The following is a 140,016-nucleotide window of genomic DNA, read 5'->3' as shown; positions in this document are numbered from 1 at the left end:
GGTGATAATGAGGAGATGGAAAGCAAAGAAAGCAAAGAAGAAGAAATCTACCAAATTACACCTTAGAGAAAGGTTTTGCAAAAATCAACAGTTTATGAAGAAGAAAAGGGGGGAATTGTGGGAATAGAAATGTTGTTTTTGCAGAGTTACATTGTTTAGAGGGAAGGAATGTGGTACTGAGATATGCTTACAGTGATGAGAAAGCTTAGCAGGCGACCTTGTAAAATGCAGACAACCAGATTCCTTAGGACAGTATTAGGTGAAAATTGCAGTGTTAAGTCAAGTCAGATAAGGGAAGAAACATTACCCCTTCAAGCAGTAAAAACGTCAAAAGAAATTTGAAATTTAACAGGCCGGCAACCGAAGGCCATGCGTTGTTTGTGAAGCATCAGATAGATTGTGAACCTGGATTACTCACTCAGTGGGGAAACAGGGGAGGGTCCTGTCATCAAAAGGTATATAAACTGTGTTTTGGAACTAGTAGGCACGCTCTCCTGCTTGTGGGGCGCCCGCCATTGCAATCGCAAATAAATTACTACTTCACTGAGATCCTCGCCTGAGCCTAAGTTATTGGCTACGGAGTGTTTCTCACATAGGGCAGCTGATCCAGCAGCGTGGGCAGGGAGGCCTGAGTGGCACCATCAACAGCATCTTGCTGCTTCTTCTCTGACATGTCCGCATTCTTGATGCCTGCCTTTCAGACAGTCGCGGTTGCCTCAGGGGCTCTGCTCACGCCGCCACTGCTCCGCTTTTAGGGGATTTGCTTCCAGGGCCTAGGAAAGTTGGGGATGCAGTACCCTTGGGGTTGGTTTTGGGCTCTGGGTTTGCCTTATCCCCTGCAGGGGCAGGCGTCTGCCCCTGAGCCCAGAGCCCAGGAGCGGCTCCTGCACTCGCGGCTGCCCCTGCGCGGGCTGCTGCCGCTGCTTCTGGAGCCTTCCTGCAGCCTCTGGCAGCTGGCGCCTGCTTGGCGGCCGCACGTTGGGCTTGGCAGCCTGGCATCTGCGGGCCGTGCCTGCCCATGGAAATCAAAATTGTTAAAAAGGAAATGAAATTTGTTAAACAGGTCCTAACCCTCGTGAACCCATGTTGGCTGGGAGAAATGACTGCACTGTCCCCCAGGCGCTCTTCAATAACTTCAAGGATAATCTTCTCCCTAATTTTAGCAGGCACTGACCTGAGACTGACAAGCCTGTAATTACCGGGGTCTTCTTTTTGCCCTTCTTGAAAATTGGTACAACTTTTGCCAGCTGCCACTCTACTGGGGCCTCTCCAGATTGCCAAGACCATAGAAAAATAATTGAGAGAGGTCCCGCAATGATGTCAGCCAGCTCTCCAAGCACTCTGGGATGAATCCCATCCAGATGCATGGACTTGTATGGATCCAAATCTTTTAATTTCAACATTTTAAATTGGGGCTTGGCCCAATTTATACAATATTACAATTATTACAATAAATACAAACAAAACAAAAAAAAAACAATGAATACATTTTGTTGGTATTTTTCCTTTTTATTTCCACAATGTAACACCTTCTGCTATAGCATAATCCCTGCCATTGCCCTTGAAGATCAAGGTTTGTTTCCTCAGGAAGGCTGAAGTAACCAGCCATGGGAGCCAGCAAAGTCCTGTAACCAGATGCAAGTGTCAGTGGGAGTCCGTGGTTCTAATCAGACTCAAAAAGAATAGCAACTTGGCTGAGCTAGAAGTAGGTGAAGTGCGTGCTCTCAGGAGTCACGTAGCTGCCGCAGTTCCCTCCTGTGTTGCAGTGCCAAGTGGGATTCTATTTCTTGTCAAATTCCTTCCCGATGTGCGCAGCAATGCCCTTCTCGATGTGCTTCGCCAAGGCCTGAGTGGCGCAATCAACAGCATCTTGCTGCTCCTCCTCTGACATGTCCGCATTCTTGATGCTTGCCTTTCAGACAGCCGCGGTTGCCTCCGGGGCTCTGCTCGTGATGCCACTGCTCCGCTTTTGGGGGATTTGCTTCCAGGGCCTGAGAAAGCTGGGGATGCAATCTCCCACCACGTGCACAGGCACTTTGCAGCGAACAGGGAACACAGCCAATACCAGCAGCCCTGTTGGCCTGTTGTGGTTTGACTCAGGTGGGCAGCCGAGCTCCACCACAACCGCTCTCTCACTCCCCCTCTCCTCAAAGAGGAAGGGGGAGAAAATACAACACAGAGAACTCGAGGTTTGAGATGAGAAAGGTTTAATTAAAGGGAAAGGGAATGGGGAGGAAAAAAAGAAACAAGAGAAACAATAAGTCAGTGCGGAAGCACAGAGAGAGGGAAAAAAAATATTCTCTGCTTCCCATCAACGAGCGATGTTCGGCCACGTCCTGGGAAGCAGGGCCTCAAAGCGCGTAGTGGTTGTTCAGGAGGAACAGCCCCCTCCCCCAGGAGAGCCCCCCTTTTTATTGCTGAGTGTGACATCAGGTGTTATGGAATATCCCTTTGGTTGGTTTAGGTCAGCTGCCCTGGCAATGCCCCCTCCCCATCACTTGCCCACCCCCAGCCTGCTGGCTCTTGGGGGCTTGGAAGGAGTCCTGATGCCGTGCCAGCACTGCGCAGCAACAGACACAACACTTGAGCGATATCAGTGCTGCTCCAGCTACGAGTGCAGAGCACAGCACTGTGTGGGCTGCTGCAGGGAAAAGGTGACTCCAGCTCAGACAGACCCAACACAAGTACTGTTTCTGAGAAGCTTCTTAGCTCCTCTCGTAGTGCCTGGACTGCGTGCAGAGTGTTATTTTCTAGTTCTCCAGTGAGTGAAATTCCCTGGTTCGGTTTCCTAGAGGATTATGTGGAGTCCTCGTAATTCTGCGTGCGGTCTCAAGGGGGCTTTGGCGTTGTGGGTCTTCAGTAATAGGTACATGTGGAATTATTGCCCCCAGGGTGCAAGCTGCCTTCCAGCCAAGGGGCAACACCTTCCTGCATTTATTGCCGCAGAGCCAGTACTACCCCTTGCCATTCGGGACAGGCCATCCCCTTACAGGATTCTCATGTTGTATCTGCTGTACAACAACTTCTACTGTTACTGTTACAAGTGTTACTCTAGAGTGAGGAGTCACTCCCTTCACAGCAATACTTTGTCTCAAGCAGATCCAATACTTTGTCTCAAGCACGTACACTTACACATATACTTCCTTGCTGGTGCAGCTCCTGCTGCCTCGGCTGCAATGTTAGGGTTAGAGGGAGCATAACTTGATTCCTCCTGCGGAAAAGGAGTCTTATTGTTTACCTGTAAACTTGAAGCGGGAATTTTCATCGGACCTGCGTTGTGGCCAAAGGAGCAAAGTTCCTTTTAATGGCTTTTCAGGCCAGACAATTGGACAATATCTAACCTGTGCTTTTTTATCCTTTTCCCTAGTTTTGGGGTTGTTTTTCCAATTCCTTCTCTTTCTCCCCAAAGGACGAGCTTTACGCACAATTCCGAGGATTGTGCTTCTGAAGATCTCCAAGGATGGAGACGCCACAGCCTCTCTGGGCAACCTGTTCCAGCAAAGACACCGTTGTGTTACCAACACTGTTTCAGGCACAACTCTGAAGCATAGGACCTGCTTCAGCAGCCAGAGAAGCTGCAGACTAAACAGCAGCGTGGCACAGCTGTGGCTCTGCTGCTGAAAGCTCCTCCACAGCTTGCTCTTAAAGCAAGGAGCAGGAACTCGTCCTGCGGCTGCCCAGGGCTTTCCTCTCACAGCCCTGCCAGAGCCTGCCTCAAGCCACCTCTCTGCCAGCTCCACCGGCTCCCTGGAGCCCACCTTCTCTGGGAGCACTTCACAGTGCCTAGAGCCACAGGCCTCTGGCTGCCCGGACACGGGAGGAATCCCTGCTCCTGCTCCTGCTCCTGCTCCTGCTCCTGCTCCTGCTCCAGCTGCACTGCCAGGGTGGCCTGATGGGCGTCCAAGCTCGAGTGCAGTCTCTGCTGATGTGTGGGCAGTCAGGCAAAAGAGCCAGGAAGCTTACGCGGACGACCGAGCAGAGCATCTCCTGGCAGAGCAGGTAACGCGCAGTTACCTGGGAGCAGTTAGGGAGCTAAGCTAACTGCCCTGAGAAAGACTGAGCTGGGGCTGAGCCGGGGGCACTGGCTGGAAGGAGCCAGAGGTACCTGCCAATGCAGATCCTGCTGTGGGTGTGTGAGACGGTGTCCCTGGGGTGTCTGCCAGAATATGGGCTTGAGGGCCCCATGGCAACCACCGGGGCATTGTGATGCGTACCCAAAGGCCATTGTGACACGGAGGGGTACCCACGGCAACGGTGTCCCTTATAAAGCCCGAGCCCCGGGCTGCCCACTCACTCTCAGGAGAGCAGCTCTGTCAGGAGGCAGCAGCTCCCCTGGGTGCCTGTTGGAGTTCTTGGTCAGAGGACCTGGAGCATAGCATGGAGCAGCAGAATAAGGATGACTCCCAGCCCGCTGAAGGGCAGCGGAGCGTGCAGGAGCGGCGCCAGGTGAGGCTCAGGGAGCGAGACAGGGACAGCAGTGTGACGGGATGGCACCGAGAGCACCAGGATGAGGAGAACGGTGCTGGAGCGAGCCGGCCAGCTGGCCCTGAGCCCCTCCGGCCTGGACACAGTTGTTCCCAAACCTGGGGTTTCTCCATGAAGAGCCCACCCCCAGGACAGCCAAAGCCCATGTGGCCCTGGCAGTTCTGTGCCCACAGGCACAAAGAGCAGCGTGGCCTAATTCAACCTGGCTGTGCGCAGCCAGGAGCTGCCTCCACCGTCCCTCCATGCGGACAGGCTGCCGGTGCGGTCGTGCCCAGAGAGCGTGCGTCACACTGGCAGCTGCCACACGGAGTCGGGAGCCCCAGGACGGTTCGGTCGAACATCTTTGGCAGCCCTGGCAGCCTGCGATGAGCAGGCAGCACTCGCAGGAGGAGACAGGCAGGGCATTACCCTGGCAGGCTGAGCCCCGCTCTGCGTGGGCAGCTGCCAGGGCGTGCCGGGGGCCGCTGCAGGGCAGCTCACAGCAGCACTTCTAGTGGGGACACGGAGCAGAATGGCAGAAATGGCCCAAGTAACTTGGCCTTTCTTCTCGCTTCTCTTGCAGATGGAGAAGAAGCCGCAAGACATCAAGACACTGCCTCACCGTGGGGTGAGGCAGGCCGAGAGAATCCAGCTGCCAGCCCTGCCGCCTTTGCCAAGGCAGGCAGCGACTCAGGCAGCAGCACCCAAGCAAGTGCCTAAAGCAGAGACATCATCATCTGAAAAGGCCACTTGCAAGCTGCCCCCTCTGCAAGCAGCAGCCTCTGCTTCTTCAGGGGGAGGAAGGGCAAAGTCATTGGGAACAGAGGCCCGCAGCCAGCAAGAGCTTTTGCCACCTCTTCCCTGCATCTCTGGCAACAGGGACAGAGCAGTGAGGGCAGAGAGGCGGGAACGTGGCCCACACAGCCCTGTGGCCCCTGACGAGGACATGGGCAATGCAATACGGTCCTTTGTGTCCACCGTCATAACAAACGCTGTAGCCTGCAACGAGGGAGCCAGCAGCAAGGCAAGGCTTTCTCCCTCAAGCAGAGTTCCCAGGACCAAAGGCCCCAGAACACCACCTCTCACCACAGCAGCGGCCCAAAACTGGAAGAGTCGGCACTCGTCCAAAAGCAGCCTTGCATCCCCTGACGAAGAAATGGAAGACCGAATAAAGGCCTTTGTCTCCACTGCAATAAGAAATGGCCTTGCCTGGAACCAGGGAGCCATGAGGGAGGCAAGGCTTCCTCCCGTGGGCAGACCTCCCACGAGCAAAGGACACAGAACACCACCTCAGCCCGCAACTGGGCCCCAGAATTTAAAGAAGAGCTGGCACCCTGCCCCACACAGCCCTGCAGACTCTTGCACGGCACTGCAGGACACAGCACACTCCCGCGTGTCTGAAGTGCTGCAGAAGACGCAAAAAAGCTGGGAACACGGCCAACGATCAGCAGCACTTGGGGACCTGGCACAAACGGGGTGCAAATTGAGAGCAACAAGTTCAGCCGGGGTCCAGACAGACCTGGAGAGGACGTGGACGACTTCTCTGCCAGGGCCTGATTCCCGGGTATGCGCAGGAGCAAGGGCTTCCAGCAGAGACCCTGCAGCAGCTAGCCCAGGCCAGGGTAAGAAGAAAAAACAACAGAGAGAGAAACACATCAAACCCAGGCAGGGGACAGGCAACGAGGGGACAAGCCAAGGCCGGGGCAAGAAAGAGAGCAGTCCTGGGGGATGCGATGAAGAGGAGGTCGTCATCATCAACTCCTGGATCAACCCCAGGTTCGCCAGCCTCTTCACAGACGCACAGGACGTTCCCCAGGAAGAGGGCAGCGCAGCCAGCAGTGTGGACAGGGAGGCAGCACAAGAAGCAGAACACCCAGCAAGCGCCTCTCCTGGCTCGCTGCAAACCACGGACACTGTCCCATCAGCTGCTCCCCAGGAAGAAATTCCTGGGGAAGAGAGGCACAGCACGCCTCTCACCACAACAACAGCAGCACAGAGCAGGCCAGCAAGTCCTCCAGCAGCCCCTGCTCTGGAAGATGAGGGACACAGGACGCCTCCCCTGACACGTGGGGCTCCACAGTCAAAACCATCGGCCTCTCCAAGCCCCAGTGAGCACAGCACTGCGGTGATGGTTGAGAGCCAGGGACGTGCCCGACATGCCTCCAGTGCCTGTGATGACGAGCTGGATGAACGAGTCAAGACCATCGTTTCCACAGTCATACGCCGTGCTGAAGCCATGAGCCAGGGAGCCGTGAGCAAGGCAGCAAGTGCTCCCTCGGCCACAGGACCCAGCGTGCCTCCTCCCACAGCAGAGCCTGCAGACTCTACATCCTCAGCATCTGCCTTGGCTGGAGCACTGGGGGACTTGGCACGCACGGGGAGCACAGGGAGAGCAACGAGATCAGCCGGGGTCCAGACAGACCTGGAGAGGAGGCGGACCACTGCTCTGCCAGGGCCTGATTCCCGGGTATGCGCAGGAGCAAGGGCTTCCAGCAGAGACCCTGCAGCAGCTAGCCCAGGCCAGGGTAAGAAGAAAAAACAACAGAGAGAGAAACACGTCAAACCCAGGCAGGGGACAGGAAACGAGGGGACAAGCCAAGGCCGGGGCAAGAAAGAGAGCAGTCCTGGGGGATGGGATGAAGAGGAGGAGATCGTCATCATCAACTCCTGGATCAACCCCAGGTTCGCCAGCCTCTTCACAGACGCACAGGACGTTCCGCAGGAAGAGGGCAGCGCAGCCAGCAGTGTGGAAAGGGAGGCAGCACAAGAAGCAGAACACCCAGCAAGCGCCTCTCCTGGCTCGCTGCAAACCACGGACACTGTCCCATCAGCTGCTCCCCAGGAAGAAATTCCTGGGGAAGAGAGGCACAGCACGCCTCTCACCACAACAACACCGGCACAGAGCAGGCCAGCAAGTCCTCCAGCAGCCCCTGCTCTGGAAGATGAGGGACACAGGACGCCTCCCCTGACACGTGGGGCTCCACAGTCAAAACCATCGGCCTCTCCAAGCCCCAGCGAGCACAGCGCTGCCGTGATGGTGGAGAGCCAGGGACGTGCCCGACATGCCTGCAGTGTCTCTGATGAAGAGCTGGATGAAAGAGTTGACACCATCGTGGCTGCAGTCCTACTCCACTCTGTAGCCATCATCCAGGGAGCGGGAGCCCCAAGCAAGGCAGCAAGTGCTCCCTGGGTCACAGTGCCCAGGGTGCCTCCTCCCACACCAGAGCCTGCAGAATGTACATCCTCGGCCTCTGCCTTGGCCAGAGGCCCTGTGGGGGAGGCCAATGAAGCCCCTCTCGCTGCAGCAGCAATGCCACAAGAAGAAGGTGGAGAAGGGGCTTCTCCTTTGGCTGCAGAGCCTCTCCGGGAGGCCATCACAGATCTCCGCCCAGCAGCAGCTGACGAAGCAGGAGCAGCAGCCACTCCCTTGGTTCCTGGGCACCAGGTAAGCACAGCACACGTGGTGGGCACCAGGCATCCAGGGCGGCCCCAGGCAGAAGCAGTGCATTGGGTGTGCGTGCCGGGAGCTGCTTGCTGCTCTGCATTTCCACATGCCCCAGGCACAAGGGCTGACATCCCTTTCCTCAGCTGCCCGTGCTGTTCCTCTCCCCATGCAGGTGGCCATCGAGCAGGGAGGCCAAGCGCAGTCCTCCTCCTGCACCAAAGATACGCCAGCGGATGAGCCAGCAACATCCCAGACACAAGCGCCGTCCCAGGATCTGTTGGCCGGGCCTGTTCAGCGCAGCGAGCAGCACCAAGCACAAGGTTGGCAGCACCACGCGCAGGGGGGCTGGCTGGTCCTGGGCCACCCCTCCCCGGGGAAAGGCCTTGGAGGGGGGGACAGGCTCGCCCAGCACCCGCTCAGGCCCTAACCTACACCTCTGTGTCCCCCACAGGCACCCTTGACCTCGCACAAGCCCCGGCGCGCCAGCCACGGCCCTCCCGCATCAGGAGGGCACTTCGCGCGCTGCGCAGGGCTTTCCGCTGCAGCTGCATCGCAGGACAGCGAGAGTAGCCGCGCCCGGCTGTGCCAGTCCCAGGAGGATGCTCGGAGCTGGCAGCTGGCCCTCAGGAAGCTTTGCAGCACCCACGGAAGCATCACTGCGAGGCACAGGACAGCGCCCCAGGAATTCAGATGCCCCACCACATCCTGCCCCCAGCCTCAGCTCAGCTGCGGCTGCTTTCTGCTCTGAATAAAAGCTCAGGCAGACTTTTGCCCCCAGTGCTCCTCTCTGTGCCATTGATCTCAGGAGAAAGAGCGGTGCAGGCCATGCCAACCCGGGGCCTCTCACAGTCAGAGAAGTACAGAATCATAGAATCTACCACTGAACCGTGTCCCTCGGCACCAGATCTACACGGCTTTCGAATGCCTCCAGGGATGGTGACTCAACTACTTCCCTGGGCAGCCTGTTCCAATGCTTCACAACCCTTTTGTTGAAGACTTTTTGCCTAAACCTAAATCCACCTAAACCTCCCGCGGCCCCACTTTTTCCTCTTCTCCTACCGCCTGTTGCTTGGGAGATGGGACTGACCCCCACCGCACTACAACCTTCTCTGAGGTCCTTGTACACAGTGATAAGGTCTCCCCCAAGCCTCCTTTCCTCTAGGCTACATAACCCCAGCTCCCTCAGCACTCCTCACACGACTTGCTCCCTGGGCCCTTCGGCTGCTCCTTTCCCCTTCCTTGGACATGCTCCAGGACCTCCACGTCCTTCCTGCAGTGAGGGCCCCAAAACTGAACAGGGTATTCATGGCGCGACCTCACCAGAGCTGAGTACAGGGGGAGAATCAGGTTCACAAACCACGCGATGCTTACTACTACGCCATATATGTACAATTTTATTTGACCAACCTTTATTTTCCCCTTTTCCTTTTTTTTTTTTTTAATTATTTTTTTCTTCATCTCTCGTGACCAGAATGCCCGTGATTTATTTATTTATTTATTTGTTTGTTACTGATTTTTGCCCTGATTCTCCTGCTTTTCTTAGCTATCCTCCTCATTTTGCGACTGTGGGACATTCCCCTTATCTGCTTAAAATACTTCACCTGGTATGCTACTGCCATGCCCGCACAATCCCTTTTGAAAATGCAAGGTTAGTGGAATTTTCCACTGCAAGAACCTGACGTGCTGTCAGCAGCCTGCAAGCTCTCCTGACGTGCTGTCAGCAGCCTGCAAGCACACAAGGGGAGGAAGTGCTGCAACAGCCGGTGCTCACCAAGCAGCTGCCCGGCAAGGAAAAGACAGTCAGTAGGACATGTGTCAGGACACTTTTCCTGCCGATGCGGCCAAATTCACCTGAGAAAGAAACAGGAAAAGTCTCTTTCTTTCTTATGTGGGACTCCGGGAAGACAGGCAAAGTTCTCCGAGAGCTGAAAAGTGGGCTTCTTTACCTGGAGGAGCTCAAAGCAAAAAACAAGAGCAGCCCCACTTTAATAAGGAAGGAGGCACCCAGCCCAGGTACTAAGACACGCTGAAAAGCAAGAAAGGAGGAACAGTATTTAAGCATTTCTGGCACTGGAAATGCAGCGCGGGGCTTCCCCAACAAAGAAGATGGGCCCTTGTGCTTTGGCCACTGCTCATGGGAAGGTGCCAGATGGCGTCACTGCAGAGAGCCCTGGAGATGGCCTCAGTGTCTGGGAGCTTCCCAGCTCCCTCCTTTTTGCCCCCTACAGAAGAGCTGGGCTAGGAAGAGCACAGCCAACACCCTCAGCTCAGGAAAAACCCTCCACGGGGTTCCCAACTAATAGGGAAAGCCTTGAGAACCGGCTCTGGCTACATGCTGGCTTGCCCACTCGGGCCACAGGCAACGCACAAGCGCCAGGCAGTACGCATCCCGTCCTTCTGCTGGAGCTGGGCTCTTCTGTTGTGCATATTGCCAGAGCAGCAAGGGGCCCCTGGCACACCTGCACTTTGCAGGCTACCGCTGGGGCATTTCTTCTGCTTGAGGAGGCGGGCTGTGGGGTGGCAGCTGCAGGAGGGAGCAGGCTACGAGGGCAGGACGAGGCTGCAAAGCCCACCTTGTTCAGTGCGAACTGCCTGTGCACGTGGTGGGGTATTGCATCCCCAACGTGCCCAGCCCCTGGAAAGCAAATGCCCCAAATCCCCTTTCAGCCGTGCCCTGGGGACGGCAACAAGGCCGCCAATGCCATGCTGCAGGCTGGCACGGCCTGCAGATGCCAGGCTGCCAAGCCCAACGTGCGGCCGCCACGCAGGCGCCAGCTGCCAGAGGCTGCAGGAAGGTTCCAGAAGCAGCGGCAGCAGCCCGCGCAGGGGCAGCCGCGAGTGCAGGAGCCGCTCCTGGGCTCTGGGCTCAGGGGCAGACGCCTGCCCCTGCAGGGAACGAGGCCCACCCAGAGCCTGCCCAGCGGCATGGGCCTGCCCAGACATCCTGGGGGGAAGCCCTGGCCGCAACAAGTGAGCGGGGCGCATGCAGAAGCCCCTCACAAATGCTGACGAAAAACAGGGCCCTCAAAGTGAGAGGCAACCCTGCAAGACTTGGAGCAAAGAGGCACTGCCTCTCCAGACAGCACAAAGTTTCCTTCAGCACAAAGAAAAGGAAAGGCCTCTTGGCTCTAGATGCCGCCCGACACCACTGACAGCCGTGCTGCGGACAGGCCAAGGCCTCAGCCAGCTTGTGGCGCGGGGGGGCAGGCAGAACTGCCAAATGGCCGCCAGGGCTGTCAGAGGAAGGGTCAGGAGCTGCCCTGTCGGGGAGCAGCTTTTCTCTCTCTCTCTGTGCACTCAGGGAGCATCTTTCCTGTAGGGCCACCAGCGAGCTGAGCAACCCGGTACCGAGAATGAAGCTCTCTCATTTCTGGCCCGTACAAACCTCGAGCAGGCCCCGCGGAGCGTGCACAGTGATCCATTCGGGTGTGGAAAGAAAACTGTAGAACAGCCGTTTGTTTGTTTATTAAATCTTAATGAAATAAAGATAAATATTATTGAAATAAAGATAAATATTACATCTTAATGAAATGAAATAAGAAATGTGTGTAGAGCGCAATCGCGGAAGCAAGACAGAGGCAGTGCGCCGCAGCCCAGTGATTTTCCAGGCCTCCTTTCTCTTCTCCATCACTTTCCCCGCCTGCACACTCCGTACTAATTGGTAGCTGCATCAACAGAGAAAAAAACTCTCAGGTAGGATCTGAAGGTCCCCAGCTCTGCCTGCCCCCAGCCCCAGGAGCAGGGAGCACAGCCCCCTTCCACTGTGGGTACGTGACTGTCGGCTGCAGGGGAGCTTCAGGACTTTGGGTCTGCAGGGGAACGTCTGGAGGCAAGGTCCTCTCCACAGTCATTGCCTCCCCGAAGCAGCCAGGGGATGGAGAGCCAAAGCCCAGAGCTGAGCAACCCGCATGCTGGATCCCTCGGGCAGCCTGATGCAGCTCAGCTTTTCCTGGCCTTTGTGGGAGTTGGCCCACACTTACCTGGCACTTGATTTGCTGAGGGGAGCTGCCTCAGCCTTCTTCGCTGGAGGGAGAGGGATGAGGACATGCTGATGCTTCATCTCCACTGGTACCAGCTGCAGAGCGTTCTTCAGGTCCATGAGTGCCATGGAGGAAGCACACCCCCTCTGCAGCCTCTGCATTTCCGCCTGCATCTTCTGCTACAGGGGAAGCAGAAACAGGGAGCATTTTTAGAGGGGAGTGCTAATGTGGGAGCTGTCCCCCCACTGCAGTGGGGCAGTCATCCCCTCAGGGTTTCCCCAGGCTCAGGGCAGTTTCCCTGCAGCCTGCTTTCTCTCAGAAAGGCAGCATGAAAGGCCCCAGCCCTCGGCCTCTGAAGCTAAGGGCAAGAACACTTCCAGGGCAGCGGGCTTTGCAGGAGCCCTCATCCTTCACGAAGGAAAACAAGGCTCAGAAAGGGCAGGTTTTTCTCTTGGAGAGAAGCTTCGTGGCAGAGCTAAGCCGCCCTCCCGCGCCAGCCAGCCCAATGGCAATTCCTCCGTCGTACGCAGACCTTGGCAAATCTGCCAGAGATACCTTCAATAAAGGATATGGGTTTGGGTTGGTGAAGCTGGATGTGAAAACAAAATCTGCAAGTGGGGTGGAGTTCACAACATCTGGTTCTTCGAACACCGACACTGGAAAAGTTAATGGGAGCTTGGAGACCAAATACAAGTGGGCTGAGTATGGGCTGACTTTCACAGAAAAACGGAACACAGATAACACTCTGGGAACAGAAATTGCAATTGAAGATCAGATTGCCAAAGGCTTGAAGTTGACGTTTGATACAACTTTCTCACCAAATACAGGAAAGAAGAGTGGTAAAATCAAGTCAGCATATAAACGTGAATGCCTAAACCTCGGTTGTGATGTTGACTTTGACTTTGCTGGGCCTGCAATCCATGGTTCAGCTGTCTTCGGTTATGAAGGCTGGCTGGCTGGTTACCAGATGACTTTTGATAGTGCCAAATCAAAATTGACAAGGAACAACTTCTCTGAAGTTCTTCTCAGAGTTCTTTTGTCTTGCTGGCGGCACAGGCAGCCTATTTCCTGCAGGGGAGAAGGGCATGAAGTGGTTAGAGAAACGTCAAATCTTCAGAAGCACTACCCTTGTAACAACCCTATCCCTGTTCTGCCATCCTTGTGGAGCTCACCTGATGCATTGCCAGCATCTTGCAAGCACACAAGACGAGGATTTGCTGCTATAGCTTTTGCTCAACAACCTGGTCTTGCTTTTCCAGCAGGCGGCAGCTCTCTGCGAGGACCAGTGTCTCTTTTCTGAGGTCTGGCCCAAGGAGAAGCCGTGGTGCAAGCTGTGGCAGCCACCTGCCAAATCAGAGAAGTAGAGGCCCTCATCCAGAGCCTCCCAGCAAAGAGGGGAGAGAGAGAACCAGAGATAGGGGAACCCTGTCCCTTGCTGTACCCAGAGGCCTGGAGTTCCCCGAAAAAATGGAGGCTCCTTTGCAGCTGCATTGGGTGAGTGAACAACCGTGGCCTTCTGCTCTGAGCTGCTGCAGCAGCTGCTTCCCTGGCTGTACACTGGCAGTGTGCGCAGGAGAGCAATGCCTGCAAAAACATGCTTTGTGCTGAGCATGCAACGATTAGAGAGAAACATCAAATCTCCACAAAGGCAACCCGTGAAACAGCCCGGCAATGGGCACACAGATGCAGTGGCTACTTGTCCTGCTCTCTGGTGAGCCTCGCAGGCAGGGGCTTGAGTTTGGGGCCAGGCTGCAGCACAGCGCTTGCCCTTCCCCTTGTGAGATATGTTCATCTGATTTGTGTCAGTATGGAACAATGCTAGGGCCGCATGGTATGATGAATGTGACCTTCTGTCTTACATACCCTTGTATAACCACAAGTCTAAGAAGAACAGAGTGGTTAATGTATATAATTCTCGTATCTTGCAAAGGAATGGTTTAGCAATTCGTGTCAATAGAGAGCTTGAAGGGCAATGCATTTGTAGGCTCTTCCTTGAAGTCTCTGATATCTGGGGGGTTTCAGAATAACTGCTAACTATTATGACTATTGCATGGGACACTATGCAAGTCTCTGATATCTGGCCAGGAGATTAAGGAGATGGCGAGAGCTGAAGAACAACTAAAAGACAAAGCTTGCAGGGGATGTTGCACAAGTCTCTGACATACAGCCAAGTTGGACAAAGGAGAAGGACAAGAGGGAGGAAGACTATGAGCCTTCAGCACGAGAGACCCCCCAGAGACCCCCAGAGGGACCACCGGAGACTGATACACATGCTCCAGTTGGGATTCCAGAAACTAATTATAATAACCCTGTTTTATTTAGAAGTAGTAATGAATATGTATCAGCCTAGGAGCATACAAATCAGCTGCTTGATGTAACTGGTGGGTGTCTTGGTGGAGCAGAGACTCCCAGCGCACCCATCGCTGTTTGCTTACCTCTATTCCTTTAATAAATTGTAAACTTTGATTATAGTCCTATTTTGAAGACTGAGCCATTTATTACACCCTCTTCTCCCATCCTCGAGGAGCTCTCCTGAATGAATGCTGTCAGCATTCTGCAAGCACACAAGAGGAGGATTTGTTGCTACAGCTTTTGCTCAGCAAACGGCTGCCCAGCAAGGAAAGGGCAGTGGGTGGGACATGTGTCGGGACCCCTGTGGAGCTGGCCAAGTCCCCCTGTCCAAGGAAAGCCGCTCGCTGACTCAAGGGGAAGAGCCCAGGGGCTGCCTCCTCCAGCTGCCCCCCAGCCTCACCTGGGAGAAGGCTCTTTTCCCCCAGCAGCCTGGCCCAGCTGTGCCTCCCCTGTTGCCCTGGAGTCTGGCTGGAGAGCGACTCTGGGGTGTGAGCAGCCGGCTCTTAATAGCAGGAGGCATCCCTGTCAGGAGGAAAAGAGAAGGCTAGTCAGAGCTGCTCCTTGGTGGCCACAAAACTTCTTCACACAGAGGGTGGTGAGGCACTGGAACAGCTTGCCCAGAGAAGCCGTGGATGCCCCATCCCTGGAGGTCTTCAAGACCTGTTTGGATGAGGCACTGGGCTACTTGCTCTAGTGAATGGCATCCCTGCCCATGGCAGGGGGCAGGAGGGAATAGAAGATCTTTAACATCAATTGCAACCCAAGCCATTCTGTGATTCTCTGGAAAGGTTCAAGATTCCGCTCCAGAGAGGAGAGCTGAGTGACACTCCCTGCTCCCTTCAGGGAGAAGGGTGCCAGTGAGAGCCCAGAGGCCTCACTGAACAAGGGGCTGTGGAAAGAAGGCTGTTGCAGCAGAGGACTACCAGAGCGGGAGCTCCTCCACAGTCTTCCCGGGGATGTCCACAGCTCTGCTCTTGGTCCTGCCTTCCTGCAGGGCCTCCTTCCTCTTCCCCAGCTGTTTCCTAACACGCCAACGGCCTCTTGGGGCATTTCCCAGGAGCCCTGGGCTGTGCTGGTGCAGTGAGAAACTTACAGTGAGGCGGCATTTCAACAGCTGGCCGTTGCTATTCAGGTTGTGAACAAAGTCGGAGGAAAAGTGCATTTGGACTCTGCTCTTGCGGGAGACCAGACGGCCGATGTCCTTGAAGATGAAATCAACAGCCTGCTTCTTTGCAAGGGTGTAGGAGAGAAAGAGCAGGGTCTCCTGAATGCAGCGCTGCACGGTGTTGAATGCTACGGGAAGCAGGTTGGCGTGGTCTGCACCACTCTTTCTCCTGAGATCAACGACACAGAGAGGAGCACTGGGAGCAAAACTCTGCCTGAGCTTTTATTCCCAGCAGAAGGCAGCTGCAGATGAGCTGAGGCTGGGGGCAGGATGTGGAGGGGCATCTGAATTCCTGGGGCACTGTCCTGTTCCTTTCAGTGATGTCAGCGTACAGCTCCGAGCGCCCTCCTGGTGCTGGCAGCTGGGCGCTGCTACTCCCACTCTTCTGCGATGAAGCTGCAGCACAAAGCACTGCGCAGAGCCTGAAGCGCCTGTCTCCTGATGTGGGCGGGCCGTGGCTGGTGTGCCGGGGCTTGTGTGAGGTCATGGATGCCTGTGGGAGACAGAGAGGTGTAGGTTAGGGCCTGAGCGGGTGATGGGCAAGCCCCTGCCTTCCCCCCGCACCAGCACCCAAGGGGAGGGGTGGCCCAGGACCAGCCATCCCCCCTGCGTTTTCCTAGCCCTTGCTCCTGCTCGCTGCTCTGAACAGGCCCATCCAAAAGTCCCTGGGACGGCTCTTGTTTCTGGCACGTTGCTGGCTTGTCTGCTGGTGTATCTCTGGTGCAGGAGGACTGTGCTTGGCCTCCCTGCTCAGCAGCAACCTGCATGGGGAGAGCAAGAGCACAGGTAGGTGATGGAAGGGATGTCAGCCCTTGTGCCTGGGGCGTTTGGGAATGGAGAGCAGCAGGCAGCTCCCCAGCACGCACACCCCACGCACTGCTTCTGCCTCGGGCTGCCCTCGGTGCCTGGAGACCACCACACGCGCTGGGCTTACCTGGTGCCCAGGAACCGTAGCCAAGGGAGTAGCCACTGCTCCGGTTTCATCAACTGCTGTACAGTCAACAGGCTCTGGGGTGGGAGGAGGCACCCTGGGCTATGCAGCCGAGGGAGCAGTTGGATCCTTGCTCGTGGCTCCCTGCATGATGGCTACAGAATGGAGTAGCACTGCAGCAACGACAATCTCGGCTGTTTCATCCAGCTCTTCCTCAGAGACACTGGAGGCATGTCGTGCACGTCCCTGGCTCTCAACCAGCACCGCAGTGCTGTGCTCACTGGGGCAGGGACATGCTGATGGCTTTGAGTCTTGACCTCCAGGTGTCTGGGGAGGCGCTCTGTACCCCTCATCTTCGCAAATAGGGGCTGATAGAGGACTCGCTGGCGTCCTCTCTGCTGCTGCTGGTGCTGGTGCTGGTGCTGGTGCTGTGAGAGGCGTGCCGTGCCTCTCTTCCCCAGGACCTTCTGCCAGGGAAGCAGCTGACAGTGTAGTGTCCGTGGACTCTGATGAGTCAAGAGAGGCGCTTGTTGGGTTTACTGCTTCTTCTTCTGCGGCCTCCCTGTCCACGGTGCTGGATGAGCTGCCTTCTTCCGGGGGAAAAGCCTGTGGTTCCTGGAAGAGTCTGGCAAACCTGGGGTTGATCGCGGACTTGATGACGACAATCTCTTCCTCTTGGTCCCATCCCACAGGACCGCTTTCTTGCCTGCCTCGGCCCTGGCTTGTCCCCTCCTTGCTGCTCCCCTGCCTGGGTTTGATGTTTTGGGCTCTCTCTTGCTCTTGCTTTTCAACCCTGCCTGGGCTGGCTGGTGCATGGTCTCTGCTGGCAGTTGGTTTTCTTGCACCTCCCCGACAATCGAACGCTGGCAGAGCAGCGGTCCACCTGCTCTCCATGTCAGTCTGGACGCCGGCTGATCTTGTTGCTGTCACTGGGCACCCCATGTGTTGCCCATGTTGTTGCTGTCACTGGGTCCCCCATTGCTGCCGGTCATTGGCCTTGTTGCCGCATTTTAGCCATCGCCTTTGACATGGCTTCAGACACAACAGACAGTGCTGTGTCCTGCAGCACCGTAAAAGAGTCGGTGGGGCTGTGTGGGGCAGGGTGCCGGCTCTTCTTCAAATGCCAGGGCACTGCTGTGGGGAGAGGTGGTGTTCTGTGGCCTGTGGTCCTAGGACCTCTGCCTGATGGAGAAAGCCTTGCCTTGCTCTTGGCTACAGCATTTCTTATGACTGTGGAGACGAAGGACCGTACTGAGTACTCCACATCCTCAGCAGGGGCCACAGGGCTGTGTGGGACACGTTCCCACCTCTCTGCCCTCTCTGCCCTGTCCCTCTCAGCAGAGACGCATGGAAGAGGTGGCAGAAGCTCTCGGTGGCTGAGGGCCTCTGTACCCAATGCCTTTGCTCTTCCTCTGGCAGAAGTTGCAGAGGCTGCTGCTTGCAGAGGGGGCAGCTTGCAAGTGGCCTTTTCAGATGATGATGTCTCTGCTTTAGGCACTTGCTTGGGTGCTGCTGCCTGAGTTGCTGCCTGCCTTGGCAAAGGCGGCAGGGCTGGCAGCTGGATTCTCTCGGCCTGCCTCACCCCACAGTGAGGCAGTGTCTTGATGTCTTGCGGCTTCTTCTCCATCTGCAAGAGAAGCGAGAAGAAAGGCCAAGTTACTTGGGCCATTTCTGCCATTCTGCTCCGTGTCCCCGCTAGAAGTGCTGCTGTGAGCTGCCCTGCAGCGGCCCCCGGCACGCCCTGGCAGCTTTCAGCCTGCTTCTCAGGACTTTGAACTGGATTACCCCCTGCAGCTCTTCCAGATGGAATGTAGAGCCCAATCCTGGAAGCAAGAAGAGGACAGCAGTGTGATTCCAGGCCACCACACTCAGTAGTTGCAGTGCCCTGGCCTTGACGCCAGCCATGGGCTGCAGACGCAGCACACTCACCTGGGAAAGACGATGACTCCTCCAGACTCTGGCTGTGCGAGGACACCTCTTCGGTCCCATGTGGCCAAATCCGTTGTGCCTAACCTCTGCAGGAGAGACAGTCCTGGCTGAGACCATGGCCAGGAAGGGATGCCCTTCCCAGCAAAGGCATCAGGGCTCCTCAGGCAGAAAGCCAACGCAGCCATCGGGGTGCCAAGAGCTCGGAGAGGGAAGTTTCCAGGAGCTGCTAGCGGCCAGAAGGTGCAAGGAGTTGCTGGGATGCACTGGGACAATGCACCCCTTACCCTCCCAGTCCCTTGAAAGCAGGGGCAAGGGAGGTTAAGCTGCAAGCTAGCCCGCTCCTGCAGCACAGCAAAGTGTCAAAAGACCGTCCTGGTCTGCGTTCTGCCAGCCTGTTCCTCTTCACTTCTTTTTCCTGCTTCTTTATTGATGTAACTTCATCGTGCTGCCTTTTTTATCTTGAGGGCGGTTTCCCCTCTTATCCCCTTCTCCCCACAGCAGTTCTTTTCAAAACAACTTTTCATTGGTCAAACAACTTTGAATGTAACAACAGCAAACACACAGAAACATCCATGCCTTACCAGCTGGAGAAAAAGAGAACCAGCTGGAGAACAAGAAACCGGAGACTGCACAGAGTCTCCTGAATCACCCTGTGTTCCCTCTAAACTCTTTGATATTCCTGATGGCCTCATCGTTAAGAGTCTAATGTTGTCTCACTCATGGGGTTTTCCAACCCCCATGGCCACATTCCTAAATCTCCCCCTTCTTTATTAATATCAACCATTTTCTCGACACGAATTACCACTCCATATATAACATTAGGGAGAGATTTAATAGTCAAATTAGGATTATGATTGAAGACCTGTGAAAAAGGAAGAACAGTCGCAATGAAATTATTAACAGAAAATGATGAAAAAGAAATAAATCCCACGGTATGGGTAAGGGCAGGAAATCGAGGAGGGCTTAACATAACTCCCTTAAAGATAACTGTTCAAGAAGGGAGCGGAAGAGTTAGACAATGACAGTAGCCTATCTCTTGTGAAGGAAAAATGGGCCTGAAACCTATAGTGCAAACTTTAGTTAAAGATGGTCTTTTGGAGCCTTGTATGTCACCATATAACATTCCAATTTGACCAGTACGAAAGCCAGATGGTTCGTACCGATTAGTACAAGACCTGAGAAAAGTTAACAAGATAACATGAAAGCACCACCCTGTGGTTCTTAACCCTTACACCCTGATGAGTAAAATCCCTTATGAGCACAAATGGTTCAATGTTATAGATTTAAAGGATGCCTTTTGGGCATGCCCACTAGATCCTGAAAGTCGATACATTTTTGCACTTGAATGGGAAGACCCAGAGACAGGTCATAAACAGCAATATAGATGGACTGCTTTGCCTCAGGGATTCACTGAATCTCCCAATTTGTTTGGGCAAGAATTGGAAAAGATTTTAGAAACATTTCAGATTCCAGAAGGGGTGATGTTGTTACAGTATGTGTATAATTTATTGATATCTGGGGAAGAAAGATCGGAGGTAAAAGAAGCCACCAATAAACTCCTGAATTTTTTAGGAGAACACGGGCTAAGGGTATCTGAAGATAAATTACAGTGTGTAGAAAAAGAGGTTAAGTATTTGGGACATGTAGTCTCTGAGGGCAGACGGAGAGTAAACCCTGAGGGGATTCAGGGAATTGTGCGACTTCCTCTCCCTAAAACAAAGAAAGAGTTGAGAAAATTTGGGGGTTGAACTGGATATTGCAGACTGTGGATAGAAGCATATGCACAGAAATCAGAGAAATTATATCTCAAATTATTGGAGGAAGAACCTAATATACTGAACTGGATTAAAGAGGAAGAAGAAGTAATGGAAATTTTTTTTTAAAAAAAGACCTTATTACAGCACCAGTCTTAGCTCTTCCTGCCCTAAAGAAATCATTTTATCTTTTTATAACTGTAAGTGAGGGTGCTGCTTTGGGGGTGTTAACCCAAGAATGGGAGATAAAAAGAAACCTGTAGCGTCTTTGTCTAAATTATTAGACCCTGTATCCCAGGGATGGCCAGAACGCATTCAGGCAGTAGCAGCAACTGCCTTATTAGTAGAAGAGAGCAGGAAATTCACCTTTGGAGGACAACTGATTGTTGCTACCCCTCACCAAGTGAAGGCTATTCTCACTCAGAAAGCAGGAAGGTGGCTGACAGACTCCAGAATACTAAAATATGAAGCTATACTAATTGAAAAGGATGATTTAACTATAACTACAGAGTCTGTTTTGAATCCTGCCTCCTTCTTGTCAAAGGGAATTGAGGATCCAATAAATACGGAACATAACTGCTTACATTTAATAAATTACCAGGCAAAGGTAAGATTAGATTTGCAAGAGGTGCCCTTAGAGGAAGGGGAAATATTGTTTACAGATGGGTCTTCTAAGGTGGTACAAGGAAAGAGATGTAATGGTTATTGCATCATTGAAGGACCGGATGGGAATGTCGAAGAAATGGGAAGACGGCCTAGCAATTGGTCAGCTCAAACCTGTGAATTATATGCATTAAATCAAGCATTAAAATAATTAAAAGGGAAACAGGGAACTATATATACTGACTCACAATATGCATATGGGGTGGTACATGCATTTGGAAAAATATGGGAAGAAAAGGGCTTAGTAAACAGGAAGGGAAAGGAATTGGTTCATGAAGAATTAATTAGACAGATTTTGGAAAGTCTGTTACTACCAGAGGAGGTTGCTGTGGTGCACGTGAAAGGACATCGAAAAGGAAACTCCCTAGTTAAATGGGGAAACAGGATTGCAGATGAAAAGGCTAAAGAAGCAGCTTTGCAATGAGAGGTAGAAGCAAAGCTGCTTCTTGTACCTGAAATAAAACCTCCACCTGAAAAGCAAATATTCAGTAAAAAGGAAATAGAAGCCTTTAGGGAATTAGGAGCAAAGGAGTCCGAAGGACGGTGGACTCTCCCTGATGGGAGAGAAATGGTAAACAAACAGATAATGAGAGAAATGTTAGCCGTTCTACACCAAGGAAGCCACTGGGGAGTCCAGGCAATGTGTGACACCGTATTAAGAAAATATATACGTATAGGCATGTACGCTGTAGCTAAACAAGCGTGTAATAGTTGCATAGCATGCCAACGAGTGAATAAGAAGGCTCTACGGAAACAACCCCTGGGCGGACGGGAGCCAGGGCTTCAACCTTTTCAGAGCATCCAAATCGATTTTACTGAATCACCTAAAGTAGGCAGATTTAAGTACTTGCTGGTGTTGATTGACCATTTGTCAGGATGGGTAGAAGCTTTTCCTTCAGCATCAGCAACAGCTAGTGTGGTGATAAAGGTAATCCTGGAACAAATAATCCCTAGATATGGGATTGTTGAAAATACAGATTCAGATCAAGGAAGTCATTTCCCTTCATCTGTTTTACAAGGATTCATGGGAGCCTTGGGAATAAAATGGGAATTTCATACTCCATGGCATCCTTCCTCATCAGGGAAAGTGGAGCGAATGAATCAGACATTAAAGAAACATCCGTCAAAGCTGGTTTTAGAGACTAAGTTTCCCTGGACAAAGTGTTTACCTTTAGCACTTCTCAGAATTCAAACTGCTTCTAGAAAAGATGTAGGAGTTTCACCATATGAGATGTTGTTTGGACTACCGTACCTGGGTAGAAACGGTGAGATACCTGTTTTTGAAACTAAAGATATTTTCCTCAAAAATTATATGCCTGGATTATCTTCTTTCTTAGAATCTCTCAGGGTTCGTGGACTGTTGGCTCAAACTCCGCCTTTGGAATTCCCAGTACATTCATTCCATGCAGGAGATAGGGTCCTGATACGCACCTGGAAAGAATCAAAACTTCGGCCTGAATGGGAAGGACCATTCCAAGTACTGCTAAGCACTGAAACAGCTGTAAGAGCTGCGGAAAAAGGTTGGACTCACTATACTCGAGTGAAAGCAGCTACCGACCCTAGCGCCTGGGAAGTTGTTCCTACAGACGACTTGTTGAAAGTTAAAATCAAAAAGAAAAATCTCGTAACAGACTCTGAGCAGGATAAAAGCTTACAGTTGTAAACTAACCCTTTATTTTCACAGGTAACTAAAAAGGACAGACCTATAACAAATTGAAGTGCTCCCAAGAGGAGTTTATTATAGTAGTAGTGTACATCTTATTCTTTGTATTAATAATTATTTGGAAGCCTAAGGTTAAAAAACGATGATAGGGAAGAATCAACTATTAATTGTGTACCTCTCAGAGGAGGCCTTGGTCAAGTGGAAACTTGGAAAAGCCTTGGGAATAAAATGGGAATTTCATACTCCATGGCATCCTGCCTCACTTCAAAGCACTTCAAAGGCTTACCACCCTTGCCAGTGAATTGGCAGAAAAAGTAGGCATATTTACATCCTTGATTGCAGTTGTAGTAGGAGTTTTGACAGCCATTGGTTGCTGCATTATCCCCTGTGTAAGAGGACTAGTACAGTGGTTAACTGAAACCGCACTACTGAAACAAATGACCATGGAGCCACCACCTTACTCAGATAAGGTGATAATGAGGAGATGGAAAGCAAAGAAAGCAAAGAAGAAGAAATCTACCAAATTACACCTTAGAGAAAGGTTTTGCAAAAATCAACAGTTTATGAAGAAGAAAAGGGGGGAATTGTGGGAATAGAAATGTTGTTTTTGCAGAGTTACATTGTTTAGAGGGAAGGAATGTGGTACTGAGATATGCTTACAGTGATGAGAAAGCTTAGCAGGCGACCTTGTAAAATGCAGACAACCAGATTCCTTAGGACAATATTAGGTGAAAATTGCAGTGTTAAGTCAAGTCAGATAAGGGAAGAAACATTACCCCTTCAAGCAGTAAAAACGTCAAAAGAAATTTGAAATTTAACAGGCCGGCAACCGAAGGCCATGCGTTGTTTGTGAAGCATCAGATAGATTGTGAACCTGGATTACTCACTCAGTGGGGAAACAGGGGAGGGTCCTGTCATCAAAAGGTATATAAACTGTGTTTTGGAACTAGTAGGCACGCTCTCCTGCTTGTGGGGCGCCCGCCATTGCAATCGCAAATAAATTACTACTTCACTGAGATCCTCGCCTGAGCCTAAGTTATTGGCTACGGAGTGTTTCTCACATAGGGCAGCTCATCCAGCAGCGTGGGCAGGGAGGCCTGAGTGGCACCATCAACAGCATCTTGCTGCTTCTTCTCTGACATGTCCGCATTCTTGATGCCTGCCTTTCAGACAGTCGCGGTTGCCTCAGGGGCTCTGCTCACGCCGCCACTGCTCCGCTTTTAGGGGATTTGCTTCCAGGGCCTAGGAAAGTTGGGGATGCAGTACCCTTGGGGTTGGTTTTGGGCTCTGGGTTTGCCTTATCCCCTGCAGGGGCAGGCGTCTGCCCCTGAGCCCACAGCCCAGGAGCGGCTCCTGCAGTCGTGGCTGCCCCTGCGCGGGCTGCTGCCGCTGCTTCTGGAGCCTTCCTGCAGCCTCTGGCAGCTGGCGCCTGCTTGGCGGCCGCACGTTGGGCTTGGCAGCCTGGCATCTGCGGGCCGTGCCTGCCCATGGAAATCAAAATTGTTAAAAAGGAAATGAAATTTGTTAAACAGGTCCTAACCCTCGTGAACCCATGTTGGCTGGGAGAAATGACTGCACTGTCCCCCAGGCGCTCTTCAATAACTTCAAGGATAATCTTCTCCCTAATTTTAGCAGGCACTGACCTGAGACTGACAAGCCTGTAATTACCGGGGTCTTCTTTTTGCCCTTCTTGAAAATTGGTACAACTTTTGCCAGCTGCCACTCTACTGGGGCCTCTCCAGATTGCCAAGACCATAGAAAAATAATTGAGAGAGGTCCCGCAATGATGTCAGCCAGCTCTCCAAGCACTCTGGGATGAATCCCATCCAGATGCATGGACTTGTATGGATCCAACTCTTTTAATTTCAACATTTTAAATTGGGGCTTGGCCCAATTTATACAATATTACAATTATTACAATAAATACAAACAAAACAAAAAAAACAATGAATACATTTTGTTGGTATTTTTCCTTTATATTTCCACAATGTAACAACTTCTGCTATAGCATAATCCCTGCCATTGCCCTTGAAGATCAAGGTTTGTTTCCTCAGGAAGGCTGAAGTAACCAGCCATGGGAGCCAGCAAAGTCCTGTAACCAGATGCAAGTGTCAGTGGGAGTCCGTGGTTCTAACCAGACTCGAAAAGAATAGCAACTTGGCTGAGCTAGAAGTAGGTGAAGTGCGTGCTCTCAGGAGTCACGTAGCTGCCGCAGTTCCCTCCTGTGTTGCAGTGCCAAGTGGGATTCTATTTCTTGTCAAATTCCTTCCCGATGTGCGCAGCAATGCCCTTCTCGATGTGCTTCGCCAAGGCCTGAGTGGCGCAATCAACAGCATCTTGCTGCTCCTCCTCTGACATGTCCGCATTCTTGATGCTTGCCTTTCAGACAGCCGCGGTTGCCTCCGGGGCTCCGCTCGTGATGCCACTGCTCCGCTTTTGGGGGATTTGCTTCCAGGGCCTGAGAAAGCTGGGGATGCAATCTCCCACCACGTGCACAGGCACTTTGCAGCGAACAGGGAACACAGCCAATACCAGCAGCCCTGTTGGCCTGTTGTGGTTTGACTCAGGTGGGCAGCTGAGCTCCACCACAACCGCTCTCTCACTCCCCCTCTCCTCAAAGAGGAAGGGGGAGAAAATACAACACAGAGAACTCGAGGTTTGAGATGAGAAAGGTTTAATTAAAGGGAAAGGGAATGGGGAGGAAAAAAAGAAACAAGAGAAACAATAAGTCAGTGCGGAAGCACAGATAGAGGGAAAAAAAATATTCTCTGCTTCCCATCAACGAGCGATGTTCGGCCACGTCCTGGGAAGCAGGGCCTCAAAACGCATAGTGGTTGTTCAGGAGGAACAGCCCCCTCCCCCAGGAGAGCCCCCCTTTTTATTGCTGAGTGTGACATCAGGTGTTATGGAATATCCCTTTGGTTGGTTTAGGTCAGCTGCCCTGGCAATGCCCCCTCCCCATCACTTGCCCACCCCCAGCCTGCTGGCTCTTGGGGGCTTGGAAGGAGTCCTGATGCCGTGCCAGCACTGCGCAGCAACAGACACAACACTTGAGCGATATCAGTGCTGCTCCAGCTACGAGTGCAGAGCACAGCACTGTGTGGGCTGCTGCAGGGAAAAGGTGACTCCAGCTCAGACAGACCCAACACAAGTACTGTTTCTGAGAAGCTTCTTAGCTCCTCTCGTAGTGCCTGGACTGCGTGCAGAGTGTTATTTTCTAGTTCTCCAGTGAGTGAAATTCCCTGGTTCGGTTTCCTAGAGGATTATGTGGAGTCCTCGTAATTCTGCGTGCGGTCTCAAGGGGGCTTTGGCGTTGTGGGTCTTCAGTAATAGGTACATGTGGAATTATTGCCCCCAGGGTGCAAGCTGCCTTCCAGCCAAGGGGCAACACCTTCCTGCATTTATTGCCGCAGAGCCAGTACTACCCCTTGCCATTCGGGACAGGCCATCCCCTTACAGGATTCTCATGTTGTATCTGCTGTACAACAACTTCTACTGTTACTGTTACAAGTGTTACTCTAGAGTGAGGAGTCACTCCCTTCACAGCAATACTTTGTCTCAAGCAGATCCAATACTTTGTCTCAAGCACGTACACTTACACATATACTTCCTTGCTGGTGCAGCTCCTGCTGCCTCGGCTGCAATGTTAGGGTTAGAGGGAGCATAACTTGATTCCTCCTGCGGAAAAGGAGTCTTATTGTTTACCTGTAAACTTGAAGCGGGAATTTTCATCGGACCTGCGTTGTGGCCAAAGGAGCAAAGTTCCTTTTAATGGCTTTTCAGGCCAGACAATTGGACAATATCTAACCTGTGCTTTTTTATCCTTTTCCCTAGTTTTGGGGTTGTTTTTCCAATTCCTTCTCTTTCTCCCCAAAGGACGAGCTTTACGCACAATTCCGAGGATTGTGCTTCTGAAGATCTCCAAGGATGGAGACGCCACAGCCTCTCTGGGCAACCTGTTCCAGCAAAGACACCGTTGTGTTACCAACACTGTTTCAGGCACAACTCTGAAGCATAGGACCTGCTTCAGCAGCCAGAGAAGCTGCAGGCTAAACAGCAGCGTGGCACAGCTGTGGCTCTGCTGCTGAAAGCTCCTCCACAGCTTGCTCTTAAAGCAAGGAGCAGGAACTCGTCCTGCGGCTGCCCAGGGCTTTCCTCTCACAGCCCTGCCAGAGCCTGCCTCAAGCCACCTCTCTGCCAGCTCCACCGGCTCCCTGGAGCCCACCTTCTCTGGGAGCACTTCACAGTGCCTAGAGCCACAGGCCTCTGGCTGCCCGGACACGGGAGGAATCCCTGCTCCTGCTCCTGCTCCTGCTCCTGCTCCTGCTCCTGCTCCAGCTGCACTGCCAGGGTGGCCTGATGGGCGTCCAAGCTCGAGTGCAGTCTCTGCTGATGTGTGGGCAGTCAGGCAAAAGAGCCAGGAAGCTTACGCGGACGACCGAGCAGAGCATCTCCTGGCAGAGCAGGTAACGCGCAGTTACCTGGGAGCAGTTAGGGAGCTAAGCTAACTGCCCTGAGAAAGACTGAGCTGGGGCTGAGCCGGGGGCACTGGCTGGAAGGAGCCAGAGGTACCTGCCAATGCAGATCCTGCTGTGGGTGTGTGAGACGGTGTCCCTGGGGTGTCTGCCAGCATATGGGCTTGAGGGCCCCATGGCAACCACCGGGGCATTGTGATGCGTACCCAAAGGCCATTGTGACACGGAGGGGTACCCACGGCAACGGTGTCCCTTATAAAGCCCGAGCCCCGGGCTGCCCACTCACTCTCAGGAGAGCAGCTCTGTCAGGAGGCAGCAGCTCCCCTGGGTGCCTGTTGGAGTTCTTGGTCAGAGGACCTGGAGCATAGCATGGAGCAGCAGAATAAGGATGACTCCCAGCCCGCTGAAGGGCAGCGGAGCGTGCAGGAGCGGCGCCAGGTGAGGCTCAGGGAGCGAGACAGGGACAGCAGTGTGACGGGATGGCACCGAGAGCACCAGGATGAGGAGAACGGTGCTGGAGCGAGCCGGCCAGCTGGCCCTGAGCCCCTCCGGCCTGGACACAGTTGTTCCCAAACCTGGGGTTTCTCCATGAAGAGCCCACCCCCAGGACAGCCAAAGCCCATGTGGCCCTGGCAGTTCTGTGCCCACAGGCACAAAGAGCAGCGTGGCCTAATTCAACCTGGCTGTGCGCAGCCAGGAGCTGCCTCCACCGTCCCTCCATGCGGACAGGCTGCCGGTGCGGTCGTGCCCAGAGAGCGTGCGTCACACTGGCAGCTGCCACACGGAGTCGGGAGCCCCAGGACGGTTCGGTCGAACATCTTTGGCAGCCCTGGCAGCCTGCGATGAGCAGGCAGCACTCGCAGGAGGAGACAGGCAGGGCATTACCCTGGCAGGCTGAGCCCCGCTCTGCGTGGGCAGCTGCCAGGGCGTGCCGGGGGCCGCTGCAGGGCAGCTCACAGCAGCACTTCTAGTGGGGACACGGAGCAGAATGGCAGAAATGGCCCAAGTAACTTGGCCTTTCTTCTCGCTTCTCTTGCAGATGGAGAAGAAGCCGCAAGACATCAAGACACTGCCTCACCGTGGGGTGAGGCAGGCCGAGAGAATCCAGCTGCCAGCCCTGCCGCCTTTGCCAAGGCAGGCAGCGACTCAGGCAGCAGCACCCAAGCAAGTGCCTAAAGCAGAGACATCATCATCTGAAAAGGCCACTTGCAAGCTGCCCCCTCTGCAAGCAGCAGCCTCTGCTTCTTCAGGGGGAGGAAGGGCAAAGTCATTGGGAACAGAGGCCCGCAGCCAGCAAGAGCTTTTGCCACCTCTTCCCTGCATCTCTGGCAACAGGGACAGAGCAGTGAGGGCAGAGAGGCGGGAACGTGGCCCACACAGCCCTGTGGCCCCTGACGAGGACATGGGCAATGCAATACGGTCCTTTGTGTCCACCGTCATAACAAACGCTGTAGCCTGCAACGAGGGAGCCAGCAGCAAGGCAAGGCTTTCTCCCTCAAGCAGAGTTCCCAGGACCAAAGGCCCCAGAACACCACCTCTCACCACAGCAGCGGCCCAAAACTGGAAGAGTCGGCACTCGTCCAAAAGCAGCCTTGCATCCCCTGACGAAGAAATGGAAGACCGAATAAAGGCCTTTGTCTCCACTGCAATAAGAAATGGCCTTGCCTGGAACCAGGGAGCCATGAGGGAGGCAAGGCTTCCTCCTGTGGGCAGACCTCCCACGAGCAAAGGACACAGAACACCACCTCAGCCCGCAACTGGGCCCCAGAATTTAAAGAAGAGCTGGCACCCTGCCCCACACAGCCCTGCAGACTCTTGCACGGCACTGCAGGACACAGCACACTCCCGCGTGTCTGAAGTGCTGCAGAAGACGCAAAAAAGCTGGGAACACGGCCAACGATCAGCAGCACTTGGGGACCTGGCACAAACGGGGTGCAAATTGAGAGCAACAAGTTCAGCCGGGGTCCAGACAGACCTGGAGAGGACGTGGACGACTTCTCTGCCAGGGCCTGATTCCCGGGTATGCGCAGGAGCAAGGGCTTCCAGCAGAGACCCTGCAGCAGCTAGCCCAGGCCAGGGTAAGAAGAAAAAACAACAGAGAGAGAAACACGTCAAACCCAGGCAGGGGACAGGCAACGAGGGGACAAGCCAAGGCCGGGGCAAGAAAGAGAGCAGTCCTGGGGGATGCGATGAAGAGGAGGTCGTCATCATCAACTCCTGGATCAACCCCAGGTTCGCCAGCCTCTTCACAGACGCACAGGACGTTCCCCAGGAAGAGGGCAGCGCAGCCAGCAGTGTGGACAGGGAGGCAGCACAAGAAGCAGAACACCCAGCAAGCGCCTCTCCTGGCTCGCTGCAAACCACGGACACTGTCCCATCAGCTGCTCCCCAGGAAGAAATTCCTGGGGAAGAGAGGCACAGCACGCCTCTCACCACAACAACAGCAGCACAGAGCAGGCCAGCAAGTCCTCCAGCAGCCCCTGCTCTGGAAGATGAGGGACACAGGACGCCTCCCCTGACACGTGGGGCTCCACAGTCAAAACCATCGGCCTCTCCAAGCCCCAGTGAGCACAGCACTGCGGTGATGGTTGAGAGCCAGGGACGTGCCCGACATGCCTCCAGTGCCTGTGATGACGAGCTGGATGAACGAGTCAAGACCATCGTTTCCACAGTCATACGCCGTGCTGAAGCCATGAGCCAGGGAGCCGTGAGCAAGGCACCAAGTGCTCCCTCGGCCACAGGACCCAGCGTGCCTCCTCCCACAGCAGAGCCTGCAGACTCTACATCCTCAGCATCTGCCTTGGCTGGAGCACTGGGGGACTTGGCACGCACGGGGAGCACAGGGAGAGCAACGAGATCAGCCGGGGTCCAGACAGACATGGAGAGGAGGCGGACCACTGCTCTGCCAGGGCCTGATTCCCGGGTATGCGCAGGAGCAAGGGCTTCCAGCAGAGACCCTGCAGCAGCTAGCCCAGGCCAGGGTAAAAAGAAAAAACAGAGAGAGAAACACATCAAACCCAGGCAGGGGACAGGAAACGAGGGGACAAGCCAAGGCCGGGGCAAGAAAGAGAGCAGTCCTGGGGGATGCGATGAAGAGGAGGTCGTCATCATCAACTCCTGGATCAACCCCAGGTTCGCCAGCCTCTTCACAGACGCACAGGACGTTCCGCAGGAAGAGGGCAGCGCAGCCAGCAGTGTGGAAAGGGAGGCAGCACAAGAAGCAGAACACCCAGCAAGCGCCTCTCCTGGCTCGCTGCAAACCACGGACACTGTCCCATCAGCTGCTCCCCAGGAAGAAATTCCTGGGGAAGAGAGGCACAGCACGCCTCTCACCACAACAACACCGGCACAGAGCAGGCCAGCAAGTCCTCCAGCAGCCCCTGCTCTGGAAGATGAGGGACACAGGACGCCTCCCCTGACACGTGGGGCTCCACAGTCAAAACCATCGGCCTCTCCAAGCCCCAGCGAGCACAGCGCTGCCGTGATGGTGGAGAGCCAGGGACGTGCCCGACATGCCTGCAGTGTCTCTGATGAAGAGCTGGATGAAAGAGTTGACACCATCGTGGCTGCAGTCCTACTCCACTCTGTAGCCATCATCCAGGGAGCGGGAGCCCCAAGCAAGGCAGCAAGTGCTCCCTGGGTCACAGTGCCCAGGGTGCCTCCTCCCACACCAGAGCCTGCAGAATGTACATCCTCGGCCTCTGCCTTGGCCAGAGGCCCTGTGGGGGAGGCCAATGAAGCCCCTCTCGCTGCAGCAGCAATGCCACAAGAAGAAGGTGGAGAAGGGGCTTCTCCTTTGGCTGCAGAGCCTCTCCGGGAGGCCATCACAGATCTCCGCCCAGCAGCAGCTGACGAAGCAGGAGCAGCAGCCACTCCCTTGGTTCCTGGGCACCAGGTAAGCACAGCACACGTGGTGGGCACCAGGCATCCAGGGCGGCCCCAGGCAGAAGCAGTGCATTGGGTGTGCGTGCCGGGAGCTGCTTGCTGCTCTGCATTTCCACATGCCCCAGGCACAAGGGCTGACATCCCTTTCCTCAGCTGCCCGTGCTGTTCCTCTCCCCATGCAGGTGGCCATCGAGCAGGGAGGCCAAGCGCAGTCCTCCTCCTGCACCAAAGATACGCCAGCGGATGAGCCAGCAACATCCCAGACACAAGCGCCGTCCCAGGATCTGTTGGCCGGGCCTGTTCAGCGCAGCGAGCAGCACCAAGCACAAGGTTGGCAGCACCACGCGCAGGGGGGCTGGCTGGTCCTGGGCCACCCCTCCCCGGGGAAAGGCCTTGGAGGGGGGGACAGGCTCGCCCAGCACCCGCTCAGGCCCTAACCTACACCTCTGTGTCCCCCACAGGCACCCTTGACCTCGCACAAGCCCCGGCGCGCCAGCCACGGCCCTCCCGCATCAGGAGGGCACTTCGCGCGCTGCGCAGGGCTTTCCGCTGCAGCTGCATCGCAGGACAGCGAGAGTAGCCGCGCCCGGCTGTGCCAGTCCCAGGAGGATGCTCGGAGCTGGCAGCTGGCCCTCAGGAAGCTTTGCAGCACCCACGGAAGCATCACTGCGAGGCACAGGACAGCGCCCCAGGAATTCAGATGCCCCACCACATCCTGCCCCCAGCCTCAGCTCAGCTGCGGCTGCTTTCTGCTCTGAATAAAAGCTCAGGCAGACTTTTGCCCCCAGTGCTCCTCTCTGTGCCATTGATCTCAGGAGAAAGAGTGGTGCAGGCCATGCCAACCCGGGGCCTCTCACAGTCAGAGAAGTACAGAATCATAGAATCTACCACTGAACCGTGTCCCTCGGCACCAGATCTACACGGCTTTCGAATGCCTCCAGGGATGGTGACTCAACTACTTCCCTGGGCAGCCTGTTCCAATGCTTCACAACCCTTTTGTTGAAGACTTTTTGCCTAAACCTAAACCTAAATCCACCTAAACCTCCCGCGGCCCCACTTTTTCCTCTTCTCCTACCGCCTGTTGCTTGGGAGATGGGACTGACCCCCACCGCACTACAACCTTCTCTGAGGTCCTTGTACACAGTGATAAGGTCTCCCCCAAGCCTCCTTTCCTCTAGGCTACATAACCCCAGCTCCCTCAGCACTCCTCACACGACTTGCTCCCTGGGCCCTTCGGCTGCTCCTTTCCCCTTCCTTGGACATGCTCCAGGACCTCCACGTCCTTCCTGCAGTGAGGGCCCCAAAACTGAACAGGGTATTCATGGCGCGACCTCACCAGAGCTGAGTACAGGGGGAGAATCAGGTTCACAAACCACGCGATGCTTACTACTACGCCATATATGTACAATTTTATTTGACCAACCTTTATTTTCCCCTTTTCCTTTTTTTTTTTTTTAATTATTTTTTTCTTCATCTCTCGTGACCAGAATGCCCGTGATTTATTTATTTATTTATTTGTTTGTTACTGATTTTTGCCCTGATTCTCCTGCTTTTCTTAGCTATCCTCCTCATTTTGCGACTGTGGGACATTCCCCTTATCTGCTTAAAATACTTCACCTGGTATGCTACTGCCATGCCCGCACAATCCCTTTTGAAAATGCAAGGTTAGTGGAATTTTCCACTGCAAGAACCTGACGTGCTGTCAGCAGCCTGCAAGCTCTCCTGACGTGCTGTCAGCAGCCTGCAAGCACACAAGGGGAGGAAGTGCTGCAACAGCCGGTGCTCACCAAGCAGCTGCCCGGCAAGGAAAAGACAGTCAGTAGGACATGTGTCAGGACACTTTTCCTGCTGATGCGGCCAAATTCACCTGAGAAAGAAACGGGAAAAGTCTCTTTCTTTCTTATGTGGGACTCCGGGAAGACAGGCAAAGTTCTCCGAGAGCTGAAAAGTGGGCTTCTTTACCTGGAGGAGCTCAAAGCAAAAAACAAGAGCAGCCCCACTTTAATAAGGAAGGAGGCACCCAGCCCAGGTACTAAGACACGCTGAAAAGCAAGAAAGGAGGAACGGTATTTAAGCATTTCTGGCACTGGAAATGCAGCGCGGGGCTTCCCCAACAAAGAAGACGGGCCCTTGTGCTTTGGCCACTGCTCATGGGAAGGTGCCAGATGGCGTCACTGCGGAGAGCCCTGGAGATGGCCTCAGTGTCTGGGAGCTTCCCAGCTCCCTCCTTTTTGCCCCCTACAGAAGAGCTGGGCTAGGAAGAGCACAGCCAACACCCTCAGCTCAGGAAAAACCCTCCACGGGGTTCCCAACTAATAGGGAAAGCCTTGAGAACCGGCTCTGGCTACATGCTGGCTTGCCCACTCGGGCCACAGGCAACGCACAAGCGCCAGGCAGTACGCATCCCGTCCTTCTGCTGGAGCTGGGCTCTTCTGTTGTGCATATTGCCAGAGCAGCAAGGGGCCCCTGGCACACCTGCACTTTGCAGGCTACCGCTGGGGCATTTCTTCTGCTTGAGGAGGCGGGCTGTGGGGTGGCAGCTGCAGGAGGGAGCAGGCTACGAGGGCAGGACGAGGCTGCAAAGCCCACCTTGTTCAGTGCGAACTGCCTGTGCACGTGGTGGGGTATTGCATCCCCAACGTGCCCAGCCCCTGGAAAGCAAATGCCCCAAATCCCCTTTCAGCCGTGCCCTGGGGACGGCAACAAGGCCGCCAATGCCATGCTGCAGGCTGGCACGGCCTGCAGATGCCAGGCTGCCAAGCCCAACGTGCGGCCGCCACGCAGGCGCCAGCTGCCAGAGGCTGCAGGAAGGTTCCAGAAGCAGCGGCAGCAGCCCGCGCAGGGGCAGCCGCGAGTGCAGGAGCCGCTCCTGGGCTCTGGGCTCAGGGGCAGACGCCTGCCCCTGCAGGGAACGAGGCCCACCCAGAGCCTGCCCAGCGGCATGGGCCTGCCCAGACATCCTGGGGGGAAGCCCTGGCCGCAACAAGTGAGCGGGGCGCATGCAGAAGCCCCTCACAAATGCTGACGAAAAACAGGGCCCTCAAAGTGAGAGGCAACCCTGCAAGACTTGGAGCAAAGAGGCACTGCCTCTCCAGACAGCACAAAGTTTCCTTCAGCACAAAGAAAAGGAAAGGCCTCTTGGCTCTAGATGCCGCCCGACACCACTGACAGCCGTGCTGCGGACAGGCCAAGGCCTCAGCCAGCTTGTGGCGCGGGGGGGCAGGCAGAACTGCCAAATGGCCGCCAGGGCTGTCAGAGGAAGGGTCAGGAGCTGCCCTGTCGGGGAGCAGCTTTTCTCTCTCTCTCTGTGCACTCAGGGAGCATCTTTCCTGTAGGGCCACCAGCGAGCTGAGCAACCCGGTACCGAGAATGAAGCTCTCTCATTTCTGGCCCGTACAAACCTCGAGCAGGCCCCGCGGAGCGTGCACAGTGATCCATTCGGGTGTGGAAAGAAAACTGTAGAACAGCCGTTTGTTTGTTTATTAAATCTTAATGAAATAAAGATAAATATTATTGAAATAAAGATAAATATTACATCTTAATGAAATGAAATAAGAAATGTGTGTAGAGCGCAATCGCGGAAGCAAGACAGAGGCAGTGCGCCGCAGCCCAGTGATTTTCCAGGCCTCCTTTCTCTTCTCCATCACTTTCCCCGCCTGCACACTCCGTACTAATTGGTAGCTGCATCAACAGAGAAAAAAACTCTCAGGTAGGATCTGAAGGTCCCCAGCTCTGCCTGCCCCCAGCCCCAGGAGCAGGGAGCACAGCCCCCTTCCACTGTGGGTACGTGACTGTCGGCTGCAGGGGAGCTTCAGGACTTTGGGTCTGCAGGGGAACGTCTGGAGGCAAGGTCCTCTCCACAGTCATTGCCTCCCCGAAGCAGCCAGGGGATGGAGAGCCAAAGCCCAGAGCTGAGCAACCCGCATGCTGGATCCCTCGGGCAGCCTGATGCAGCTCAGCTTTTCCTGGCCTTTGTGGGAGCTGGCCCACACTTACCTGGCACTTGATTTGCTGAGGGGAGCTGCCTCAGCCTTCTTCGCTGGAGGGAGAGGGATGAGGACATGCTGATGCTTCATCTCCACTGGTACCAGCTGCAGAGCGTTCTTCAGGTCCATGAGTGCCATGGAGGAAGCACACCCCCTCTGCAGCCTCTGCATTTCCGCCTGCATCTTCTGCTACAGGGGAAGCAGAAACAGGGAGCGTTTTTAGAGGGGAGTGCTAATGTGGGAGCTGTCCCCCCACTGCAGTGGGGCAGTCATCCCCTCAGGGTTTCCCCAGGCTCAGGGCAGTTTCCCTGCAGCCTGCTTTCTCTCAGAAAGGCAGCATGAAAGGCCCCAGCCCTCGGCCTCTGAAGCTAAGGGCAAGAACACTTCCAGGGCAGCGGGCTTTGCAGGAGCCCTCATCCTTCACGAAGGAAAACAAGGCTCAGAAAGGGCAGGTTTTTCTCTTGGAGAGAAGCTTCGTGGCAGAGCTAAGCCGCCCTCCCGCGCCAGCCAGCTCCAATGGCAATTCCTCCGTCGTACGCAGACCTTGGCAAATCTGCCAGAGATACCTTCAATAAAGGATATGGGTTTGGGTTGGTGAAGCTGGATGTGAAAACAAAATCTGCAAGTGGAGTGGAGTTCACAACATCTGGTTCTTCAAACACCGACACTGGAAAAGTTAATGGGAGCTTGGAGACCAAATACAAGTGGGCTGAGTATGGGCTGACTTTCACAGAAAAATGGAACACAGATAACACTCTGGGAACAGAAATTGCAATTGAAGATCAGATTGCCAAAGGCTTGAAGTTGACGTTTGATACAACTTTCTCACCAAATACAGGAAAGAAGAGTGGTAAAATCAAGTCAGCATATAAACGTGAATGCCTAAACCTCGGTTGTGATGTTGACTTTGACTTTGCTGGGCCTGCAATCCATGGTTCAGCTGTCTTCGGTTATGAAGGCTGGCTGGCTGGTTATCAGATGACTTTTGATAGTGCCAAAGCAAAATTGACAAGGAACAACTTCTCGGAAGTTCTTCTCAGAGTACTTTTGTCTTGCTGGCGGCACAGGCAGCCTATTTCCTGCAGGGGAGAAGGGCATGAAGTGGTTAGAGAAACGTCAAATCTTCAGAAGCACTACCCTTGTAACAACCCTATCCCTGTTCTGCCATCCTTGTGGAGCTCACCTGATGCATTGCCAGCATCTTGCAAGCACACAAGACGAGGATTTGCTGCTATAGCTTTTGCTCAACAACCTGGTCTTGCTTTTCCAGCAGGCGGCAGCTCTCTGCGAGGACCAGTGTCTCTTTTCTGAGGTCTGGCCCAAGGAGAAGCCGTGGTGCAAGCTGTGGCAGCCACCTGCCAAATCAGAGAAGTAGAGGCCCTCATCCAGAGCCTCCCAGCAAAGAGGGGAGAGAGAGAACCAGAGATAGGGGAACCCTGTCCCTTGCTGTACCCAGAGGCCTGGAGTTCCCCGAAAAAATGGAGGCTCCTTTGCAGCTGCATTGGGTGAGTGAACAACCGTGGCCTTCTGCTCTGAGCTGCTGCAGCAGCTGCTTCCCTGGCTGTACACTGGCAGTGTGCGCAGGAGAGCAATGCCTGCAAAAACATGCTTTGTGCTGAGCATGCAACGATTAGAGAGAAACATCAAATCTCCACAAAGGCAACCCGTGAAACAGCCCGGCAATGGGCACACAGATGCAGTGGCTACTTGTCCTGCTCTCTGGTGAGCCTCGCAGGCAGGGGCTTGAGTTTGGGGCCAGGCTGCAGCACAGCGCTTGCCCTTCCCCTTGTGAGATATGTTCATCTGATTTGTGTCAGTATGGAACAATGCTAGGGCCGCATGGTATGATGAATGTGACCTTCTGTCTTACATACCCTTGTATAACCACAAGTCTAAGAAGAACAGAGTGGTTAACGTATATAATTCTCGTATCTTGCAAAGGAATGGTTTAGCAATTCGTGTCAATAGAGAGCTTGAAGGGCAATGCATTTGTAGGCTCTTCCTTGAAGTCTCTGATATCTGGGGGGTTTCAGAATAACTGCTAACTATTATGACTATTGCATGGGACACTATGCAAGTCTCTGATATCTGGCCAGGAGATTAAGGAGATGGCGAGAGCTGAAGAACAACTAAAAGACAAAGCTTGCAGGGGATGTTGCACAAGTCTCTGACATACAGCCAAGTTGGACAAAGGAGAAGGACAAGAGGGAGGAAGACTATGAGCCTTCAGCACGAGAGACCCCCCAGAGACCCCCAGAGGGACCACCGGAGACTGATACACATGCTCCAGTTGGGATTCCAGAAACTAATTATAATAACCCTGTTTTATTTAGAAGTAGTAATGAATATGTATCAGCCTAGGAGCATACAAATCAGCTGCTTGATGTAACTGGTGGGTGTCTTGGTGGAGCAGAGACTCCCAGCGCACCCATCGCTGTTTGCTTACCTCTATTCCTTTAATAAATTGTAAACTTTGATTATAGTCCTATTTTGAAGACTGAGCCATTTATTACACCCTCTTCTCCCATCCTCGAGGAGCTCTCCTGAATGAATGCTGTCAGCATTCTGCAAGCACACAAGAGGAGGATTTGCTGCTACAGCTTTTGCTCAGCAAACGGCTGCCCAGCAAGGAAAGGGCAGTGGGTGGGACATGTGTCGGGACCCCTGTGGAGCTGGCCAAGTCCCCCTGTCCAAGGAAAGCCGCTCGCTGACTCAAGGGGAAGAGCCCAGGGGCTGCCTCCTCCAGCTGCCCCCCAGCCTCACCTGGGAGAAGGCTCTTTTCCCCCAGCAGCCTGGCCCAGCTGTGCCTCCTCTGTCCCTCCGGGGAATCTGGCTGGAGAGAGACTCTGCCGTGAGAGCAGTTAGCTCTTGTCAGCTGTAGGCATCCCTGTAAGGAGGCAACAGGAGGGCTGGTAAGAGAAACCCTTGGCGGTGTCTTGGGCATGACGGCTCTCATGTTACCTTTTGTGTTGGAGTCTTCCCCCATCCTTGACTCTCCCTTCTTTTCAGCCTTCTTCTCGGGACTTTGAACTGGATTACCCCCTGCAGCTCTTCCAGATGGAATGTAGAGCCCAATCCTGGAAGCAAGAAGAGGACAGCAGTGTGATTCCAGGCCACCACACTCAGTAGTTGCAGTGCCCTGGCCTTGACGCCAGCCATGGGCTGCAGACACAGCACACTCACCTGGGAAAGACGATGACTCCTCCAGACTCTGGCTGTGCGAGGACACCTCTTCGGTCCCATGTGGCCAAATCCGTTGTACCTAACCTCTGCAGGAGAGACAGTCCTGGCTGAGACCATGGCCAGGAAGGGATGCCCTTGCCAGCAAAGGCATCAGGGCTCCTCAGGCAGAAAGCCAACGCAGCCATCGGGGTGCCAAGAGCTCGGAGAGGGAAGTTTCCAGGAGCTGCTAGCGGCCAGAAGGTGCAAGGAGTTGCTGGGATGCACTGGGACAATGCACCCCTTACCCTCCCAGTCCCTTGAAAGCAGGGGCAAGGGAGGTTAAGCTGCAAGCTAGCCCGCTCCTGCAGCACAGCAAAGTGTCAAAAGACCGTCCTGGTCTGCGTTCTGCCAGCCTGTTCCTCTTCACTTCTTTTTCCTGCTTCTTTATTGATGTAACTTCATCGTGCTGCCTTTTTTATCTTGAGGGCGGTTTCCCCTCTTATCCCCTTCTCCCCACAGCAGTTCTTTTCAATACAACTTTTCATTGGTCAAACAACTTTGAATGTAACAACAGCAAACACACAGAAACATCCATGCCTTACCAGCTGGAGAAAAAGAGAACCAGCTGGAGAACAAGAAACCGGAGACTGCACAGAGTCTCCTGAATCACCCTGTGTTCCCTCTAAACTCTTTGATATTCCTGATGGCCTCATCGTTAAGAGTCTAATGTTGTCTCACTCATGGGGTTTTCCAACCCCCATGGCCACATTCCTAAATCTCCCCCTTCTTTATTAATATCAACCATTTTCTCGACACGAATTACCACTCCATATATAACATTAGGGAGAGATTTAATAGTCAAATTAGGATTATGATTGAAGACCTGGTAAAAAGGAAGAACAGTCGCAATGAAATTATTAACAGAAAATGATGAAAAAGAAATAAATCCCACGGTATGGGTAAGGGCAGGAAATCGAGGAGGGCTTAACATAACTCCCTTAAAGATAACTGTTCAAGAAGGGAGCGGAAGAGTTAGACAACGACAGTAGCCTATCTCTTGTGAAGGAAAAATGGGCCTGAAACCTATAGTGCAAACTTTAGTTAAAGATGGTCTTTTGGAGCCTTGTATGTCACCATATAACATTCCAATTTGACCAGTACGAAAGCCAGATGGTTCGTACCGATTAGTACAAGACCTGAGAAAAGTTAACAAGATAACATGAAAGCACCACCCTGTGGTTCTTAACCCTTACACCCTGATGAGTAAAATCCCTTATGAGCACAAATGGTTCAATGTTATAGATTTAAAGGATGCCTTTTGGGCATGCCCACTAGATCCTGAAAGTAGATACATTTTTGCACTTGAATGGGAAGACCCAGAGACAGGTCGTAAACAGCAATATAGATGGACTGCTTTGCCTCAGGGATTCACTGAATCTCCCAATTTGTTTGGGCAAGAATTGGAAAAGATTTTAGAAACATTTCAGATTCCAGAAGGGGTGATGTTGTTACAGTATGTGTATAATTTATTGATATCTGGGGAAGAAAGATCGGAGGTAAAGGAAGCCACCAATAAACTCCTGAATTTTTTAGGAGAACATGGGCTAAGGGTATCTGAAGATAAATTACAGTGTGTAGAAAAAGAGGTTAAGTATTTGGGACATGTAGTCTCTGAGGGCAGACGGAGAGTAAACCCTGAGGGGATTCAGGGAATTGTGCGACTTCCTCTCCCTAAAACAAAGAAAGAGTTGAGAAAATTTGGGGGTTGAACTGGATATTGCAGACTGTGGATAGAAGCATATGCACAGAAATCAGAGAAATTATATCTCAAATTATTGGAGGAAGAACCTAATATACTGAACTGGATTAAAGAGGAAGAAGAAGTAATGGAAAATTAAAAAAAAAAAAAAAGACCGTATTACAGCACCAGTCTTAGCTCTTCCTGCCCTAAAGAAATCATTTTATCTTTTTATAACTGTAAGTGAGGGTGCTGCTTTGGGGGTGTTAACCCAAGAATGGGAGATAAAAAGAAACCTGTAGCATCTTTGTCTAAATTATTAGACCCTGTATCCCAGGGATGGCCAGAACGCATTCAGGCAGTAGCAGCAACTGCCTTATTAGTAGAAGAGAGCAGGAAATTCACCTTTGGAGGACAACTGATTGTTGCTACCCCTCACCAAGTGAAGGCTATTCTCACTCAGAAAGCAGGAAGGTGGCTGACAGACTCCAGAATACTAAAATATGAAGCTATACTAATTGAAAAGGATGATTTAACTATAACTACAGAGTCTGTTTTGAATCCTGCCTCCTTCTTGTCAAAGGGAATTGAGGATCCAATAAATACGGAACATAACTGCTTACATTTAATAAATTACCAGGCAAAGGTAAGATTAGATTTGCAAGAGGTGCCCTTAGAGGAAGGGGAAATATTGTTTACAGATGGGTCTTCTAAGGTGGTACAAGGAAAGAGATGTAATGGTTATTGCATCATTGAAGGACCGGATGGGAATGTCGAAGAAATGGGAAGACGGCCTAGCAATTGGTCAGCTCAAACCTGTGAATTATATGCATTAAATCAAGCATTAAAATAATTAAAAGGGAAACAGGGAACTATATATACTGACTCACAATATGCATATGGGGTGGTACATGCATTTGGAAAAATATGGGAAGAAAAGGACTTAGTAAACAGGAAGGGAAAGGAATTGGTTCATGAAGAATTAATTAGACAGATTTTGGAAAGTCTGTTACTACCAGAGGAGGTTGCTGTGGTGCACGTGAAAGGACATCGAAAAGGAAACTCCCTAGTTAAATGGGGAAACAGGATTGCAGATGAAAAGGCTAAAGAAGCAGCTTTGCAATGAGAGGTAGAAGCAAAGCTGCTTCTTGTACCTGAAATAAAACCTCCACCTGAAAAGCAAATATTCAGTAAAAAGGAAATAGAAGCCTTTAGGGAATTAGGAGCAAAGGAGTCCGAAGGACGGTGGACTCTCCCTGATGGGAGAGAAATGGTAAACAAACAGATAATGAGAGAAATGTTAGCCGTTCTACACCAAGGAAGCCACTGGGGAGTCCAGGCAATGTGTGACACCGTATTAAGAAAATATATACGTATAGGCATGTACGCTGTAGCTAAACAAGCGTGTAATAGTTGCATAACATGCCAACGAGTGAATAAGAAGGCTCTACGGAAACAACCCCTGGGCGGACGGGAGCCAGGGCTTCAACCTTTTCAGAGCATCCAAATCGATTTTACTGAATCACCTAAAGTAGGCAGATTTAAGTACTTGCTGGTGTTGATTGACCATTTGTCAGGATTGGTAGAAGCTTTTCCTTCAGCATCAGCAACAGCTAGTGTGGTGATAAAGGTAATCCTGGAACAAATAATCCCTAGATATGGGATTGTTGAAAATACAGATTCAGATCAAGGAAGTCATTTCCCTTCATCTGTTTTACAAGGATTCATGGGAGCCTTGGGAATAAAATGGGAATTTCATACTCCATGGCATCCTTCCTCATCAGGGAAAGTGGAGCGAATGAATCAGACATTAAAGAAACATCCGTCAAAGCTGGTTTTAGAGACTAAGTTTCCCTGGACAAAGTGTTTACCTTTAGCACTTCTCAGAATTCGAACTGCTTCTAGAAAAGATGTAGGAGTTTCACCATATGAGATGTTGTTTGGACTACCGTACCTGGGTAGAAACGGTGAGATACCTATTTTTGAAACTAAAGATATTTTCCTCAAAAATTATATGCCTGGATTATCTTCTTCCTTAGAATCTCTCAGGGTTCGTGGACTGTTGGCTCAAACTCCGCCTTTGGAATTCCCAGTACATTCATTCCATGCAGGAGATAGGGTCCTGATACGCACCTGGAAAGAATCAAAACTTCGGCCTGAATGGGAAGGACCATTCCAAGTACTGCTAAGCACTGAAACAGCTGTAAGAGCTGCGGAAAAAGGTTGGACTCACTATACTCGAGTGAAAGCAGCTACCGACCCTAGCGCCTGGGAAGTTGTTCCTACAGACGACTTGTTGAAAGTTAAAATCAAAAAGAAAAATCTCGTAACAGACTCTGAGCAGGATAAAAGCTTACAGTTGTAAACTAACCCTTTATTTTCACAGGTAACTAAAAAGGACAGACCTATAACAAATTGAAGTGCTCCCAAGAGGAGTTTATTATAGTAGTAGTGTACATCTTATTCTTTGTATTAATAATTATTTGGAAGCCTAAGGTTAAAAAACGATGATAGGGAAGAATCAACTATTAATTGTGTACCTCTCAGAGGAGGCCTTGGTCAAGTGGAAACTTGGAAAAGCCTTGGGAATAAAATGGGAATTTCATACTCCATGGCATCCTGCCTCACTTCAAAGCACTTCAAAGGCTTACCACCCTTGCCAGTGAATTGGCAGAAAAAGTAGGCATATTTACATCCTTGATTGCAGTTGTAGTAGGAGTTTTGACAGCCATTGGTTGCTGCATTATCCCCTGTGTAAGAGGACTAGTACAGTGGTTAACTGAAACCGCACTACTGAAACAAATGACCATGGAGCCACCACCTTACTCAGATAAGGTGATAATGAGGAGATGGAAAGCAAAGAAAGCAAAGAAGAAGAAATCTACCAAATTACACCTTAGAGAAAGGTTTTGCAAAAATCAACAGTTTATGAAGAAGAAAAGGGGGGAATTGTGGGAATAGAAATGTTGTTTTTGCAGAGTTACATTGTTTAGAGGGAAGGAATGTGGTACTGAGATATGCTTACAGTGATGAGAAAGCTTAGCAGGCGACCTTGTAAAATGCAGACAACCAGATTCCTTAGGACAGTATTAGGTGAAAATTGCAGTGTTAAGTCAAGTCAGATAAGGGAAGAAACATTACCCCTTCAAGCAGTAAAAACGTCAAAAGAAATTTGAAATTTAACAGGCCGGCAACCGAAGGCCATGCGTTGTTTGTGAAGCATCAGATAGATTGTGAACCTGGATTACTCACTCAGTGGGGAAACAGGGGAGGGTCCTGTCATCAAAAGGTATATAAACTGTGTTTTGGAACTAGTAGGCACGCTCTCCTGCTTGTGGGGCGCCCGCCATTGCAATCGCAAATAAATTACTACTTCACTGAGATCCTCGCCTGAGCCTAAGTTATTGGCTACGGAGTGTTTCTCACATAGGGCAGCTGATCCAGCAGCGTGGGCAGGGAGGCCTGAGTGGCACCATCAACAGCATCTTGCTGCTTCTTCTCTGACATGTCCGCATTCTTGATGCCTGCCTTTCAGACAGTCGCGGTTGCCTCAGGGGCTCTGCTCACGCCGCCACTGCTCCGCTTTTAGGGGATTTGCTTCCAGGGCCTAGGAAAGTTGGGGATGCAGTACCCTTGGGGTTGGTTTTGGGCTCTGGGTTTGCCTTATCCCCTGCAGGGGCAGGCGTCTGCCCCTGAGCCCAGAGCCCAGGAGCGGCTCCTGCACTCGCGGCTGCCCCTGCGCGGGCTGCTGCCGCTGCTTCTGGAGCCTTCCTGCAGCCTCTGGCAGCTGGCGCCTGCTTGGCGGCCGCACGTTGGGCTTGGCAGCCTGGCATCTGCGGGCCGTGCCTGCCCATGGAAATCAAAATTGTTAAAAAGGAAATGAAATTTGTTAAACAGGTCCTAACCCTCGTGAACCCATGTTGGCTGGGAGAAATGACTGCACTGTCCCCCAGGCGCTCTTCAATAACTTCAAGGATAATCTTCTCCCTAATTTTAGCAGGCACTGACCTGAGACTGACAAGCCTGTAATTACCGGGGTCTTCTTTTTGCCCTTCTTGAAAATTGGTACAACTTTTGCCAGCTGCCACTCTACTGGGGCCTCTCCAGATTGCCAAGACCATAGAAAAATAATTGAGAGAGGTCCCGCAATGATGTCAGCCAGCTCTCCAAGCACTCTGGGATGAATCCCATCCAGATGCATGGACTTGTATGGATCCAAATCTTTTAATTTCAACATTTTAAATTGGGGCTTGGCCCAATTTATACAATATTACAATTATTACAATAAATACAAACAAAACAAAAAAAAAACAATGAATACATTTTGTTGGTATTTTTCCTTTTTATTTCCACAATGTAACACCTTCTGCTATAGCATAATCCCTGCCATTGCCCTTGAAGATCAAGGTTTGTTTCCTCAGGAAGGCTGAAGTAACCAGCCATGGGAGCCAGCAAAGTCCTGTAACCAGATGCAAGTGTCAGTGGGAGTCCGTGGTTCTAATCAGACTCAAAAAGAATAGCAACTTGGCTGAGCTAGAAGTAGGTGAAGTGCGTGCTCTCAGGAGTCACGTAGCTGCCGCAGTTCCCTCCTGTGTTGCAGTGCCAAGTGGGATTCTATTTCTTGTCAAATTCCTTCCCGATGTGCGCAGCAATGCCCTTCTCGATGTGCTTCGCCAAGGCCTGAGTGGCGCAATCAACAGCATCTTGCTGCTCCTCCTCTGACATGTCCGCATTCTTGATGCTTGCCTTTCAGACAGCCGCGGTTGCCTCCGGGGCTCTGCTCGTGATGCCACTGCTCCGCTTTTGGGGGATTTGCTTCCAGGGCCTGAGAAAGCTGGGGATGCAATCTCCCACCACGTGCACAGGCACTTTGCAGCGAACAGGGAACACAGCCAATACCAGCAGCCCTGTTGGCCTGTTGTGGTTTGACTCAGGTGGGCAGCCGAGCTCCACCACAACCGCTCTCTCACTCCCCCTCTCCTCAAAGAGGAAGGGGGAGAAAATACAACACAGAGAACTCGAGGTTTGAGATGAGAAAGGTTTAATTAAAGGGAAAGGGAATGGGGAGGAAAAAAAGAAACAAGAGAAACAATAAGTCAGTGCGGAAGCACAGAGAGAGGGAAAAAAAATATTCTCTGCTTCCCATCAACGAGCGATGTTCGGCCACGTCCTGGGAAGCAGGGCCTCAAAGCGCGTAGTGGTTGTTCAGGAGGAACAGCCCCCTCCCCCAGGAGAGCCCCCCTTTTTATTGCTGAGTGTGACATCAGGTGTTATGGAATATCCCTTTGGTTGGTTTAGGTCAGCTGCCCTGGCAATGCCCCCTCCCCATCACTTGCCCACCCCCAGCCTGCTGGCTCTTGGGGGCTTGGAAGGAGTCCTGATGCCGTGCCAGCACTGCGCAGCAACAGACACAACACTTGAGCGATATCAGTGCTGCTCCAGCTACGAGTGCAGAGCACAGCACTGTGTGGGCTGCTGCAGGGAAAAGGTGACTCCAGCTCAGACAGACCCAACACAAGTACTGTTTCTGAGAAGCTTCTTAGCTCCTCTCGTAGTGCCTGGACTGCGTGCAGAGTGTTATTTTCTAGTTCTCCAGTGAGTGAAATTCCCTGGTTCGGTTTCCTAGAGGATTATGTGGAGTCCTCGTAATTCTGCGTGCGGTCTCAAGGGGGCTTTGGCGTTGTGGGTCTTCAGTAATAGGTACATGTGGAATTATTGCCCCCAGGGTGCAAGCTGCCTTCCAGCCAAGGGGCAACACCTTCCTGCATTTATTGCCGCAGAGCCAGTACTACCCCTTGCCATTCGGGACAGGCCATCCCCTTACAGGATTCTCATGTTGTATCTGCTGTACAACAACTTCTACTGTTACTGTTACAAGTGTTACTCTAGAGTGAGGAGTCACTCCCTTCACAGCAATACTTTGTCTCAAGCAGATCCAATACTTTGTCTCAAGCACGTACACTTACACATATACTTCCTTGCTGGTGCAGCTCCTGCTGCCTCGGCTGCAATGTTAGGGTTAGAGGGAGCATAACTTGATTCCTCCTGCGGAAAAGGAGTCTTATTGTTTACCTGTAAACTTGAAGCGGGAATTTTCATCGGACCTGCGTTGTGGCCAAAGGAGCAAAGTTCCTTTTAATGGCTTTTCAGGCCAGACAATTGGACAATATCTAACCTGTGCTTTTTTATCCTTTTCCCTAGTTTTGGGGTTGTTTTTCCAATTCCTTCTCTTTCTCCCCAAAGGACGAGCTTTACGCACAATTCCGAGGATTGTGCTTCTGAAGATCTCCAAGGATGGAGACGCCACAGCCTCTCTGGGCAACCTGTTCCAGCAAAGACACCGTTGTGTTACCAACACTGTTTCAGGCACAACTCTGAAGCATAGGACCTGCTTCAGCAGCCAGAGAAGCTGCAGACTAAACAGCAGCGTGGCACAGCTGTGGCTCTGCTGCTGAAAGCTCCTCCACAGCTTGCTCTTAAAGCAAGGAGCAGGAACTCGTCCTGCGGCTGCCCAGGGCTTTCCTCTCACAGCCCTGCCAGAGCCTGCCTCAAGCCACCTCTCTGCCAGCTCCACCGGCTCCCTGGAGCCCACCTTCTCTGGGAGCACTTCACAGTGCCTAGAGCCACAGGCCTCTGGCTGCCCGGACACGGGAGGAATCCCTGCTCCTGCTCCTGCTCCTGCTCCTGCTCCTGCTCCTGCTCCAGCTGCACTGCCAGGGTGGCCTGATGGGCGTCCAAGCTCGAGTGCAGTCTCTGCTGATGTGTGGGCAGTCAGGCAAAAGAGCCAGGAAGCTTACGCGGACGACCGAGCAGAGCATCTCCTGGCAGAGCAGGTAACGCGCAGTTACCTGGGAGCAGTTAGGGAGCTAAGCTAACTGCCCTGAGAAAGACTGAGCTGGGGCTGAGCCGGGGGCACTGGCTGGAAGGAGCCAGAGGTACCTGCCAATGCAGATCCTGCTGTGGGTGTGTGAGACGGTGTCCCTGGGGTGTCTGCCAGAATATGGGCTTGAGGGCCCCATGGCAACCACCGGGGCATTGTGATGCGTACCCAAAGGCCATTGTGACACGGAGGGGTACCCACGGCAACGGTGTCCCTTATAAAGCCCGAGCCCCGGGCTGCCCACTCACTCTCAGGAGAGCAGCTCTGTCAGGAGGCAGCAGCTCCCCTGGGTGCCTGTTGGAGTTCTTGGTCAGAGGACCTGGAGCATAGCATGGAGCAGCAGAATAAGGATGACTCCCAGCCCGCTGAAGGGCAGCGGAGCGTGCAGGAGCGGCGCCAGGTGAGGCTCAGGGAGCGAGACAGGGACAGCAGTGTGACGGGATGGCACCGAGAGCACCAGGATGAGGAGAACGGTGCTGGAGCGAGCCGGCCAGCTGGCCCTGAGCCCCTCCGGCCTGGACACAGTTGTTCCCAAACCTGGGGTTTCTCCATGAAGAGCCCACCCCCAGGACAGCCAAAGCCCATGTGGCCCTGGCAGTTCTGTGCCCACAGGCACAAAGAGCAGCGTGGCCTAATTCAACCTGGCTGTGCGCAGCCAGGAGCTGCCTCCACCGTCCCTCCATGCGGACAGGCTGCCGGTGCGGTCGTGCCCAGAGAGCGTGCGTCACACTGGCAGCTGCCACACGGAGTCGGGAGCCCCAGGACGGTTCGGTCGAACATCTTTGGCAGCCCTGGCAGCCTGCGATGAGCAGGCAGCACTCGCAGGAGGAGACAGGCAGGGCATTACCCTGGCAGGCTGAGCCCCGCTCTGCGTGGGCAGCTGCCAGGGCGTGCCGGGGGCCGCTGCAGGGCAGCTCACAGCAGCACTTCTAGTGGGGACACGGAGCAGAATGGCAGAAATGGCCCAAGTAACTTGGCCTTTCTTCTCGCTTCTCTTGCAGATGGAGAAGAAGCCGCAAGACATCAAGACACTGCCTCACCGTGGGGTGAGGCAGGCCGAGAGAATCCAGCTGCCAGCCCTGCCGCCTTTGCCAAGGCAGGCAGCGACTCAGGCAGCAGCACCCAAGCAAGTGCCTAAAGCAGAGACATCATCATCTGAAAAGGCCACTTGCAAGCTGCCCCCTCTGCAAGCAGCAGCCTCTGCTTCTTCAGGGGGAGGAAGGGCAAAGTCATTGGGAACAGAGGCCCGCAGCCAGCAAGAGCTTTTGCCACCTCTTCCCTGCATCTCTGGCAACAGGGACAGAGCAGTGAGGGCAGAGAGGCGGGAACGTGGCCCACACAGCCCTGTGGCCCCTGACGAGGACATGGGCAATGCAATACGGTCCTTTGTGTCCACCGTCATAACAAACGCTGTAGCCTGCAACGAGGGAGCCAGCAGCAAGGCAAGGCTTTCTCCCTCAAGCAGAGTTCCCAGGACCAAAGGCCCCAGAACACCACCTCTCACCACAGCAGCGGCCCAAAACTGGAAGAGTCGGCACTCGTCCAAAAGCAGCCTTGCATCCCCTGACGAAGAAATGGAAGACCGAATAAAGGCCTTTGTCTCCACTGCAATAAGAAATGGCCTTGCCTGGAACCAGGGAGCCATGAGGGAGGCAAGGCTTCCTCCCGTGGGCAGACCTCCCACGAGCAAAGGACACAGAACACCACCTCAGCCCGCAACTGGGCCCCAGAATTTAAAGAAGAGCTGGCACCCTGCCCCACACAGCCCTGCAGACTCTTGCACGGCACTGCAGGACACAGCACACTCCCGCGTGTCTGAAGTGCTGCAGAAGACGCAAAAAAGCTGGGAACACGGCCAACGATCAGCAGCACTTGGGGACCTGGCACAAACGGGGTGCAAATTGAGAGCAACAAGTTCAGCCGGGGTCCAGACAGACCTGGAGAGGACGTGGACGACTTCTCTGCCAGGGCCTGATTCCCGGGTATGCGCAGGAGCAAGGGCTTCCAGCAGAGACCCTGCAGCAGCTAGCCCAGGCCAGGGTAAGAAGAAAAAACAACAGAGAGAGAAACACATCAAACCCAGGCAGGGGACAGGCAACGAGGGGACAAGCCAAGGCCGGGGCAAGAAAGAGAGCAGTCCTGGGGGATGCGATGAAGAGGAGGTCGTCATCATCAACTCCTGGATCAACCCCAGGTTCGCCAGCCTCTTCACAGACGCACAGGACGTTCCCCAGGAAGAGGGCAGCGCAGCCAGCAGTGTGGACAGGGAGGCAGCACAAGAAGCAGAACACCCAGCAAGCGCCTCTCCTGGCTCGCTGCAAACCACGGACACTGTCCCATCAGCTGCTCCCCAGGAAGAAATTCCTGGGGAAGAGAGGCACAGCACGCCTCTCACCACAACAACAGCAGCACAGAGCAGGCCAGCAAGTCCTCCAGCAGCCCCTGCTCTGGAAGATGAGGGACACAGGACGCCTCCCCTGACACGTGGGGCTCCACAGTCAAAACCATCGGCCTCTCCAAGCCCCAGTGAGCACAGCACTGCGGTGATGGTTGAGAGCCAGGGACGTGCCCGACATGCCTCCAGTGCCTGTGATGACGAGCTGGATGAACGAGTCAAGACCATCGTTTCCACAGTCATACGCCGTGCTGAAGCCATGAGCCAGGGAGCCGTGAGCAAGGCAGCAAGTGCTCCCTCGGCCACAGGACCCAGCGTGCCTCCTCCCACAGCAGAGCCTGCAGACTCTACATCCTCAGCATCTGCCTTGGCTGGAGCACTGGGGGACTTGGCACGCACGGGGAGCACAGGGAGAGCAACGAGATCAGCCGGGGTCCAGACAGACCTGGAGAGGAGGCGGACCACTGCTCTGCCAGGGCCTGATTCCCGGGTATGCGCAGGAGCAAGGGCTTCCAGCAGAGACCCTGCAGCAGCTAGCCCAGGCCAGGGTAAGAAGAAAAAACAACAGAGAGAGAAACACGTCAAACCCAGGCAGGGGACAGGAAACGAGGGGACAAGCCAAGGCCGGGGCAAGAAAGAGAGCAGTCCTGGGGGATGGGATGAAGAGGAGGAGATCGTCATCATCAACTCCTGGATCAACCCCAGGTTCGCCAGCCTCTTCACAGACGCACAGGACGTTCCGCAGGAAGAGGGCAGCGCAGCCAGCAGTGTGGAAAGGGAGGCAGCACAAGAAGCAGAACACCCAGCAAGCGCCTCTCCTGGCTCGCTGCAAACCACGGACACTGTCCCATCAGCTGCTCCCCAGGAAGAAATTCCTGGGGAAGAGAGGCACAGCACGCCTCTCACCACAACAACACCGGCACAGAGCAGGCCAGCAAGTCCTCCAGCAGCCCCTGCTCTGGAAGATGAGGGACACAGGACGCCTCCCCTGACACGTGGGGCTCCACAGTCAAAACCATCGGCCTCTCCAAGCCCCAGCGAGCACAGCGCTGCCGTGATGGTGGAGAGCCAGGGACGTGCCCGACATGCCTGCAGTGTCTCTGATGAAGAGCTGGATGAAAGAGTTGACACCATCGTGGCTGCAGTCCTACTCCACTCTGTAGCCATCATCCAGGGAGCGGGAGCCCCAAGCAAGGCAGCAAGTGCTCCCTGGGTCACAGTGCCCAGGGTGCCTCCTCCCACACCAGAGCCTGCAGAATGTACATCCTCGGCCTCTGCCTTGGCCAGAGGCCCTGTGGGGGAGGCCAATGAAGCCCCTCTCGCTGCAGCAGCAATGCCACAAGAAGAAGGTGGAGAAGGGGCTTCTCCTTTGGCTGCAGAGCCTCTCCGGGAGGCCATCACAGATCTCCGCCCAGCAGCAGCTGACGAAGCAGGAGCAGCAGCCACTCCCTTGGTTCCTGGGCACCAGGTAAGCACAGCACACGTGGTGGGCACCAGGCATCCAGGGCGGCCCCAGGCAGAAGCAGTGCATTGGGTGTGCGTGCCGGGAGCTGCTTGCTGCTCTGCATTTCCACATGCCCCAGGCACAAGGGCTGACATCCCTTTCCTCAGCTGCCCGTGCTGTTCCTCTCCCCATGCAGGTGGCCATCGAGCAGGGAGGCCAAGCGCAGTCCTCCTCCTGCACCAAAGATACGCCAGCGGATGAGCCAGCAACATCCCAGACACAAGCGCCGTCCCAGGATCTGTTGGCCGGGCCTGTTCAGCGCAGCGAGCAGCACCAAGCACAAGGTTGGCAGCACCACGCGCAGGGGGGCTGGCTGGTCCTGGGCCACCCCTCCCCGGGGAAAGGCCTTGGAGGGGGGGACAGGCTCGCCCAGCACCCGCTCAGGCCCTAACCTACACCTCTGTGTCCCCCACAGGCACCCTTGACCTCGCACAAGCCCCGGCGCGCCAGCCACGGCCCTCCCGCATCAGGAGGGCACTTCGCGCGCTGCGCAGGGCTTTCCGCTGCAGCTGCATCGCAGGACAGCGAGAGTAGCCGCGCCCGGCTGTGCCAGTCCCAGGAGGATGCTCGGAGCTGGCAGCTGGCCCTCAGGAAGCTTTGCAGCACCCACGGAAGCATCACTGCGAGGCACAGGACAGCGCCCCAGGAATTCAGATGCCCCACCACATCCTGCCCCCAGCCTCAGCTCAGCTGCGGCTGCTTTCTGCTCTGAATAAAAGCTCAGGCAGACTTTTGCCCCCAGTGCTCCTCTCTGTGCCATTGATCTCAGGAGAAAGAGCGGTGCAGGCCATGCCAACCCGGGGCCTCTCACAGTCAGAGAAGTACAGAATCATAGAATCTACCACTGAACCGTGTCCCTCGGCACCAGATCTACACGGCTTTCGAATGCCTCCAGGGATGGTGACTCAACTACTTCCCTGGGCAGCCTGTTCCAATGCTTCACAACCCTTTTGTTGAAGACTTTTTGCCTAAACCTAAATCCACCTAAACCTCCCGCGGCCCCACTTTTTCCTCTTCTCCTACCGCCTGTTGCTTGGGAGATGGGACTGACCCCCACCGCACTACAACCTTCTCTGAGGTCCTTGTACACAGTGATAAGGTCTCCCCCAAGCCTCCTTTCCTCTAGGCTACATAACCCCAGCTCCCTCAGCACTCCTCACACGACTTGCTCCCTGGGCCCTTCGGCTGCTCCTTTCCCCTTCCTTGGACATGCTCCAGGACCTCCACGTCCTTCCTGCAGTGAGGGCCCCAAAACTGAACAGGGTATTCATGGCGCGACCTCACCAGAGCTGAGTACAGGGGGAGAATCAGGTTCACAAACCACGCGATGCTTACTACTACGCCATATATGTACAATTTTATTTGACCAACCTTTATTTTCCCCTTTTCCTTTTTTTTTTTTTTAATTATTTTTTTCTTCATCTCTCGTGACCAGAATGCCCGTGATTTATTTATTTATTTATTTGTTTGTTACTGATTTTTGCCCTGATTCTCCTGCTTTTCTTAGCTATCCTCCTCATTTTGCGACTGTGGGACATTCCCCTTATCTGCTTAAAATACTTCACCTGGTATGCTACTGCCATGCCCGCACAATCCCTTTTGAAAATGCAAGGTTAGTGGAATTTTCCACTGCAAGAACCTGACGTGCTGTCAGCAGCCTGCAAGCTCTCCTGACGTGCTGTCAGCAGCCTGCAAGCACACAAGGGGAGGAAGTGCTGCAACAGCCGGTGCTCACCAAGCAGCTGCCCGGCAAGGAAAAGACAGTCAGTAGGACATGTGTCAGGACACTTTTCCTGCCGATGCGGCCAAATTCACCTGAGAAAGAAACAGGAAAAGTCTCTTTCTTTCTTATGTGGGACTCCGGGAAGACAGGCAAAGTTCTCCGAGAGCTGAAAAGTGGGCTTCTTTACCTGGAGGAGCTCAAAGCAAAAAACAAGAGCAGCCCCACTTTAATAAGGAAGGAGGCACCCAGCCCAGGTACTAAGACACGCTGAAAAGCAAGAAAGGAGGAACAGTATTTAAGCATTTCTGGCACTGGAAATGCAGCGCGGGGCTTCCCCAACAAAGAAGATGGGCCCTTGTGCTTTGGCCACTGCTCATGGGAAGGTGCCAGATGGCGTCACTGCAGAGAGCCCTGGAGATGGCCTCAGTGTCTGGGAGCTTCCCAGCTCCCTCCTTTTTGCCCCCTACAGAAGAGCTGGGCTAGGAAGAGCACAGCCAACACCCTCAGCTCAGGAAAAACCCTCCACGGGGTTCCCAACTAATAGGGAAAGCCTTGAGAACCGGCTCTGGCTACATGCTGGCTTGCCCACTCGGGCCACAGGCAACGCACAAGCGCCAGGCAGTACGCATCCCGTCCTTCTGCTGGAGCTGGGCTCTTCTGTTGTGCATATTGCCAGAGCAGCAAGGGGCCCCTGGCACACCTGCACTTTGCAGGCTACCGCTGGGGCATTTCTTCTGCTTGAGGAGGCGGGCTGTGGGGTGGCAGCTGCAGGAGGGAGCAGGCTACGAGGGCAGGACGAGGCTGCAAAGCCCACCTTGTTCAGTGCGAACTGCCTGTGCACGTGGTGGGGTATTGCATCCCCAACGTGCCCAGCCCCTGGAAAGCAAATGCCCCAAATCCCCTTTCAGCCGTGCCCTGGGGACGGCAACAAGGCCGCCAATGCCATGCTGCAGGCTGGCACGGCCTGCAGATGCCAGGCTGCCAAGCCCAACGTGCGGCCGCCACGCAGGCGCCAGCTGCCAGAGGCTGCAGGAAGGTTCCAGAAGCAGCGGCAGCAGCCCGCGCAGGGGCAGCCGCGAGTGCAGGAGCCGCTCCTGGGCTCTGGGCTCAGGGGCAGACGCCTGCCCCTGCAGGGAACGAGGCCCACCCAGAGCCTGCCCAGCGGCATGGGCCTGCCCAGACATCCTGGGGGGAAGCCCTGGCCGCAACAAGTGAGCGGGGCGCATGCAGAAGCCCCTCACAAATGCTGACGAAAAACAGGGCCCTCAAAGTGAGAGGCAACCCTGCAAGACTTGGAGCAAAGAGGCACTGCCTCTCCAGACAGCACAAAGTTTCCTTCAGCACAAAGAAAAGGAAAGGCCTCTTGGCTCTAGATGCCGCCCGACACCACTGACAGCCGTGCTGCGGACAGGCCAAGGCCTCAGCCAGCTTGTGGCGCGGGGGGGCAGGCAGAACTGCCAAATGGCCGCCAGGGCTGTCAGAGGAAGGGTCAGGAGCTGCCCTGTCGGGGAGCAGCTTTTCTCTCTCTCTCTGTGCACTCAGGGAGCATCTTTCCTGTAGGGCCACCAGCGAGCTGAGCAACCCGGTACCGAGAATGAAGCTCTCTCATTTCTGGCCCGTACAAACCTCGAGCAGGCCCCGCGGAGCGTGCACAGTGATCCATTCGGGTGTGGAAAGAAAACTGTAGAACAGCCGTTTGTTTGTTTATTAAATCTTAATGAAATAAAGATAAATATTATTGAAATAAAGATAAATATTACATCTTAATGAAATGAAATAAGAAATGTGTGTAGAGCGCAATCGCGGAAGCAAGACAGAGGCAGTGCGCCGCAGCCCAGTGATTTTCCAGGCCTCCTTTCTCTTCTCCATCACTTTCCCCGCCTGCACACTCCGTACTAATTGGTAGCTGCATCAACAGAGAAAAAAACTCTCAGGTAGGATCTGAAGGTCCCCAGCTCTGCCTGCCCCCAGCCCCAGGAGCAGGGAGCACAGCCCCCTTCCACTGTGGGTACGTGACTGTCGGCTGCAGGGGAGCTTCAGGACTTTGGGTCTGCAGGGGAACGTCTGGAGGCAAGGTCCTCTCCACAGTCATTGCCTCCCCGAAGCAGCCAGGGGATGGAGAGCCAAAGCCCAGAGCTGAGCAACCCGCATGCTGGATCCCTCGGGCAGCCTGATGCAGCTCAGCTTTTCCTGGCCTTTGTGGGAGTTGGCCCACACTTACCTGGCACTTGATTTGCTGAGGGGAGCTGCCTCAGCCTTCTTCGCTGGAGGGAGAGGGATGAGGACATGCTGATGCTTCATCTCCACTGGTACCAGCTGCAGAGCGTTCTTCAGGTCCATGAGTGCCATGGAGGAAGCACACCCCCTCTGCAGCCTCTGCATTTCCGCCTGCATCTTCTGCTACAGGGGAAGCAGAAACAGGGAGCATTTTTAGAGGGGAGTGCTAATGTGGGAGCTGTCCCCCCACTGCAGTGGGGCAGTCATCCCCTCAGGGTTTCCCCAGGCTCAGGGCAGTTTCCCTGCAGCCTGCTTTCTCTCAGAAAGGCAGCATGAAAGGCCCCAGCCCTCGGCCTCTGAAGCTAAGGGCAAGAACACTTCCAGGGCAGCGGGCTTTGCAGGAGCCCTCATCCTTCACGAAGGAAAACAAGGCTCAGAAAGGGCAGGTTTTTCTCTTGGAGAGAAGCTTCGTGGCAGAGCTAAGCCGCCCTCCCGCGCCAGCCAGCCCAATGGCAATTCCTCCGTCGTACGCAGACCTTGGCAAATCTGCCAGAGATACCTTCAATAAAGGATATGGGTTTGGGTTGGTGAAGCTGGATGTGAAAACAAAATCTGCAAGTGGGGTGGAGTTCACAACATCTGGTTCTTCGAACACCGACACTGGAAAAGTTAATGGGAGCTTGGAGACCAAATACAAGTGGGCTGAGTATGGGCTGACTTTCACAGAAAAACGGAACACAGATAACACTCTGGGAACAGAAATTGCAATTGAAGATCAGATTGCCAAAGGCTTGAAGTTGACGTTTGATACAACTTTCTCACCAAATACAGGAAAGAAGAGTGGTAAAATCAAGTCAGCATATAAACGTGAATGCCTAAACCTCGGTTGTGATGTTGACTTTGACTTTGCTGGGCCTGCAATCCATGGTTCAGCTGTCTTCGGTTATGAAGGCTGGCTGGCTGGTTACCAGATGACTTTTGATAGTGCCAAATCAAAATTGACAAGGAACAACTTCTCTGAAGTTCTTCTCAGAGTTCTTTTGTCTTGCTGGCGGCACAGGCAGCCTATTTCCTGCAGGGGAGAAGGGCATGAAGTGGTTAGAGAAACGTCAAATCTTCAGAAGCACTACCCTTGTAACAACCCTATCCCTGTTCTGCCATCCTTGTGGAGCTCACCTGATGCATTGCCAGCATCTTGCAAGCACACAAGACGAGGATTTGCTGCTATAGCTTTTGCTCAACAACCTGGTCTTGCTTTTCCAGCAGGCGGCAGCTCTCTGCGAGGACCAGTGTCTCTTTTCTGAGGTCTGGCCCAAGGAGAAGCCGTGGTGCAAGCTGTGGCAGCCACCTGCCAAATCAGAGAAGTAGAGGCCCTCATCCAGAGCCTCCCAGCAAAGAGGGGAGAGAGAGAACCAGAGATAGGGGAACCCTGTCCCTTGCTGTACCCAGAGGCCTGGAGTTCCCCGAAAAAATGGAGGCTCCTTTGCAGCTGCATTGGGTGAGTGAACAACCGTGGCCTTCTGCTCTGAGCTGCTGCAGCAGCTGCTTCCCTGGCTGTACACTGGCAGTGTGCGCAGGAGAGCAATGCCTGCAAAAACATGCTTTGTGCTGAGCATGCAACGATTAGAGAGAAACATCAAATCTCCACAAAGGCAACCCGTGAAACAGCCCGGCAATGGGCACACAGATGCAGTGGCTACTTGTCCTGCTCTCTGGTGAGCCTCGCAGGCAGGGGCTTGAGTTTGGGGCCAGGCTGCAGCACAGCGCTTGCCCTTCCCCTTGTGAGATATGTTCATCTGATTTGTGTCAGTATGGAACAATGCTAGGGCCGCATGGTATGATGAATGTGACCTTCTGTCTTACATACCCTTGTATAACCACAAGTCTAAGAAGAACAGAGTGGTTAATGTATATAATTCTCGTATCTTGCAAAGGAATGGTTTAGCAATTCGTGTCAATAGAGAGCTTGAAGGGCAATGCATTTGTAGGCTCTTCCTTGAAGTCTCTGATATCTGGGGGGTTTCAGAATAACTGCTAACTATTATGACTATTGCATGGGACACTATGCAAGTCTCTGATATCTGGCCAGGAGATTAAGGAGATGGCGAGAGCTGAAGAACAACTAAAAGACAAAGCTTGCAGGGGATGTTGCACAAGTCTCTGACATACAGCCAAGTTGGACAAAGGAGAAGGACAAGAGGGAGGAAGACTATGAGCCTTCAGCACGAGAGACCCCCCAGAGACCCCCAGAGGGACCACCGGAGACTGATACACATGCTCCAGTTGGGATTCCAGAAACTAATTATAATAACCCTGTTTTATTTAGAAGTAGTAATGAATATGTATCAGCCTAGGAGCATACAAATCAGCTGCTTGATGTAACTGGTGGGTGTCTTGGTGGAGCAGAGACTCCCAGCGCACCCATCGCTGTTTGCTTACCTCTATTCCTTTAATAAATTGTAAACTTTGATTATAGTCCTATTTTGAAGACTGAGCCATTTATTACACCCTCTTCTCCCATCCTCGAGGAGCTCTCCTGAATGAATGCTGTCAGCATTCTGCAAGCACACAAGAGGAGGATTTGTTGCTACAGCTTTTGCTCAGCAAACGGCTGCCCAGCAAGGAAAGGGCAGTGGGTGGGACATGTGTCGGGACCCCTGTGGAGCTGGCCAAGTCCCCCTGTCCAAGGAAAGCCGCTCGCTGACTCAAGGGGAAGAGCCCAGGGGCTGCCTCCTCCAGCTGCCCCCCAGCCTCACCTGGGAGAAGGCTCTTTTCCCCCAGCAGCCTGGCCCAGCTGTGCCTCCCCTGTTGCCCTGGAGTCTGGCTGGAGAGCGACTCTGGGGTGTGAGCAGCCGGCTCTTAATAGCAGGAGGCATCCCTGTCAGGAGGAAAAGAGAAGGCTAGTCAGAGCTGCTCCTTGGTGGCCACAAAACTTCTTCACACAGAGGGTGGTGAGGCACTGGAACAGCTTGCCCAGAGAAGCCGTGGATGCCCCATCCCTGGAGGTCTTCAAGACCTGTTTGGATGAGGCACTGGGCTACTTGCTCTAGTGAATGGCATCCCTGCCCATGGCAGGGGGCAGGAGGGAATAGAAGATCTTTAACATCAATTGCAACCCAAGCCATTCTGTGATTCTCTGGAAAGGTTCAAGATTCCGCTCCAGAGAGGAGAGCTGAGTGACACTCCCTGCTCCCTTCAGGGAGAAGGGTGCCAGTGAGAGCCCAGAGGCCTCACTGAACAAGGGGCTGTGGAAAGAAGGCTGTTGCAGCAGAGGACTACCAGAGCGGGAGCTCCTCCACAGTCTTCCCGGGGATGTCCACAGCTCTGCTCTTGGTCCTGCCTTCCTGCAGGGCCTCCTTCCTCTTCCCCAGCTGTTTCCTAACACGCCAACGGCCTCTTGGGGCATTTCCCAGGAGCCCTGGGCTGTGCTGGTGCAGTGAGAAACTTACAGTGAGGCGGCATTTCAACAGCTGGCCGTTGCTATTCAGGTTGTGAACAAAGTCGGAGGAAAAGTGCATTTGGACTCTGCTCTTGCGGGAGACCAGACGGCCGATGTCCTTGAAGATGAAATCAACAGCCTGCTTCTTTGCAAGGGTGTAGGAGAGAAAGAGCAGGGTCTCCTGAATGCAGCGCTGCACGGTGTTGAATGCTACGGGAAGCAGGTTGGCGTGGTCTGCACCACTCTTTCTCCTGAGATCAACGACACAGAGAGGAGCACTGGGAGCAAAACTCTGCCTGAGCTTTTATTCCCAGCAGAAGGCAGCTGCAGATGAGCTGAGGCTGGGGGCAGGATGTGGAGGGGCATCTGAATTCCTGGGGCACTGTCCTGTTCCTTTCAGTGATGTCAGCGTACAGCTCCGAGCGCCCTCCTGGTGCTGGCAGCTGGGCGCTGCTACTCCCACTCTTCTGCGATGAAGCTGCAGCACAAAGCACTGCGCAGAGCCTGAAGCGCCTGTCTCCTGATGTGGGCGGGCCGTGGCTGGTGTGCCGGGGCTTGTGTGAGGTCATGGATGCCTGTGGGAGACAGAGAGGTGTAGGTTAGGGCCTGAGCGGGTGATGGGCAAGCCCCTGCCTTCCCCCCGCACCAGCACCCAAGGGGAGGGGTGGCCCAGGACCAGCCATCCCCCCTGCGTTTTCCTAGCCCTTGCTCCTGCTCGCTGCTCTGAACAGGCCCATCCAAAAGTCCCTGGGACGGCTCTTGTTTCTGGCACGTTGCTGGCTTGTCTGCTGGTGTATCTCTGGTGCAGGAGGACTGTGCTTGGCCTCCCTGCTCAGCAGCAACCTGCATGGGGAGAGCAAGAGCACAGGTAGGTGATGGAAGGGATGTCAGCCCTTGTGCCTGGGGCGTTTGGGAATGGAGAGCAGCAGGCAGCTCCCCAGCACGCACACCCCACGCACTGCTTCTGCCTCGGGCTGCCCTCGGTGCCTGGAGACCACCACACGCGCTGGGCTTACCTGGTGCCCAGGAACCGTAGCCAAGGGAGTAGCCACTGCTCCGGTTTCATCAACTGCTGTACAGTCAACAGGCTCTGGGGTGGGAGGAGGCACCCTGGGCTATGCAGCCGAGGGAGCAGTTGGATCCTTGCTCGTGGCTCCCTGCATGATGGCTACAGAATGGAGTAGCACTGCAGCAACGACAATCTCGGCTGTTTCATCCAGCTCTTCCTCAGAGACACTGGAGGCATGTCGTGCACGTCCCTGGCTCTCAACCAGCACCGCAGTGCTGTGCTCACTGGGGCAGGGACATGCTGATGGCTTTGAGTCTTGACCTCCAGGTGTCTGGGGAGGCGCTCTGTACCCCTCATCTTCGCAAATAGGGGCTGATAGAGGACTCGCTGGCGTCCTCTCTGCTGCTGCTGGTGCTGGTGCTGGTGCTGGTGCTGTGAGAGGCGTGCCGTGCCTCTCTTCCCCAGGACCTTCTGCCAGGGAAGCAGCTGACAGTGTAGTGTCCGTGGACTCTGATGAGTCAAGAGAGGCGCTTGTTGGGTTTACTGCTTCTTCTTCTGCGGCCTCCCTGTCCACGGTGCTGGATGAGCTGCCTTCTTCCGGGGGAAAAGCCTGTGGTTCCTGGAAGAGTCTGGCAAACCTGGGGTTGATCGCGGACTTGATGACGACAATCTCTTCCTCTTGGTCCCATCCCACAGGACCGCTTTCTTGCCTGCCTCGGCCCTGGCTTGTCCCCTCCTTGCTGCTCCCCTGCCTGGGTTTGATGTTTTGGGCTCTCTCTTGCTCTTGCTTTTCAACCCTGCCTGGGCTGGCTGGTGCATGGTCTCTGCTGGCAGTTGGTTTTCTTGCACCTCCCCGACAATCGAACGCTGGCAGAGCAGCGGTCCACCTGCTCTCCATGTCAGTCTGGACGCCGGCTGATCTTGTTGCTGTCACTGGGCACCCCATGTGTTGCCCATGTTGTTGCTGTCACTGGGTCCCCCATTGCTGCCGGTCATTGGCCTTGTTGCCGCATTTTAGCCATCGCCTTTGACATGGCTTCAGACACAACAGACAGTGCTGTGTCCTGCAGCACCGTAAAAGAGTCGGTGGGGCTGTGTGGGGCAGGGTGCCGGCTCTTCTTCAAATGCCAGGGCACTGCTGTGGGGAGAGGTGGTGTTCTGTGGCCTGTGGTCCTAGGACCTCTGCCTGATGGAGAAAGCCTTGCCTTGCTCTTGGCTACAGCATTTCTTATGACTGTGGAGACGAAGGACCGTACTGAGTACTCCACATCCTCAGCAGGGGCCACAGGGCTGTGTGGGACACGTTCCCACCTCTCTGCCCTCTCTGCCCTGTCCCTCTCAGCAGAGACGCATGGAAGAGGTGGCAGAAGCTCTCGGTGGCTGAGGGCCTCTGTACCCAATGCCTTTGCTCTTCCTCTGGCAGAAGTTGCAGAGGCTGCTGCTTGCAGAGGGGGCAGCTTGCAAGTGGCCTTTTCAGATGATGATGTCTCTGCTTTAGGCACTTGCTTGGGTGCTGCTGCCTGAGTTGCTGCCTGCCTTGGCAAAGGCGGCAGGGCTGGCAGCTGGATTCTCTCGGCCTGCCTCACCCCACAGTGAGGCAGTGTCTTGATGTCTTGCGGCTTCTTCTCCATCTGCAAGAGAAGCGAGAAGAAAGGCCAAGTTACTTGGGCCATTTCTGCCATTCTGCTCCGTGTCCCCGCTAGAAGTGCTGCTGTGAGCTGCCCTGCAGCGGCCCCCGGCACGCCCTGGCAGCTTTCAGCCTGCTTCTCAGGACTTTGAACTGGATTACCCCCTGCAGCTCTTCCAGATGGAATGTAGAGCCCAATCCTGGAAGCAAGAAGAGGACAGCAGTGTGATTCCAGGCCACCACACTCAGTAGTTGCAGTGCCCTGGCCTTGACGCCAGCCATGGGCTGCAGACGCAGCACACTCACCTGGGAAAGACGATGACTCCTCCAGACTCTGGCTGTGCGAGGACACCTCTTCGGTCCCATGTGGCCAAATCCGTTGTGCCTAACCTCTGCAGGAGAGACAGTCCTGGCTGAGACCATGGCCAGGAAGGGATGCCCTTCCCAGCAAAGGCATCAGGGCTCCTCAGGCAGAAAGCCAACGCAGCCATCGGGGTGCCAAGAGCTCGGAGAGGGAAGTTTCCAGGAGCTGCTAGCGGCCAGAAGGTGCAAGGAGTTGCTGGGATGCACTGGGACAATGCACCCCTTACCCTCCCAGTCCCTTGAAAGCAGGGGCAAGGGAGGTTAAGCTGCAAGCTAGCCCGCTCCTGCAGCACAGCAAAGTGTCAAAAGACCGTCCTGGTCTGCGTTCTGCCAGCCTGTTCCTCTTCACTTCTTTTTCCTGCTTCTTTATTGATGTAACTTCATCGTGCTGCCTTTTTTATCTTGAGGGCGGTTTCCCCTCTTATCCCCTTCTCCCCACAGCAGTTCTTTTCAAAACAACTTTTCATTGGTCAAACAACTTTGAATGTAACAACAGCAAACACACAGAAACATCCATGCCTTACCAGCTGGAGAAAAAGAGAACCAGCTGGAGAACAAGAAACCGGAGACTGCACAGAGTCTCCTGAATCACCCTGTGTTCCCTCTAAACTCTTTGATATTCCTGATGGCCTCATCGTTAAGAGTCTAATGTTGTCTCACTCATGGGGTTTTCCAACCCCCATGGCCACATTCCTAAATCTCCCCCTTCTTTATTAATATCAACCATTTTCTCGACACGAATTACCACTCCATATATAACATTAGGGAGAGATTTAATAGTCAAATTAGGATTATGATTGAAGACCTGTGAAAAAGGAAGAACAGTCGCAATGAAATTATTAACAGAAAATGATGAAAAAGAAATAAATCCCACGGTATGGGTAAGGGCAGGAAATCGAGGAGGGCTTAACATAACTCCCTTAAAGATAACTGTTCAAGAAGGGAGCGGAAGAGTTAGACAATGACAGTAGCCTATCTCTTGTGAAGGAAAAATGGGCCTGAAACCTATAGTGCAAACTTTAGTTAAAGATGGTCTTTTGGAGCCTTGTATGTCACCATATAACATTCCAATTTGACCAGTACGAAAGCCAGATGGTTCGTACCGATTAGTACAAGACCTGAGAAAAGTTAACAAGATAACATGAAAGCACCACCCTGTGGTTCTTAACCCTTACACCCTGATGAGTAAAATCCCTTATGAGCACAAATGGTTCAATGTTATAGATTTAAAGGATGCCTTTTGGGCATGCCCACTAGATCCTGAAAGTCGATACATTTTTGCACTTGAATGGGAAGACCCAGAGACAGGTCATAAACAGCAATATAGATGGACTGCTTTGCCTCAGGGATTCACTGAATCTCCCAATTTGTTTGGGCAAGAATTGGAAAAGATTTTAGAAACATTTCAGATTCCAGAAGGGGTGATGTTGTTACAGTATGTGTATAATTTATTGATATCTGGGGAAGAAAGATCGGAGGTAAAAGAAGCCACCAATAAACTCCTGAATTTTTTAGGAGAACACGGGCTAAGGGTATCTGAAGATAAATTACAGTGTGTAGAAAAAGAGGTTAAGTATTTGGGACATGTAGTCTCTGAGGGCAGACGGAGAGTAAACCCTGAGGGGATTCAGGGAATTGTGCGACTTCCTCTCCCTAAAACAAAGAAAGAGTTGAGAAAATTTGGGGGTTGAACTGGATATTGCAGACTGTGGATAGAAGCATATGCACAGAAATCAGAGAAATTATATCTCAAATTATTGGAGGAAGAACCTAATATACTGAACTGGATTAAAGAGGAAGAAGAAGTAATGGAAATTTTTTTTTAAAAAAAGACCTTATTACAGCACCAGTCTTAGCTCTTCCTGCCCTAAAGAAATCATTTTATCTTTTTATAACTGTAAGTGAGGGTGCTGCTTTGGGGGTGTTAACCCAAGAATGGGAGATAAAAAGAAACCTGTAGCGTCTTTGTCTAAATTATTAGACCCTGTATCCCAGGGATGGCCAGAACGCATTCAGGCAGTAGCAGCAACTGCCTTATTAGTAGAAGAGAGCAGGAAATTCACCTTTGGAGGACAACTGATTGTTGCTACCCCTCACCAAGTGAAGGCTATTCTCACTCAGAAAGCAGGAAGGTGGCTGACAGACTCCAGAATACTAAAATATGAAGCTATACTAATTGAAAAGGATGATTTAACTATAACTACAGAGTCTGTTTTGAATCCTGCCTCCTTCTTGTCAAAGGGAATTGAGGATCCAATAAATACGGAACATAACTGCTTACATTTAATAAATTACCAGGCAAAGGTAAGATTAGATTTGCAAGAGGTGCCCTTAGAGGAAGGGGAAATATTGTTTACAGATGGGTCTTCTAAGGTGGTACAAGGAAAGAGATGTAATGGTTATTGCATCATTGAAGGACCGGATGGGAATGTCGAAGAAATGGGAAGACGGCCTAGCAATTGGTCAGCTCAAACCTGTGAATTATATGCATTAAATCAAGCATTAAAATAATTAAAAGGGAAACAGGGAACTATATATACTGACTCACAATATGCATATGGGGTGGTACATGCATTTGGAAAAATATGGGAAGAAAAGGGCTTAGTAAACAGGAAGGGAAAGGAATTGGTTCATGAAGAATTAATTAGACAGATTTTGGAAAGTCTGTTACTACCAGAGGAGGTTGCTGTGGTGCACGTGAAAGGACATCGAAAAGGAAACTCCCTAGTTAAATGGGGAAACAGGATTGCAGATGAAAAGGCTAAAGAAGCAGCTTTGCAATGAGAGGTAGAAGCAAAGCTGCTTCTTGTACCTGAAATAAAACCTCCACCTGAAAAGCAAATATTCAGTAAAAAGGAAATAGAAGCCTTTAGGGAATTAGGAGCAAAGGAGTCCGAAGGACGGTGGACTCTCCCTGATGGGAGAGAAATGGTAAACAAACAGATAATGAGAGAAATGTTAGCCGTTCTACACCAAGGAAGCCACTGGGGAGTCCAGGCAATGTGTGACACCGTATTAAGAAAATATATACGTATAGGCATGTACGCTGTAGCTAAACAAGCGTGTAATAGTTGCATAGCATGCCAACGAGTGAATAAGAAGGCTCTACGGAAACAACCCCTGGGCGGACGGGAGCCAGGGCTTCAACCTTTTCAGAGCATCCAAATCGATTTTACTGAATCACCTAAAGTAGGCAGATTTAAGTACTTGCTGGTGTTGATTGACCATTTGTCAGGATGGGTAGAAGCTTTTCCTTCAGCATCAGCAACAGCTAGTGTGGTGATAAAGGTAATCCTGGAACAAATAATCCCTAGATATGGGATTGTTGAAAATACAGATTCAGATCAAGGAAGTCATTTCCCTTCATCTGTTTTACAAGGATTCATGGGAGCCTTGGGAATAAAATGGGAATTTCATACTCCATGGCATCCTTCCTCATCAGGGAAAGTGGAGCGAATGAATCAGACATTAAAGAAACATCCGTCAAAGCTGGTTTTAGAGACTAAGTTTCCCTGGACAAAGTGTTTACCTTTAGCACTTCTCAGAATTCAAACTGCTTCTAGAAAAGATGTAGGAGTTTCACCATATGAGATGTTGTTTGGACTACCGTACCTGGGTAGAAACGGTGAGATACCTGTTTTTGAAACTAAAGATATTTTCCTCAAAAATTATATGCCTGGATTATCTTCTTTCTTAGAATCTCTCAGGGTTCGTGGACTGTTGGCTCAAACTCCGCCTTTGGAATTCCCAGTACATTCATTCCATGCAGGAGATAGGGTCCTGATACGCACCTGGAAAGAATCAAAACTTCGGCCTGAATGGGAAGGACCATTCCAAGTACTGCTAAGCACTGAAACAGCTGTAAGAGCTGCGGAAAAAGGTTGGACTCACTATACTCGAGTGAAAGCAGCTACCGACCCTAGCGCCTGGGAAGTTGTTCCTACAGACGACTTGTTGAAAGTTAAAATCAAAAAGAAAAATCTCGTAACAGACTCTGAGCAGGATAAAAGCTTACAGTTGTAAACTAACCCTTTATTTTCACAGGTAACTAAAAAGGACAGACCTATAACAAATTGAAGTGCTCCCAAGAGGAGTTTATTATAGTAGTAGTGTACATCTTATTCTTTGTATTAATAATTATTTGGAAGCCTAAGGTTAAAAAACGATGATAGGGAAGAATCAACTATTAATTGTGTACCTCTCAGAGGAGGCCTTGGTCAAGTGGAAACTTGGAAAAGCCTTGGGAATAAAATGGGAATTTCATACTCCATGGCATCCTGCCTCACTTCAAAGCACTTCAAAGGCTTACCACCCTTGCCAGTGAATTGGCAGAAAAAGTAGGCATATTTACATCCTTGATTGCAGTTGTAGTAGGAGTTTTGACAGCCATTGGTTGCTGCATTATCCCCTGTGTAAGAGGACTAGTACAGTGGTTAACTGAAACCGCACTACTGAAACAAATGACCATGGAGCCACCACCTTACTCAGATAAGGTGATAATGAGGAGATGGAAAGCAAAGAAAGCAAAGAAGAAGAAATCTACCAAATTACACCTTAGAGAAAGGTTTTGCAAAAATCAACAGTTTATGAAGAAGAAAAGGGGGGAATTGTGGGAATAGAAATGTTGTTTTTGCAGAGTTACATTGTTTAGAGGGAAGGAATGTGGTACTGAGATATGCTTACAGTGATGAGAAAGCTTAGCAGGCGACCTTGTAAAATGCAGACAACCAGATTCCTTAGGACAATATTAGGTGAAAATTGCAGTGTTAAGTCAAGTCAGATAAGGGAAGAAACATTACCCCTTCAAGCAGTAAAAACGTCAAAAGAAATTTGAAATTTAACAGGCCGGCAACCGAAGGCCATGCGTTGTTTGTGAAGCATCAGATAGATTGTGAACCTGGATTACTCACTCAGTGGGGAAACAGGGGAGGGTCCTGTCATCAAAAGGTATATAAACTGTGTTTTGGAACTAGTAGGCACGCTCTCCTGCTTGTGGGGCGCCCGCCATTGCAATCGCAAATAAATTACTACTTCACTGAGATCCTCGCCTGAGCCTAAGTTATTGGCTACGGAGTGTTTCTCACATAGGGCAGCTCATCCAGCAGCGTGGGCAGGGAGGCCTGAGTGGCACCATCAACAGCATCTTGCTGCTTCTTCTCTGACATGTCCGCATTCTTGATGCCTGCCTTTCAGACAGTCGCGGTTGCCTCAGGGGCTCTGCTCACGCCGCCACTGCTCCGCTTTTAGGGGATTTGCTTCCAGGGCCTAGGAAAGTTGGGGATGCAGTACCCTTGGGGTTGGTTTTGGGCTCTGGGTTTGCCTTATCCCCTGCAGGGGCAGGCGTCTGCCCCTGAGCCCACAGCCCAGGAGCGGCTCCTGCAGTCGTGGCTGCCCCTGCGCGGGCTGCTGCCGCTGCTTCTGGAGCCTTCCTGCAGCCTCTGGCAGCTGGCGCCTGCTTGGCGGCCGCACGTTGGGCTTGGCAGCCTGGCATCTGCGGGCCGTGCCTGCCCATGGAAATCAAAATTGTTAAAAAGGAAATGAAATTTGTTAAACAGGTCCTAACCCTCGTGAACCCATGTTGGCTGGGAGAAATGACTGCACTGTCCCCCAGGCGCTCTTCAATAACTTCAAGGATAATCTTCTCCCTAATTTTAGCAGGCACTGACCTGAGACTGACAAGCCTGTAATTACCGGGGTCTTCTTTTTGCCCTTCTTGAAAATTGGTACAACTTTTGCCAGCTGCCACTCTACTGGGGCCTCTCCAGATTGCCAAGACCATAGAAAAATAATTGAGAGAGGTCCCGCAATGATGTCAGCCAGCTCTCCAAGCACTCTGGGATGAATCCCATCCAGATGCATGGACTTGTATGGATCCAACTCTTTTAATTTCAACATTTTAAATTGGGGCTTGGCCCAATTTATACAATATTACAATTATTACAATAAATACAAACAAAACAAAAAAAACAATGAATACATTTTGTTGGTATTTTTCCTTTATATTTCCACAATGTAACAACTTCTGCTATAGCATAATCCCTGCCATTGCCCTTGAAGATCAAGGTTTGTTTCCTCAGGAAGGCTGAAGTAACCAGCCATGGGAGCCAGCAAAGTCCTGTAACCAGATGCAAGTGTCAGTGGGAGTCCGTGGTTCTAACCAGACTCGAAAAGAATAGCAACTTGGCTGAGCTAGAAGTAGGTGAAGTGCGTGCTCTCAGGAGTCACGTAGCTGCCGCAGTTCCCTCCTGTGTTGCAGTGCCAAGTGGGATTCTATTTCTTGTCAAATTCCTTCCCGATGTGCGCAGCAATGCCCTTCTCGATGTGCTTCGCCAAGGCCTGAGTGGCGCAATCAACAGCATCTTGCTGCTCCTCCTCTGACATGTCCGCATTCTTGATGCTTGCCTTTCAGACAGCCGCGGTTGCCTCCGGGGCTCCGCTCGTGATGCCACTGCTCCGCTTTTGGGGGATTTGCTTCCAGGGCCTGAGAAAGCTGGGGATGCAATCTCCCACCACGTGCACAGGCACTTTGCAGCGAACAGGGAACACAGCCAATACCAGCAGCCCTGTTGGCCTGTTGTGGTTTGACTCAGGTGGGCAGCTGAGCTCCACCACAACCGCTCTCTCACTCCCCCTCTCCTCAAAGAGGAAGGGGGAGAAAATACAACACAGAGAACTCGAGGTTTGAGATGAGAAAGGTTTAATTAAAGGGAAAGGGAATGGGGAGGAAAAAAAGAAACAAGAGAAACAATAAGTCAGTGCGGAAGCACAGATAGAGGGAAAAAAAATATTCTCTGCTTCCCATCAACGAGCGATGTTCGGCCACGTCCTGGGAAGCAGGGCCTCAAAACGCATAGTGGTTGTTCAGGAGGAACAGCCCCCTCCCCCAGGAGAGCCCCCCTTTTTATTGCTGAGTGTGACATCAGGTGTTATGGAATATCCCTTTGGTTGGTTTAGGTCAGCTGCCCTGGCAATGCCCCCTCCCCATCACTTGCCCACCCCCAGCCTGCTGGCTCTTGGGGGCTTGGAAGGAGTCCTGATGCCGTGCCAGCACTGCGCAGCAACAGACACAACACTTGAGCGATATCAGTGCTGCTCCAGCTACGAGTGCAGAGCACAGCACTGTGTGGGCTGCTGCAGGGAAAAGGTGACTCCAGCTCAGACAGACCCAACACAAGTACTGTTTCTGAGAAGCTTCTTAGCTCCTCTCGTAGTGCCTGGACTGCGTGCAGAGTGTTATTTTCTAGTTCTCCAGTGAGTGAAATTCCCTGGTTCGGTTTCCTAGAGGATTATGTGGAGTCCTCGTAATTCTGCGTGCGGTCTCAAGGGGGCTTTGGCGTTGTGGGTCTTCAGTAATAGGTACATGTGGAATTATTGCCCCCAGGGTGCAAGCTGCCTTCCAGCCAAGGGGCAACACCTTCCTGCATTTATTGCCGCAGAGCCAGTACTACCCCTTGCCATTCGGGACAGGCCATCCCCTTACAGGATTCTCATGTTGTATCTGCTGTACAACAACTTCTACTGTTACTGTTACAAGTGTTACTCTAGAGTGAGGAGTCACTCCCTTCACAGCAATACTTTGTCTCAAGCAGATCCAATACTTTGTCTCAAGCACGTACACTTACACATATACTTCCTTGCTGGTGCAGCTCCTGCTGCCTCGGCTGCAATGTTAGGGTTAGAGGGAGCATAACTTGATTCCTCCTGCGGAAAAGGAGTCTTATTGTTTACCTGTAAACTTGAAGCGGGAATTTTCATCGGACCTGCGTTGTGGCCAAAGGAGCAAAGTTCCTTTTAATGGCTTTTCAGGCCAGACAATTGGACAATATCTAACCTGTGCTTTTTTATCCTTTTCCCTAGTTTTGGGGTTGTTTTTCCAATTCCTTCTCTTTCTCCCCAAAGGACGAGCTTTACGCACAATTCCGAGGATTGTGCTTCTGAAGATCTCCAAGGATGGAGACGCCACAGCCTCTCTGGGCAACCTGTTCCAGCAAAGACACCGTTGTGTTACCAACACTGTTTCAGGCACAACTCTGAAGCATAGGACCTGCTTCAGCAGCCAGAGAAGCTGCAGGCTAAACAGCAGCGTGGCACAGCTGTGGCTCTGCTGCTGAAAGCTCCTCCACAGCTTGCTCTTAAAGCAAGGAGCAGGAACTCGTCCTGCGGCTGCCCAGGGCTTTCCTCTCACAGCCCTGCCAGAGCCTGCCTCAAGCCACCTCTCTGCCAGCTCCACCGGCTCCCTGGAGCCCACCTTCTCTGGGAGCACTTCACAGTGCCTAGAGCCACAGGCCTCTGGCTGCCCGGACACGGGAGGAATCCCTGCTCCTGCTCCTGCTCCTGCTCCTGCTCCTGCTCCTGCTCCAGCTGCACTGCCAGGGTGGCCTGATGGGCGTCCAAGCTCGAGTGCAGTCTCTGCTGATGTGTGGGCAGTCAGGCAAAAGAGCCAGGAAGCTTACGCGGACGACCGAGCAGAGCATCTCCTGGCAGAGCAGGTAACGCGCAGTTACCTGGGAGCAGTTAGGGAGCTAAGCTAACTGCCCTGAGAAAGACTGAGCTGGGGCTGAGCCGGGGGCACTGGCTGGAAGGAGCCAGAGGTACCTGCCAATGCAGATCCTGCTGTGGGTGTGTGAGACGGTGTCCCTGGGGTGTCTGCCAGCATATGGGCTTGAGGGCCCCATGGCAACCACCGGGGCATTGTGATGCGTACCCAAAGGCCATTGTGACACGGAGGGGTACCCACGGCAACGGTGTCCCTTATAAAGCCCGAGCCCCGGGCTGCCCACTCACTCTCAGGAGAGCAGCTCTGTCAGGAGGCAGCAGCTCCCCTGGGTGCCTGTTGGAGTTCTTGGTCAGAGGACCTGGAGCATAGCATGGAGCAGCAGAATAAGGATGACTCCCAGCCCGCTGAAGGGCAGCGGAGCGTGCAGGAGCGGCGCCAGGTGAGGCTCAGGGAGCGAGACAGGGACAGCAGTGTGACGGGATGGCACCGAGAGCACCAGGATGAGGAGAACGGTGCTGGAGCGAGCCGGCCAGCTGGCCCTGAGCCCCTCCGGCCTGGACACAGTTGTTCCCAAACCTGGGGTTTCTCCATGAAGAGCCCACCCCCAGGACAGCCAAAGCCCATGTGGCCCTGGCAGTTCTGTGCCCACAGGCACAAAGAGCAGCGTGGCCTAATTCAACCTGGCTGTGCGCAGCCAGGAGCTGCCTCCACCGTCCCTCCATGCGGACAGGCTGCCGGTGCGGTCGTGCCCAGAGAGCGTGCGTCACACTGGCAGCTGCCACACGGAGTCGGGAGCCCCAGGACGGTTCGGTCGAACATCTTTGGCAGCCCTGGCAGCCTGCGATGAGCAGGCAGCACTCGCAGGAGGAGACAGGCAGGGCATTACCCTGGCAGGCTGAGCCCCGCTCTGCGTGGGCAGCTGCCAGGGCGTGCCGGGGGCCGCTGCAGGGCAGCTCACAGCAGCACTTCTAGTGGGGACACGGAGCAGAATGGCAGAAATGGCCCAAGTAACTTGGCCTTTCTTCTCGCTTCTCTTGCAGATGGAGAAGAAGCCGCAAGACATCAAGACACTGCCTCACCGTGGGGTGAGGCAGGCCGAGAGAATCCAGCTGCCAGCCCTGCCGCCTTTGCCAAGGCAGGCAGCGACTCAGGCAGCAGCACCCAAGCAAGTGCCTAAAGCAGAGACATCATCATCTGAAAAGGCCACTTGCAAGCTGCCCCCTCTGCAAGCAGCAGCCTCTGCTTCTTCAGGGGGAGGAAGGGCAAAGTCATTGGGAACAGAGGCCCGCAGCCAGCAAGAGCTTTTGCCACCTCTTCCCTGCATCTCTGGCAACAGGGACAGAGCAGTGAGGGCAGAGAGGCGGGAACGTGGCCCACACAGCCCTGTGGCCCCTGACGAGGACATGGGCAATGCAATACGGTCCTTTGTGTCCACCGTCATAACAAACGCTGTAGCCTGCAACGAGGGAGCCAGCAGCAAGGCAAGGCTTTCTCCCTCAAGCAGAGTTCCCAGGACCAAAGGCCCCAGAACACCACCTCTCACCACAGCAGCGGCCCAAAACTGGAAGAGTCGGCACTCGTCCAAAAGCAGCCTTGCATCCCCTGACGAAGAAATGGAAGACCGAATAAAGGCCTTTGTCTCCACTGCAATAAGAAATGGCCTTGCCTGGAACCAGGGAGCCATGAGGGAGGCAAGGCTTCCTCCTGTGGGCAGACCTCCCACGAGCAAAGGACACAGAACACCACCTCAGCCCGCAACTGGGCCCCAGAATTTAAAGAAGAGCTGGCACCCTGCCCCACACAGCCCTGCAGACTCTTGCACGGCACTGCAGGACACAGCACACTCCCGCGTGTCTGAAGTGCTGCAGAAGACGCAAAAAAGCTGGGAACACGGCCAACGATCAGCAGCACTTGGGGACCTGGCACAAACGGGGTGCAAATTGAGAGCAACAAGTTCAGCCGGGGTCCAGACAGACCTGGAGAGGACGTGGACGACTTCTCTGCCAGGGCCTGATTCCCGGGTATGCGCAGGAGCAAGGGCTTCCAGCAGAGACCCTGCAGCAGCTAGCCCAGGCCAGGGTAAGAAGAAAAAACAACAGAGAGAGAAACACGTCAAACCCAGGCAGGGGACAGGCAACGAGGGGACAAGCCAAGGCCGGGGCAAGAAAGAGAGCAGTCCTGGGGGATGCGATGAAGAGGAGGTCGTCATCATCAACTCCTGGATCAACCCCAGGTTCGCCAGCCTCTTCACAGACGCACAGGACGTTCCCCAGGAAGAGGGCAGCGCAGCCAGCAGTGTGGACAGGGAGGCAGCACAAGAAGCAGAACACCCAGCAAGCGCCTCTCCTGGCTCGCTGCAAACCACGGACACTGTCCCATCAGCTGCTCCCCAGGAAGAAATTCCTGGGGAAGAGAGGCACAGCACGCCTCTCACCACAACAACAGCAGCACAGAGCAGGCCAGCAAGTCCTCCAGCAGCCCCTGCTCTGGAAGATGAGGGACACAGGACGCCTCCCCTGACACGTGGGGCTCCACAGTCAAAACCATCGGCCTCTCCAAGCCCCAGTGAGCACAGCACTGCGGTGATGGTTGAGAGCCAGGGACGTGCCCGACATGCCTCCAGTGCCTGTGATGACGAGCTGGATGAAGGAGTCAAGACCATCGTTTCCACAGTCATACGCCGTGCTGAAGCCATGAGCCAGGGAGCCGTGAGCAAGGCACCAAGTGCTCCCTCGGCCACAGGACCCAGCGTGCCTCCTCCCACAGCAGAGCCTGCAGACTCTACATCCTCAGCATCTGCCTTGGCTGGAGCACTGGGGGACTTGGCACGCACGGGGAGCACAGGGAGAGCAACGAGATCAGCCGGGGTCCAGACAGACATGGAGAGGAGGCGGACCACTGCTCTGCCAGGGCCTGATTCCCGGGTATGCGCAGGAGCAAGGGCTTCCAGCAGAGACCCTGCAGCAGCTAGCCCAGGCCAGGGTAAAAAGAAAAAACAGAGAGAGAAACACATCAAACCCAGGCAGGGGACAGGAAACGAGGGGACAAGCCAAGGCCGGGGCAAGAAAGAGAGCAGTCCTGGGGGATGCGATGAAGAGGAGGTCGTCATCATCAACTCCTGGATCAACCCCAGGTTCGCCAGCCTCTTCACAGACGCACAGGACGTTCCGCAGGAAGAGGGCAGCGCAGCCAGCAGTGTGGAAAGGGAGGCAGCACAAGAAGCAGAACACCCAGCAAGCGCCTCTCCTGGCTCGCTGCAAACCACGGACACTGTCCCATCAGCTGCTCCCCAGGAAGAAATTCCTGGGGAAGAGAGGCACAGCACGCCTCTCACCACAACAACACCGGCACAGAGCAGGCCAGCAAGTCCTCCAGCAGCCCCTGCTCTGGAAGATGAGGGACACAGGACGCCTCCCCTGACACGTGGGGCTCCACAGTCAAAACCATCGGCCTCTCCAAGCCCCAGCGAGCACAGCGCTGCCGTGATGGTGGAGAGCCAGGGACGTGCCCGACATGCCTGCAGTGTCTCTGATGAAGAGCTGGATGAAAGAGTTGACACCATCGTGGCTGCAGTCCTACTCCACTCTGTAGCCATCATCCAGGGAGCGGGAGCCCCAAGCAAGGCAGCAAGTGCTCCCTGGGTCACAGTGCCCAGGGTGCCTCCTCCCACACCAGAGCCTGCAGAATGTACATCCTCGGCCTCTGCCTTGGCCAGAGGCCCTGTGGGGGAGGCCAATGAAGCCCCTCTCGCTGCAGCAGCAATGCCACAAGAAGAAGGTGGAGAAGGGGCTTCTCCTTTGGCTGCAGAGCCTCTCCGGGAGGCCATCACAGATCTCCGCCCAGCAGCAGCTGACGAAGCAGGAGCAGCAGCCACTCCCTTGGTTCCTGGGCACCAGGTAAGCACAGCACACGTGGTGGGCACCAGGCATCCAGGGCGGCCCCAGGCAGAAGCAGTGCATTGGGTGTGCGTGCCGGGAGCTGCTTGCTGCTCTGCATTTCCACATGCCCCAGGCACAAGGGCTGACATCCCTTTCCTCAGCTGCCCGTGCTGTTCCTCTCCCCATGCAGGTGGCCATCGAGCAGGGAGGCCAAGCGCAGTCCTCCTCCTGCACCAAAGATACGCCAGCGGATGAGCCAGCAACATCCCAGACACAAGCGCCGTCCCAGGATCTGTTGGCCGGGCCTGTTCAGCGCAGCGAGCAGCACCAAGCACAAGGTTGGCAGCACCACGCGCAGGGGGGCTGGCTGGTCCTGGGCCACCCCTCCCCGGGGAAAGGCCTTGGAGGGGGGGACAGGCTCGCCCAGCACCCGCTCAGGCCCTAACCTACACCTCTGTGTCCCCCACAGGCACCCTTGACCTCGCACAAGCCCCGGCGCGCCAGCCACGGCCCTCCCGCATCAGGAGGGCACTTCGCGCGCTGCGCAGGGCTTTCCGCTGCAGCTGCATCGCAGGACAGCGAGAGTAGCCGCGCCCGGCTGTGCCAGTCCCAGGAGGATGCTCGGAGCTGGCAGCTGGCCCTCAGGAAGCTTTGCAGCACCCACGGAAGCATCACTGCGAGGCACAGGACAGCGCCCCAGGAATTCAGATGCCCCACCACATCCTGCCCCCAGCCTCAGCTCAGCTGCGGCTGCTTTCTGCTCTGAATAAAAGCTCAGGCAGACTTTTGCCCCCAGTGCTCCTCTCTGTGCCATTGATCTCAGGAGAAAGAGTGGTGCAGGCCATGCCAACCCGGGGCCTCTCACAGTCAGAGAAGTACAGAATCATAGAATCTACCACTGAACCGTGTCCCTCGGCACCAGATCTACACGGCTTTCGAATGCCTCCAGGGATGGTGACTCAACTACTTCCCTGGGCAGCCTGTTCCAATGCTTCACAACCCTTTTGTTGAAGACTTTTTGCCTAAACCTAAACCTAAATCCACCTAAACCTCCCGCGGCCCCACTTTTTCCTCTTCTCCTACCGCCTGTTGCTTGGGAGATGGGACTGACCCCCACCGCACTACAACCTTCTCTGAGGTCCTTGTACACAGTGATAAGGTCTCCCCCAAGCCTCCTTTCCTCTAGGCTACATAACCCCAGCTCCCTCAGCACTCCTCACACGACTTGCTCCCTGGGCCCTTCGGCTGCTCCTTTCCCCTTCCTTGGACATGCTCCAGGACCTCCACGTCCTTCCTGCAGTGAGGGCCCCAAAACTGAACAGGGTATTCATGGCGCGACCTCACCAGAGCTGAGTACAGGGGGAGAATCAGGTTCACAAACCACGCGATGCTTACTACTACGCCATATATGTACAATTTTATTTGACCAACCTTTATTTTCCCCTTTTCCTTTTTTTTTTTTTTAATTATTTTTTTCTTCATCTCTCGTGACCAGAATGCCCGTGATTTATTTATTTATTTATTTGTTTGTTACTGATTTTTGCCCTGATTCTCCTGCTTTTCTTAGCTATCCTCCTCATTTTGCGACTGTGGGACATTCCCCTTATCTGCTTAAAATACTTCACCTGGTATGCTACTGCCATGCCCGCACAATCCCTTTTGAAAATGCAAGGTTAGTGGAATTTTCCACTGCAAGAACCTGACGTGCTGTCAGCAGCCTGCAAGCTCTCCTGACGTGCTGTCAGCAGCCTGCAAGCACACAAGGGGAGGAAGTGCTGCAACAGCCGGTGCTCACCAAGCAGCTGCCCGGCAAGGAAAAGACAGTCAGTAGGACATGTGTCAGGACACTTTTCCTGCTGATGCGGCCAAATTCACCTGAGAAAGAAACGGGAAAAGTCTCTTTCTTTCTTATGTGGGACTCCGGGAAGACAGGCAAAGTTCTCCGAGAGCTGAAAAGTGGGCTTCTTTACCTGGAGGAGCTCAAAGCAAAAAACAAGAGCAGCCCCACTTTAATAAGGAAGGAGGCACCCAGCCCAGGTACTAAGACACGCTGAAAAGCAAGAAAGGAGGAACGGTATTTAAGCATTTCTGGCACTGGAAATGCAGCGCGGGGCTTCCCCAACAAAGAAGACGGGCCCTTGTGCTTTGGCCACTGCTCATGGGAAGGTGCCAGATGGCGTCACTGCGGAGAGCCCTGGAGATGGCCTCAGTGTCTGGGAGCTTCCCAGCTCCCTCCTTTTTGCCCCCTACAGAAGAGCTGGGCTAGGAAGAGCACAGCCAACACCCTCAGCTCAGGAAAAACCCTCCACGGGGTTCCCAACTAATAGGGAAAGCCTTGAGAACCGGCTCCGGCTACATGCTGGCTTGCCCACTCGGGCCACAGGCAACGCACAAGCGCCAGGCAGTACGCATCCCGTCCTTCTGCTGGAGCTGGGCTCTTCTGTTGTGCATATTGCCAGAGCAGCAAGGGGCCCCTGGCACACCTGCACTTTGCAGGCTACCGCTGGGGCGTTTCTTCTGCTTGAGGAGGCGGGCTGTGGGGTGGCAGCTGCAGGAGGGAGCAGGCTACGAGGGCAGGACGAGGCTGCAAAGCCCACCTTGTTCAGTGCGAACTGCCTGTGCACGTGGTGGGGTATTGCATCCCCAACGTGCCCAGCCCCTGGAAAGCAAATGCCCCAAATCCCCTTTCAGCCGTGCCCTGGGGACGGCAACAAGGCCGCCAATGCCATGCTGCAGGCTGGCACGGCCTGCAGATGCCAGGCTGCCAAGCCCAACGTGCGGCCGCCACGCAGGCGCCAGCTGCCAGAGGCTGCAGGAAGGTTCCAGAAGCAGCGGCAGCAGCCCGCGCAGGGGCAGCCGCGAGTGCAGGAGCCGCTCCTGGGCTCTGGGCTCAGGGGCAGACGCCTGCCCCTGCAGGGAACGAGGCCCACCCAGAGCCTGCCCAGCGGCATGGGCCTGCCCAGACATCCTGGGGGGAAGCCCTGGCCGCAACAAGTGAGCGGGGCGCATGCAGAAGCCCCTCACAAATGCTGACGAAAAACAGGGCCCTCAAAGTGAGAGGCAACCCTGCAAGACTTGGAGCAAAGAGGCACTGCCTCTCCAGACAGCACAAAGTTTCCTTCAGCACAAAGAAAAGGAAAGGCCTCTTGGCTCTAGATGCCGCCCGACACCACTGACAGCCGTGCTGCGGACAGGCCAAGGCCTCAGCCAGCTTGTGGCGCGGGGGGGCAGGCAGAACTGCCAAATGGCCGCCAGGGCTGTCAGAGGAAGGGTCAGGAGCTGCCCTGTCGGGGAGCAGCTTTTCTCTCTCTCTCTGTGCACTCAGGGAGCATCTTTCCTGTAGGGCCACCAGCGAGCTGAGCAACCCGGTACCGAGAATGAAGCTCTCTCATTTCTGGCCCGTACAAACCTCGAGCAGGCCCCGCGGAGCGTGCACAGTGATCCATTCGGGTGTGGAAAGAAAACTGTAGAACAGCCGTTTGTTTGTTTATTAAATCTTAATGAAATAAAGATAAATATTATTGAAATAAAGATAAATATTACATCTTAATGAAATGAAATAAGAAATGTGTGTAGAGCGCAATCGCGGAAGCAAGACAGAGGCAGTGCGCCGCAGCCCAGTGATTTTCCAGGCCTCCTTTCTCTTCTCCATCACTTTCCCCGCCCGCACACTCCGTACTAATTGGTAGCTGCATCAACAGAGAAAAAAACTCTCAGGTAGGATCTGAAGGTCCCCAGCTCTGCCTGCCCCCAGCCCCAGGAGCAGGGAGCACAGCCCCCTTCCACTGTGGGTACGTGACTGTCGGCTGCAGGGGAGCTTCAGGACTTTGGGTCTGCAGGGGAACGTCTGGAGGCAAGGTCCTCTCCACAGTCATTGCCTCCCCGAAGCAGCCAGGGGATGGAGAGCCAAAGCCCAGAGCTGAGCAACCCGCATGCTGGATCCCTCGGGCAGCCTGATGCAGCTCAGCTTTTCCTGGCCTTTGTGGGAGCTGGCCCACACTTACCTGGCACTTGATTTGCTGAGGGGAGCTGCCTCAGCCTTCTTCGCTGGAGGGAGAGGGATGAGGACATGCTGATGCTTCATCTCCACTGGTACCAGCTGCAGAGCGTTCTTCAGGTCCATGAGTGCCATGGAGGAAGCACACCCCCTCTGCAGCCTCTGCATTTCCGCCTGCATCTTCTGCTACAGGGGAAGCAGAAACAGGGAGCATTTTTAGAGGGGAGTGCTAATGTGGGAGCTGTCCCATGGCAGTGGGGCAGTCGTCCCCTCAGGGTTTCCCCAGGCTCAGGGCAGTTTCCCTGCAGCCTGCTTTCTCTCAGAAAGGCAGCATGAAAGGCCCCAGCCCTCGGCCTCTGAAGCTAAGGGCAAGAACACTTCCAGGGCAGCAGGCTTTGCAGGAGCCCTCATCCTTCACGAAGGAAAACAAGGCTCAGAAAGGGCAGGTTTTTCTCTTGGAGAGAAGCTTCGTGGCAGAGCTAAGCCGCCCTCCCGCGCCAGCCAGCTCCAATGGCAATTCCTCCGTCGTACGCAGACCTTGGCAAATCTGCCAGAGATACCTTCAATAAAGGATATGGGTTTGGGTTGGTGAAGCTGGATGTGAAAACAAAATCTGCAAGTGGGGTGGAGTTCACAACATCTGGTTCTTCGAACACCGACACTGGAAAAGTTAATGGGAGCTTGGAGACCAAATACAAGTGGGCTGAGTATGGGCTGACTTTCACAGAAAAACGGAACACAGATAACACTCTGGGAACAGAAATTGCAATTGAAGATCAGATTGCCAAAGGCTTGAAGTTGACGTTTGATACAACTTTCTCACCAAATACAGGAAAGAAGAGTGGTAAAATCAAGTCAGCATATAAACGTGAATGCCTAAACCTCGGTTGTGATGTTGACTTTGACTTTGCTGGGCCTGCAATCCATGGTTCAGCTGTCTTCGGTTATGAAGGCTGGCTGGTTGGTTAGCAGATGACTTTTGATAGTGCCAAAGCAAAATTGACAAGGAACAACTTCTCTGAAGTTCTTCTCAGAGTTCTTTTGTCTTGCTGGCGGCACAGGCAGCCTATTTCCTGCAGGGGAGAAGGGCATGAAGTGGTTAGAGAAACGTCAAATCTTCAGAAGCACTACCCTTGTAACAACCCTATCCCTGTTCTGCCATCCTTGTGGAGCTCACCTGATGCATTGCCAGCATCTTGCAAGCACACAAGACGAGGATTTGCTGCTATAGCTTTTGCTCAACAACCTGGTCTTGCTTTTCCAGCAGGCGGCAGCTCTCTGCGAGGACCAGTGTCTCTTTTCTGAGGTCTGGCCCAAGGAGAAGCCGTGGTGCAAGCTGTGGCAGCCACCTGCCAAATCAGAGAAGTAGAGGCCCTCATCCAGAGCCTCCCAGCAAAGAGGGGAGAGAGAGAACCAGAGATAGGGGAACCCTGTCCCTTGCTGTACCCAGAGGCCTGGAGTTCCCCGAAAAAATGGAGGCTCCTTTGCAGCTGCATTGGGTGAGTGAACAACCGTGGCCTTCTGCTCTGAGCTGCTGCAGCAGCTGCTTCCCTGGCTGTACACTGGCAGTGTGCGCAGGAGAGCAATGCCTGCAAAAACATGCTTTGTGCTGAGCATGCAACGATTAGAGAGAAACATCAAATCTCCACAAAGGCAACCCGTGAAACAGCCCGGCAATGGGCACACAGATGCAGTGGCTACTTGTCCTGCTCTCTGGTGAGCCTCGCAGGCAGGGGCTTGAGTTTGGGGCCAGGCTGCAGCACAGCGCTTGCCCTTCCCCTTGTGAGATATGTTCATCTGATTTGTGTCAGTATGGAACAATGCTAGGGCCGCATGGTATGATGAATGTGACCTTCTGTCTTACATACCCTTGTATAACCACAAGTCTAAGAAGAACAGAGTGGTTAACGTATATAATTCTCGTATCTTGCAAAGGAATGGTTTAGCAATTCGTGTCAATAGAGAGCTTGAAGGGCAATGCATTTGTAGGCTTTTCCTTGAAGTCTCTGATATCTGGGGGGTTTCAGAATAACTGCTAACTATTATGACTATTGCATGGGACACTATGCAAGTCTCTGATATCTGGCCAGGAGATTAAGGAGATGGCGAGAGCTGAAGAACAACTAAAAGACAAAGCTTGCAGGGGATGTTGCACAAGTCTCTGACATACAGCCAAGTTGGACAAAGGAGAAGGACAAGAGGGAGGAAGACTATGAGCCTTCAGCACGAGAGACCCCCCAGAGACCCCCAGAGGGACCACCGGAGACTGATACACATGCTCCAGTTGGGATTCCAGAAACTAATTATAATAACCCTGTTTTATTTAGAAGTAGTAATGAATATGTATCAGCCTGGGAGCATACAAATCAGCTGCTTGATGTAACTGGTGGGTGTCTTGGTGGAGCAGAGACTCCCAGCGCACCCATCGCTGTTTGCTTACCTCTATTCCTTTAATAAATTGTAAACTTTGATTATAGTCCTATTTTGAAGACTGAGCCATTTATTACACCCTCTTCTCCCATCCTCGAGGAGCTCTCCTGAATGAATGCTGTCAGCATTCTGCAAGCACACAAGAGGAGGATTTGCTGCTACAGCTTTTGCTCAGCAAACGGCTGCCCAGCAAGGAAAGGGCAGTGGGTGGGACATGTGTCGGGACCCCTGTGGAGCTGGCCAAGTCCCCCTGTCCAAGGAAAGCCGCTCGCTGACTCAAGGGGAAGAGCCCAGGGGCTGCCTCCTCCAGCTGCCCCCCAGCCTCACCTGGGAGAAGGCTCTTTTCCCCCAGCAGCCTGGCCCAGCTGTGCCTCCCCTGTCGCCCTGGAGTCTGGCTGGAGAGCGACTCTGGGGTGTGAGCAGCCGGCTCTTAATAGCAGGAGGCATCCCTGTCAGGAGGAAAAGAGAAGGCTAGTCAGAGCTGCTCCTTGGTGGCCACAAAACTTCTTCACACAGAGGGTGGTGAGGCACTGGAACAGCTTGCCCAGAGAAGCCGTGGATGCCCCATCCCTGGAGGTCTTCAAGACCTGTTTGGATGAGGCACTGGGCTACTTGCTCTAGTGAATGGCATCCCTGCCCATGGCAGGGGGCGGGAGGGAATAGAAGATCTTTAACATCAATTGCAACCCAAGCCATTCTGTGATTCTCTGGAAAGGTTCAAGATTCCGCTCCAGTGAGGAGAGCTGAGTGACACTCCCTGCTCCCTTCAGGGAGAAGGGTGCCAGTGAGAGCCCAGAGGCCTCACTGAACAAGGGGCTGTGGAAAGAAGGCTGTTGCAGCAGAGGACTACCAGAGCGGGAGCTCCTCCACAGTCTTCCCGGGGATGTCCACAGCTCTGCTCTTGGTCCTGCCTTCCTGCAGGGCCTCCTTCCTCTTCCCCAGCTGTTTCTTAACACGCCAACTCAGCCTCCCCTGGTCCCAGGACAAGTGGGCACAGCTCCCTTCCACATGAGGTGTGTGACTGTCAGCTGCAGGGGAGCTTCAGGACTTTGGGTCTGCAGGGGGATGACTGGAGGCAGGGCATCTCCATGCTCATTGCCTGACCCCGAAGCAGCCAGGGGATGGAGAGCCAAAGCCCAGAGCTGAGCGACCCGCATGCTGGATCCCTCGGGCAGCCTGATGCAGCTCAGCTTTCCCTGGCCTTTGTGGGAGCTGGCCCACACATGCTTGGCATTGATTTCCTCACAGGATCTGCCTCAGTGTCCTCCTCTGGGGGGTGAGGGATGAGGACATGCTGCTGCTTCATAGGCACTGCTGCCATCTGCAGAGACTTCGATTTCAGGTCCACAAGTGCGTTCTGTGGGGTGGCAGCTCTGGGAAAGAGCGGAGTAAGAGGGCAGCATGAGGCTGCAAAGCCCACCTTGTTCAGTGCGAACTGCCTGCGCATGAAGTGGGATACTGCATCCCAAATTCTCCCCGTCCTTGCAAATCAAATCCACAATATCCCCTTCAGCCGTGCCCTGGGGACGGCAACAAGGCCGCCAATGCCACGCTGCGGGCTGGCACGGCCCGCTCATCCCATGCTGCCAAGCCCAACGTGCGGCCGCCAAGCAGGCGCCAGCTGCCAGAGGCTGCAGGAAGGTTCCAGAAGCAGCAGCAGCAGCCCGTGCAGGGGCAGCCACGACTGCAGGAGCCGCTCCTGGGCTGTGAGCTCAGGGGCAGACGCCTGCCCCTGCAGGGGATAAGGCGTCTTTTCCCCCAGCAGCCTGGCCCAGCTGTGCCTCCTCTGTCACTCCGGGGAATCTGGCTGGAGAGAGACTCTGCCGTGAGAGCAGTTAGCTCTTGTCAGCTGTAGGCATCCCTGTAAGGAGGCAACAGGAGGGCTGGTAAGAGAAACCCTTGGCGGAGTCTTGGGCATGACGGCTCTCATGTTACCTTTTGTGTTGGAGTCTTCCCCCATCCTTGACTCTCCCTTCTTTTCAGCCTGCTTCTCGGGACTTTGAACTGGATTACCCCCTGCAGCTCTTCCAGATGGAATGTAGAGCCCAATCCTGGAAGCAAGAAGAGGACAGCAGTGTGATTCCAGGCCACCACACTCAGTAGTTGCAGTGCCCTGGCCTTGACGCCAGCCATGGGCTGCAGACGCAGCACACTCACCTGGGAAAGACGATGACTCCTCCAGACTCTGGCTGTGCGAGGACACCTCTTCGGTCCCATGTGGCCAAATCCGTTGTGCCTAACCTCTGCAGGAGAGACAGTCCTGGCTGAGACCATGGCCAGGAAGGGATGCCCTTCCCAGCAAAGGCATCAGGGCTCCTCAGGCAGAAAGCCAACGCAGCCATCGGGGTGCCAAGAGCTCGGAGAGGGAAGTTTCCAGGAGCTGCTAGCGGCCAGAAGGTGCAAGGAGTTGCTGGGATGCACTGGGACAATGCACCCCTTACCCTCCCAGTCCCTTGAAAGCAGGGGCAAGGGAGGTTAAGCTGCAAGCTAGCCCGCTCCTGCAGCACAGCAAAGTGTCAAAAGACCGTCCTGGTCTGCGTTCTGCCAGCCTGTTCCTCTTCACTTCTTTTTCCTGCTTCTTTATTGATGTAACTTCATCGTGCTGCCTTTTTTATCTTGAGGGCGGTTTCCCCTCTTATCCCCTTCTCCCCACAGCAGTTCTTTTCAAAACAACTTTTCATTGGTCAAACAACTTTGAATGTAACAACAGCAAACACACAGAAACATCCATGCCTTACCAGCTGGAGAAAAAGAGAACCAGCTGGAGAACAAGAAACCGGAGACTGCACAGAGTCTCCTGAATCACCCTGTGTTCCCTCTAAACTCTTTGATATTCCTGATGGCCTCATCGTTAAGAGTCTAATGTTGTCTCACTCATGGGGTTTTCCAACCCCCATGGCCACATTCCTAAATCTCCCCCTTCTTTATTAATATCAACCATTTTCTCGACACGAATTACCACTCCATATATAACATTAGGGAGAGATTTAATAGTCAAATTAGGATTATGATTGAAGACCTGTGAAAAAGGAAGAACAGTCGCAATGAAATTATTAACAGAAAATGATGAAAAAGAAATAAATCCCACGGTATGGGTAAGGGCAGGAAATCGAGGAGGGCTTAACATAACTCCCTTAAAGATAACTGTTCAAGAAGGGAGCGGAAGAGTTAGACAACGACAGTAGCCTATCTCTTGTGAAGGAAAAATGGGCCTGAAACCTATAGTGCAAACTTTAGTTAAAGATGGTCTTTTGGAGCCTTGTATGTCACCATATAACATTCCAATTTGACCAGTACGAAAGCCAGATGGTTCGTACCGATTAGTACAAGACCTGAGAAAAGTTAACAAGATAACATGAAAGCACCACCCTGTGGTTCTTAACCCTTACACCCTGATGAGTAAAATCCCTTATGAGCACAAATGGTTCAATGTTATAGATTTAAAGGATGCCTTTTGGGCATGCCCACTAGATCCTGAAAGTCGATACATTTTTGCACTTGAATGGGAAGACCCAGAGACAGGTCATAAACAGCAATATAGATGGACTGCTTTGCCTCAGGGATTCACTGAATCTCCCAATTTGTTTGGGCAAGAATTGGAAAAGATTTTAGAAACATTTCAGATTCCAGAAGGGGTGATGTTGTTACAGTATGTGTATAATTTATTGATATCTGGGGAAGAAAGATCGGAGGTAAAAGAAGCCACCAATAAACTCCTGAATTTTTTAGGAGAACACGGGCTAAGGGTATCTGAAGATAAATTACAGTGTGTAGAAAAAGAGGTTAAGTATTTGGGACATGTAGTCTCTGAGGGCAGACGGAGAGTAAACCCTGAGGGGATTCAGGGAATTGTGCGACTTCCTCTCCCTAAAACAAAGAAAGAGTTGAGAAAATTTGGGGGTTGAACTGGATATTGCAGACTGTGGATAGAAGCATATGCACAGAAATCAGAGAAATTATATCTCAAATTATTGGAGGAAGAACCTAATATACTGAACTGGATTAAAGAGGAAGAAGAAGTAATGGAAAATTAAAAAAAAAAAAAAAAAGACCGTATTACAGCACCAGTCTTAGCTCTTCCTGCCCTAAAGAAATCATTTTATCTTTTTATAACTGTAAGTGAGGGTGCTGCTTTGGGGGTGTTAACCCAAGAATGGGAGATAAAAAGAAACCTGTAGCATCTTTGTCTAAATTATTAGACCCTGTATCCCAGGGATGGCCAGAATGCATTCAGGCAGTAGCAGCAACTGCCTTATTAGTAGAAGAGAGCAGGAAATTCACCTTTGGAGGACAACTGATTGTTGCTACCCCTCACCAAGTGAAGGCTATTCTCACTCAGAAAGCAGGAAGGTGGCTGACAGACTCCAGAATACTAAAATATGAAGCTATACTAATTGAAAAGGATGATTTAACTATAACTACAGAGTCTGTTTTGAATCCTGCCTCCTTCTTGTCAAAGGGAATTGAGGATCCAATAAATACGGAACATAACTGCTTACATTTAATAAATTACCAGGCAAAGGTAAGATTAGATTTGCAAGAGGTGCCCTTAGAGGAAGGGGAAATATTGTTTACAGATGGGTCTTCTAAGGTGGTACAAGGAAAGAGATGTAATGGTTATTGCATCATTGAAGGACCGGATGGGAATGTCGAAGAAATGGGAAGACGGCCTAGCAATTGGTCAGCTCAAACCTGTGAATTATATGCATTAAATCAAGCATTAAAATAATTAAAAGGGAAACAGGGAACTATATATACTGACTCACAATATGCATATGGGGTGGTACATGCATTTGGAAAAATATGGGAAGAAAAGGGCTTAGTAAACAGGAAGGGAAAGGAATTGGTTCATGAAGAATTAATTAGACAGATTTTGGAAAGTCTGTTACTACCAGAGGAGGTTGCTGTGGTGCACGTGAAAGGACATCGAAAAGGAAACTCCCTAGTTAAATGGGGAAACAGGATTGCAGATGAAAAGGCTAAAGAAGCAGCTTTGCAATGAGAGGTAGAAGCAAAGCTGCTTCTTGTACCTGAAATAAAACCTCCACCTGAAAAGCAAATATTCAGTAAAAAGGAAATAGAAGCCTTTAGGGAATTAGGAGCAAAGGAGTCCGAAGGACGGTGGACTCTCCCTGATGGGAGAGAAATGGTAAACAAACAGATAATGAGAGAAATGTTAGCCGTTCTACACCAAGGAAGCCACTGGGGAGTCCAGGCAATGTGTGACACCGTATTAAGAAAATATATACGTATAGGCATGTACGCTGTAGCTAAACAAGCGTGTAATAGTTGCATAACATGCCAACGAGTGAATAAGAAGGCTCTACGGAAACAACCCCTGGGCGGACGGGAGCCAGGGCTTCAACCTTTTCAGAGCATCCAAATCGATTTTACTGAATCACCTAAAGTAGGCAGATTTAAGTACTTGCTGGTGTTGATTGACCATTTGTCAGGATGGGTAGAAGCTTTTCCTTCAGCATCAGCAACAGCTAGTGTGGTGATAAAGGTAATCCTGGAACAAATAATCCCTAGATATGGGATTGTTGAAAATACAGATTCAGATCAAGGAAGTCATTTCCCTTCATCTGTTTTACAAGGATTCATGGGAGCCTTGGGAATAAAATGGGAATTTCATACTCCATGGCATCCTTCCTCATCAGGGAAAGTGGAGCGAATGAATCAGACATTAAAGAAACATCCGTCAAAGCTGGTTTTAGAGACTAAGTTTCCCTGGACAAAGTGTTTACCTTTAGCACTTCTCAGAATTCGAACTGCTTCTAGAAAAGATGTAGGAGTTTCACCATATGAGATGTTGTTTGGACTACCGTACCTGAAACGGTGAGATACCTATTTTTGAAACTAAAGATATTTTCCTCAAAAATTATATGCCTGGATTATCTTCTTCCTTAGAATCTCTCAGGGTTCGTGGACTGTTGGCTCAAACTCCGCCTTTGGAATTCCCAGTACATTCATTCCATGCAGGAGATAGGGTCCTGATACGCACCTGGAAAGAATCAAAACTTCGGCCTGAATGGGAAGGACCATTCCAAGTACTGCTAAGCACTGAAACAGCTGTAAGAGCTGCGGAAAAAGGTTGGACTCACTATACTCGAGTGAAAGCAGCTACCGACCCTAGCGCCTGGGAAGTTGTTCCTACAGACGACTTGTTGAAAGTTAAAATCAAAAAGAAAAATCTCGTAACAGACTCTGAGCAGGATAAAAGCTTACAGTTGTAAACTAACCCTTTATTTTCACAGGTAACTAAAAAGGACAGACCTATAACAAATTGAAGTGCTCCCAAGAGGAGTTTATTATAGTAGTAGTGTACATCTTATTCTTTGTATTAATAATTATTTGGAAGCCTAAGGTTAAAAAACGATGATAGGGAAGAATCAACTATTAATTGTGTACCTCTCAGAGGAGGCCTTGGTCAAGTGGAAACTTGGAAAAGCCTTGGGAATAAAATGGGAATTTCATACTCCATGGCATCCTGCCTCACTTCAAAGCACTTCAAAGGCTTACCACCCTTGCCAGTGAATTGGCAGAAAAAGCAGGCATATTTACATCCTTGATTGCAGTTGTAGTAGGAGTTTTGACAGCCATTGGTTGCTGCATTATCCCCTGTGTAAGAGGACTAGTACAGTGGTTAACTGAAACCGCACTACTGAAACAAATGACCATGGAGCCACCACCTTACTCAGATAAGGTGATAATGAGGAGATGGAAAGCAAAGACAGCAAAGAAGAAGAAATCTACCAAATTACACCTTAGAGAAAGGTTTTGCAAAAATCAACAGTTTATGAAGAAGAAAAGGGGGGAATTGTGGGAATAGAAATGTTGTTTTTGCAGAGTTACATTGTTTAGAGGGAAGGAATGTGGTACTGAGATATGCTTACAGTGATGAGAAAGCTTAGCAGGCGACCTTGTAAAATGCAGACAACCAGATTCCTTAGGACAATATTAGGTGAAAATTGCAGTGTTAAGTCAAGTCAGATAAGGGAAGAAACATTACCCCTTCAAGCAGTAAAAACGTCAAAAGAAATTTGAAATTTAACAGGCCGGCAACCGAAGGCCATGCGTTGTTTGTGAAGCATCAGATAGATTGTGAACCTGGATTACTCACTCAGTGGGGAAACAGGGGAGGGTCCTGTCATCAAAAGGTATATAAACTGTGTTTTGGAACTAGTAGGCACGCTCTCCTGCTTGTGGGGCGCCCGCCATTGCAATCGCAAATAAATTACTACTTCACTGAGATCCTCGCCTGAGCCTAAGTTATTGGCTACGGAGTGTTTCTCACATAGGGCAGCTCATCCAGCAGCGTGGGCAGGGAGGCCTGAGTGGCACCATCAACAGCATCTTGCTGCTTCTTCTCTGACATGTCCGCATTCTTGATGCCTGCCTTTCAGACAGTCGCGGTTGCCTCAGGGGCTCTGCTCACGCCGCCACTGCTCCGCTTTTAGGGGATTTGCTTCCAGGGCCTAGGAAAGTTGGGGATGCAGTACCCTTGGGGTTGGTTTTGGGCTCTGGGTTTGCCTTATCCCCTGCAGGGGCAGGCGTCTGCCCCTGAGCCCACAGCCCAGGAGCGGCTCCTGCAGTCGTGGCTGCCCCTGCGCGGGCTGCTGCCGCTGCTTCTGGAGCCTTCCTGCAGCCTCTGGCAGCTGGCGCCTGCTTGGCGGCCGCACGTTGGGCTTGGCAGCCTGGCATCTGCGGGCCGTGCCTGCCCATGGAAATCAAAATTGTTAAAAAGGAAATGAAATTTGTTAAACAGGTCCTAACCCTCGTGAACCCATGTTGGCTGGGAGAAATGACTGCACTGTCCCCCAGGCGCTCTTCAATAACTTCAAGGATAATCTTCTCCCTAATTTTAGCAGGCACTGACCTGAGACTGACAAGCCTGTAATTACCGGGGTCTTCTTTTTGCCCTTCTTGAAAATTGGTACAACTTTTGCCAGCTGCCACTCTACTGGGGCCTCTCCAGATTGCCAAGACCATAGAAAAATAATTGAGAGAGGTCCCGCAATGATGTCAGCCAGCTCTCCAAGCACTCTGGGATGAATCCCATCCAGATGCATGGACTTGTATGGATCCAAATCTTTTAATTTCAACATTTTAAATTGGGGCTTGGCCCAATTTATACAATATTACAATTATTACAATAAATACAAACAAAACAAAAAAAAAAAACAATGAATACATTTTGTTGGTATTTTTCCTTTTTATTTCCACAATGTAACACCTTCTGCTATAGCATAATCCCTGCCATTGCCCTTGAAGATCAAGGTTTGTTTCCTCAGGAAGGCTGAAGTAACCAGAAGAAATGGCTACTCCTTTGACTGCAGAGCCTCTCAGGGAGGACAGCACAGATCTACTCAGCCCAGCAGCAGCTGATGAAGCAGGAGCATTGGCTTCTCCCTTGCTTCCTGGGCACCAGGTAAGCACAGAACGCGTAGTGGGCACGAGGCCCTCAGGGAGCTTTGCAGCACCCACAGAAGCATCACAGGGAGGCACAGGACAGCGCCCCAGCGCTGGGCTTACCTGGTGCCCAGGAACCGTAGCCAAGGGAGTAGCCACTGCTCCGGTTTCATCAACTGCTGTACAGTCAACAGGCTCTGGGGTGGGAGGAGGCACCCTGGGCTATGCAGCCGAGGGAGCAGTTGGATCCTTGCTCGTGGCTCCCTGCATGATGGCTACAGAATGGAGTAGCACTGCAGCAATGACAGTCTCGGCTGTTTTTGTTTTTTCTTTTCCCTTCTTCCCCTGGGAGGGCTTTTTCATGCAGAGATGTCTCCTTCCAGTTGAGGGAGATGGATGGCAATGTGGTCACTACTGGAATGGGACTTGAGATTATGGAGTAATTCTGTTTTCTAATAAGGCCTGAGACAGCTTTCCATCAGGAGCTGCATATACATTCAAAGAGAAACTGAAACGCATGAGAAGGATAATTGTACAAAACTGTGTAATTTGTAAAAAAAAAAAAAAAGAAAATAAAAAATTGATTCTTGCTTCATTTCCCCTTTAAATGTACTTCTCATCCACTTGCTTTACAACTAATAAAGTTGCTAGAATTTTATTACATCACATTCCAATTTGTGAGGGAGCTGATAATAACTGGTATTTTCTCTTGTGCAAAATATACTACAGCTTATCTCACAACCATAAATTGCAGCAGGTTGTGGGAATAAAATGCTTTCTCTTTTATGGGGAGTAGAACAGATGGGGTACTAAAAAAGACGGAATTGAAAAACGGGGCAGTGGACATAACAGCTACTAGGCTACCGAAAGAGTTGTTTTCATCGCAGATACCTTGAATTCAGACAAAGAAACCAGTAATGCCAATCACTAGTCTTTTGAAAAGTTGGCTTGAGGGGAAGATACCACCTAGAAGAAGGGTGTGCATTGGCATCACTTCCATAAGCATCTCTGAAATAGGAAGGACTGTGTACCTGTGGACACCATGCTCATAACATACTGTTACTTTGCTTTTCACAAATCAAGCCTTTTGGACATGAGGAGACTACACTTCCACAGTCCATCCCTTACCTTTTCCTCTGAAAAATGCAGTCACCTTAGCTCACCTCATTAGCATGCACATAAGAGAGCATTAAAGTAGCACAATGACGCTAGTCAGTCGAGGGAAGTGATCATCCCACTCTACTCTGTGCTGGTGCAGCCTCACCTCGAGTATTATGTGCAGTTCTGGGCACCACAGTACAAGAAGGATGTGAAACTGTTGGAGAGTATTCAGAGAAGGGCTACAAAGATGGTGAAGGGACTAGAGGGGAAGGTGTATGAGGAGCAGCTGAGGTCATTGGGCCTGTTCAGCTTGGGGAAGAGGAGGCTGAGGGGGGACCTCATCGCGGTCTACATCATCCTTGTGAGGGGGAGTGGGGAGGCAGGTGACCTATTCTCTGTAAACACCAGTGATAGGACCCGTGGGAATGGCATTAAGGTGAGGCAGGGGAGGTTTAGGCTGGACATCAGGAAGAGGTTCTTCACCAAGAGGGTGGTTGCACACTGGAACAGGCTCCCTAGGGACGTAGTCACTGCACCAAGCCTGTCTGAATTTAAGAAGCAATTGGACTGTGCACTTAGTCACATGGTCTAAACTTTTGGGCAGACCTGTGTGGTGCCAGGAGTTGGACTTGATGATCCTTATGGGTCCCTTCCAACTCAGTATATTCTATGATTCTATGATACCCTTGCAGTGAAAGTTTTTGCAGCCCTGTGCCATGACACTGCAGCTGCAATGTAGCATATTATCTTGCTACTTCCATGTGCTGTTTTGAAGCAGTACAAAGAAATTAAATATCACATCAGGGTAAGTGCACAGCTGGAATCTATTGCTTCCTTTCTCTTCTTGACTTTATTGGTAACTATTATGAAGGCACATACATCCTGAAAACTGTATGAAGTAGCTTAAATCTCGTTCTCTTCCTCTCTACTACATTCTAAAGGTAGATTGATTACCAAATCCATATTTAAAAGCAAACCAAACCGTGTATAAATGGCTTATGCTAACTGATTTCCATAAAGCCCTGTACTGCTGGTACTGAAAGGATCAGTTGCTCAGAGCAGATGTTGCCTTCCATGCTTTTCGTCAGTCACATCTCCTTTTCGTTAGATGTGCAGCAAAGCAATTGCTCCTGCAAGCTATCTGTGTAGCTCCAGCTGCCCACCATTTCAAAACGTGTAGGGATTTCTCAGACCCTCCTTGCAAACAAATGGATAGCACTGGGTCACCTGCTCTGTCCTTTATAAATTCTGTTTGCACCATTCTTTCACACACCCTGATGGGAGCAGGCTGTCATCCTTCAGAGCATAGGGACAAGGGCTGCAAAACAATCTGGCAAAATTAAACTTGGATGAAACTTGATATTAAGTTAGCTCATTGTCCCTTGGAAACAGGTTTGAAAGGAACTGGGCCATGAAGTTTATCACAAATTCTCTTGAGGTTGAAATACCTTTGGTTTGCCTTTGGAAAAATAGCTGTAACTCTTGTTCAGTGTAGAAATGGTTGGAAGGTGTGGACAACCACGTGCTTCATTCTCTACTGTGACAAGGGATAATACAACAACACACATTCCTTTGCACTCGAAATGGCTGTAATTTAAAATAGCTCGTTGGCTGTGCTTTTTAATAAATAAATAAATAAATAAATATTGAACAACCTCAAAAATGTCTCGCAGATGTTAAGCTTAATAAAAACAAAGCTAATTGAATACCTTTGAAGATGAAGTGTTTGGGATTAAGTGAGGCCAATGCTTCTCATTGAGTCACGCATTGAGAGACTGCTTTTGTGAAACGAGATTAAAATTTCGCTCTTCCAGTGTCCTGACAACTGAAGTACAAGCACACCATCAATTTGTAATTTCTGGTGAAGGGGGCTGGAGAAATTTCATGTCTTCTCAGTAACTACACTGCTCATCTGTTAGAACAGGGCCTTTGGGCCTGTCCGTGGTCTTGATTTAACCAAAGCAATTTGTCGGGCCCAGGTCAAACTTTTAAATTGCTTCAGCTGACCTAAAATTGCATTCTTGTACAGCAGTGATAAACTACACTGTGTAACTCAGTGTCTCTATTAAGGAGAAGGCATTGCAGGAGAAAGGTCCAAAGCAGTGCCCAGCCCATGAGCAGATGTTCACAATTGGTCCCAGTGCCGTACGCGCTGACTTTCGGCACCACCCATTTGTATCATTCGGCCCTTCTTCAGATAACCTTTAAAATCTCTGTGTGTTCACACGTACAAAGGGACTAGCCACAAAATATGTGATTGTACAGTGAAACTCATTGCTACAGGAGCTCGTGAAAGATGAGAAGTGTTAAAAAAGACTCAGACACATGCAAGGAGTGCTCATAAAAAGACCAGCCTCATGATCCAGATGCAACCTTTGAATCAGAAGGCCCTACAGCACTGACTTGGGAATTAAAACATATGCATGCATGGAGGGATTAAACATGCCTGCTTCGTTCCTTTCCCTGCTGGAAACATTTGTGATGGAGGGGTTATTAGGAAAGACAGCACTTCACACTCTCAGAGTAGCGCTTTTCTCCAAGTAGACATCCCCTCTGGGTCTGCTGCTGCTCCCCTATTCATGTGCACTTGATTGAAACCCATGAAAATTAATAAATATATCCTTTAAAGTTTGCTTGTTCCCCTCTTTAAGCAAAGATACTGATCAAAAACGTCAGTCACAGGTCTTCTGAAAATAACAAAATTGCTTGAAAGCAGAAATAATTTATCCTGCAGTGATGCCACTGGGGTTTAGTGCTGCTGTGCAGCATCCACAGAGCGAAGCTACACAGTGACCCTAAATTAATCCTGAGAAAAACAGCAGCAGGAGGAGATTCTGGAAGATGCCGGCAGGGTCTGAAAGGGTCTGTTGCCATTACACCCCTGAGACTTAAAGTATCTCCAGTAAAATACAAGTGGCTGCTGTTTAACCCTGTAATTTAGCTGTGTCTATAGCATGGTTAGATTTCAGCTCTGAGTAAAGCTCTCCAAGTCAAGGCAGCTCACCCCAGTGCCAACAGTATTTTTCCTGATGGATCTGACACCTTTAAATATTTTCTTTCTCATCCAAGAAAACTTACGTTTTTTCTTCAAGTCAGTGTCAGGCCCAGCCATTTTGGGGATGGAAGCCCTTGGGGAGCTCCAAGAATGGAGGAGGAGGAGAAGGAAGGGGAGATGGTAGGAGGGAGAAGAGGAGGAGGACTGGCTTGCAAAGCACCTCATGTAGGAGGGGCTGGACCTGGTTCAAATAAACGTGTATGATAGTCTTCCATATAGGGAAAGAACAGGAGAAGCGATAATGGGAAAAGCATTTCACTGGAGGGGATCAGATAAGAATAGACCTGTTATGTTTACATGGCACCTTCCCCAGATGTGCTTTGCTAGCTTGCTTGCTGGCAGTGAGCTGCTGACGCATTCCTGAGGCTGCCATCCACATTATCTCCAAACTTGGCTGTATTTTTAGAAGGAAACTCAAGCCACAGTTGCTGGACACAGCAACTGTTGTGGCAACACATCCTTAGGTAACCCATACGCAGTAGGACATCAGACTGGGGAAGCACGGTCAGCTGCGAGCACTGGGCACTGAAAAACTTAGCTCCGAGATCACTTCTCCCTTCTGATTTTCCTGGAACCAAAACACCTCCCTCCTGAACAAAGTTGCACTGTTTTGCTTCCTCAGTTCTCTGCTTCTCTCTGGCCATGTTTCCATACTCTTTCCATCTGAGCCTGCATGCTGTCACCTTATGCCTAAAACTCAGTCTTTAGCCCACAGGTAAGTTCAGAGGGAATTATCTTAGCCCATGGCCCTGCGGAAGTACAGGAACTGCACTGGTGCATTGTCACCCACTGCCAGGGCAGAGGAGTAAAACACAAGCATCCCCCCGTCCTACTAGGGGCAGAAAGAAACACTTTACAAGTAAAGCCAAGTTTACTGTTAGTGTAATTAAAATCTTAAGTGTCCAAACAAGTGTCTATTTATTATAGAAAAACTAAATCCAGTTAATATAGTTAAATATATACTGCCTAGTATCTACCCTTTCCACTGCCTTGCTGGCTCCTGAGTTCACTGGATTCAGCCTGCGTGGGACAGCTGCAGCCAGAAATCAGCAGTCCCAAGCCCTTCACAAGGAGTGTGGGGTTAACGCTTGATTTTTCCTCATCCTGGTGGCTGGGGCTACTACGTGTTTCCTGACACACCTTGCACCCTGTGCCACAGCTTTCATGCCCCCTGCTGTATTGGACTTGTATTCCTCTGTAATAAAATGCAAGGACCATAAATATGTTGCTCCACATAAAATAAAAGTGTGTTACTGTTATCTATATAAAAATATTTTATGCTATAAAGGAGAATCAAAGATAAATTAGGCAATACTCAGGTCATTATAAAATTGTTTACTTAGCCAAATGAGCTAACACGGGTCTCCAGGTAGGTGATGAGCAGTTCAGACAAAGCAGGGCTGGCAAGTCCCAAGGCCTTGCAGAGCTGGAAGGAGCTGGTGCCTTGCTACCAGCCATGGCGGTGCTGTATTTATCGTGCCATCAGCAGGGACCTGCACTCAGGGACTACCTGGAAGGAGAGCCCCAATTTTCCAGAGAACAATCAGTAAGGACAGCTACTTATATATAGTCTTATACATACTTTGTATATGGTCTTGGCAAGTCTGAGAAATGGGGTATGAGAAAGATTTTACTTTTTTTTTCACATTTTCTAACCAGCCCAGTTCACATAATTCAGCCTGATTGGATTTTGCTTTCGCAAATATCAATCATTTTTAACTACCTGGAGTCTGACAAATGATTGCCTGACTGAGTGCTATACATTTACACAGGACTCTGAGTGTAACTGTAGAACTCAGCACTTGCTTCTCAGGCAGTATTACACTCAGTTTTGTACCAAAAACCTATTACCAGATTATGGAGAAGTTCTGACATATAAGCAAGGTCTCACTCAGTGATAAAACATCATCTTTCTCATGGCTAGTACTTGTTCTGCAGACAACAGTGAGTACCTAAAACGCATGGATGGAAAATGAGGGCATACAGTGCTGCCACAATGCAATACTAACATATTTACATTACATCTGAACCAGTAACAAAACTGTGAAATGGAAAAACTCACGAAAGCAACACGTGCTTCAGTTTAAGAACCATACACTCAGTGGTGCTGCCACTCAACCACATCCAGGTTTTACGCCACTTTTCACTGGGCAAACCCAACCGCACTGCAGTTTTCAGGCCCTGTGGATCAATATAATGGTGCAATAAATGACACAGTCTGTGTTTTAAAGTAAGACATTATTGGAGAGAAATAAAATGAAAATAAGAAATGCTTCAGTGCCACTGTGCACACTGCAAAAAGGTGAACCTTTATGAAAAATGGGGAAAATTACAAAGCCCTATGATTTCAAATATTCAGTGCTTTAGATCATTCACAGTTGGAGTTGCTGCTTTGTATTAACCTTCAGTCTTAATGTGTTTTGTACAATTTATATTGTATCTTTCAAAAAATACCTAAAAACCTTTAAGACTTAAAAATTATTTTCTAACTACATTTAAACATACTCCATTCATTGCTTCCATTTTATCCTTCTTTACAGTTGCTACCACATGGCTCTTGGCAAGCATAAGAGCTCCATTTAATTTATAAATTCATTTAAGTAAAAATCTTCTAACAGAGCTGCTGACAGGCTTCTGATTTTCAGAGCTCCAATCAAAGAATAATTCTGAACACTTCTGTTGTAGACTATATTTGTAAGCAAACAATCAAAATGTTAACTGCTTTCACAAGTGAAGGTAGAACTTCAGAATTTTGGGTTAATGTTCATGTATACAATATTACTTGATTATAAGGCACTCCTTAAAAAATTTAAAAAGTCCCTCAGGGTCTGGAAGTGCACAGTATCAAGTGCCTCTAATACACAAGTCTGATTTTCAATGAGGAAGAACAAATTAGGTTAAGCATATTAAGCTAGAAGCACAGTTCAACTCTAAGCACTGAATTCCGTAATACTACTGCAGTATCAATATTTATGCTTAATTTAAAATAAACATTCCAGAGAACAAGGTTCTGGGACTAACCACATTTTATAGATGGCTATAAGGTACAGTTCTGCCTCCAGCTTGCTTTAAATGACTTAGTTGCAAATGCAGCTGTTACTAATATTTAACCAGAAACTAATTTTTCAAATAGCTGCTCTTAGTAGGTAACAAAAATTAAATATTCTATTCAAAAGGATGCTCCCTGCCACAAAGCAGCACTGGCTGAAAACAAAACAAAACAAACAAACAAAAAAAAAACAACACACACGTGCAAAAACAAACAAAACAAAACACATGCTTTCTGGATAACCACAATCAGTCATCATACAGCTGATCAATTAATTTGAAGAAAATCACATTCATGCATTTCATGTACAGCTATAGATGGCAAGGATCTGTTTTTACATCCCCTTTCCCTTTGAACTCACAAGACTGATGACAAATGCACACTTGACAGTGCTCATGTGCAGGTTCCTTCATTCCTGTTCATGCTAACATGAAAATAAAACGTTCAACAATTCAACAGAAGAATGTTGGTTTTATTAACATGGTTCGAACTTTGTGCCCCTTAGACAGTTTCCCTTGTATACAGACTGACCCGTGGAAAATGCCCACATTTTCATAACTGTGTTACAAATCCAAAGGGAAGACCTCTCCCATAAAGTCAAAAAGTCCAAGCATAACCAGCATGTAATAAGAATTTTATTGAATAAATTTAGAAAAAAATGGAACATGAAGACATGAGATTAATTTCTGCTTTTAAGTTTTATGAATGTGCAGAATCAAACAACCATGCAAAAAGACATCTCTCCCCCCCAACCGCAATTCAAGACTCTCATTTATAGTGGCAAAATTATTAACACCTTAAAACAGTGTTCCAGACACGTAACTCATTACTTTAAATAGGATCTCTTTCCTGAATGAAGACAAAAAAATAGTAGCAAGAGGGAAAGACAATTGATTAACAGGTACAGTACTTAACCAGTAATCATGCCATTTTTAAAGAATGCAAGCAAAAAATGCATCATTACATAGAATAAGTAGATGTTTTTTCAAGGCAAAATTCCTAATATAACTAGTCCCTAAACTACTGAAATGGTGACTTGATAACGCAAGTGTTCCAGAAGATCGTCTTAGAGATGGAAGTTTTTTTTGTGAAGTTACATCAGTGCCATGTAAAATATAACAGAGTATCTGAACAGCCCAGTGCTAACAGCATGTGAACATTAAAAATGAACTCCAACTCCTCCAGGAAATGTTCTGTTTTAGACATACAACAGTAGGTAGGAAAATGGGCTTAAGCATGACGAAAAAGATTAAGATTTCTGTTACAAATCCGTGCACCCACACAGTTTTTGTCTCATTAAAAATGTATTGTGAAGTTTTTACATGCCCCTGGTACAGTCATATCTGAGACATATAATGTACTGTCTACATGTAATATGCAAACCCATTCTGAAACACAGTATAACTTTTTAAAGTCTTATAATTATAAAAATATAGCTAGACCACAAGTTAAACAACTTGTTAAATACAGGACAACTCTCAAAACCATGAAGTGGCAAACTGAACTGCACATATCCCAGTACATAACCTTTTGCACTTCCCAATTTAATTTCACTATTATTAAATAGATGACAGCCTACATGAGCAAGACTGTTTAGCTTAGTTCTCAAAATTTGCTTTTGAGAAGCATTATGATTATTTTCATATACCATAGTTATATTTTTTCCCCCTGCATTTACTAATAAAAGCCAAAGTCAAACCCAATTCTATTGGAAATAGATACCACTAGCCATATCAAGATGTCATTTTGTAAAACACCGGCATGTTTTGATTAAGACTGTTCTGAGCAACCACTATGATCTGCTCAAAGTACTCAAATTCAGCAATACAGCTTTTGCAGCTTGATGATGGATGCACACAAATAGTTATAAAAAGCTGCTAAGAATGCAGTTAAACAAGACTCATGACATAAGCCATCTGAAAGCTTAACTTTTTGAAAATCATCATAAGACATAGAGAAGCAGGCTGCTATTTGTAAAATCTACGCATTTTTGTCTGATATAAACTGGGGTTTTGTTCGCTCATGTTCTTAAATATATTAAATAGGTGCATTTTAAAAGTGTTTATATTGTCATTGAGGTGGAAAAGTTATTATGCAACTCCTGAGGCATCTGTTGTTCCCTGCTGAGAGTATAAACAACAGGAATAGAAGGAATGAATAATAACGACCACAAAAAAAAAAAAAAAAGCAAAACTGAGGACATTGTCTGCAGGAGCTTTCTTCCACTCACTACTACAATGTTGATCCTGCTTCTAGCAGAATCTAGTTTCAAGGAGTATAAAAACAGTTACAGGGTCCCAAAGTCTACAATGTTAAAGCAAAAGTCCATTCATCCAGATTTTGCTCAAATAAGTGCTTAGCATACTCAAGGGTCACAAGGATTGCTTTAAAATTAAATTTCGTTTTTGAAGAAATTCTGTTTCCCTTGCAGTTACTTAAACGCTAAAAACAAAACAAAACAAAACAGAAAAAAAAAACAGATGACATGCTGATAGTTACAGGTATCTAGAATTTTTCATCCGCTGAAGTAATTGTTCTTAATATTACACTAATATAAGCTCCCGTTGTTGGCTCAGAACTCAGTGGGGAACACCTGAACAATTTTTACAGGAGCAACTGCAGGCGTACATTTTTGTAAGCTTGTACTTCACTGCACGTGGTGTTTTCAAATGTATTTATTTTTGTTTAAAAGGAATTATTAGAATTTGATGGAATTTTTCAAGCAGAACTTGGCACTTGAATTTTTAATAGGGGCCCAAAGGAGTAAGCAACCACACTTCCTCCAAATCAATAAGGAAAAAGGTAAAGAAGCTCTAAAACAGATTTCAACACCAGTGTTACTTTTTTGGTGTTTGGGGCTGGTTTCTTCAGTAATGCGTATGTTACTACTTCAAGAATTTCAAGTACTGCCGAAGACAGAACTCTGAACTCAACACAAATTATACCTGTTGGAAACACTAAGATTCTGAGAAATCCATATTGACTTCAGAATGCCTTCACTACTTTCACTGTTTCTCTTGGACTCATTTCAGGTCTGCCAAGGTAGACAGATGAGCATCACCACATTCCACAGCCCACAAGGCTTTTTGTTTGTATATTTACATTTTGGCACAATAAATAATAATATATATTTTGGTTGACTTACACATTAAAGCATTTTTATTTCAGCTACAATCTAAAATTAAGGAACGATTTCAAGCAGAAATAGAAAGCAATATCACTGCATGAATTATTCCTTAGACAGAAGTCTAAGACAGAAGTCTTTAAAACTATCCTGTTTTCAGCTACAAATCGTTATTGCTGCAGAACTGCAAACAAATTTAAGGTCCTGATTTCAAATTACAATTTTGCTTATGCTCTTCAAAAAGGTATTTTAAAAATATTTTAGCTTAACAGTACGATTATGATTTGAGATGGGCATTTTAAAGCTTGTTGTTTGTTTCTCCTAAGATTTCAGTTATTCCGTAAATTTAGTTCCTAGATTACCATCCTTGGGAAAAAGAGCTCTGCATATCTACATAGAAAGGATTTTTCCAAGATACCTACAGTGCATATTGTCTTCTCCTCCTAAAAATATCCACTCTGAGAAAATTCATAGTTTTGAATGTTGCAGAATAGGACCGAATACATATTGTAAAGACTGTCAAATATATACAGTAGCTGGGTAACTTTACAGTATTCTGCAGTTTGTGTATTTTCTACAGCTGAGATGCTGTTATTGAGCCATATTCACTGTCCGCTTATGTTTACATTTAAAAATTCAAGTATCAAAGTTAGGAGAATAGGAAAAATCCCCTCTTGCCATCTTTGTTCTTATTTTAATCTGATCTGCTTTTATACCTGAAAGACAGCAAGTATCGGGAAATACTGAAACACTTACTAAAATACCTTTTATTTTATACCTCTACAGCCAGCAGATATCGAAACAAACATTAGTTTTAGCAGACAAAAATGGAAGTCTACAAGTGTTCTTTCACATTTGTTTTCATGTGCCTTTTTATTTTAGATGTGGAATTGCATGTTTATCACTTCAAAAACTCAGATCTGTAATACTGTATGCTTTATAATGAAGAGTGCTGAATTGAACATACTACCAAGCTGATCCAGTCTAAACAGAAGACTTGAAAAATTAACACACACTGTGTACTGAAAGCTTATCTGTTTGGGTAGTCAGTGCATAGTAAGTAAGGTTGTAAACACAGGGCAATAGCTCTTATTTTAAATTCCCATTGAGACGCTCCAGCTAGAATAAATACACTCACGGAAGCAAGAGCAGAAGAACCAGCTATTACTCTTCAAGTTGACACCCTCATTTACTGTGCATTTTTTTTTTTTTGTAGAGTGGAACATAAGGTCTAGCATTAAAAAAAAAAAAAGTTATCTATATAAAAGTTAAATACTTGATTACAGTAGCAAGTCACCACTTCAGGATGGGATATATCGTGTCTCTTGGAATTATTATTGATCTGAATTCTCTTTCTTTTGTTCTGTGTTGGATACTGGTAATTCAAGACTTGCCCATAATAAAGGCTCTGCTTTTCTCATAGTAACTTCAATCTTTGTAGCTGTCATGTTCACATAACTCCTCTTTACATCAATTACCTGAAAGAGAAAACACGTCACACCTCACTTTACAAAACTGAATTAAGTTCAGAAGAGTACCTTATCACTAGACTTCATCAGATGTTTAGGTAGATGGAGTTCCCTCTTATCTGGAAAAGCCAGCCCTTTCCCGCTCCCAAGCTATGAACATGTATGTACAATATAAATATAGGTCTAATGCATACATAAAACAGTAATTACATAACATTAAGAGTTTTTATCTAACACCACTATCGTATTTAGGATAGAATCTTAGGACAAATTGGGTTGGCGGGAATCTCGAGAGGTCATCTTGTCTAACCTTCCACTCAAATAAGAGTCGATGCCAGGCCCAGTCACTTGAGGCACTAGATTTTGATTTACATTTAATTACTGAATGACATGCAATTTATTTTTTTTTTCAATAAGCAACAAGGAAAACAACTGCTTTTATAGAGAAGCAGCTAAGGGTTTGTGGTATTGTTAGTATTGTGGTGTGTTTTTTATTTAAAAATAGAAACAATGTTTTATACTTACTCCCCATAATTTCACATTGCGATGAAATTCCTTTTCTCCTTCAAATACAATATGAATATTTAACTTAAAAAGGAAAAACAACAGAAAATTTTGTCAGGCTAGTAAGACATGAGACACCTCAAGTATATTTATGTAAAATATATCACATTAGGACTCAGATCCTACAACAAACAAAGTGATCAAACTGTCCCTCATACACAGAAGTGTAAAATACATTCTAATAGATTGTGTTGAAGTATCTTAGTCTGTGTACCATAGTGGCCATATAGACCTACTGCAAGTTCTTTCATTTTTTCCAAATGAATGATTAAGAAATCACAGAAGTATCATTTTAACACTTGTTTAATATGACTACCCATGAAAGTGCACACTAGCAAGAACAATATTCAACTACTTTAAGCCAAATACAATGAAATTACAAATCTATTATTATTTACACATGTGATGATGGAATTCCATCATTCCATAAATAAAGCAGAAGCTGTATTTTTCTAACTTCAGGCTTCTGTACAAATTAGAAAGGAATCACCTATTAAAGTAGGAACTCACCATTGTACTATTTGCTTCTACATAGCTCAGATCAGGAACAGAATTTTTAGCATATATTGAAATAGTAACTTCTCCTCCAGTCTGGTGCCAATCATGCCTGCACGGAACTACCTTCTTTCCCTATATAAATAAAAGGTTACAGGGAAAAAATAATATTCAGGAGTATTAATCAGAATTAAATCCTGGGACTATTTTAACAGCCATTAAACATAGCTAGCATAGGAATATACCCTGTGTTCAAATGAGAGTGCAAATCTCTATTTATATTTATTATAAAACAACAACAAAAAGAAAACCAACTATATTCTTTATTTCAGATACTGGACCCTGACATACAATAGCAGTGAGGAAAACAGTGTTCAGGAGATAGACTATGGTAAGAAGCAGGAACACTGATGGAATGAAAGTAACATGTTCTCCTTTACAAAACTAGAGTTATACAGCAGACAGTGGGAAGAAATGAAACAAAGAAAGCAGGGACTCCAATCGGCTAGAAGCCCATTATCTCAATATGCACACATTTAATGAATAGTTTCTTAATATGAGTGAATTCTTTACAAGAACGCTCTTCTGCTTTAGGCTTAGCACTTCAGCTTCCTCCCCCCCTTTTTAATACCTGAAACTACTGCTTTAACATGAATCTTCAAAGCAAGTAGCAATTCTCTGAACGAGAAAGACGTCGATGGCACCCTCTTACAATACATCTTTCATTTTCTTTTGTTAACTGATCCTGATGTCTGCAGTATCAAGAATTTGAAGAATATATTCATGATAGGAATTGTGTGTTCATCTGCATCCAACATGCGAACAGCTTTTTTTTTTTTTTTTTTTTTTAAAGAAAGCACTCAGTTCCATTATTAAATTCTGAGATATTCTCTGAGAACCTTTTAAACCTTGAATGGAAATATTTTGTACTTTTTAATTCTGCATTTTTTTTCCAACATCTCAATGCTATAAACTAAGAAGCTCTCTATTTGCTCTACTAGTAGTCAAACCAAGACATCCAGTATGCTTCAAACCAGAAAACCAGACATGTAAACAGAACCCAAATTCTGTTGAGAGTCCAAAAGAGACCCTTCTATACACATCCCTCCCCCAAATCGGGTAACATCACAGACTTTATCTGCCCTGCTATAGCACAAACGTTAATGCTACTCACTGCATCCTTTTTAGTCCATACGTGTGTTCCTGTTGTGCAGCCTTCTTGAGCTAAAAATGTATTGAAGTCAGACGTTTTCCTTTTACAGCAGCTCCAATACTTCATCCTTTAAAGTTTGCAAAGAAGGTAATTAACAAACAATATTTAGGACACTATTGTTAATACTTAAGATCTTTCCTCCTTATGCAATATTACCATTAATTTAGGAGACCCTTGTCAATCACTGCCATTTTCGACTGTGAGAAACAGAGAATGAAAACAAGGTAACACCTACAAAGAAAGCAGTAACAGGTAACAGACTAATTAAAAAAAGTAAAAATCAAGCTAACTGAATACTAACCCTTCGTGGAATATAGGTACACCAGAATGGTATATACACACATCTTCAGTGCTGTGCAGTCCTTGGTATGTCTGGTAAAAAAAAAAAAAAAAAAAAAAAAAAAAGCATTTAGTTTACTATTATAGGAAGTGGACCAAAGGGTTAAAAAAAAAAAAAAGTGTTCATAAAGATCACTTTATCTCAGAGATATCCACCTTTAAAAGTGCTCTGAAAATTCAGAGAAAGAAAGTACTTCAAAGGAAATACATTAAAGTTGCATGGTCCAGCACAAATCGATTTTCCATTCCTTTACTCAGTTTTCAGGACAAGGAACTGAACATACGGCCTCGAGTTGTGCCAGGAGTGGTTAGACTGGATACCAGAAACAATTTCTTCATGAAGAGGGTGGTCAAACATGGGAACGGGCTGTCCAGGCAAGTAGTGGCATCCCTGTCCCTGGAACTATTTAAGAGATGTATGGAAGTGGCACCAAGGGACATGGTTTGGTGATGGGACTTGGTAGGTCAGGCTGATGGTTGGACTAGATTTTGAAGGTCTATTCCAACCTACGTGGTCCCATTATCTATGATTCTTAAACAGAAGCAAATCTAACAATATGCATCTGTGCCAATGAGTATTATGTCAGTTCTTCCTAACACGAACAAGTGAATGCTCTAAATCCTTATCCAACCAGAGTTTCACTAGAAACTTTCAGAAAGTTGCAGATGTCCAGTGAAATACCTATTTCAATTTGACTCTCCTGTTCTGTACAAAACAAGCGTCAGAAAAAAAAAAAAGCAACAAAACACACCACAAGCAAACAAAACAACAGTGTCAGTTTAAAAGACCATGTAATATAAAGACTAATTTCAATGCTAGAAGTGTTATAACAATTTTCTTTGGTGATTCTTCTGGCAGGAAGCATTAAGTGATGCTGATGAACATCTTTGCAGATGTTTCTGAAGTACATTCAGGTTATCAAGAGCAATTCAAGTGCTATCAGTAAGCTACATCTCACCAATATATTATTTAACATTTTAAGTTGAAACACTTCAGTATTGTATGCTTGGTAAGCTTGATGATTAGAAGTTCGAGTACTGTACTCAGATCAGGGGCCTCCAGCACAAGAAGGTCATGGAAGAATTAGAGTCCAGAGGAGGACGACAAGGATGATCAAGGGGCTGGAGCACCTCTCCTACGAAGACAGGCTGAGGGAGTTGGGGTTGTTCAGCCTGGAGAAGAGAAGGCTCCACGAAGACCTTACAGCGGCCTGCCAGGGCCTGAAGGGGACTACAGGAAAGCTGGGGAGGGACTCTTTGTCAGGGGGTGCAGTGATAGGACAAGGAGGAATGACTTTAAACTAAATGAGGGTAGGTTTAGATTAGATATTTGGAAGAAATTCTTCACTCAGAGGGTGGTGAGGCACTGGCACAGGTTGCCCAGAGAACCTGTGGATGCCCCATTCCTGGAGGTATTCAAGACCAGGCTGGATGGGGCCTTTGGGCAACCTGGTCTGGTGGGAGGTATCCCTACCTATAGCAGGGGAGTGGAATTAGATGATCTTTAAGGTCTCTTCCAACCCAAACCATTCTGTGATTCTGAGTTCAGGATGGACCTCAAAAAAAACAAAACATCTGATACCTATTACATCCACCACACAAAACAGCCCACATTTGTCAATAGTAAAGTATGTTACTGAATGTATATTTGTTAAGCCTGATGGAATTTATCCTATTTCCAATCGATTTGTACTGGGGGAGGGGGAACAAACAAAACAAGACAAAACCGAACACGTAATAGTTTAGCAGGCAAGTGTGACACCAAACCACTTACTTTTGAACAGCCTGCATTTTTACATGCTGTCCCAATCTTGATTTCATCACTCTCCTCCTCTGCAAAAAGAATCATATTACAGAAAAAAGCAACTGAAGTATACAACGTACAAAATATTTTGCTTTTATTGAGAACTGCAAAGAATCGAAAAGATTAGGAAAAACAAGTCATCTATCTTCTGCTTGTCACTGAAATCTGCCAGAAAGGTACAAAGAAACAGAAATTACACAAATATTCCAATAACTGTAAGTGAAACAATTACAAAACTACAATCACTTTTTTTTTTTTAAATCTTTTTGGTAAAACTGAGACTGTAAAAGGCTCCTGCTATTAATTGATCAAGGAGAAATAATAGCAAAATGACAGTTTTAGCAAAAGCACAAAAGGGTATAAAATAACCACAAATGGACATAGGTTGAAGTTAGAAAGTGTTTCTAAAAGAACCAAACTTGAAATGCTCTCTGGGAGAAAAAAAAAAAAAAGATGGAAAGTAGACAAGGGAGAACCAGCTAGTGTTCAGCAGAATTTCACCGGTTTATGAAAGGCATCATATGGTATTATGTTTGTAAAGGAGTACAGTTCATTTCTTGGAAATTCTTTGAGCCATTTGTTTAGAAATGAATGTCCCCATGATGTTCATTATTGCAGGATATCTTACATAATAAGCAGTTCATGTAACTGACGTGGGAACATACCGCTCCTAATACCCAAGCCCCCACATTGTTCACATTTAACTTTGATTATCGTTTTACAGAAAAGTGCTTTCCAGAATATTGTCTTTGTCAAATAATTACCTCAGAAACAACAAAAAATAGCATCTTTATTTATTTGACAAGAAGTGTCATATACCTACTTAACCTGCCTATATCCTTACCTTTTTTCTCTTCGTTTTCTGATGACAGTTTCAGCTTATCTAGTGCTTGCTTCAAGGAAGCTGATACTTTCAGCTGCAAATTTGTCATTGGCTCATCTGGGCTAAAAAAATGTCCATGTATTCATGTCAACTTCATGAAAAAAAATTTACAAAAAATGACAGAGTAGTAACTTTCAATCTTGCAATAAGACTCTTCCTTTCCAATCTCCCTTACAACAACAAACTAGACTGCTAAGTGCCCATTCGTACTCTGTATGAGAAACCAGCCTAGAAATTTAGAAGGTCTTAGTTTTCAACAGGAAATCTTAAGTACTCTACAACAATAAAATCAAACCAGAGAGATTAAGGAATCTACATGCACGCACTCTACCCTACTGTTTTTATGTGTGTTAGACACGGTAAACAGTATTGCTAGTGGCTTTCTAAATTATGAGGCTTTACACCATGGTTTATTTTCCCAAGAAGTTAAGTGTTGAGAGATCCAGTAATATCTTGTCCCAAGCCCAACTCTTTTATCTCATTGTAAAGACAAAGATAACATCATCACTGCTACCAAACACAAGCTCTTTTAACGATAATTTGGGAATTTTTACACTGTACAGGCTGTGTAACACTTAATCAAATAAGGTTTAACTCGGTCAACCAACCATAAATTTTGAAAAAAATAATATTATATACAATACCTCGGTCTTTTAATTGTTTCCAGTGGTTTTGGTGCTTTAATTATGTGTTCTTGAAATTTGGGTTTCAGTTCAGCTAGTTCCTTTCGCTCAGAGGTAGTTTTGACTTCTGGTTTAACAGGCTCAGGAGGTTTCTCACTATTATGGTGACCCTTTGTACAGCCCTATTACGGAAAGGATATGTTTGTTTATATATATTTTATATATATATACACACACACACAGATATGCAATGTATTTTGTGTGCACAATTTCAAGCTATCAAAAGCCACAAGTTTTTTTTACATTTTTAGACCATCTTCCACTTTAGCCCAACTCATAACATTGGCCATGAATGTAATCCTACAACTATGATGAAAAATATCTTCATTTGCAAGTACTTTAAATAAAAATGCATACTTTTCAAAATCAAGCAACAACGCATTGACCCTTCATTATTAACAAGACTGCAAACAGATTTTGATGGAATGAATTATATTCATTACAACTTGAAAAATGAGACAACTTCAACATTACCGCAGGAAAAGTAGTGTACTCAAGATTTAAGACAGTTGTAACAAAATTAAGCAAATTTTAAACATGCAAGCTGTGATTTGATAAGTGTAAAAATTGTAAATAATCATGAGTACATACCACAATGCTTAAGAAGTCAGAAAAGTCTGTTGTTCTTCTCTTACAACACGACCAACCCTATGAACATTTTTGAACAAAAAACAAGCGTGATTACCTTATTTTGAAGCAGTTTATAAAAAGCAACAGACCAGTTATATTGCTTTATAAGATGTGGCACTTCATGATCACCAATTATTTTATTCCCTTCTTTGGACAATACTGTAATCATCTGCATTTTTAAAAGACAGAGAAACCTGTTACAGCTGCCTTAATCAGAAAATGCATTAAACATGAGGCAACATCCATGACAAGAACCAACTCTGTATGAGAAAAAAAAAACAGATATCTAACTTTATCCTGTAAAGTAACATCTTTATAGATGTTATAGGATGAACAAATATTATACTTGAGACTCACCTGTGGCATAATGTACAGCCCCCTTTATAAAATGATGAGGATACTTTCCTTCCTTGAGCACTAGGCAAGTCTTTAAACTGCTCATTTCCCTCCATAAACTGGAGGTCTGCATTGCATAGCCTTCTCTTCAACTACAGCAACTGAGAACTTTATTTTACATCAGAAACCCAATTACAGCGAAAATTATCTTGGTACTGTGAATAATATATCTCAAAACTCAAAAGAACCTTATTGAAACCAGTAGTTTGTACAACATACACGCTTTTCTAGCATGTTGAGTGCTTAACCAATGAGCCACTGGGTTTTAAGTAGGTAGTTTTAAAATATCCTCAAAATGCTCATTATTTCTACAGTCACAGAAGTAAGATGTCCACCCATGCCCACTTTCAATTATCTACAATTCAAATCAGGAAGAAAATTACTCATAGGAAATCATGATAAATTTAATTAGATCAAGAGTTAGGAAGAAGAGGGGAAGCAGTACCTGTTTTAAGAACAGCGCTTCTGTAAGAGAAATTAAACACAAGCTTTTGAAGAAATTTTATAACTTCTGTCCTTGTAATTAGGTAGAAGTCTTATATACTGTGTTGTTAGTACAGTTATATTTTTTTTTTCAGAAAACAAATTGCCATCATCTATTGCCAGTGGCACACTGTGGCCACTTCTAGACTCAAGCCCTGCAATATGACCGCTGGCTCACAGAAAATGTGCTACCCAGCACACACAAGCACCCCAAACACCCACATTATGGGACAGAGTTGAGATGCATTGCTAGAAGCAGTTCCTGAACATCAGGAAAAAAACAAACAAACAAACAAAAAACGCCTGCCCCCTAACTCAGTCAAACTGCAGTTCCTATCCCTAAGAAAGGACACTGAGGCTACATCTATGTCAGTACACTGAACAGTGCCAGACTCCATGGCTGGACCCCAGATTTCTGACCATTTACTATCAAATTGTTAGAAGGATTTCCAGTACTGTTTTGGACAACCTAAGCAGCTCTCTGTCAAATCATTCCCAGAAGGCATTCTGGATGTATCCAGTAGATCCTGAAGCAGAACTGTTTAATATAACAAACATGGGCTATGCAGTTGGCCTGATCACTACAGACAGTCCCAGGTATATGTACTCCACTACTGAAGATGTAGCCCCAAGACAGCTCCATCAGGGGCATGGGTAAGCAGTTCCATCTTAGCCCACACATAAATTTATCAGATTAACAGAACACAATTTCCACAGTACGCAAATGTCACATTTATATTAGTGCTCTAGTCATGTAAATGCAGGCAGCTGGTCTAAATTCCAATCAAGTGAATTAACTGAAAGGAGTATGACTCCTCTCAACATATCCAGAGACCTATTCTAAGATCCTAATTAAACTGTAGAGACATCTAAAGTCAATTAACAGAAACATGAGTCAAACAGACTTGCATAACATTTAAATCGTGTGAATAGTTTTCAGTTCCTATTGCACCTTTAAGTAAGTGTGGTTTTCTAATTTCATGGGGCTGCTCCAATGCTATAGACTGGACATTACTGAACAGAACTGACAGACTTGGGAAAAGAGAAAAAGGAAAACAAGCAACCATTTTACATATACGGAAAGATAAGACGTAAAAAGATACTTGCATACTTACTTTGAGAGCATCATGAAAGACTGGTACACCTGGATGATATGTGCATGAATCTAGAAGAAAATGACTATTATTAATATTTAGGCATACCAAGAATTCTTATTCATCTGATCACAAACCTAGCAAAAATTTCATGCTTGCAATTCAGGTATGTCATGAGCTGTTCCACCACTTACCCAGGTGCACATGATTATTAAGGAAAACGCAGACTTCACAGAACAAGCTTTCTGAGTACATACATTAAACCGAAACAATCGAGTTCTTCCCCCCCGTATTACACAATGTAAATCACAAAACAGACACCTGAAAGTAACTTCTATTCTTTACTTCTATAAAAGTAACTGGAGGAAGTAAACTTTCTACAGATCATCCCTTGCTTTCAACAGTAGTCCTCATTAGTAATTCAGAGATGTGATAAAGGTGGCCCTGCGGCCACACGATGGACATAAAACACTCATTTACATGATCACATACATCTGCTTGCACCTGATCAAGGCCTTCTATGTAGAAACACTCAGAGTTCATTAAATTATCCATGATAATTAGCTTGTTCTTTTATCACTGGTGGATTCCTAGATGTTTAAGGTCATGAAGTCAAAGGCCAATCTTCAACATACACAATTCAGCCATGTGAATACCACTAATTATTACTAGGTTCTGTACAAACACCACGCTGAAATACCTCTTCTGTTAACTGAACTGTTAATATTCACAGATGTTTATCAACATTACAGCTATTTATGCAGTAACTGTTCGTTTTTTCCTTAATGTTTGTATTTTTGAAGTGTAATATAATTGCTCTGATTATGTAACATCCCTGACACATACTCATAGATAATGTTTTAATGATCTGATTAAGAACATAATGGGAAACACTAGCTATCTTCTAGTCTTTAAAGCATTTTTTGGTGGAAACAGAAAATTTAAAGTGACACAAACAGTAACAATTTTTATAATACTCCTCCATAAAACACGAGTAAGCAATATCACATTTCAAATAATGAGGCAAATAAGACAAGTAATAAATAACTTTACTGACAATCTGCCTACAGATATTAAATGGGCTAAAGACAAATCACTATTTTACTTTAAAAAATGTAGATTTTGAACAACTTTTTCTTCCTTAGTTATATATTCAGAGTTATATATATATATATTCAGTTATATATATGCACTAATGCAATCAGACAGACACACTGCCTTAAGATGATAGCTCCCACCTCAAGCTGGAAGAGGAATATTTCAGAACTTTCGTCCCTCAGCAGGACTTACATACATGTCCACAAACTTCTACCAATTCTTTCAGCTTCAGGATGAAAAGCTAATGCTGGTAACCCTCACAAGAATATAAGAAAATTTTGTACATAGAGACAAACTGCTTTGTACCAAGGACTTTACTGCTTAGTTTTTTATTTTTAAGAAATAGCAACTATTCTTTTCCAGAAGTATCAAAGCATGCTATCGCAAGCACCATCATGGAAGAACTAAGTAGCAATGAGTACTTCTGAATGAGAAGATTTTAATTACTATTTTTGACCCCCTGACAGTTACGTGGTTTCAAATGAGAGAGGTGTTGTTAATCAGTGCATCATTTCTCAAGACCACGACCTATCTTACAATCAAGTAATTCAGAGGCAGCTATCCAGCGCACAGGTCAGACACACAGGCATCCGTTTGTCCATCTGGCCCAGTCCGATCCTTTCTCCTTGCTTCCTTAAGCCCTTTCAGCAGGAGGTACATCATGGAGCAGCTGACAACCCACTCCTTGCTGCTACCTGAGAAGTGCCATGCGTGCTTCACAAGAGAAGATGCTGGGGCAGTGCCTCAAAAGGAGGCAGCAGGACTTACCCACTAAGCAGTCTGCCATTCTGCTTTCAGAGAAGAGCAGAACGTCACTTACTTTCACTCACAGTGAGCCCAGCAACTCTTGTCCCTGTAAACTATACATTCGTAACAGTATCTCAGATTAGGTGGGGGAAAAGGGGCATTCAGCGCACAGCAATAGTTGCTTGAGCAGTTAGAAACATGTTGTGTTTCAGATTTGTTTGAGCTCAGCTTGCAGCCTTTGGTTGACATTCTATGTTTTTACTGCATACATACACACACACACACACACATAGATATATATATATATTAGTATATATATTAGTATATATAAGTATATATACTGTGTGTATATCACCTCTCCACTGCTGTTAATACCTTTCTTTAATAGGGACAAAAAAGTTTTTTCAAAGCAAGTAATTTTTCCTCTCGTATTCAGATCATTTTGGAGGTGGCAGTACCACAAATTTTCACTTGTTTAAACGCTAGCTTCTTACCCAAACGAATCCTAGGCTCACAATGCACACACTGCTGGAGTGCTATTACCTGACTTCTACATCCTTGTTGATTTGTTGAAGCACTTTATTAGACTTTTTGTTACATGCTAAAGTAGAAAATTGTACAGGTCAGGCAAAGTCAGAGGTATTTAAGATGGAATCCTGTTGAATTCTTGAGGATGAAATGAGCTATGTCTACCTACAACCTACAGACCAGCTATCCTGTGGAAACACTCTAATGTTTTGCAAGGTATGCTTTACAGCCTGGCAGCAATGAAAGTTCATTAAATCTGATGAATTTTGTTCGGTTCCCTGGGAAAGCTGATGTCTTCAAGAGTTTGCTAAAGGTAGGAAACTATCATGGAATTCCACTGAATTACTCATGGTGTTGGAATAAAATGCGGAAAACGGGACAAATGTGGCATAGAGCTTATAAAGAGTTCATAAAGAAAGACTCAGGCTGAAAAACAGAATGCTGCAAGGAAGACAAAGGATCAGAGGATGCACTTCATAAGAACAGAGTTTGAATTACAGGGACCAAAGTTAAAGAAAGCTGAATGGGCAGACGAATTCCAAACATCCAGGCTACCATTTCTTCCAATTCCACCTCTCTCCACGTCAGAAATTCGTAGTTTTCATCATCTCTGCAATTATCTTTCTCTTACAGGTACAACATCATGAAGTTTGATAAAGGTAAGAGGGTATGAACAATCATGAAAGAGTAAGTCTTTCTGTTCTGGCAAAGGACCAAATCAAACCACATTAACAAAGTTCTAAATTATGGCCTAAACCAAGAACTGTTGTAGTACAGTGAGGAAATTGTGACAAATACACAATGCATACACTTTTAGTCTGTTCTGTTTGTGCACACCACCTTTTCAGCTCTAGTTTTAAGGACTAGGAAAAACTTTTATAGTTTTAAGCAGGCCTGTTTTCAAAACTACATAAAAGTATTACCTCAAAGCTTTGTTTTAGCATCAAACTTTGACCTGGCCTTGAAATGGATTAGAAATGTTCATTGGTCGTTCATTTCTAAATAAATAAAATAATTAACTTTAAAAGGGGCAGAAGGGCTTTAAGTTCTAACTTCCAAATCAGATGCTGCACAAGTTTTTAACAGTGTGAATGTAACAAGCGGCTAATGTACTGAGAATGTATGTTAAATTTGTACTTTGCTAGGCATGCCACAAGTTATTTCATAACTGTGCATTCAGTCACAATTGTGTAGACATACCTTTAATGCTTTCCCTCAGGCTGTTTTTTCTGCCTCTCTTTAAGAGGCACTGAGTCCTTCATGTCAGCCAGTTGCCACTTGCTCATTTTTTGGAAACAATGAGTTTCTACAGAAAATATATGCATATGTTATTTCAGCCACCTGATTCTACAGAGATTAACGGCCTCTTACACCAGTCATAACTATGGCAATATCTATAACTGTAGACTGAATTCAGACAAACACCCTAAAACATCCAGAGGCCAGCAGGACTTATTTTCTATTTTCATTGAAAGAAAAAGCTTTCTAATAACTATTGATACTATGCTTAAATATTAAATTGTGTCAATATAAAACTTATCAAAAGAATATATATTTGTGCTTAACACACATTAACCTTAACCCCTATTGTATGTTAGACTGAAACATTCTCCCAGCTCTGAAATATTTGAACTTGACAGCTAAGCACAGCTAAATAGGGATTTGGATGTTTAAGCAGTAATCATCCCATTGATCTTGGTGAAGTTTAGTGATGCTGAAAGTTGTAAACATTCTACTTCAGCAAATAAAACGTCAAACTTGATTTTCTGAAGTGGCCTGTGAAGAACTGTGTTTATCTTTAGAACTACTTAGTCTAGAACACAGGAACTCCATTAAATGTTCCAGTCACTTACTGACACAACTTAATCTCGATAAATTGTCTTTCTCAATCCAAGTACCATGTGGTTAGCACAGGGCCATGCCAATTACATTGGGCCTACTACAATTTGTAACATACATATACTTTCGAACAAGAGGAATTGTAAATAATTGTTATTTGAATAGCAAAAACAGGTCATGAAATCCTAATGAAAAATTTTAATCTAAGAAACCCTATCCACTTTGTGAGGGATTACTGAGTGGAAGCATTCCAAAACTGCCCGCTTTTGCTGTTACTAACATTAGCAAGTCTTACACACAATTCTGCCCTTCTCTTTGAAAAGACTTAGATCAGAAAATTAAAGACAGTTTAAGTGATTCTTAATCACAGAACATACACATGCTAGATCATGTTAGCACACTTCTGATATTATGCGTCACTAAAAATTAAGCTAATGCAAAAACGCCATTCTAGAAATTCAGTCCAGAGAGCTACTTTACAAACCAGTTGAGGACAAGCCTGTTGAGAGCTCAGATCACCCTTGTGCAGCCTCTGAGGAATGATGAAGATGTTTCACCAGGTACAGGACCCCCAGCATGCACAGGGGAGGCTCAGCAAGAGCTCAGAGCACTTGGCAAAGCATGGATCATAAGACACATTTAATTACCTGCTATGAGTATGTGTACTGTAAGTTAATGAAATAATAGTTGATAATGTAACTGCTATGTATGCAACACCCACAGAAATATTCAGAGGCACTCTTAAGAAAAACTTCTGTTACTTAAGGCCTCTAGTGTCTACCTTTACAGTGTCACAGTAATAAAAACTGCTTTTTTCTGCCTCTTTTCCTTTCTGTTACTGCAAACAGCATTCTGACAAGAGCAAACTTAAGCCTACAAAGAGATGCAGAATCTTTGTTATCAGCTGCTCCTTCTGACAGGAAAGCAGTTTGTTACCTGCCACTAGCCAGGCGGGCTCCCCGTTGCCCTTCAGGTTTTGCTGTCCAGCTGCCCCCAGCCCTCTTGGAATTCACCCCTAAATTTAGTGAGGCGAAGCACCACATACAAATATCAGTTCCCCATGAGAGGAGCAGGCCAGGAGGTGCAGCTTGCGGCAGCAGACAGGCGGCGGGGGATGCAGAGGTAGCCTGGGTGCTGCCCTGTCACTGCTTGCTGCTGGCTGTGCCCAGGGCTCCGGGACAGCTCCACACCGGGACCGAGCACCGGGGATCCCTCAGATCTCCCCTACAGACCCCCCCTCACCCTTCCCAATCGCATCAGGGCACGATGAGGGACCCCCCCTCTATCTCTCACCCTCCGTGTTGGTCTCGGGGTCGAAACGCTGGCCGCAGCCCCGGTTGTAGCACAGCAAGGACATGGCGGCGGCGGCGCTGGGTAGCAGGGGAGAAGAGCGGGAGCCTGGCGGAGCGGTGGCGGCTCGGGTGCCTCAGAGAAAAGAACCGGCCGGAGCCTTCCGGAATCTTCACGAAGCTTCGTCGGGGGAAGGAAGGAAGCGGGGAGAGAGGGGAAGAGGGCGGCAGCGAATACGCAGGCGCTAGAGGAGGGGGAAGAGGAGGAGGAGGAAGAAGAAGCTGAGGGGGAGGGAGAAAATGGCGGCGCCGGCTACGCGGCGCGGGGTTGAGTGGTCGGGCTGCGGCGGGTGCCCGGTCTTTGGCGGTTCTTGTAATTTTTTTTTTTTTTTTTGAGATGTCCCCTCAAGAGGGACTGGGTGATAGGGAAAGATGTAATTAGGAAGTTTGCTTGTTGCGTGACTGGAACACGTGAGCTTAATTTACAAAGAATATTTACGCATATGCATTAAAACCACCGGGCTTGTGTAGAAACAAGTATGATTACATATGAAGTTTCAAGTTCTTGGCTAAGAAAAAGATTATTTTTGTGTTTGAGTTTCTGGAAGTTCCCCGGAATGCTCCGGTCAGCCGACTGAGTGACGTGTCCTCTGCTGCCCAGGCTCCTTTGATGTGTATAACAATAGGCGCATACATAACAATTGGCTCATGTTTAACAATTACAACAAGCTACGTTCCTGTGAGCAAATACAAACTGGTTTCTTCAAACCTTCTGTAAATATCTACTGCGCAGTTTTTAAAATAGAAGTGCATAGGTGTTCATAAGGCATATGACATCCTGAAATAGATACTTAGAATGAGCAGAATAAGTTTATGCTAAAAATGCTTCTTTAAGGGGGCTAAGTGATGCGAAAATGATCACCAGGGGTTGCTTCCAGTGTAGCTACCAACTACTGACTGGAAGATCATGTGAAGTGTTCTTTGCTCCGTTATCTATATATATTAAGTAATGATTGACATATTCTGGGCCAAGAAACTCATATTTAATAGAGCTGTTGAGTACCAAAGCCATCGAGTACTTCAACTCTTACTAAAGAAAAATAAAGGTCCTACTGAGCACTGTCGTAAGATAAGCTTTGATCAAAGCAGAAAAAATATTATTTTCCCCTTTAGCAGGAGCTTTATAAGATGTGGTAATAACAATTTGAAAAGAAAGAGGTGTAAGAATATCGTTGTTTTTTTGCCCTCTTACTCAAATATAATGCATTTAAATTGTTTCTGTTTGTTGCATAGCTTATTTTATAAAGAGAAAATTGATGGTAACATATTACAAAATTAAAGTAGGAGTGTTTGCATTGTTGTCTTAGGGCCAAGAACTGCTGTTAAAAGATGAAATTCACCTTATATGCTGTCAACAACAGTACCACATAAGCATAAATTTACAGGTGTAAAATAAATTTTATGCTCTTCCTGTGGCTCTGGTTTCATTTTATCCGTAGTGAGCACCATGGTTCTGTTTGAGAAAGAAACAGCTAAACAGCTTCCCCCCCCCCCCTTTTTTTTTTTTTTTTTTTTAATTTCTGCCCTGATTATATTTGTGGAGCAATTCAAAAAATGCTTTGTTTTAATAACATTATGCATACTCAATTAAACAGCATTCTTACTACTGCCTTATTGATAGAGTTTGGTTCAAACATTGACAAATAAAACTTCTAGGGACAAAAATAAAGTTAGAAATCCATACCGTTCCTAAGAAGTATCTATCATGTGGTGCTACTACACACCCAATTACTACATCAGTGACATAGAATTCCACCCTTAGATTTTTCAGAGGGGAATTCATTAAAAATGTATTTGTTTCATAGCTCAAAATTCTGTAGAGTGCTGCATTAAAAACAAACAAAAAACTAATCTGAAAATTCATTTTCTTATTAATTTTCATACACGCATAATCTGTTCTCTGAAGGTTACTGAGCTGTATCTGTCTTGTCTGTACATGTTGTTAAACAGAATGAGTTTTTTGTTTGTTTGTTTGTTTATTTCCCAGAACAGCATACAAGCAAATAGTGTTCTGTGATTGAGTGGGTCTTTTGAAGTTGCATATATTCTTTCTGTACAAGGCACTATGGATTCACATCACGCAATATCATCCAACAGAATTGAGTAGAACTTCAAAAAGGCAGTTTCTGTGCTTAGAAGAAAGCATAAGAAATTTTTCAACCCACTTGTGAACATTTGTGGAGTAAATTATTCAAATAATATTTGGATAGTTATCTTGTGTAGATAACAATAGGCTTTTAAGTTTTGTTTATGAATATAGAATACTTCTTGTGTGTAAATCTCTGTTTTTTGGAAATCTGTTAAAAAATCTGAAAAATCCAATGGCTGGTTCCTGATTTTGGGTTCTAAAACATTAAAAGTGCATATATGATTTTTGATGAGTTTTATCCTTTTTTTCATTTGCAAAGTCTTCCAGAGTATCAGATGAACTTTTATGATGTCTTTAAGAACTGAATCTTTTGTTTTTCTGAAATGCCTTACCAGAGAAGCAGTGAAAGATTTAAGTGTTCATATAACTTTTTTTTTTTTTCACTTATACACATGATTTATGTTTCTCGCCTCAGAAATTCTACACTAAAAAAGTTGGAAGCAGTGTTCTGCAGTGAACAGATAGACACATGAGAAAGTACTGCCACGCTGGAGTTGTATGTATTCATTTGGATAGGCTTCTAAAGTGGATGGGCTTTAATCTGTCAGTGCCAGTCCACACTGACAGTAAGACCACAAACTTCTTTTGCTGATCATAGATGATAAAATGTGAGAATTGTTCTCATAGTGGGGGAATTCTAGAGAAGGGTCAGATTTGATCATTGTCTGTATAATTCCATGGAAAATTGTGGTTTTTGAAACAGAGTTGCTAAGACTAACAGAAAGAACTATGAAAAATCAGTGTCTGGAAAGAAGCTACACAACTACAATCCAGAAATGAGATACATGTTCCTAAGAATAGTGCTGATTAATCTTTGGAATGGGTTTCCAAGGATTATTATTTTTCCATTACTTGAAGTTTTAGAATGATGCTTGGCTTTGTGCGGCGTATATTGATTTTATGTATACAGTGTCTGTGTGCATAAGATAGAATGTCTTTCAAGCATAGATTATATTTCCGAAGCAGGATTTGCTCCAGGAAATTCCTGTCTTGTTATTCTGGGGGTCAAACTAGATGATCAGGCAATGAAATGAGTCTGTCTTGTGGGGAAGGAGTTCAGTCTTTTCTCAGAGAAAACCCTTTTTAATTTGGGAGACTGAAGTGTCTCAGCAACACATCCATTGTGACAATATCTTCTTTTTCTATGTTCTTGTGAAATGAAAGTTAGACACATTGAACTAGTACAATGGGGAATGTGCATTGCCTCTTAGAGTGAAGAGCTGCTGCCCATCCTGTGATATGTGTTATCTGCGCCCGTCCTGTCCTCTGTGTCATATATGCCCATCCTGTGATGAAAAATACTTTCTTATTACCCTCGGAGATGACCGCTGTCATGTGAGGCTTTCTCATCCTTTCCACGACCTACTATATAGTATCATGCACTGTGTTATTCTTAACATTTATGTCATCCCATCACACCCATGCTTAATGGAACCATACAAAAGTTTTCAAGCATTTGAAACAGAGTTTGACTGTAAAAGTGCATCTGTAAAGAAACAGAGTGTTTCATTTTATGTCTTAAAATGCAGAAACTTCTGATTTTTTGGCCAGTTTGTTGAAGAGCCTGGGGTCCTCTGTCTACAAGCCAAGACACTGTTCGTGCAGAATTGCTAATCCGAGGATTTCCCAAAGCCCCAGAGTAAACAAGCTTTGAATAAACCTGACAGAAGAGTGGGAATGATTGTCAAGGCTCTTGCTCCATGTCAGGGCTGCTAGGTGGGTGAAACCCGAATGTTTGGGCTTGTTGTCAGTGGCAAAATGTATTTTGGGCATCCTCAACTTCCTTGGACTCTGGGGACTCATTGAGAGTCAGGGCAGGGAGCTCTGTTTCATTTCCAGAAATATATTAGACTGTGAACAATTAAAAAATCCTTTCTTCAGGAAATTTAGCAGAGTTTTCAAATACAGATGTAAATCCCTGAAAAGTTAAGAGTCAAAAGCCTGACGCTGTCCAGTTCAACTGAATGTACTCAGATATGACAGGCAGAACATTTGAAAATGTCACATCTCATGGAGAAACAGAACAACTGGCTTTTTCAGAGAGAACACTTCTCCCCCTTCTGTGATTGCTGTTGCTAATGTTTTTTAAATGCCAGTTTTTCCCAGGAGGTAAGAGAGATTAAAGAGCACCCACTTCTAATAATCCACCTGAATGCTTGCTGCTAAAACATGGCCTGAATTTGAGTAGATACTTCATTAAGGCTTGCCACCTGCCTTTGATATCTGGCTTTGCTGGCATACAGTTTGATTTTAAGAATTCATTTAAGGTAGAATTTTCAAAGGTGTCATCTAAGTAACCTAGGTGCCTGCATTTCATTTTGAGAGAGGCATAATCACTTATAGCTGGATTCTCTAGGGGTCTTTGAAATCTAAAAAACATTATAATTTTTTAATCAGTTTTCAGAGGTCTTTCAGGAGACTGGAATTTTCTTTACTGAGTTTATTAGAGTATGGTTTAAGTCCAAAGAATACAGTGATGCCTCCTCGTTTCCTCATTTATGTTTTTTTCCTTTGCTTTTGACCTAGCTACAGAATGAGACCTCTTTGATGCAATCTGTACAGCATTCTGTAGAGAAGTTCTTTGTAAAAACTTGTAGTGGTGTATATGTTATAATGATCTTTTTCATCCTTCCTGCAGGAAGGATTTGTCCTTTTTCCTTCTTTTATACTAGAGGAAGCTAATACATACACAACTAACGTTTTTGTGGGTGGTGAGGAGTTCAGTCCACCAGTTTCATCAACAGTAAGGAATTATATTAGATGAAGAGATCTGGTTGAAATTATGGAAAATAATGACCTTTACTCCTGGGCTCTTTGGTCATGTTTTCACTTCCACTTTGTCAGTAAACCAGCTTTGAATAAAGTACTTAAAAAGAGGAAAAGAACAAAGTGCTGATTTTGTAGCACTTCTGTAGCTCCAGAAGTTCTAAAAACAAATTGTTGTAACAAAGGTCATAGCACACCTAAACAAGCCTGTGACCTGGATTTTATGCTTTTTTTTTTTTTTTCTTTCAAGTTCTGCAAGCAATTACATTAAAATAAAAGCCAACATACCTATCATCTTCGTGATACTGTGAAATTAGTGGGTCTAAATCACATTTGCAATGGGAGAAGTGTACAAAAGACTTTACAGGACCACAGTTTATGAATTATTGTTGTAGCAATGCAAACCCTGGGTCTCTGTTCATTGCTAACTTAATGAAATAAACCAGGTTGAACCACAATATTTTTTTTGAGAGGGACAAGACATGGAAAATAGCAATTTTATGTCAAGATGTTTAAATTATGATCAATTTTTCTATATTTAATCAAATCTTCTCTATTAAAATAGTTTTCAAGTACCTAAAACATTTTCAAATATTTAGGCTTCCTTGAAATGTTTTCTTCTTCTTCCCAGGAAGGCTGGCTAAAGGTGTAACATTTTTTGGTGTATTTCCTATTTCAGTGTTAGAGAAAATGGGGCACTGTTGTGAAGAATGCAGACTGAAGAAACAGTAAACACATTATGAACTCAGTGTGTACTGGTTAAATAAGTGATAAGTATTTCTGTTAGCCAGAAGGTGGTAGCAGAATTCTGTAACAGCTCAGAATTGTGTTCCAGCAGGCATTCTCAATACAAAGTGATTTTGAAATGCAGTTCAGAAAACATATTTTTTCTAGTGGCAGGAACAAATAGCATTGACATTTTTTTCATTTGGCAGCGTCGTTGAATAGAAAAGTGTCTGCACTTACGCCTGAGATGTCACGCGTTAGGAATGCATGTGGGATCTGTTACTTGGTTTTTGTCTGTGTTTTTTTGCAATTGTAATTATGGTTTTTACAGACTTTTTAATGCCAAAGGGAGTCATTTATAGGCTGAAATGACAAGGGATATGTTTTGCTCATAGTATTGCAAGACTGGAAGATGTCAGTACCATGAGAAGACCAGATAGCACGTTATTTCCATCCAGAGGAATCCTGTCACTCTTCCACAGACGCGAGCACAAATGTGGAGAGCATTCTCCATTGGCTTGGGCTGATGCAGCACTACGTTCATACTGTTAGCATGCTTAACAAGTGTTACACTTTGAAGATGTGGAGGGATAACTTTTATTAGTTTTATTATTTTGTGATGGGCTTGTGATACTGATATAACCCCCTGCTAGGTCAGTTCACTGTGCAAATAAATAGCCGTTCATATTTCAGCAGAGACACTCTTCATCGCCGAGAGAAACAAGCAAGAAATTCAGTCTCAGGAGCACAGCCTGTCCTTCACTTCCTTCTGAAGCATTGTATCGCTCTTATGATGCTCAGTACTCCTGTGCAGACTTTAAGAAATTGTTCTGTATCTTAGAAATGGTTTCTATGGTAACTCTGTGTGTTTTTTTTAACTTAGTGGGCAGTTTGGAAATGGAGTAAGTGGAGTTTTAATGTCACATTAGGAAGACTCAAAGTGATGAAATAAGCTAGAAAAATAGTGTTTGTGTTCTGGCTATTTATCAGTAAACTGAAATATCAGCTTATGAGAGCATCAGTCTCACTGCCTGGCTAATAAGGGAGGCAGTCCAGAGCTGCCAGAACTTACAGAAGAAAGCAAAGAAAAAGAAAGAGCCCCAGAGCAAGCCCTACTGCTGTTAACATTTTGCAGCTAGCGGCCTTTTTAGAATTGGCAGCTTTTTACAGTGCCTGCAGCTTTCATAGTCTCCTCCTGCTGAAGTTTCTGACAGAGAAAAACACTCACCAAAGATTACAACAACAGAGTGGTATTTCAACGTGCTGCTCTCCCCATTTTCTGTTCTTCATGTTATAAATACAAAATTGTGGCAGTATGTGTAGGGCAGTATGTGTAGAAGTGGTATTGGAGCCTCAGCAATTATAGAGATGAAGAAAGTGGATGAGCTGATTTAGAATGCAGCAAATGATTGCAGGAGATAAAAATAATGGGTAGGTATAGATAGAGATATTGATACAGGTCTACAAAGCATTGTTAAAAAGAACCTGTATGTGTATAGAGTGTGGCAAGCATGCAAAGATACGTAGATAATCATGAAGTTCAGGCATCTGTTTTGCACATGCAAAGAAAGCATATTCACAGGTAAGGAGTGCTTTAGGCAAAAACTTAGGTGTTCCGAAGTTGTCAGAGGTAAAATTGAGTGTAGAATACATGGGAACACCTGGGCATATGAAAAACCTCAGGGTAGTTTTTTCCAACAGCCCTGTATTTTTCTGTTGAGGCAGAAGCTGGTATAGGCATAACCCGAAACAAATGAAAACACAAACATTTGAATAATAATAAAAAATAGTATAATCTTGTTTCAAGATCATTGTCATAACACTTTCCTGTTCTCTGTAACTGTTTCACTTCAAAAGTTGGAGAAAAAATGTTAATTTTGGGGAAGCAAAACTATGATATAAAATCAAAGAGAATTGGTAAAGGATGATGTAAAGGAAAAAAAACGCTGTTAAGTAGAGCACTCTTTTTTTTTTTTTTTTTTTTTTTTTTTTTCTCCATACTGATACATGCAATACATTATCCTTCTGTTTCTTTAAAATACAGAATAAAAGAGACCACCTTATTCAAAAATGCTTTGCAAATATCTTCAGCATAATACGGCAGTGCACTTTCTTTGAAATGCACATGGTACAAAAGCAGAATTGCTAGATAGGTGCAAGCAAGGGTTTTAGAAATAATATATAATTCCTTTTTCTCCAAGCCTTTGCAACGTTCTAATGAAACCCAAGGATGTTCCCATTTGCTTTAAATTGATACTTGGCATCTCCTTTGAGATTACTGAATGTTATTTTATCTTCATACAGTGCTGAATGACTATTTGCTGGAAAACTGAGGTTCTTTTAAGATGCCTTGTGTTGCACACCAAATTAATTGGGGTATCTGAACTCTATTAGTCATCTGAAACATCTTGGTCTCTATTTCCTGCTCTTACTGACTTATTAATGTGGTTGGAGCAAGAGAGTAAGGGGGCAGAGAAGAAAATGTCAGTGCAGTTATTTGCAGCTAATGCTTCCATCTGGAGTGCAGGGAGCACTGCTGTTCTTGCAAAGAGGCTAGAATGTACCAACCTTCTGTAGAGTGGGAAAGAGTGTAGAAATGAAGTGAAAATCCTACTGTAGTAAAATGTGGAAAAGACAGTAGTAGAAAAAAAACATAAAAGGTAAAATTCACTGTGCCTAACTTTAGCTATGAAAAGGTTAGGCATCTAGTGTAAACCAGCCATTAAACTATCCTTATAGTCTGTGGAGGGAGTGGCACTTTTGTTCTGATTTCTCCAATCTGGTTTTGATACTTGCTCAGGAAGACAAAGCCTATGCCAAACCCTTTGAAATTCTGCTCCTTTGTTGACAGTGAGAGACCAAGCGAGGCTTGGGGAGGCCCAACTGCTACTTGTCCTCCACACTGCTCCTATTTCCCTTTATGCTGTAGCACTGATGGAAGGGAAATCTGTAGCCTGCGTCTATTTAACTGTAAATAAATGGATGTGTCAGTCAGTGAGAAATTTTAAAAAGGAGGAGGAAAGCTGTGCAATTGATCATATGTAACAAGTATGAGAAACTGAGCTCTGAAACTGCTGACACTGATCGTATTGTCAAGCATGAGTAATTAGAAGGAGGACTGGCAAAACCAGGGTACTTGTAATTCAGGCTGTCTGGCTGGACTCACAGTTCTCCAAAGCATGATGCGAATAGTCCTGTGATTAGCTGCTTATGCCTAAATCCATAATAAAAGTAATGAGTTATTGCATAAAGTGTATGAGCAGGCAGTCGATTACTAAAAGTCTAGAAGAAAGTATGAAAAGTATCGCTTGTGGACAACACCAAGTTGGGTGGGAGTGTTGATCTACTTGAGGATAGGAAGTCTCTGTGGAGGGATCTGGATAGATGGACCGATGGGATGAGTCCAGCTGTGTGACAACCAACAAGGGTTAGTGCTGGGTGCTGCACCTGGGGCACCACAACCCTGTGCAGTGGTATGGGCTGTGGGAAGAGAGGCTGGAAAGCTGCCTGGCAGAAAAGGACCTGTGGGTGCTGGTCAACAGCTGGCTGAACAGGAGCAAGTGGTGTGCCCAGGTGGCCAAGAAGGCCAATAGTATTCTGGCCTGCATCAGAAATTGTGTGGCCAGCAGGACCAGGGAGGTGATTGTCCCCTTGTACACAGCACTGGTGAGGCGGCATCTCAAAACCTGTGTTCAGTTTTGGGCCCCTCACCACAAGAAGGATGTGGAGTTGATCAAGCACATGCAGGGAAATTCAGCGAAGCTGGTGAAGGGACTGGAAACAAGTTATGAGGAGTGGCTGAGGAAACTGGGGCTGTTTAGTCTGGAGAAGAGGAGGCTCAGGGGAGACCTCATCACTCTCTACAGCTACCTGAAAGGAGGCTGCAGCGAGGAGGGTGTCGGTCACTTTCCTCAGGTGCCAAGTGATAGGATGTGACTAAAAGGTCTCAAGTTGTACCAGGAGAGGTTTAGACTGGCTGTTAGGGAGAATTCCTTCACAAGAGAGGGTGATCAAGCATTGACATAGGCTGCCCAGGGAGGTGCTTTACGAAGAACTTCTTTACCGAAAGGGTTGTTAGGCATTGGAACAGGCTGCCCAGGGAAGTGGTGGAGTCACCATCCCTGGAAGTCTTTAAAAGACGTTTAGATGTAGAGCTTAGGGATATGGTTTAGTGGAGGACTTGTTAGTGTTAGGTCAGAGGTTGGACTTGATGATCTTGAGGTCTCTTCCAACCTAGAAATTCTGTGATTCTGTGCTGGAATCCATGTCCTTGGAGATATTTAATAGGTGTGTGGCCATGGCTCTAAGGGGCATGGCTTAGTGCTGGGATTCTTTAGGTCAGGTTGATGGTTGGGCTTGACCTGAATTATTCTATGACACTATGATCAATATTTTTTTTTGTGTGTAAGAGAAGCCAGAGGTCCTTGTCTTCAGATTCTTGTGGTTGGAGGACAGACCCTGGTAGGCCTAAGTGCATCTCACACTGTCCTTAGACCACAGAGACTGTGGAGCAGCTCTTCTGGGTGAATGCCCAGCTGTAAAAAAAAAAAAAAAAAGTGATATGATGGCCACGACTGCTTTAGGATTATTTTGGCACCATAGGTTGAGCTCTAAATGAGAACAGTGCCCTGAAGGATTTATAGTGGCACCTGTGCACATATGAACTGCATACTAGGTAGTCTGAGCACAGCAGTGCCTACATGACCTGGATTCCTGGTCTAGAATAGCTGACACATTCAATGTAAAAGATGATGACATTATGTGGGATTAGATTGACAATATATTTTCTTAATTTGGGGGTTGTCTGTTTTTTTCCCAGATTGTTGCTCAGATCTCTGCAGTTGATGGCAGTTTCCTTTCCGTGTCATTTGCCTTTATTACGGTGTGCCACAATCACTGCTAAACATCCCTATATAAAACTATTGCAGTGATCAAAATATTTATCTACACACTACAGCCTGTTTCTGAGATTAAGGTGATGAGGTGTGTATTTTCCTTACAATCTCCTAGTAATTTCAATTACTATTCCACATTGGAAAAACGATCTCATCAGTAGGAGCTGTGAGATTTCCCTGCTTTCACAGTTATGTGAATGCCACCCTTCCTGAAGTAATAATCACTCGTTAACCTTACATTTGCTGCTCTTTCGTATTTCACAGCCAGAACTGACACTGCTGACAGCTTGATAAACTGTTTGCCACTTATGATGGCTTTGACTCTTCCAGGAACACTCTTTTCTCTCTAGACTCACTTTGAAGAACCACTCTTATTTTAATCCAGAGCTTCTGTGCAAGTTAGGCAATTTTTGTTGCTGGAAAATTACTGTGCTTAAAAAAATATGAAATTTGGGTTCAAGAAAATGTGGTTTACTATAAATGAATGGTTGGTGTGGAAGAATAGTTCTGTGGCACTGTCCATATGACCGCCCCTTGATATGGGTCCTGGTTGCACATGTGAGTCTTGGCAGTAAGACGGATACACTTGAGGACACGCTTGGTAGGTTGCATCATAGCGTTTTATTTCATGGTCTGCTGTGATAATTTGCTATTGGCTTTTAGATAACTTTTTAAGAAATTTGCCGACAGGTGGTGCTGCTGCACTAAATTCAGTGTATTCTGACTTGATTTGGGAAAGGAATGCTGACACTTGTATTTTAACATCCCAGCAATTTCTCAGGCTCTAAAGAAAAATATTATGAAATATTATTTGGGTATAATTTTTTCCATGTATTCCTGGGAAGATAATCACAATAATGAATCAGTATTTTTTATTATAACAGTGTTATTGTGTATAGCATCTTTCAAAACAATTAGATTGTTCCCACATGGGAAAGATCTTGAACTGACTCTTCTTGCCATGGTCTCTTGGAATATACAATGTACGTTTTCCTAATACTTTCGGTAGTAAGTAAGATTTCCATGCATGATGCATGGGAACAGAGATTGAAAATAATAATAATAATTAAAACAACAAACAAACAAAACAAACAAACAAACAAACAAAAACCCACACACCACTTGTCTGAATCTGATAGGAATTCTTTGTCAAGGTAAGAAAATAGATCCAGGTAACCTCTATCATACCTAATTTACTTGCTGTTGGTCAGGTGCTCCTTCCTTAGGAAATAATTTGGGAAAGGATGCCTATCCTGTCTAGAGGTGACAGAAACATCTGTGTAACAGCAGATTGAGCAGGGATATGGTTATGTTACCTATGTCCTCTTTTCCAGAAGCAACGAGGCATAACTATTTTATTATGTCTGTTGTTGTTTGTCAGGGCTACTGCTTGTTTGTCCGAGGCTACCAATAAACACAATGTGATTCATGCAAAACTGCTCAAGGGATGGCTCGACTCCAAAAGCACAGTTTAGCCTTTATTTGGCAGTTATTTGCTTAATGCAGAAAAAATATCTATGAAAGCTATGAAAAATGAATCTATGCTGTGACACACTGCTTGTAAAATCCACTTGATTTATCCTGCAGAAGATATTGCAGTGTAAAGGAATAATAAAGACAATGCCTGCCTTGATTTTCTTTTGTTGTTTGGTTCTGCTGTCATCTTCCATATTATTGCAACAGATTCTGGCCGAGATGGAGTCAGCATAACTAAGAAAATGTCTTTATAATCAAAGTTGTCTTCTGAGCTGAGACAATGAGCTTTGAAAAGGACGTTTTTTTTTTTTTTTTCTCATCTAATTGTAACATGCATGGAATTTTCCTTCCCTTGTATGATTACTCTGATTTAATCTTGAACCGTATGGGAGAGATGCAGTGGAATGGAATAATAGAGCATTGGAAGAGGCATGGTTACCTCTCCTGAAGTCAGAATGTACTGGGTTGCTGTCATAGGCTGATTATTGACTCCATTCTTTTCCTGTGGTTTAACTAAAGGAATGAGCAAGAATGAAGCCTTCGTCTCTGAGGATCTTTGTATGTCTTTGTAGAGGCTTGGAGAGAGGCGAGTGTATAGTTTTAATGTGATACACAGGGACGACCACTTCCAATGAAAAACAGAAAGGGAGGTTCTACAAGGTAAGAAAGTTTGCAAATCATGGATCTAAGTGGTTCTCCCTTCAGAAATGGGAAGTGCAAGGGTGAGTAATACAAATGTAAAAATGCAGAAACAAAGCATCTTCATGCTGGGAAGGAAGCCAGATTTTTCTGACCTAGCTAGAGGCCAGTAAAGAGACAATTGTCTGGAATAGAATGGCAGTTCTGACAGTTGGATGCATCTCCATTAGCATTTTAATTTGGATTGAGAGTGCACTTTTGAAATTAATCTCCCAACCATCCCCATGCTTTGGTTTGCATCACAGAATAGTGTCAGAGCACCCAAATCAGAACAATCTCAGATGAAACCAGACTGGAAGAGGTACACTGGTAGCACACCTAACACGTTTTAGTTGGTAGTGAGCATGCGCGAGATGGGGCTAGACTAGAAACAGCCTGAAGGAGGCCTCCTGAAATGCTGGTGATGTGGGCATTATGCCCTCAGTGCCAGGCCTTTTGGTCTTCTGATCCACTTGTGGGGGTCTGCAGGAAGATTATGGGCCAGAGCCTTCACATGGAGATGCACGACAGTGTTCATGCTTTTAAAACAGTCGTCTCTGAAACAGGTGGGCTCTCCTGAGTGGTTCTATCATAGGTCAGACCAGGGTGAGCTCTGGTTAATGCTTCCATTGCCAGTGAGAGAACAACACTGTGTATAACTGAGCTTCAGCCAGCCAAGGTGATTGAGGTGGGTGGCAAGGGATGGTAGCAGGTGGACCCTGCCTCTGAGAGAGGGGACACCTGAAAGGCCAGGGCCCCTCTGGCTATACTCAAGGGACCAGCAGGTGAGAAAAGGTCTTGAGAAATGTGACATTCTCCCTGCTGGAGTCCCAGTCATGCATAATTGTTTTCCTAAAACGTTCATATTGTCTTGTCCAAATATTTTCTTGCTTTAAACTTTCAGGCCCTGGTAAACAGAAGTTAGCTTAGCTCTCCTACACAGTGTGAATAATTCTCTTCATTCCTTGATATTGCTTCCTTCAGGGTATTTAAACTGTTTTTATCATCTCCCTTCAGGCTCCTTTTATCTGACAGTATATATTAGACTCCTGTTTTCTCTATTTTTATGTCACAGTCTCCAATCTTGCTTTCATTTATTTGCCTATCTCTGTCTTTAAAAATGTGGGCTAAGCTAGCAAACTGATATGGCATTTTGCTGAGGTAATATAACATTTCATATAAGTTTAGGTGGATAATTACTCCATCATATAAAGCCCCTCAAGATTCAGCTTGGATGCCTGCTGTTCCAGTTTCTTTTACATACCCAACTTTGTTAAATTATAAAGCTACTGTTGGTTTTGTTTTGTTTTGTTTTTCATTTCAGTGAAACCTACAGAAAATGTTTGTTTTAAAAAGTTGAAATAGTCTAATTGCTTTTTGTTTGTTTGTTTGTTTTTGATTTCTTTTTAACTTGGTAGGTTTGTTCTCCTTTTTTTTAAAAAAATATTTTTTTTAAGAGAAGGCTCTGGAAATCTGCAGTCCTGCAACAGGACTGGTACAGATGCTTTTGCACTTGGGTGTAATCTTGTTAGCATCACCAGGACTTTTTACAGACATTAAGGTACACCAAATAGGCAATATAAATCTAGTTTAAGGATTAAGACATAGCTTTGACAGCATGCCAGCCAACATAAAAGCCATAGTTAAGGTGAGAGGATGTGAGGCAGTGGGCATAAGTGGAAATGAGTTCACATGTTGCCCAGAGTTGTTATGCAGCCTCTGTGTTTGCAGGTTTCCTGCAAACATAAAGCCCTGCACAGCTTGGTGCGACCTCTGAACTGATCCAGCTTTGGGCAGAAGGTTGGACTAGAGACCTCCTGAGGTCTCTTCCAACCCAATTTATTCGATGATAAAGAGAAAGGCTATAGATCTACATGATGATGTATGGGAAACTATTAATAGCCCACAGGGGTAAGTCAGCATGTACTGAGCCTCCTTCAGTAATCATTATTATGTTAGGTTTGTACAACTTCATGAAAGAAAGTTGAATAGATTTTCATTTGGCATGGTTCAACTAGCTGCTCCTGTAGTGTACACTATGGAATTTTGAAGTCTGTGTGTTCAAGATGGCAAGACCAAATTTACAAACATCTGTACATGTTTATGGTTGAAAATAGAGCCTGATGTTGGAACCATATCACGTTTTATAGGTAGTTTGCTGAGGCAAATAACCTCTGATATGACCATTTTGAATCAATCAGGGTTTATCAGTGTGAAAGAGACAGGGACATGAAGTGTAATAGAGCGAAGACTCCCCGGCAAATAATCTTCTTACCATCTAGCTTTAAAATTATATGGCATTTTTTAATCCTATAGCAAATTCTATAGCATCTTTCTGTATTATTGAGATTGCCTACTCATGGAGAATACGCCTATGTTCTGAACTACCAAAACTACTAGCTTTTTTGTATAGATTTTTTTTTTCAGAAGATCTTCCATCGAAGTACAATTTTAGCCTAAGGCTGATTGGCATATGAAGTCTGAAAAGATCATAACACTAGAAAAAATAGAAATGACTTGTGAGATAATTCTAAATGTGCTTTAAATTGAGGTAGTGGGGTCAGGTATATTATTCCAGGTAAAATGAGGTGAAGCATGTTGAAGTATTCAGAATGAAGCTACTGAGAAAAAACTGTTAAAATAACAGAAATAAGCCAGAGACTTATCAGAAAAAAAGAACTTTAGATGTAAACACGCCTAGAGGAGAACTCCATGCCATAGAGGAGAACTGACTGAAGAAACTACCTCTTGACTTGTGCTTTGATCTACAGATCACTCAGCTCCTTTCCTCAATGCAATCTGATGTGTTGATTCCTCTAGCCACAGAGTAGCTGTCCATTTCCCTCCCTTCCTGCCTTCCTGCCTTCCTGCCTTCCTGTTCTCTTTCTCCTTTCACACTCCCTAATTCCCTTCCCTTCCCTTCCCTTCCCTTCCCTTCCCTTCCCTTCCCTTCCCTTCCCTTCCCTTCCCTTCCCTTCCCTTCCCTTCCCTTCCCTTCCCTTCCCTTCCCTTCCCTTCCCTTCCCTTCCCTTCCCTTCCCTTCCCTTCCCTTCCCTTCCCTTCCCTTCCCTTCCCTTCCCTTCCCTTCCCTTCCCTTCCCTTCCCTTCCCTTCCCTTCCCTTCCCTTCCCTTCCCTTCCCTTCCCAACACCCAGTATGTTACTACAATAGTTCAGATGGAACAGAAATGGTCCATAAAGTCAATAAAATAGGTCAAGAAAAAAGCTATCATGTATCATATGGGAGCACAATGCTCAGTATATTATTATTATTATTATTTTCCTTTTAAGTTAGAATTATATATAAATAAAAGCAGGAGTAATTGAACAATGAAAGCCCAGAATGCTGCATGAATAATACTTCTGTAGTTCTGTACAATGTTTTTAAGAGTGTTTCAGATGGCTTGTACAGCTGCCTCATCATGGGTTGTATAGGAAACCATACCCAGTTCCATCCAGACATTTAATGTATTCATTTGGCATTTTCTGTTAAGGAAACATTTCTGACAATCCAACACACTGGTGAAAGGAACCTCAGAAGATTGAAGACAGACAGCATTGCTAAGTTAACCTGAAAAGGTCTGGTATGTATAGTTGCTTATGTTTCATAGATGAGTCAACTCAGAACATCAAGTCTAATGCTCTTTAAAATTATTAGAAAAGAATTATTAATTGTCTTATGGCTAGAGAGTATGGTATATTCAGCAGCAGGGCCTTTTGTTTTCTTTTTATGTATGGTGCTAAAATAATTGAGCAATGAAAAATCCTATTTAGGACTGTAATAACAATTAATCAAAATTAGGCATGTTATAAAACATGGCTTGGATGTTCATCCGATGCAAATCAGTTCTTGTTTGAAATCAATAGAGCTGTGGCAATTTATGCCAGCAAAGGGCTTGGCTCTTTTTCTTTTGAATGAATAATATACCCCAACTATTCATTTTTCTTTCTTATAATAAGTGCCAGATTTCAACCTGTTCATTCACAAAGCTGTGGAATACAACCGGTTTTAAACATCCCTGTCTCACATAATTCAGTGCCTAGAAGGATAGGGTTTGTCATTGTCCATTTTTCTCTGTTCTCTTAAGTGTCACCCAGGTTAAAAAATGTAATTGTGAGTTTAATCATGCTGCTAGTCTGACTTTAAAAGTTAAGTAGGACTGGACTCTTTATTTCCCTATGCCTCCAAAAATCTCGTGTAATGCTCGTGAAGTCATGAATGTAGTATGAGGTAACTCCTGCCTTTGGATATTCAGTTACTTGAAAGAAACAGTAGGTCTAAACTGAGGAGGAGGTCTTTCTTGGAAGAGAAGAATATTGTAGGAAACAGTACTGTAGCAATAGCATAGCAGATCTTCATAGGGGAAAGGGGATTATATTTTAAAACAAAACTGATCTCATTCATTCCTTCATACATTTCCATAAACACGTACATGCACTAAGATGTGTGTGTCCAAGTAATCTGTCTACCATTGGAGCACCAAGATGCCAGTATGCAGACAGGCAAACCACGATTCTCTGTGGTGACACAGAGGACAAGAAAAACAGGCCACTTCCTATTCACATCTTCTGGGTTCTTCTTAGGTTGCTGATTTTGGATACAGCCTATTTGGTCCTGTACAAATTGACAGGGATTGGTCTATGTGTCCTGTCCAACCTGTCATCAGGTTTTATTCACTATCATATGTTTCCAAGGCCGAGTATCCTAAGAAAAAAACATACAGATGTTCTGGCATCTTGATGACCTCCTGATCTAAGTGACATCAGCATGTGTCACTCTTTTAGCCCTTCTCTTGCCATTTGCTCCTTCTGGGGTTCCCATATCCATACATCTTTATCCCTACCAACCTAAACATCCCTACTGCAGTTCTTTACAACACAAGACAGATGCCATTCCCCTAATATTTAATGTAGACATTTATGATGAACTGTGATGCTGAAAGTTATGTTAATAGGGGCATTACAGAACTGGTATTCAATTCTTGTCATAAATTGTCATATTAAATATCAGTGTATCATTACTGCTATATTACTTCCCACTAGACAGAATATTGCAATAGCAAGACTATTATGGGCTTGAATCAAAGGTACATTAAGCTTGTTTCTTCATCTGCAGTTGACTGTACCTCTTAACATGGGCAATTGCTGCTAAGAAGTATTAGTATAATCTGCATCTTTTCTTGTTCTTGGGACAGAATTAATCTCGTCTAATCATGGACATCTGCAGTGCTGTCATTTACTTTTGAGCTACCCACCTGAAGTTTATGTTATTGGTGAAGAGAAATGGGGACTTCTAGGATGCAGTTTGTTTGACCTATTTTAGAAGTCTACTTCATCATAATAATAAAAAAAAAAAAGCAACCAAAATGTTTATTTTCCCCACTGGTTATAAAAGAAGTCAAAGAAGTCTAGAGAAAGTAGTTCAATTTTATAAATTTACATTTAACCAGTAAACATTAACCTAGATGTCTGCTTTTACAATAATATCCCCACAACCATCATTGTGACTAGGTATGGACAAAATATAATTGTCAGCTGCCCCAGAAGAGTCTCATCAGTGTCTGCAATATAAAGAATTTGAATTAAGGTGTCTTTTCTACATGTGTAGGATGGAAGGGTTGGCTTCCTTCTGAGTGCAATTAAGTGCATTTACATTTAGTGCAGAGGAACAAAATCCATTTACTCCATTTACACAAGAAGAGGATTTTATCCAGAATCTTTTTTTTTTTTTTTTTTTCTCAGCACGTGATAAAAGTCAATCAAAAGTTGTCTGCACATGACAACATTTTGTATTCAATTTTCATCTTAACGGTAAATAAATCAATAACCTGCTTAGCTCCTCTAGCAGGTGGAGATCAGGACCCATCACGGTTATCAATAGCAATTGCATTGTAGCTGTTGTATTTTTAGTATTTCTGTTTTCAGTGGTGACAGTTTTGAACAACTGCTGTTCTTGCTAGTTTTGAGGCTCATTTTTTACCTTTTCTTTTCCAGAGGACTCATTCCTATCTTTCTTATATACTCTGTGCCATCGCTGCTGGTAAGCTGTAATGGCTGTGCAACTCCTTTTAAGTGTTATGCCCCAGAACTGCAAATGTGACTACTAATTTTCAGTGCTTACTCTGGAATACTTGAATGAGGCTTTATATTCAGTGTTTTCTGACCATCAGGTACTGTAACTCAGAGCATGTATTGTGGTGTACATGCATGGAGACCTTTAGCATGGAATTCAGATTCAGCCACCTACTTGTAGGTGTCTCCTGAGACAGTGTAGGTGTCCAGAGATGAGCTACATATCTTAACTCCCTCTTCAGTTTATGAGGTGTAAGAGCTCAACACAGGTGCCTCAACATATGCATCTGCTGGGATTCAACTATCTAGATGTAGGTGTCTAACGCTTAGGGTATTCCACCTGGTATCCAGCCAACACCTCAAAATGGAACAGATCTTATCAATGACATGTCTGACAGCTCCATAAAGGTGTTAGAATATCTTAGTGGGTCTAAAATGGTGCTACATGTCTAAATTTTGGTAACCAAGTCTTGCTCCAGTTGATTTTGAAATTCTTGGACAAAAATACTGGGCAGGTTTATTTTTGAGACCCATTTCACTAAGGTAAAGGAGGAGATAAATTGTCATGAATGGGATTCCCTTTGAATGCCTCAAAGCTCATTTCTCTACTGAAAGTCACCTTTCCACCCCGTCAAGATGTGAAACCCCAAGCTCTTTTCAATATGTGTAATTATTGTTAAATCTGATCCAGATGTTAAGAAATACAATCTGTTATTAAAAGCTCAGTGGAAACATTTCAGCAAAATGCAGTGAAGATGGTCACAAATATATATTGTTCGATGCTGCACTGCAATTGCTGAAGTATTCAATTTTTGACTGTAACACACGTTAACAAACCAAGTTTGATTTTTTTATATATTTTTTTTATTTCTTCTGCTATTTTTTAATGTTAATTTCTTCGTACAAAAGACCCTAGCAAGTCATTCACTTGTGAAGTTCAAAGAGCTTGCCTACAGGAAAAACTGAGTTCTTTGAAAAAGCGTGTAGGATCAGGAACACTGGTTAATATTTACTGGTTTACAACGACAGATGATAAATAATAATCGGTTGCACAGCAACACATAAGTCAGACTATGGCACAAAACTAAAATTAGTCCTGGAGACTTTCTTCTGTTCATAAGAGATTCTCCTGAATATGATAAAGAAAAGAGGAGATGGGAAATAAAGGATCCTTCAAAATACGAGTTGACAGCAAAAGATGGGTTTGTATGATGTGGCATTTGAAATGGAGAGACAGTTGTGTGAGAAGAATTAAACCTATCCATAGGACAAAGCTCCTGAAAGCATGCTCAGTAACAGAGATATGCTGCAGAGAGAACTCCTACCCAAGTAAAAGAAATTGGACAACAGCACAAGTATTCAAGGACAAGCCTGGTGGTAATGTGAACAGTGTGTTTGAGAGGCAGGCCTAACAAAGACTATTCAATTTGTGGAAGCTACTATCACTGCATAGAGTAGATTTCATAACTGCTTATAGAGCCTTTTGTAAAAGGATAAGAATATGCCATGGCTCTGCCCATTGTACTTTCCATCATCCCAAGTCCTTATTGTGAAAAGATGCTGTATGTAGATTAATAACAATAATAACAATAATAACAACAATAACAATAACAATAATAATAATAATGTGGTTGACTTCCTTTTTAAGAAGATCTCTTGGGTATTTTTTTCATTACTCTCTCTTCAGAGAAGAACTTGCAACATCTATTGAGAAGGAGCTCCGACAAAAATTGGGAAACAAAAAGTGGGAAGGGGGAAGTCCTTGAACTACTTTTCTCAGTGATGCTTCCCACCATGTTGGCTCTATTCTTTTAATTAGTACTGCCATGGGTGCTTAGATCCTTGTTCAGCATTAAGACAAAAACTACGGTTTTAGCTGTAATGTAGAATATTGATTGCAGGTTCTGTTGTGTTACACCAGTATTCTTGTGTCATTAATTCTACACATATATTGCTTATAAATATCTTCCTCCTACTGTATTCAACACTGAAGCTTTGCACACCTATGGCCAGGTCTTGCTTTCCTTACGTGTACAATGCATTAGTGACAATGGTTAATTAGCAACTGGCTGCAAGATCAAGCCCTGAAATTTGAAACTTTCCCAAATCCATAGTCAATAAAATCAACATTGTCAATCCCATAGTTTCTTCCATCCACACCCAGGACACTGAATAACACATTTGGGATACTGCAATACTTAATGAAATCTGTATTTTTTACATGATGACTGCTGCCCCATAAGGAGTAAGGCATTAGGTGGTTTCAATTAGTTCAGCATTTTCCGGCAGAATGTGTAACTTTGTAAGGACAAACCTTTCTTCGCTTCTAGATCTCTCTTTTAGAAGCTGTATCACAGGCTCCCTTCCAACCTAAATCTGAACTAGATTACAGTGCATAGTGATAGAGAACAGAGAAAGGATCCACAGAGTGGTCCAATATCAGGGCCTGTCTGGATATGTGCCTTCACAGTATTCTTATGTTTTTGTGGTCCAGTGTGTGCAAATAAAATATCTAGATGTTGTTATGCTGCATATTTAATGTCTGAAATGCTGGGAAAGTATGCAGAGATGGGGAGGGAATTTGTTCTGCAAATGTCCAACAAGAGCTATGTCCATTATCTAAACTCTATTCCAAATCATCTCATGCACTACTTAAATAACTGAAAGTACTCTGTTGACTGTCTACATAGAGTAACAAACTTTACCAACATCTTTAAACAGAGAGTTCAAAAGTATGGACAGGAAACAGGAGTAACTAGCTCCCAGGAATCCAAAGTTTCAGAAGTCACCTGCTTACAGCCTTCTGCACTGCAGACTTCCAGGACCCTGTCCTTACACTCATTAAGAGTTTTTTAATGATTTCTTTCAAGTGCCCAAAGTTAATTAATATTCAATAATATTAATGAGCACACTGTCACTGTTGACAGATGTAGTAGTGATTTAAAGTCTTACTGCCAAGACCTCTGAATGCTCAGGAAGGTGGAGACTCCAAAGATAAGGTGCTTCAGTATATGAACTGACACTGAGTGATTTACACAAAGTCATTAGATGATAGGAGAAGGAGGAAGTCTAAGTCTAATGTTCTTGTAGGCATTGCTCTATAATGGTATTTGGGTGTTCTATAGGAGTCCACAAAATCGATACTCAGCTAAAACATTGCTGATTCAATAACACTGGCATGTATGCAATTCTCATTCTTTGGATCCAGTCATTTAGTAGCTGCTGTAACTTGGTGTCAATCACACAAGCCAGTCCCAAGGTTTACCACATACCTGACCTTTCACAGGGATTTTCATAATAATTATTACAATTTCTTACAGTTGATGCTTATTGCCAAATATCATCAAAGTGTATTGGCGCTGTATTTTGACTGTTTTCTAGTTGCCTAAGCAGTCTTGCAAGACAACTCTTGCATGGGGAGCCTTGCCCCAAAGGTACTGGGAGTATTTTTCTGTTGACTGTATATGTAGCCAAGACCTAGAGCTTGTTGATAAAGTGAGTTAGCCATCTGCTAGGTTGCCACTACTTCTGCAAAGTTGCAAAGCTTTCTGAGTTTTGACCTCATAGTAGTTACAAGGACTACTGTTCAGCACCTCGATCAGGTTGTCTGAATGGGGTTCTCAAAAACCAATTGACAATAAAAAACATCCCTCAGTGGACTTCATGAGCTAGCCCTTTTCTTCTAATTATTGAGCTCTCTTACTTTGGAAAACTGGTTTCATGGCTTAGTTAGGAACTATTACTCTTTTTACTCACAGTATGCTTTAGATCAACTTTTCATTTCACAGTACCAACATGAGCAAATGCTCTTGTGCAACCAAGCCTTCCTTCCAATACAGTAACAGCATCACCAGCTGCCTTTTTTGGGATCAAGTAACAAGGACATGTTTACACAACAAATGAACATGAGAGCTATATATTATTTCTCAGTAAACAGAGATGTAGCAACCCCTCAGCACTCTAAATTGGTTTCTTAATAGTAAATAGACCAATCTCTCACTTTGTCAGTCAACAGTGGAATCTGATATTCCCTGCACTTTCAGCTCTGATAATATTGTTTATTATACACCCCCAGAGGCTGTTTCCATGCTGATCTAACAGGCGTTAACATCAACCAATCCACTTGGTAAATAGCTCTGAGATGCTTTATTGCCCAGCTCCCTGCTATTCTGCTTTACTTCCGTGTAATACCAGCCACTTTTAACCTTCTAGCGACAGAGGAAATAAGTTATGGAAAGTCTCTTTCCTGGAAACAGAGAAGTGCTGAAGAGCTGTTTTCATTTCATTTCGTTTGGAGAACAGTTTGGTGCCCAAAAGCAGTGGGGGTGTTGAAAGCTAAAGGCGAGTGTTTGAATAGGTCTAAAGTGTCCCAGCTGCAAATGAACTACAGTGACTTACTTCAGACAATTTGACAGCCCAGAGCTCAGGGCTGTAATATTGCATCCTTCTTCTGTGGGATCAGTTCCACGCTAGAGGTATCCCGGGCATTAGGGGAGCACAGCCCTCCAGCTCCTACATGTTTGCAGTACTGGGTAGAAAAATGTCCCACATCTTGGGAAGGAGGGGATATTATGCCACAGTGTCATGGCTATAGAGGAGGAGGTCAGAAACCTCCTCTAAAGGCAGATGGAGAGCTATGGATATAAGAAGGATAGAAAGCACCAGCTTCAGTAAAGGACTTGCTGACTACTTCAGTGCATCCCTTTTGTGAGTGAGGAAAGTAAGGCATCTGAAAGGTATTATAAAATGAATGTTTGGAGCAAGAAAGAGGGGAAACTGTAGCCTCACTGGCCTAAAACTCCAATTTCCCTGAGGCACAGACACAAAGAGCCCTTACCATTAATGTTCTGGTCTGGATCCAGGTGTGACGGGAGAATAACACTGCCAGCTTTCCCACTGCTGGTGAATGTTGTTTCTGCAGTTCTGTTGTGAAACAATTGCCTTTAGGCAAGAGTACCTGGGTTAGAATAAACTTGCATTGAAAATTGCCACAGAAACTGCTCAGGTGGTGGATGGAGATGGTAACATCCAGCTGGAGTGTGGCAAAAGGCAGTAGAGGCATCAGCATCTGATGGGGAAGCTTGTCTGCTCTTTTATCTGTTCTTCTCTTGTCTTTTCTTTACTTTGAGGACCAATGAAACTGGAAGATTATCTGGGAAATGCTCACTCCATGGTGGAAAGGCTGGTGAAGGGGACAGCTGGCTACAATATCCATGTTGACGCTCCTCATCTCTTCTCCCACGTTCACTTAGTACTTCCTTCCCTGCCTCTCTTGTCTGTAGGCTTAACTCAGACTCTCTCAGATTTAACTTTTCTTCTTCCTGTGTATCAAGAAATGTCTCTATGCCTTCAAATCCATGAATTATTCTTCTTTCTACACTACTTCCTTTTCCCAATCTTTCTGCAAATAAACCAGACTCTTGTGTCATCCCAACATACCTAAATTTCTTCTACTAAACCAAGAGCTAGACCTTTGTTTTTTAGTTGTTTCTAATCTGTTTTGCAAAGCCAGGATGCAGTTTGAAAGGCCTCTATAAATAACAGCTGAAAACAAACACAAGCTCTCATGCTTTTAACTACATTCAAAATTAACTTGGCTGGAGAATCCAAGCAATATGCTTGGAGGGAAAAAAAGGAGAAAAAGAAGGAAATCTGTTTTTGTCTAAAAGTGTCCTTAAATTAGGCTGTAAGTATATCTTAGCACCTAATGTGCTTAAGAAGTGCTACATATGGGGACTTAGTACCTCGATTATTGGAAAACAGGTACTCGAGCTGAATGTGACCAGGAAATTTTCACTCGTGGTATTTCTTGGTCGCACCAATAGATGGCAATCCATCTTCACTTCCCTTCACTTCTTCAAAAGTGAATTAAAAGGTGAGGAGGAAATGGAGAAAACAATTTTTCTCAAATGCTTTCTCCCTTTTATGTGTCAGAGTTTCAAAGCTAAATGTTCAAATGCCCTGGAAATGAGAAATTATCTGAAAACTAGTACACTGCATGCTACCACAGCACAAATTACCCCATGCTGTCCTGTCAGATTTAATCTGCCTGACTCATTTTTGGAAGGGATGATATGGGATTTAGTTACCATGTGAGCTAGTAAACTGAGATTAGCAGTGTTCATGACACTATTGCGTATTTTAATCTATGATTCAGTTTATTGCCTGAGTCACACATTGTGAAATCTTCAATAGATATCAAAAAGGCCAAATAAATATATATAAGAAAAGCAGTCTTAAGTCATATAAAAGGTCCCCAATCTTTCCATCTGATTCTGCACTGTGTTACAGTACTGTAATTCAGGAATAACAGCAAAGAAAATATCTCAGTGTCAGATTAGTAGATGCGATGGCAGAATTAAACCCTGGCTGTTTAGCTTGTTCGCTCTGCTGCAATTGTAGGAGCATTTATGGGGTTCAGAGCTGTTTTTCTTTCTGCTTGATAGCCTCATCTTTGTTTGGAGCATCTGATTGCTGAATTAATTTAAGCTTTCTACTCCCCTTATTTACTCATATACTACCACTGCATGCACCGAGCCAATGGGCATATGTGATTAGTTTAGGAAATACTTCCTACAAGAACTAAATTCCTAACTGATTAGTTAAAAAGTGAAAAATAAAACCAAATGGATGCCTTTGCTTTGAATGTGCAGTTTTCTCCATGCCAAAGTAACTTGGGGCCAACAAGTTCATTTCATTTGGAAAATAATATTTATTTCCAGGGTGTTCCAGGGTGCTCTCCTTGCTCCCCAGCACAAAGAAGATGCCTTTACATGGAAAGCCATGCAAAGGGACAGTAGTTGCTCTCTCTGCCCAGGTAGCTGTCACTGGATGAGCTGTGTGGATGCCAGGAGGCAGGATCCTGGCTGGAAACTTGGAGTTGTGTCACTGGGAGACACCCAGCCCTGCCACAGCTGGCCACAAAAGCTTGGGGCTGCAGCAGTGCTTATACCAAAGGCTGCTTTGTTTTCCACCTACAGCATTTCACTGGGCTCTGGCTTGCTGAAGGTTGGTGGGATCTCCTCAGTCTGCCCGCCCCAAACTCTTTAGAAAGAAATTGTGCTCTTGGACACTGCAACCACTTGTTTCAGTTGAATTCCCAGCATCCTGTAATTTATTCTGTCCTCCAACAACAACCTAAATACTCCAAGTCAGGAAACAGGTTTTAATCTACAGCCATTGTTAACCAGAGAATGCAGGTAGTGCTGAAAATAAATTGTGTCTACTCGTGTGAAAACAGAGCTTTCTTATGTATCCCTCCTCTTTACCAAAAAGAATACTCAGGAAAAGCTCAAAGCTCAAAGTTGCATGTATTTGTTTTTGTGGGGTGCTCATAGCTGATGCTGGAGA

At 47.6% G+C, this 140,016-nt stretch overlaps 9 protein-coding genes, 1 long non-coding RNA gene and 2 pseudogenes across 10 annotated transcripts; 8 read left to right on the top strand and 4 right to left on the bottom strand.

Moving 5' to 3' along the window:
* The first annotated feature begins 3,622 nt into the window (after positions 1–3,622).
* Positions 3,623–8,836, top strand: LOC140001366 (uncharacterized). Its single transcript, XM_072032801.1, has 4 exons — positions 3,623–4,446; positions 5,048–7,909; positions 8,082–8,229; positions 8,361–8,836. The coding sequence occupies exons 1-4, from the start codon at positions 4,378–4,380 to the stop codon at positions 8,477–8,479; spliced, it is 3,198 nt and encodes a 1,065-aa protein (XP_071888902.1). The 5' UTR covers positions 3,623–4,377; the 3' UTR covers positions 8,480–8,836.
* A 3,543-nt stretch (positions 8,837–12,379) lies between these two features.
* On the top strand, positions 12,380–13,706 carry LOC140001365 (non-selective voltage-gated ion channel VDAC2-like). The gene has a single exon (XM_072032800.1). The coding sequence runs from the start codon at positions 12,395–12,397 to the stop codon at positions 13,187–13,189; it is 795 nt and encodes a 264-aa protein (XP_071888901.1). The 5' UTR covers positions 12,380–12,394; the 3' UTR covers positions 13,190–13,706.
* Positions 13,707–24,272: 10,566 nt separating this feature from the next.
* LOC140001364 (dynein light chain 1, cytoplasmic-like) lies at positions 24,273–24,722 on the bottom strand (annotated as a pseudogene).
* LOC140001362 (uncharacterized) lies at positions 24,507–34,426 on the top strand. Its single transcript, XM_072032798.1, has 4 exons — positions 24,507–27,259; positions 27,861–30,716; positions 30,889–31,036; positions 31,168–34,426. The coding sequence occupies exons 1-4, from the start codon at positions 27,191–27,193 to the stop codon at positions 31,284–31,286; spliced, it is 3,192 nt and encodes a 1,063-aa protein (XP_071888899.1). The 5' UTR covers positions 24,507–27,190; the 3' UTR covers positions 31,287–34,426.
* Positions 34,427–35,160: 734 nt separating this feature from the next.
* LOC140001363 (non-selective voltage-gated ion channel VDAC2-like) lies at positions 35,161–36,018 on the top strand. The gene has a single exon (XM_072032799.1). It carries the CDS (start codon positions 35,209–35,211, stop codon positions 36,001–36,003), a length of 795 nt encoding a protein of 264 aa, XP_071888900.1. The 5' UTR covers positions 35,161–35,208; the 3' UTR covers positions 36,004–36,018.
* A 10,030-nt stretch (positions 36,019–46,048) lies between these two features.
* LOC140001361 (uncharacterized) lies at positions 46,049–51,262 on the top strand. Its single transcript, XM_072032797.1, has 4 exons — positions 46,049–46,872; positions 47,474–50,335; positions 50,508–50,655; positions 50,787–51,262. The coding sequence occupies exons 1-4, from the start codon at positions 46,804–46,806 to the stop codon at positions 50,903–50,905; spliced, it is 3,198 nt and encodes a 1,065-aa protein (XP_071888898.1). The 5' UTR covers positions 46,049–46,803; the 3' UTR covers positions 50,906–51,262.
* Positions 51,263–54,805: 3,543 nt separating this feature from the next.
* LOC140001360 (non-selective voltage-gated ion channel VDAC2-like) lies at positions 54,806–56,133 on the top strand. The gene has a single exon (XM_072032796.1). The coding sequence runs from the start codon at positions 54,821–54,823 to the stop codon at positions 55,613–55,615; it is 795 nt and encodes a 264-aa protein (XP_071888897.1). The 5' UTR covers positions 54,806–54,820; the 3' UTR covers positions 55,616–56,133.
* A 10,565-nt stretch (positions 56,134–66,698) lies between these two features.
* LOC140001359 (dynein light chain 1, cytoplasmic-like) lies at positions 66,699–67,148 on the bottom strand (annotated as a pseudogene).
* Positions 66,933–76,502, top strand: LOC140001358 (uncharacterized). Its single transcript, XM_072032795.1, has 4 exons — positions 66,933–69,685; positions 70,287–73,142; positions 73,315–73,462; positions 73,594–76,502. The coding sequence occupies exons 1-4, from the start codon at positions 69,617–69,619 to the stop codon at positions 73,710–73,712; spliced, it is 3,192 nt and encodes a 1,063-aa protein (XP_071888896.1). The 5' UTR covers positions 66,933–69,616; the 3' UTR covers positions 73,713–76,502.
* A 96-nt stretch (positions 76,503–76,598) lies between these two features.
* Positions 76,599–93,031, bottom strand: LOC119716429 (uncharacterized). Its single transcript, XR_005264391.2, has 3 exons — positions 92,143–93,031; positions 77,129–77,307; positions 76,599–76,813 (listed from the first exon to the last, which is right to left on the bottom strand). It is a non-coding gene; the product is annotated as an uncharacterized lncRNA (long non-coding RNA).
* LOC113840724 (non-selective voltage-gated ion channel VDAC2-like) lies at positions 77,577–78,152 on the top strand. Its single transcript, XM_027447468.3, has one exon. The coding sequence runs from the start codon at positions 77,632–77,634 to the stop codon at positions 78,088–78,090; it is 459 nt and encodes a 152-aa protein (XP_027303269.3). The 5' UTR covers positions 77,577–77,631; the 3' UTR covers positions 78,091–78,152.
* Positions 93,032–95,785: 2,754 nt separating the features above from the next.
* Positions 95,786–114,082, bottom strand: CHORDC1 (cysteine and histidine rich domain containing 1). Its single transcript, XM_005030902.6, has 11 exons — positions 113,851–114,082; positions 108,367–108,416; positions 106,334–106,390; positions 105,704–105,864; positions 105,021–105,121; positions 104,147–104,205; positions 102,335–102,405; positions 101,995–102,100; positions 100,836–100,955; positions 100,287–100,349; positions 95,786–99,770 (listed from the first exon to the last, which is right to left on the bottom strand). The coding sequence occupies exons 1-11, from the start codon at positions 113,912–113,914 to the stop codon at positions 99,627–99,629; spliced, it is 996 nt and encodes a 331-aa protein (XP_005030959.2). The 5' UTR covers positions 113,915–114,082; the 3' UTR covers positions 95,786–99,626.
* Between the last annotated feature and the right edge of the window lie 25,934 nt (positions 114,083–140,016).

Source organism: Anas platyrhynchos, chromosome 1 (genome assembly GCF_047663525.1).
Source record: "Anas platyrhynchos isolate ZD024472 breed Pekin duck chromosome 1, IASCAAS_PekinDuck_T2T, whole genome shotgun sequence".
Classification (NCBI taxonomy): Eukaryota; Metazoa; Chordata; class Aves; order Anseriformes; family Anatidae; genus Anas; species Anas platyrhynchos.
The sequence above is the reverse complement of the archived record's forward strand: the minus strand, read 5'-3'. Positions and strand labels throughout refer to the sequence as shown.

Excerpts from the sequence above, each read along its gene's own strand:
- LOC140001366 (XM_072032801.1), top strand. The coding sequence starts at position 4,378 with ATGGAGCAGCAGAATAAGGATGACTCCCAGCCCGCTGAAGGGCAGCGG. Across the intron at positions 7,910-8,081 it reads CCTTGGTTCCTGGGCACCAG|GTGGCCATCGAGCAGGGAGG; the intron begins GTAAGCACAGCA and ends CTCCCCATGCAG. Across the intron at positions 8,230-8,360 it reads CGAGCAGCACCAAGCACAAG|GCACCCTTGACCTCGCACAA; the intron begins GTTGGCAGCACC and ends TGTCCCCCACAG.
- LOC140001365 (XM_072032800.1), top strand. The coding sequence starts at position 12,395 with ATGGCAATTCCTCCGTCGTACGCAGACCTTGGCAAATCTGCCAGAGAT.
- LOC140001362 (XM_072032798.1), top strand. The coding sequence starts at position 27,191 with ATGGAGCAGCAGAATAAGGATGACTCCCAGCCCGCTGAAGGGCAGCGG. Across the intron at positions 30,717-30,888 it reads CCTTGGTTCCTGGGCACCAG|GTGGCCATCGAGCAGGGAGG; the intron begins GTAAGCACAGCA and ends CTCCCCATGCAG. Across the intron at positions 31,037-31,167 it reads CGAGCAGCACCAAGCACAAG|GCACCCTTGACCTCGCACAA; the intron begins GTTGGCAGCACC and ends TGTCCCCCACAG.
- LOC140001363 (XM_072032799.1), top strand. The coding sequence starts at position 35,209 with ATGGCAATTCCTCCGTCGTACGCAGACCTTGGCAAATCTGCCAGAGAT.
- LOC140001361 (XM_072032797.1), top strand. The coding sequence starts at position 46,804 with ATGGAGCAGCAGAATAAGGATGACTCCCAGCCCGCTGAAGGGCAGCGG. Across the intron at positions 46,873-47,473 it reads GCGTGCAGGAGCGGCGCCAG|ATGGAGAAGAAGCCGCAAGA; the intron begins GTGAGGCTCAGG and ends CTTCTCTTGCAG. Across the intron at positions 50,336-50,507 it reads CCTTGGTTCCTGGGCACCAG|GTGGCCATCGAGCAGGGAGG; the intron begins GTAAGCACAGCA and ends CTCCCCATGCAG.
- LOC140001360 (XM_072032796.1), top strand. The coding sequence starts at position 54,821 with ATGGCAATTCCTCCGTCGTACGCAGACCTTGGCAAATCTGCCAGAGAT.
- LOC140001358 (XM_072032795.1), top strand. The coding sequence starts at position 69,617 with ATGGAGCAGCAGAATAAGGATGACTCCCAGCCCGCTGAAGGGCAGCGG. Across the intron at positions 73,143-73,314 it reads CCTTGGTTCCTGGGCACCAG|GTGGCCATCGAGCAGGGAGG; the intron begins GTAAGCACAGCA and ends CTCCCCATGCAG. Across the intron at positions 73,463-73,593 it reads CGAGCAGCACCAAGCACAAG|GCACCCTTGACCTCGCACAA; the intron begins GTTGGCAGCACC and ends TGTCCCCCACAG.
- LOC113840724 (XM_027447468.3), top strand. The coding sequence starts at position 77,632 with ATGGCAATTCCTCCGTCGTACGCAGACCTTGGCAAATCTGCCAGAGAT.
- CHORDC1 (XM_005030902.6), bottom strand. The coding sequence starts at position 113,914 with ATGTCCTTGCTGTGCTACAACCGGGGCTGCGGCCAGCGTTTCGACCCC. Across the intron at positions 105,865-106,333 it reads CTGACTTCTTAAGCATTGTG|GGCTGTACAAAGGGTCACCA; the intron begins GTATGTACTCAT and ends TTTCCGTAATAG. Across the intron at positions 104,206-105,020 it reads AGAAAACGAAGAGAAAAAAG|AGGAGGAGAGTGATGAAATC; the intron begins GTAAGGATATAG and ends TTCTTTTTGCAG.